Source organism: Heterocephalus glaber, unplaced genomic scaffold (assembly GCF_053883595.1).
Source record: "Heterocephalus glaber isolate CG9 unplaced genomic scaffold, H.glaber_assembly_v1.0 deba00000937, whole genome shotgun sequence".
Classification (NCBI taxonomy): Eukaryota; Metazoa; Chordata; class Mammalia; order Rodentia; family Bathyergidae; genus Heterocephalus; species Heterocephalus glaber.
The window spans coordinates 5,206,442-5,311,297 of record NW_028258173.1 but is presented as its reverse complement, the minus strand read 5'-3'; the positions used below and the strand labels follow the sequence as shown (position 1 = coordinate 5,311,297).

Genomic DNA, 104,856 nt, shown 5'->3' with positions numbered 1-104,856 from the left:
CTTTGCACTTGGGAGGCAGGCAGCGGAACCACTGAGCTAAATCCCCAGCCCAACTAATTATTTTTTAAATGTTAGAATTCACTGGAGATGGTATCTGAATGAGGGTTTTTCTTTGAGGGGAAAATTTTAAATTTCTTCCTAAGTCAACTTCAGTAAATGTATTTCAAGGAACTTGCCCATTTCATTTATATTGCCAACTAGTTGGAATATAGTTGTTCATAATATTACCTTATAATCCTTTTATTTCTAGATGGTCAGTAATGATGTCCATTATGTCATTTCTGATTTTGGCCAATCTGTCTAAAGGTTTGTGAATTTTATTGCTCTTTAAAAATTTTTTTTAAAAATTATTATTTTTTGTTTATTTTTTGAAACAGGATCTTGCATATAGTTCAGGCTGACTTTGAACTCCCTAGCCCAGGCTGTCCTCAAACTCAAGGTGATCTTCCTGCCTCAGCTTCCTGAGTGCTGGGATTATAAGTGTTTACCACTACACCTGGCCTTCAAAAAATCAATTTTTTTATTTCCTTACTTGTCTTCATTGGTTTTCCATTCTGTGTTTTATTTATTTCCATTCTAAATTTTACTATTTTCTCCCTCCTTGATTGGACTTTAGTTGGTCTTTCTTTTTTCTAGTTTCTTAATATGGAAGGTTAGATTATTTAGTATTTCTTCTTTTTTTTTTCATTTTAAGTGTTTATTGTGATAAGAAAATAATGCACAACATGGCAGGCCTTGCCTTTGCCCTCTCCCATGTTTTGTTCAAGAAATGTTCTGTTCAAGAAATGTAGCTGTTTGTGCTACAAGATGTTCTTGTCCAATGTATCAAAGTGTTCTGCTCAAACAATGTAACTGTTTGTATGTGCTGCTCCATGTTTTTATCTAAGGTTTCAAGAATGTTCTGTTAACACTGTTCTGAGAGGTTTCTGCTTATTGGTATGCCTCTGCCCTAAACGGTTCCTCTTAACTTCCTTTCCCCAACTGTATATAAACTCACTCTCACTACAGTTCAGGGCCCACAATTCAGAGTGCCTAAACTCCTCTGGCTCAGCCAGCTAATAAAGTTTGATTTTTCTCCACCTCTTCCAGTGACTTTCCAATTCTCATGTCTTCAAATTGCTGTAGCTGTAACACCAAGCTGTCACATTGAGCTGTAACACTTGGCTGTAATGCTGAGCTGTCTCACTTTCTCACAATTGTACAGTAGTGAAGAAGATTCTCTTTTATGCCTCTGGCCACAGGTCACTTCTTGAGTAATTTCTTTCCTGGCCTTCTGTTATGGCTGTGTCTAGATGTCCCTCCAAAGCCTTGTGCAGTCGTAGGTTGAGCTTTTTTTGAAGGAGCTGAATCTAGGATGTGTGATTGATTCATGGTGCCAGTATTTCTTCTTTTTGACCACAGATTTTATATTTCCCTTTAAGTACGCCTTCTGCATGTGGAATTTCATTGTTACTCATCTCAGTATTTTCTAATTTTCCTATGTAACTTCTTTGACCCTTTGATTATTTAGGAGTGTTGCCTGGTCTAGGGATTTAGCTCAGTGGTGCTTTAATTTATCCATATTTATGAATTACCCAGATTTCTTTTTAGATTTAATTATTGATTTATAGTGGCACTGGGGATGGGACCTTTGCACTAAACATCCCCACACCTTTTCTCCTTCTCTCTCTCTTTCTCTCTCTTTCTTTCTCCTTTCCTTCCTTCCTTTTTTCTTTCTTTCTTCATTTTGAGACGGGATTTAACCAAGTCATTAACTTGCTAAGTAGTCCAGGCTGGGCTCTAACTTGCAATCTTCCTGCCTCAGGCTTCCAGAGTGCTAGGATTATAGGCAGGTGCCACCATACCTGGCTTAGTTTTTTTCTTAAGGCCTATTTTATTCTGTACTATAGCCACTCCAGCTCTTGCATGATTGCTATATGCATGTTGTAACTTCTCTGCTCTTTTACTTTCAACCTTTTTGTATCCTTCAATCTATGTGTCTCCTGTAGATCATGTATCATTGGATCTTATTTTATACCAGTCTAATAACCTCTGACTTTGGATTACCTAAACCATTCTCTTTTAATGATATTATCAACACAGTTAGATTTATGTCTGCCATTTTGCTTTCTACTTTTTTTTTTTTTGAGACAAGGTCTCACTATGTAGCCCAGACTTGGCTCAAACTCATAGCTATCCTCCTGCCTCAGCCTCCCAAGGGCTGAGATTACAAAAAAGTAAAGAAAATATACTTTTTTTTAGCATTACCTAGATAATTAATTTTATTAGCACTATTAGTTTTTTATTTGCATCTGAATTACTGTCTGGGATTAGTTTCATTCTGCATGAAGAATTTCTTTTTAGCCTTTCTTTCTTTCTTTTTTTTTTGATACCAGGGATCAAACTCAGGACCTTATGCTTGCCAGGCAGGTGCAGCACCACTGAGCCACATCCCTGGCCCTTTTTAAGCATTTCTTATACATCAAGTTGGCCACCAAAGAGTTCTCTTAGTTTCTATTTAATGTATGATGTTTTTATTTTATTTTCATTTTTGAATTATAGTTTGGCCTCATTTCAATATGCTTATAACAGCCATGCTGCAGTCCTTATCTCATGTGTTCAACATTTGGGTCCCTTCAAAAGGGACAAGAATATATTTTTCTCCATTTGCTGTATATCTTTAGGACAATTTATATACAGTAAGACCTTGGATTTTGAGTAACTTGTTCTGCAGGTGTTCTGCAAGACAAGCAAACATTTCTAAAAAATGTTAACTTGGGAAATGAGTGATGTCTTACAGTCCACATAGTAGGTGATGCTGAATGCCACATGGTCACAAATGAGCTGGTGTTTCCTCTCCCTCTCTCTCTCTCTCTCTCTCTGTCTCTCTCTCTGTGGGATTATGGGAGATCATCTCCCAACAGCACGAGGTTATGGAGGGAATCTCCTCTGCAGAGGACGAGGAGAAAAAGGTGGAGGAATCCCCCACTTCAAGTGAGATTAGGGAGATGTATAAAATGTAGGAACTGGTGCAAAGTTTTGTAGAAAATCACCACCCAAATAAGGCTGTTGCCGTGCGAGAGATGAATCTGTTTAACAACAATGTAGTGTCACATTTCCATGAAATCCTTAAAAAGAGGCAAAAGTAAGTGTTATTGGACAGGTTCCTTATTAAAGCTGCATGAAAAGAAAAAGATTCCATTGAGCGAATGCAGTGATTCTGTTAGTGATAGTGAAAGTCATCCTGACAATAACCCTCCTCCCTCTTGTCTCCCTCACACCCGTCATGAAGGTTTTCAAATGTAAGTGCAGGTTAATTTGTTGACTTTTTTTTTTTTTTGGTACCAGACCTTGCACTTGTGAAGCAGGTGGTGGCACCACTGAGCTAAATCCCCAGCCCAAACACATCTTTTTTTTTTTTTTTTACTGGGGATCGAACTCAGAACCTTGTGCTTGCAAGGCAGGTGGCAGAACCACTGAACTAAATCCCTGGCCACAGGTTAATTTGTTTATTTCACTTTATATTTTGTATTTTCTTTATTATTCTGTATTATACCACAGTATTGTAATTGTTTGTATATGAATATTTTTGGGCTGTGGAACAAATCATCTGAGTTTCCATCATTTCTTAGGGGGAAATTTGCTGTGATGCACAAGTTCCTTGGATTACAATCATGTTTCCAGAAAGAATTATGCTCATAAATCAAGATTTTACTGTACTTCTTTTATTTAAATAATTTTTACAAGTAAATGGTTGTTTTGTTGAGGAAAAGAGTCTGCTGAGTGTCTCACACAGCCAGTCCAGATATCCCACCTTTAACATTTGTGGGTGCTGGTAAGGGTACAACAGGAGAAGGGCCGGGGATTTAGCTCAGTGGTTCTGGCACCTGTCTTGAAAGCACAAGGTCCCGAGTTTGATCCCTGATACCCTCCCACCCCAAAAAAGAGTATAGCAGGAGAGCCAATTATTGTGTATCTACACAGTTAAGACTTACAAATCAAATTGTAAGTCAAAATTGTTTAAATAAAGCTGAAATGTAGCATATAAAAGTACCTTTATAAGTTCAATCCCCATTACCAAAAAAAAGGTACCTTTATAAAAATGAAACTCACTTCTGAAACAGCAAAGAGGACAAGCAGAAAGAGGGCAGAAAGGGGGGGGGTAATGGGATTGCAATTGATTAAGCTATATTACATACATGTACCAACTTCCCAAAATAAACCCCATGACCATGCAGTATTAACATGTACTAGTTACCAAAACAACAAAATGACAGCATACAATTTTATACATGTTATCTCCATCAAATTTACCCAAATTTAAGACAATGGGAGTTGTTTCCTGTTGCTAAATATTCCTTAGAATTTTGGAGACATCACACTCATTTGAGAGGACTTTCAGAATCATCAACTGGAAATAATAAAATAGTCAACACAAATGGGGCCAGGTGTGGTGGTACGTGCCTGTCATCTCAGCACTCAGGAGGCTGATGCAGGAGGATCGCTGTGAGTTTGAGGCCAGCCTGGGCTACATAGTGAGTTCCAGTCCCTCCTGAACTATATAGTGAGACCCTGTCTCAATTCCCCCTCAAAGAAAAAAACACAAATGGGAAAATGTATTTTGTTATGCAAGAATCAATAGTACTTCTGCTTTCTGAAAGAAGGAATTGGCAAGTTAGTCCTTTCTCTTACCTAACCACCTGCACTATTCAAATGTTTCAGTGTTTGCCTCTGAAGAATCCACAAACCTCAGGATGCAGTCACCGTCATCTGTGATTTTCTAGACAAACTGTGGATGTGGAGAAGCTTCACTCTGGGGCCTGCACAGCATTAGTTACAAAAGGGTAAGGTCCTAGGTTCTGCTGTGCCAATCCCAGTAACACAGATGCCTATTGCTCTTTTGTATTTGTACATTTGAGATATTAAGGCAGGAAATCAGGGTGCGGCCAGCCAAATGGGCAAGTGAGCCTGTCCTGTTCATCATGGTGATCCAGTTCCAGCCCCTGCACCTGGAACCAATCAGAAAATGCTACCTTTGGGCTGGGGATTTAGCTCAGTGGTTCTGCCACCTGCCTGGCAAGCGCAAGGTCCCGAGTTCGATCCCCAGTACCAAAAAAAAAAAAAAAGAAAAGAAAATGCTACCTTCAATTCCTCTGGCTTGAGATCAAACAAGTTTTTGATAGTCTGGCCTAGATTGGACGTTAGAATGAGCAGATACAAAAGACAGCGCCATTAACCTCATGGCCACTGTCAGCTCTTTCAGAGGCCCTGGCAGGAGGTTGAGGCAGAGTGTACTGCTTTTCCTACCTTTAAAAAATGTACAATAGGGCCAAGGATTTAGCTCAGTGGTTTTGTCACCTGCTGCACAAGCACAAGGACCCGAGTTTGATCCCTGGTACCAAAAAAAAAAAAAAAAAGTACAACCTCACTACCTTTTGTGCATTTCTTGACCAAATCTTTGTTCAGGACAAGAACCTGGAAAGGAGCTCTAGAAGGAGCCCACAGCACCCCAGAACCCTGGTAATAGTATGAGGCTTTTGAAAGCAGTGGGTCCAGGAGAAGGGCTCTTCTTGTCCAAGTTTCAAGATGAGAGAGTTCCACATTCTTTTTTGGCCAATACTTGTCTCTTTTACTAGTTAGAACACCTCAAGTTCCTAAGATGACCATATTTATTTTTATCCTTGTAACAGTCTCAACTGGCATATCTATTTTAAGTTTCTCACAATAATACAAAGGCAAGATAATGCAATGTGGTAGAAAGAAAAATATAGAACTGTAATTCATGCTTCTGTGTGGTTTAAGGAGAGAGTAGGTGATTAAGAATGTCCATGGGCTCGATCCCCAGTATCAAAAATAAAGAATGCCCATGGGCCAGGGATTTAGCTCAGTGGTTCCACCACCTGCCTCGCAAGCACAAGGTCCCAAGTTCAATTCCCTGTACCAAAAAAAAAACCCCAAAAATGCCCAGCGCAGGGATGCAATATAAGCTGGCTTTCTCGTGCTTCTTCTGTACAGAATTTCTCCCTCCTTCGCGATCATGGTCAGCAACTGTCTCGAGACTGCATCTGAATCGGAGGACCTAGTAGAGCCCTTTGGACTGGACAGCAGTTCTCCAGGGCAGCTTCGAAGGTCCAGCAGGCCCTAACAGACTTGTTGGACAACACTGCCTTGATGTCCGGATTCAGCTGCCTTGTTTCTTAGTCAAAGGACTCCAATAATGACAAAGAGCCTGCGTTCATTTTCTAAGATTATAAGTTAGCATTTCCTGGGACTGAGAAGTCTTTTTACCTTCCCGTATACTCTCCTCCTGGAAGAATTAGTCTACTAAGAGGGTGGGTGTGTACCACAGCCCAGTATCACGCTAAAAAGAGTTACCCAAGGAAATACGACACCACATCAAAGCTTGTGAATTGATTTATTTTACAGTTATGGAGCGATCACTTCTCCTGGATGTTTGTGGTGTTATTAACTGGTGTGCGAATGACAACAGAAGACCTCTAGGGCCTTTAGCCTCCCATCAGAGGGACGCCAGACAAGCTCAAGTGCAGCTCAAGAGAGACTTACAGAACAACGTGGGTCGCCAGCTTGCAAAAGGCAGAGGGTGAGAGTCCAGCCGAGAAGTGGCCCTGGACACATCCAGCCCAGATTCCCAACAGCACCCAGAATGGAAGGGCTGAAAAAGAACAGCCACAAGCGCCCCAGTCAGCCTGCGGTAGGAATCCTTGCTGCGTTGAAATCACTTGGTTTGGAGAGGTTCTCTGCATTGACAGAGGGGCTATTTTAATTGTTTCCCCAGTATCAGGCCCCTCGGGGGCTGTGGGTCCAGGGATTGTCAAAACAGCCCAGTCCTGCCCTCACGGAGGTCAGCAGCTGCTAGGAGAGAAGCAGGCTAATTGGCTGGAAGGACAGTGCTTGGTGCTGTGGAGGGAAAAGAAGCACAGGGTAAAAACTAGGCTCACTGGGTAAGGACGGAAGCAAGCCATAGGCATGGGTGCACCAAAAGCGTTAAACCAGAATGTGATGCTCATCACAGGCTGCCCTCTGAGAGAATGCAAAGAATTTTTTTTTTTTGGTACCAGGGATCAAACTCAGGACCTTGCGCTTGTACGGCAGGCGCTGCGCCACTGAGCTAAATCCCCGGGCCTAAAGAAATTTTTGAAAGCCCCCAAACCCGCACCCTTCCGTCCAGCGGGGGAGGCAAAGCGCACTGCAGGACTGCGCCTGGGAGTCAAGCAGGTTGTGGCGTGGTGGGGCCCAGCGAGGTGGGCAGTGCCCTGTGCTTTGCTTGGTCCAGGCAGGGCTGTGGCCGTGCCTGGCTCCCTGCGCGGCCAGCAGAAGAAGAAAGGGAGTCCCGAAGCCCAGCACGCCCTTAGCTCAGCGGCAGTCTTTTGTGTCCGGTCCTCTCTGGCTTATAAATTTAGGATTCTACTCTGTGTATTTTTGGTTTTCTCACCCTGCGTCTCAGATGTGTGACCTTTCAGGAGTCCACGTTCTTCCGGCTTTGTTAATGGTACTGGGTAAACACTTTACTGAGCACTTTACTACCTGGTCTTCCTCATGCCCAGGGAAATTTTTTTTCTTGATTTTAAAGTAAAACATTGCTTTAATTTTTGCTTTTAAAAATGGTTTTAATGGATGAGCAATAATTGTACATTTATTTATGGGGTACAGTTTAGTACTTTGATGCATGTATTTTACATGATGATAAAAATCAATGGTGATTCACATATCCATTGTCTCAAACATTCAGTGTTTCTTTTTTTCTTTTTTCTTTTTTTTGTGGTACCGGGGATCGAACTCAGGACCTTGTGCTTTCGAGGCAAGCACCATACCACTGAGCTAAATCCCTGGCCCCATTCAGTGTTTCCTTGTGGTGAGACCATTCAAAATTCATCCTTCCACTTGTTTTGAAATACACATAACAAGCCCAGCATGGTGGTGCACGGCTGTAGTCCCAGCACTCGGAAGGCTGAGACAGGAGGATTGCTGTGAGTTCGAGGTCAGCCCGGGCTACATAGTAAGTTCAAGGCCAGCCTGAACTACAAAACAAGACCCTGTCTCAAAACAACAACAACAACAACAAAAAGAAATACACACAGCATCATTGTCAACCTTGATCACCTTACTGTGTAATCTAACATCAGAATTTATTCTACCTAATTGTGACTTGGTATCCATTGATCTCTCCTCATCCTCCTCTCCCCTTCTACCCTTCCTAGTGAATTTTTTTTTTCCTGAATCATCGTAAAAATTATAGAGGTAAGCAGGAAAATATAATGATCTGAGCTCTCTAAATGTGTGGCGATTCTGTCTTACCACTGAGGAAAGACAGTCTATTTCCCTTCTAGAAGGGCAGGAGGACTAGGAGGGGGAGCCTGAGTGAATGAACCTTGATCTTGAGCTCTAGCACAGAAGGGCCGGTGCGTGACCATCTGTGACTTCACCTAAAAGCAAACCCAGGACAGCAAAAAGCAGCAGAGAAGCCCGATAGCCTGCCCCCCGCCCCCGCCATGTCTTAGTTCAATGATTTTGTTAAAAATGAGTTCTTTCTGAAAAGCGTATATTTTGATACCCTACTTTGCCAGTGTCTTGGACATGTCAGCCTTCTTACTGACTTTTAAGGAAATGTAAATGATGGGGTATGCTTTTATGGAACTCATTTGTTTTCCGCCTCAGAGGCTACCAACTATAATTATGATAGGTTGTTGTTGTGCTCCAAAATGTCTTTGTTCAGAGTCCCTGGAGGTAGGTAGCTTGTGAAAATGGCTCAGGATGAAAGGAACTACTGCTTGCCACTTCAGGAGTGTGGATCAGGTACACCAGCTTCAGAAAGCAGATGCAAGGGAATTATTTCTATCTAAATCAGACCAAAAGGTTTTTTCTTTTCAGATTTTCCATCTGGGTCTTTTGTACCCACATCTTCCTTTATGTAACTGCCAGTAGAATACTCCATTTAAACAAAGAGGTTTACGAAAAGAAGCAAACTAATTGCAAACTAATTGTGCTGTGTCCTAGAATCATAAACTAAAGTGTGCTCTGCCAGACTTGTCACTGAGGCAGGTCCCTGCTAAAGCAGCCCACGTGGCAGGGTTAGAAAACACTGTGAATCCAGAGGCTGGAGCAGGGCTCCCCAGTGCCAGTCTCTCCCCTCCCCCAGGAAGGTGCAGAAAGCCTCAGCATTTCCTGAATCTGCACAGGAAGAAGCACAAAGGTTAGAGGAAGGCCAGAACCCCTGGCTGTCCAGATGGCTTCTGAACAAGCGCTGGAGTCCTCCGGGTGTGGACTGGGAGGGCCTGTTGGTGAGGCCAGGAAAGAGCAGGCTGTCTGTCCTATTGGAGAGCAGCTTAGGGGAAGAGGGGACACCATCTCTCTAGGGCAGAGACCACCACCTGTCGTCAGAAACCGGCTGCAATAGATAACCAGCCCTGGGGCCGCTGCCTGGGACCTCTGCCTGGGACCCACCCAGCAGCTAAACCAAAGGACCTCCGCCCCCTCCCCTGTACAGACCGGTCCATGTCCTGCTGTCCACACCAGCACAGTTTCCGGGAACTAAGCTTAGGAAGAGAGGGAGCAGGAGGCAACCCAGATCCAGATGCACCCAGCTCCTCTCCCAGTTGCTGCCTTCTCTCAGCAGCTTGAGCTGGGGAGAGGAGATGACAACGTCTGAATTGGATCTGCAAGAGGACTTTGAAACAGGACTGTCCTGAATTTTCCAACCTGAGTGATGCATCTGCCTGAGGTCCTGCCAAGAGACTGGAGGGAGGTGGTAGCTTTTGACTACAAGATGATGCAGGGTGACAGGCCAGGGATTTAGCTCAGTGGCACTGCGCCTGATCCACAAATGCAAGGTCCTGAGGTCCTGAGTTTGATCCCCAGTACTGCAAAAAAAAAAAAAAAAAAAAAGATGATGCAGGTCAAACCGGAAATGGTCATACTGATGATCCCCCACTGAGTTGAGGCTTCTCAACAAAACAACTATACTTACACTCTTTTCTGGACTCCACTTTTCCCTGTCTCCTCCTCCCTGACCCTGAGAGTCTGCCCCAGGTCCTCTTCTCAGACAGCCCAGTAGATTGTTCTGCTGCCCACTGCCTGGACGCCTTAGAAATCAAAAGCACAGGTCCCTCTACCCCCCAAAGGGAGCTGCACCTCTGTGGACCTTTAGCTGCAAACTGCTAGTTCCCCGGGGAACTGGGGTCCTGGGGTGATTAGGAATCCAGGCCCCAAGATTGCATATCTCTGGGGAAGAGTTTACAAAAGTAAGAGGGAGGGTGACAGATAGAGCTCTTCAGGAGTCTGCAACCTCTGCCCTCAGGGAGGACCCTGCCAAGAGCAGCCAGGCAGGCATCCTGGGCCGCCTGGACAATGGGAGGCCTCTGTAGGTAGCACTGGGTATTTATTGCTTCCTTATGACTTGAGTTGTCTGTCAGTTGCTTCCTGTGTACACTTGTTTTTTTTTTTTTGGTGCCAGGGATTGAACTCGGGTCCTTGCGCTTGCGCAGCAGGAGGCAAAACCACTGAGCTAAATCCCCAGCCCTCCTGTGTACACTTGTATTTGAGTCCCTGGGCAGTCTGCTGGCGCCCCAATTTTGTGCCTGCTCTACCAATGTCTATAGTACATCAAGAGTATTAGATAAGAAAAAGACAAATAAACCTCCCCAGCCATAAAATAAAATAAGATCTGATATTTTACAAATGGGTAGGAAAAATGGGGATCATGTTGGGTGAGAAATACCTAAAGTAGATGAAGTCCACAAGTCCCCGTTTTTGTTTTTTTTTGGTACCGGGGATCAAACTCGGGTCTTTGCACTTTCTTGAGGCAGGCGGTGGAACCACTGAGCTAAATCCCTGGCCCCCGTTTTATCTTTGCATCTTTCGGGAATCAGAAAAACTGAGCAGAAAAGACCAGCCTGAACAAGGCTCTTCCCCAGACCCAGGAGTCTCAAGCACAGTTGGGAGCACATCTTGTCCCTGTTACCAGCACTGGCATCAGAATCCAGGCGTCAGCTCTGAATACCATTTCTCACAGGAGAGCAGGGATCTTTGGAGAAATGGCCCCTGAGGATCAGGAACAGGAAATGCAGATATGTGTGGGACACCTTGTTACCCCAGAAAGCAGAGAAGGTTTCCAAATCCTAAGGATGCTAAAAGTCCACCACAGCTACCAGGCAACTGGCTTGTACTCCTCAAAAATGTCAAGGTCACAAAAGGTAAAGGTGGCATTGCCATTCCAGATTAAGTGAGGTTAAAGAGAAGAGAACTAAATGCAATGTTTAATCCTGGATTAGATATTGGAACAATTTTTTTTTTTCCAAAATAAAGCCCTACTGGCCCGGGATTTAGCTCATTTGTTCCACCGCCTGCCTGGAAAGCACAAGGTCTCGAGTTTGATCCCCAGTACCAAAAAAAAAAAAAACCCACAGAAAAATAAATACAGGACAACTGTGAAAGTATCATTATCATCATAGGTTAAATAATAGAATCAGTGTGGGCTGGGGATTTAGCTCAGTGGTTCCACCGCCTGCCTCGAAAGCACAAGGACCTGAGTTTGATCCCCCGGTACCAAAAAAAAAAAAAAGGCACTGAATAATAGAATCAGTGAATGTTAATTTCCTAATATTTGCTTGTTGTTCTCGATTCTTAACAGTATGTCCTGTTTTTAGGCAGTTCACACCATGCTATTTACAGGTAAAAGGCACTGTCCTTGGCCAGTTGTGTTGCTATAACAGAATAGTACAAACTGGCTGATTTACGGACAATAGAAGTTTATTGAGATCCAAGTTCTAGAGGCTGAGCAGTTCAAGACTGAGGGGCCACGTTTAGTGAGGACCTTCTTGCTGTGTCACACCTAACACGGCCAAAGGTGTGGCCTGGAGAGAGTGTGTGTGTGAGCCTGAGAAAGAAGGGCGCCCAATGTATCATTTTACCAGGATTCACTCCAGTAAAAACGAACTCCTCCTATTGCTAATTGGAGCCCAGCCTGGGCAACTGAGTGACTTAGAAAGATCCTGTCTCAAAAAAAAAAAAAAAAAAGGGGCCAGGGATTTAGTTCAGTGGCACTGTGCATGTCTTGCAAGTGCAAGGTCCTGAGTTCGATCCCCGCTACAAAAAAACCCCCCACAAAAAAACCCCCCAAAAAAGAACACCCCAAAAAACTGAGGATGTAGCTCAGTGTGAAGACCCTGGATTCAATCCCCAGTATGAGGGGGAGGCACCCCTGGGCATGGTGGTGCATACCTGTAATTCTAGCACCCTGGGAGGCTGAGGCAGGAGGACCTCAAGTTCAAGTTCAATTTGAACAATTTATTCTGTCTCAAAACAAGAAGTTAGGGCCGGGGATTTAGCTCAGTTGTTCTGACACCTGCCGTGCAAGTGCACAGTCCTGAGTTCGATCCCCGGTACCAAAAACAAAAATCAAAACAAGAAGTCAGCTGGGTGTGGAGGCGCACGCCTGTAATCCTAGCACTCGGGAGGCTGAGGCAGGAGGATTGCTGTTGAGTTCCAGGCCAGCCTGGGCTACACAGTGAGTTCAAGGCCAGCCTGAACTACACAGTAAGACCTTGCCTCAAAAAAAAAAAAAAAAAAAAAGTCAGGGCCGGGGATGTAGCTCAGTGGCACAGCAGCTGCCTGGCAAGCACAAGGCCCTGAGTTCAACTGCTGCTACCAAAAAAAAAAAAAAGAATGTCAAAAGGGCTCAGGATGTAACTCAGTGCAAAGGCCCCCAGCTCAGTCCCCAGAACCAAAAAACAAACAAAACCCCCAACCCTCCTCTGATAATGGCATGGATCCATTCCTGAGGGCAGATCCCTCTCCACCCCTTCTCCTTTTTTTTTTTTTTTTGGTACCGAGGCTCAAACTCAGGATCTTGTGCTTGCAAGGCAGGCGCCTCTTCTCTTCTTTGTTTTGTTTTGTTTTTGGTACCGGGGATCGAACTCGGGTCCTTGCGAGGCAGGCGGCGGAACCACTGAGCCAAACCCCTGGCCCCTGCCTCTTCTCTTCTTAAAGACCCTGTCTCTCAGCACTTGCACTGGGAATGAAGTTTCCAACACTCAACCCTGGGAAAACGTATTCAATCTATTGCAGGCAGCGTGTATAATTCGCTGTCAAATGGTTTAAACACATTATCCATGCATGAAGGTGATTAAGCAAATGTGGTAAAATGCTAACAAGGAATCTGGGAGAAGGATAGATAGGTCCTTTTGTACTATTCCTGCAACTTTTCTGTAAGTCTAATATTATTTCCAAATTTTAAAAATTACCAAAGGAGAAAAGGAGACCATGGGGGCCAGCCTAAAGGATCTCTCTACAAACTGTTTTCGCATAACCACGTAAGTGATGAGGGAAAGCTCTTCCCACAATTCCACTTAGAAGTAGAAGGAATAACGGCAGCAGATAACCACTGTTTAAGGGCCTCACAACAACGACTGCAGCGGGCACCAAACCCCAAGACAGAAGTGTGGTCAGTGAAGGAAGGCTGATGGCACAGACTGTGGATCCGGGGGGTCCCTGAACCTGGGCCGTGAGGGCGTTCCAAGGAGGGATTCTGGTTGAAGACAATGTAGTTGAATTAATAAATCCAGCCTCTAATGCTAAAAGTGTTTTGTTTTGATTCATTAATTTTATTGGTACATTTTAGGTGTACAATATGATGACATTCATCCTTGGAAATTTGTACCTTTACATAATCTCTCTTGGTTCTTCTTTTTCCCCATTCCCCTGCCCTTCCTTCAAACCCTCCACCCCTCCATTCACAAAGACTTTGTTTCCCCTTTTTTCCTTTTCTCATGTTTTTCCTTCCCCCTACCGACCCCCACTTCCCCTTTGGGCCTTTTCTTATTTCATATTATCTATTATACATTTTAGTCCTCATTTACACGTTCAGTTTCTCACACCAGAGAAACTATTCAGTATTTACACGTGTGTCCTATTTATTTCACTTAAGAGTATAGCCTCAATGTGCATCCATTTAGCTATAAATGTCTCTAGTTTCTCATTCTTTATGACTGAGTAGTACTCCATTTTATTTTAAAAAATCCTACATCTTCTTTATCCAGTCACCAGTTGATAGGCATTGGGGCTGTTTCCAAGATTTAGCTATCACAAACTGTGCTGCTATAAACATGGGTATGGATATATTGCTGTGGTATGATACTTTTAATTCTTTCAGAAAGATACCCAACAGGGGAATAGCTGGGTCAAACGGGACCTCTAATCCTAGTTTTTCTGAGGAATCTCCATACTGATTTCCATAGTGGTTGCACCAGTCTATACTCCCATCAAGAGTGGAGAAGGGCTCTTTTTTCCCCACAACCCTGCCATTTGTCATTGGCTTTCTTTCTTTTTTTTTTTTTTTGGTACCGGGGATCCAACTTGGGTTCTTGTGCTTGCGAAGCAGGCAGCGAAACCACTGAGCTAAATCCCCAGCCCATGGCTGACTTCTTGATAGCAGCCATTCTTTCTGGGGTGAGGTAGAATCTCAGCATTGTTTTCATTTCCATCTCTCAGATGACCAGTGATGGTGAACATTTTTTCATATGTTTGCTATTTCTACTTTGTCTGAAAAATATCTGTTCATATCAGATGCCCATTTTTGGATTGGGTCTTTAAATTCAGGGGATCTGATTTTTAAAAAGTTTTTTATATATTCTAGATAGTAGACTTTTGTCTGAGGAACAGCTGGTAAACATTTTTCCCCACATTGTGCGCTGTCTCTTCACTCTGTTGGTGGAAGACCGGTCTCAGAACTGTTTCTCCCAATTGGCCATTTAAGTTTAATAGTAAAAGGACTGGTTAGTGATAACAATGCATTGTAAAACCTTCAGGAGGAAAGGAGAATGTGCTTTGTGGGCCATTTGTTTTCTATTTGTGTGTGACAGTTTTAAATTATTCTGTCACAGAATTTTGAGACCCGTTAAAAAAAAAAGACCTCTACTCTTTTTTTTTTTTTTTTCTTTTTGAGACAGGGTCTCCATGTGTAGTTCAGACTGGACTTGAACTCACTGTGTAGCCTAGGCTGGCCTTGAGCTCACAGCGATCTTCCTGCCTCAGCCTCCCAAGGGCTAGGATCCTGGGTATGTGCCACCACACCTATGACTATTACCTAAGCAGCTATACTTATAATCTTACTGGTTGATCATAGTTGTGACCCACATCGCAGCCACCTCATGATTTTGTACCTGCCTTGTGATTTTGCTCTGTAAAACTTCCTCTGAGAAGTGGTCTCATTGGCAGCCTGCTTTTGGGTCTCTCAGGAGCCATCTCTCTCAATAAGTTTTTCCTACTCTTAACCTCAATTGTTCCTTAGAATTTATTCTTCGATGTTGGGGAACACAAACTTGGTGTATCTGACATCTAGCAGGTTAGGAGTTATATTATTTCCTCTGTATCAACAGTGGGTGCTCTGATGTGGCTCTCAGACCCCTCACCAGCATCAAAGGAACTATCTTCCCCTTCAGCTGCTTCTTCCTCTATCTCCTCCTCCTCCTCTTCTTTTTCTTTCTTTTTCTTGAGACAGGGCCTTGCTATGCGGTTCAGGCCAGCCTCAGCCTCCTGCCTCAGCCTCCTGAATGCTAAGATTACAGATGTACACCACTATGGCCCACTCTCCCCTGGGCTTCTGGGAGTGCAGCTAGCACGGTGCTCTCAGCTGTGGCAGACCAGAGGCGCTGCCCCCGGGGAAGAGAAGCTTTGAAGGCCCACAGAGCCTGCAGGAGCCTTACTGACACTGCAGGCACCCGGCTGCTCCTGTGCCTAGCCTGTCTCTATTCCCTCTTCCTGCTGGAGCTGCCCCAGGGGACTGGGCCGTCACAGTCAGGCTCCTGGGGACTTGACCTGTCACAGGCCACATTTCTCACTCTGACTAAACTACCTAGGACGTCAAGTTTATCTCACAGAGCCAGGCGCAGCACACAGTAAACACTAGATGTTCTCCTCACACTCAAGCCATGCTTTCTTTGCTCTCGTGGTTACAGATTTTTTAAAAAATTCCTTTCAGAGCCAGGCATAATGGCACTATAATCCCAGCACGAAGGAAGCTGAGGCAGATTGCCAAGGGTTCAGGGCCAGCCTGGACTACATAGTGAGACCTTACCTCCAAAACAGAAAACAAAAAATAATAAAAAAAAGTAATAATTTCTCCCAAAAGACCAAAAGGGGAGACTGTATCCCACACTATCTTTTCTCTTCAACACACACTTTACTGAGATATAATTCATACAGCATAATTAGTGTACAATCCAGTGGTTTTTAGTATATTCAAAACTGTGCAACCATCACCACAATCAAGTTTCAGAACTTTCTCCCTCCCCTCCTTGCCAAAAAAAGCTTCGTACCTATTAGCAGTAGTGTTTCTTCCCTCCATTCCACATGCGGCCAGCCATCAATCTACTTCCTGTCTTTGTAGGTTTGCCTATTGCGGATTTTTTTTTTTTTTGGAAACAAGGTCTCGCTACATTGCTCAAGCTGAACTTGAACTTGCAATCTTTCTGCCTCAGCTTCTCAGAATGCTGGGATTACACTCATGTGGCACCACCTTTTGGTTTTCATGATGCCCATCTTTTCATGTGCTTATAGGTCATTTGTGTGCTTCTTTCAGAGAAATTCCTATTTAAGTTTTTCATTCTTTTAAAAAACTGGGTTATCTTCAATATCTGTAGTCTTGTTTTCTTCTGTGGAGGGGAACATCACCTCTTCCTAGAGTTACTGTGTGAAGATTAAGGTCAGAACATCTGCAAGGACACAGCACACTGCTCTGCATTTAGCACGAACTCTGAAAAGGTAGTGAATGAACCTTCATCTCACCTTGGAAGTGGAAGCCAGGTCTAGGTCTTTCTGCTTTACACCATCTGGCTTAGCGGTTCCCAGGAAGACAGGCTCAGTTAACGTCTCTAAGGATCAAGGGGCAATCACTCTACCCAATATTCAAACTTGAATCTTATGTGCTTTGCCTTCTTTCGCTGAATGTTTTCTTCCTGGAACAATTTTCTTAATTTTACTCCCCTTTGCCAGCTGCTTCCTCTCCTGACGTTTACCTCGCAGCAGCATTGAAGAAGTGGAGGACCAGACAGCGCCTGACAGTTCCGACGTGAATAGATAAATCCCTGAAGGAGCGGAGGCTGGCAGCCTGGGAGTACAACCGTCCCATGTTGGAGAGCTGCACAAACGGTAATTAAAATACTTAAGACGAGTTTTCAAAAACCCTGATTGCAGCCTGAATTATTTAACTCGGGCCCAAGGAATCTGCATTCGTGGCGAGCCCTAGGCCGCCATCGGGTCCTGATTTGGGGTCGGTGGCACCTGCCCTGGAGGTGGGGGGCTGGAAATGATTTATCACTCAGGCCCAGAGGCGAGTCCGGCTTGATCTGACCCTCCGCGCCCTTTGGTAAGTCGGGGCCCACCTTCCTCAAAGTCGGCCCGCACCAAACCCGCCCTGGTGAGACAGGGGCGTGCGCAGCACCTGCCAGATCTCACCGGCCACTGGGATGCCGGGAGTGTGAAAAAGAGGCAAAGGTTGTGTGTGCGCGCTGGACGGGGGTCCGAGGCCGCTAGGGTGGGGAGAAGCCGGGGGGCTCTGAGGGGGGCAGGGACCGGCTCGAATTCCTCTCGCTTTAGGACGGTCCGCGGCCCAGGAAAAGCCCTACAGACCACCCGGGGGGCGCGGGGACAGGGCCTGTCCCAGGAGGGCTACCAGCCAGCGGGCCTCGTGCAAGGGCGGTACCCAGGCCCCACACCCTGGGGCCAACCGGGACTCGTGCTCGCGAAAACCGCTCACGCGAGCCGAGGACAGCAGCAGGGCCCACTGAGGATTAGGCTCGGTGGAGACCCATGCACCGGGTCTGCGGCGCAGGCGCGAGCGTGGGACTCCGGTGGGCGGGATGGGCCACTGCGTGCTTCTCATTGGATAGCGCTGCTTGTCAATCACGGATGAAACGCGAGCGGAGGATGTGCTAACCCAATGGCAATCCAGGACCTCGCCTTCGCGGAAGATTGGCAGGTACGCGAACCACTGAAGCGCCGCGGAGGGGTACCAGTGCCCTGCTGTGATAGGTCAAATCTGACGTTTTTAATGTGCATGATTGCTCAGTGTATATACGGTAGATGCTTTTCCTAGAATTTCTTAGATTCTTGGGACCAGATGATGCACCCGTCATGTCATATATAGGGTCAGGGCGCTAGGTCCCAAGTAGTCACAGAGATACTAGGAACAGTGCGTTCTTCGGTGAACTAAAGCTAAGAGTAAGTGGATGGTAGTCAATAGAAAATGAAACATAAAACAGTTTATTGGAGGGGGGAAATGCAAAAGGGCCCTAAACATTTTAATGGGGCGCTCAGACCATTTCACGTAAGGAAGAAGGCAAGTTAGACCTTTACTGAACCAAGATTTCTGATCCATCCGCTTGGCAAAAGTCCAAAAGCTTGACAACACTGTAAAGAAAGGTGCAGAAATTGGTTCTCCCTGTAGAAGATGCAGACTAACCTTTGACCTAGCAGGCTTCTTCTGGGCGTCCACTCTGCAAATGAACTTCCACAAACAGGAAGCAACACGTGCCCAAGCTTTATAGTAATATTATTTGAATTAGTAAAATTCTGAAAACAATGAAGAGGCCGTCAGAGGGAGAAATGGCTGAAAAAAACTGGGCTGTGGCATTCAAAAAAAAAGTAGCAGCCGGGCATGGTGGTGCTCGCCTGTAATCCCAGCGCTCTGGGAGGCTGGGGCTGGAGAATGGAAAATTCAAGTCCGGGTGATTTAATGACTTAATGAAACCTGTCTCAAAATTAAAAAAAAAAAAGGAGGGGCATCGGTTTGAGATACAGCTCAGTGCAAAGGCCCTAGGTTCCATCCCCAGTACTGGGGGAAGAAACAAAGAATTGGGAAGATGACAATATTTTCTAAGGAATGATTTATCTACAGACATTGTAGGTAGGGTGCTAAGAAATGCCAAAAGGATAGAACCTAAACTGATAAAAACAGAGTGCTTGGTAAAAGTCCTAGGGGGAAAAATAGAAAACAAAATGACAGTAGTTTAAACAAACAAACAACAACAACAACAAAAGTGTGGCAATGGAAAATCTCTGGGCTAGACCTTTGTTTTCCCAGACCCAGCAGTACACCTGGGAAGGCATGCTTGGCTGAGTGAGCCTCGAGTTATTTAAAACTGGGGGGTTACGCTGTAGACTGGGCTAAGGATTTCTGGTACTCTGCTCTTCTCCAAAAAGGCCTCTCCCTGGAGGCTTTGAGAACAGGAGGAGGGAAACAGCATTGACATGGGAGAGTAGGAGACCTGCCTACCCGGCACCTCTCCAGCACGGAGTAGAGTCGCTATCCCAAATGGGGTGGCAGACCTCTCGGATGACTGTGGGTCTCTGCCAAGTCCAGCCGTCCTGCAGATGCGGCCCAGAGAGAGGTGTCTTGCTGGTATTCTTCTGCAGTCCCTACTTCCACATAAATGACTCTGTTGCCTTTATTTATTTATATTTATTTATTTATCTGAGGCAGAGCCTGTGTAGTCCAAGTTGGCCTCAAACTCACGGAGATCCTCCTGCTTCAGCTTCTGGAGTGCTGGGGTCACAGGTGTGCTGGACCCATTCACGTTTATAGTTGAAATCTGATCCTGTACTTTTCTTCCCAGGCCCAGAGAGCCCCCCAGAATATAAACTTGGGCTTTGTCAAACTCTTAGGTACAGGGAGGTCCTTGAGACAAACACATTTTCTTAAAATCAAACGGGAAAGGCCAAACCCACAGTGAGCTGTTTGTAGTAAAATGATTCACATGTTCAGAGTTAAGAAAAATTGAAAACCAGTACAGGCCCTCCATGGGCATTCACAGCAAGGTTGCCTCCAGTATAGCTAACTCATGGCCATTGGAGAAGGCAGTTATTTGTAATACAGGAATGGAGGAGCCAGCTAATCCTGTCCACAGGGTGGAGCTACAACAGTCATTTTTGCAGGAAAGGAGGCCCGGAAGAGTTTGTAGCACAGGGATTGGTAAATGGGGATGTGTGACAAGGGGCCCCGTGTGGTTCTGAGCCTGGAGACAAGAATTAGTGTCTCAGCCACTGCTGTTTGTGTTTTAGGGCAGTCAGCCTAGGACAGGGCCAGAGTAGAGAAGGAGGGGTGCATTGAAAGGCTCGGAGCCTGATTCCCACTGCCAGGTGTGACTTTGAACACCTGTGTGGTCTTTTAACCCCAGTCGGAAGAGAGTTGGGTTGAGGTTAGCTTTTCTTGGCTGCGATGGCTCCAGGCCCAGGTGGAAGTGACATCATTGTTATGGCTTCGGCCCGGGTGAAAGTGACATCATAGTGATATTTTGGCATGGGCTGCCACACAGATGCCTCCCTCCATGTTTGCTGTCTCCATCCATCCTGCCCTGTATTTCTTTCTCTCCTACCTTATGTTTTCCAGCAGCCCTAATGGTATTTTGTTTCCTCATCCCGATGCCACAGTGATCCCATCCCCTTGCTCATAATTGGAGGAAACACAGGTACATGGCATATCCTAGCCACTGGGACTGGAAGGTGGAGGGTGGCATCTGGAGCACTTCTACTCCTGGACACAAAAGCAAGAGATGGTCCTTTTCCCGCTTCTGGACTTGACACCTGGACTCCTGCAGCCATCTTGCCATCATGAGGAGAGCTAGTCTGCAGCAAAGGGCCAGGGAGAGACTGAGCTAAGAGAATGGCAGCTGAGCCCTGGGGCTAGAGCTGCTGTTCCTTTGGACTTCTCATGAGAGACTGTCCTCTTATTTAAGCCAGTTCAGTTGGAGTTTTGTCTTTGCAGTCAGGACATCTCAGCAGCTACAAGTGTACAAAAGTTCCTTCCACTTATTTTCCCCACAGCCATGAGGCTTTTGACTCAAGCACATGTGAGTTATTCCTGCTTGGGAAAGGGGGTCCCTGGGGCCCAAGATAGGGAACAGATCATCCTGGAATCATAGAGTATCTAACATGCATTTACAAAAACAAGACTATTTTTTTTTTTAAAAAAAGAAAAAAGCATCGACAACAAAAATGAACAGAAAAAAGCTCGAACATTTGGACTGAATGGCAGATCCAGAGCAAAGCAAGTATCTTCAGCAAAGAAGGGCCAGGGATTCAGCTCAGCAGTGCTGCACCTGCCTTGTAAGCGGAAGGTCCTGAGTTTGATCCCTGGTACCGGAAAAAAAAAAGAAAGAAACGAAAGGAATATGCACCATGAGGGCTCCCTGAAAAGCTCAGGCACACAGGAGGCGATGGGAAGAAGTTAACCCTAGTCACTTGAGGTGTCCAAAATGCCACGGGTTCTTCCATTTAGTGATTTCATTTGTTTCAGCAAATAAAAACTAATCTAAGAGCTTTCATATGTTCCTTCCATAGCACCCTCCCTAACTCAGTTTTCTTGCTGTCTGTGGGGCTATGAAAAGCAGGATCTGTGGGCAGGAAGGAGCCAGCTTCATTTCCACCACCATCGTGATGCATTTATTCAGGGACCAAGAGGTCGCCTGTGGTGTCCCAGGCACTGTCTTATAGATCATTTGAGCATATATATATATATTTTGTTGTTGTTGTTGTTTTTGTTTTTTGCAGTCCTGGGGATCAAACTCAGGACCTTGCACCTGCTTGGCAAGCAGTCTACCACTGAGCTACAGCCCAGCTCCATGCTTCGTATTCGATTTCATCTCTCCAGAATGTCTAGACATAGACATGTAGGTGTAGGTGCCTTCAATGCACACAAGTCTTCTACATATATAAAGGAAGTCTCTGCTTCCGTGAAACTCTTAGAGGCAGCTCACTCCGACACCACTGTGGTGGCCCAGGGTAGAAGCTGAGCCTTTGAATTCAACTTTTTGCTAAAGAACGCTCCCCTGCTGCTTGCTGCCCCCACAGGAGCTTCCAGAAACCCTTCTAAGACAGAATGAGAAGGCGTGTCTGGGGCAGGAGCTGTGGTGATGTCCTGTCCTCACTGCACCCTGAACCTCTCTCCACCCGACTTGTTGGGGCCTGCTGGGGCGGGACTGAGCTGGCTCAGCAGAGGGCCTCAGAGGGTCACCCAAGGGCCAATGACAGCCGAAGCCTCACCTGCCGGCAGAAACCAAAGGGTTGGGGGTTTTCTCCTCTGAAGAGAACGCTGATTCCCACAAGGTGATACCTAAATCGCAAGTGTTGAGCAAAATTGTATGTCATCCACCTCGCTATCTATACGATCAACTTCTGCCTGCTGAAGTGTGGAAATCACAAGCCCTTGCGCCCAGGGTCAGGGCAGTCCTGGTACCGGAGTCAGGTCATCCTGCGTCACGTCTTGCTGGGCGGCGGCCTACATGTCATAGAGCCGGAGCTGCTCCTGCACGTCACCATCGGACATCTCGCCAAACGTCTCCTTGTTGTCCTTCATGAGCTTAAAGATGGCAGCCAGCTGCTCTTTCTGAACTCTGTCAAGAAGAAAGGATAAGAGGAAAAAGATGCTCCTACCCCAGCCAACAGTGAGAGACTTTGGAGCAGTGGGTGGGGTATGGGTGGAGGAGGGGCTCTCTTCTCTCCATGGTTTCTGCCTTTGCTTTTCGGTATAACACAAAGCAAGTGGGAGGCTGAGGCAGGAGGATCGCCACGAATTTGAGGCCAGCCTGGGCTACATATCAAGACCCTGTCTCAAGAAAGAAAACAACCAAAAAAACCCTCCCAAAAAAGAATAGGGCCGGGGATTTAGCTCAGTGGTTCTGTCACTTGCCTCGTAAGCACAAGGAGCCAAGTTCGATCCCTGGTACCAAAAAAAAGAATAAAACCTAACAGGACAAAACTCACTTGAATCGAAGACACTGGCTTGCTCTAACACACTCCACACTGGGATTCTAAGGTTCAGATTTACTGTGGAGGTTGGGGGTCTGAAAGTATCCCTTAGGGTCCCATAGTGATACCTCAGTTTCCCCATGTTGACTGTGGATCTTACAGTAAGGCAAGGAGGAAGAGAATATGTCTCATTAAGTGGCTTGTACTCGTATGAAGAAACAGCCTCAGTTTAGGGGGATTGGCCAAAAGCGGGGGAAGGGAAAACATCATGGGCCGGGGGAAGGGAGAGCATACGGGTGGCTACAGGAGAGCTGGGCAAAGGGGCAGCAGTAGGCTGAGGTCCAGCCCGTGAGGCTTCCTTTCTTGGAGCAAAGGCCTTCTATTTTGCACAAAGATGCACTTTGGCAGGTGGTGGCCAGGCCCCTTTCCAGGGCCTGGGCATGAGGACTGGCAATCGTGTTTACTGCCCTCGGGACCCGTGGCTGCGTACATGCTGTACATGCTCTGTTATCTTTATGAGGCTCAGCCCCACCATCTGACTGGCACAGGACAACTCCCATAGCAAACACAAAGGGCGGCAGGACGGCCAAGGAAGCCAGGGCACTGTATGACTTTGTTTGTTCCGCTCTAGCACCTTACACGGCGAGCCCACTGTGGCTCCCTCTCCCCATGCCGGGTTCTCGATTCTGTACTAATTTAAAAAATTTTATTACTGTTCAAGAAGCATTGCCATGAATTCCCCTTGAAAATATTCCCCCTTGCATCAGACACACTTATCCCATCATTCCTGTCCCTTTCTGAAGCTGGTCTGGAAGTCCTCTTTTGTGGGTCTTTAGTTGCACCGTTGTGGCTGCCTCGATGCCCAGAACCAATTGCAAACATTTACCTTTTGTGGTCATTTTGACTTGGGGAAGAGCCAGAAGTCATGGCACGATTTGGTGAAGAAGGTGAATGAGGACACTGTAATGTTTTTGCGATCCTGGCTTTCTGTTGAATGGCGCTCAGCAGCAATGAACAGTCACCATGTTTTTGATTACAGCTCAAAAAGACACTCACCACAGAGGACTTCCAGAAGTGGTTCAGAAAGTGGCAAGAACTATGGGACACGTGTGCTCCAAGTGAAGGGGGCACGTTTTGAGGGGGGCGAATGGCAATGTGTCTTCTGCAATCAGTTTTTAAAATTTAAACGTTCACCATGGTTTTCGACCACTCCTAGTATATTCAAGCTCCCCTATCTGGAGAAGGGTCCTACGGCACACACTTTTACCCTACTGTCCAAGCAAAAGGGGTATCATGAGCCAGAAGGGCTTGTGCTGAGCACTGTGACCGAATCACTACCCATTTGCATATGAGCATCTCCCTGAATGAATACAAGGTATTTCACAGAAGTGGCTGTGCCAACTGCATATTTTAAACAGGGTGGGCACAAGGCTTCATACTCTGTGGAAGAATAACAGAGCATGAAAATGAAAGAGAGCTCAAAATTTAATAAGTTCCAAAGAGACTACTTTTTTAAAAAGCAAGCTGAAAAAACACACAGTAACCAAGGTAGGTCATCTACTCAAAGTTTATTGGACCAAAGGAAGGCTGAATACAGAGAGCCAAGCCGTTGGGATACATGAGGCCTGCTGCCTACAAGCCAGCTTCGGAAGTTTCAGACAACCCTAAATAACTACACTCGGAGGAGGCCACTACTTCATGTTAATAAGATCCTGGCTTGGACAGGGTCATAACTATTGCTACTGAGTAATGTATGAGTACATCTTCTGTTCATCACGTGGTTCTGCGTCAAAGGCATCGGCTGTGTGGCTGTTGCTTTGTCACCTGTTCTGCCTGAAGCCCTGAACCTAAGGAATCAAGGCCAAGGCGAAGGCTGCCGGAAGTCCATGCCCTGGGAGGGGATGCTGGACATTTCCCGGCCTTCCATTAAATGTAAAGTTATTCTGTAAACTTATTGCTTTAGAAAAAAAAGTTTTAGCCAAGAAATCTAAGAACTGTAAATTGGCATAGTATAAATGTTGTCAAATATAAAATTCCAAGAAGCTAACCTGGGATTGATCTGCTTTTCTGGTGAGGTTCTAGCTAATCTATGAACCCTTCTGGGAAAAGGCATAGCCCAGAAATCTATTTAAAACTAAAACTATTATTATTGCTTCTGCCAGAGCAAAAGTGGAGATTCTGCTGAGCTGGTAAGAATGTCAGTGAAAAGACCTCTTTAGCAACAAGAGGGCTGGACCCAAGCCACATCTAGGAGACAAAAACGGGCAGTGGTAAAGCCAATACTGGCACTGGCTCTTTGCTGCCCAGTAATCAATATGGCACCTCTCATCCCTGGAATGAGCCAGTGAGAAAAAGAGGGAAGCAGGCTCCAAGGGAGAGGGCCACGGTCAGCCATCCCTGACAGAGCGAGTGAGCACCGGGGAGTGTAGCTGCATTGGTCTGTCATTCCTCAGTCTCTTGTGATTTGGCTTCAGTGAGGGGCAAGGGAGGAGGACTGAGATAAATCCTACTCTGATTTTAAAATGTTGGAGCTGCTGAAGTTGGTGTTCCTCGGGCATAAAGGGCATGCAGAGAGCAAGCTTGGGTGGTAAGAGAAACCCAAGTCTGACTCATCTCTTAAAACCCTTCAGGTTAAAAATGGGACCCGCACAATTGGGGTGAGTGCCTCCAGACAGGGCAGGACCACAGGCACGGCCCAGGGTCCCACCAGCCAAGGGGAAGTCCCGACAGGGGCAGGGGTCCTGCATTTCAGAGATTTGTAGGCAAGGACCCCAGAACTGCATGGGCTCCTCTCTTGGGCTTTCTGTGTTATCACTCAAGCTTTTAAGATGCCAAAAGGAAAAGCATTCAGGAGGAGGCTAAGGATAACTTCATTATTCTTCCGTTCTGTAAAAAGAAATAGGGAGAAAAAGAGAATGTATTTTATTCATTCCATCTCACAAGTGTACTGGGAGAGAAAAGGGGGGAGGAGAACGTTTGAAGTTGCAGATGCCACACTAGATGCCGGGTTCTCACACACCTGGCAGTTTGCGCCTTGTCACCTGCAGCAGGACAGTCTCAACACAAGGCTGGCCAGAGCTCGCAGAGATCCCTACGGACCCCACCCAAGCCCGGTAGCCATGGGCCACTTTCAAGCCTCTGCGGGGCATGGGAAGTGGCTGGGCATTCAAGCTTGCCGCTCTTTGGTTGGATGGTTACAATGACATTTCTGTCCCTCGAGATAACTTCTGGTTCCCACTGGCTGGGTTCTGTTCCCTCTGGGGATACTGTCAGCCTACACGTTCCTCCAGAGGGCCCAAAGAAAGGTGTGCCCGCCCTTAAGAAGAAATTGACAGAGAACAGGACGGCATCTGATCCTGTGTCTCTGGCGCCCTCTCCTGGAGGACGGACTCAATGAGCACTTCCAGAGTTTGAAATTCACGCGTGTTGATTTTTGGTTTCATGGGTACATACATCTGGCAGAAGTACTAGGAGAGCCATTCCAGAGCTGTGGTTCCTCCACCTCCTCCTCCCCTTGCCCAATGTGCCATACAAAACCCTCCTCTAGAGTCTCGTCCACTTCCAGAGAGTCAGGATAGTCCTGCAGACCCTTTGATGCCGCCAGGCCCGCAGGCTGAGCTCTGCTTTTCCTCTGGGACCAGCTGGTGGGAAGGGCCGATGGGCAGGAGCGACAGACATGCTGCTGCTTTTTCCTGCCAAGCTATGACGCCAGCCAGCTTCTCTATCTCAGGGTGGGGAACTGGGTGAGAGGGAGGCCTCCTGCCCCAGCCTGCATTGAGCTGGAGGTGGCACCTCCCAGACAAGCTGCGGGGACCGTAGGACACCCTCAAGGCAGAGGCCATGCTGGGGAAGCATGTGAAGCTCTATCCAGAAGAGACCCGAGGAGGTGAGCCAGCTGGACAGCAGCGGCCACCTCTAGATCTACAAACCTAACCACTGTGCCAGTCCCTGGGCAGAACAAGCTGTACCTGTGAGCAGCCCAGGGGTAGGAGCCCAGGTAAGCTCTCAGAGAGAGCTCAGGTGGGGCCTCCTGCTCCCAGTCCTGCTTCCTGACCTGTTAGCCGGCCTTCCGGGGCTTCCCAGAGCAGGGAACCACCACAGACACTGGCCGAGCTGATATGCCTCGGGGAGCACTTCGCCTGTTAGCTAGCTCGCAACCCCACTGAGTACCCTGAACAGTGGGAAGAGAATCAGAGAGAGGCAGAGTCTGGCAAGGAAGACTGATGGCCAAAGAAAAGAGTGCCCCGCTTGCTGCCTTTGGTTCAGAAGTTTGACAGTAACATGCATGTTATTTTTCATAGGAAAGCTCTAGGGCAGCTCCCTGGACTCAGCTAGGTCCTGAACTGTCCTGCAAGCCATCTGCTCCCCCAACCCCCACAGGGACTATTGTGCTGAAGGTGAAAAAACGAAGCTAAAAGGACCAGCTTCTGCAACCTCAAGCATTACCCCAAGGGGGCCCAGGCAGCTCAGCTGGGACCACATGCAGGGCAGGAGGAGCAAGCAGATGCCGCAGGCATTTGAGAGCCAGGGGAGCATGCTGGGCAGGGCAGCAATGGAATGAACAGGAACTCCGCCCTGCCTGTGACCTCTGCCAGCCCCTCCTCAACTCGGGGCATACAATGATGACCACTGGGGTGCCCAGGAGGAGTTGGGGGCTCCTCCCTCACCTGAGAGCAACTCCCGGGTACTGTCTCCACCCCACAGGAGAGCAGAGTGTGCAGTGGGGTTCTGGAGACCCCTGAAGGCCCACTGGGAGAGGTCCTCTTGGGCTCTGGGGGCTCTGCTTTCTTTTAAAATAATGCAGAAGGATTTTCCTTTCATTTCCAAGGCCCCAGCTCTGAACACGGGTGGCAGCGACAGCCCAGTCACAGCCTGGCACTGGTCTCTCCTATTCTAATGGCCCCTCCAGGCCATGCTGTGCATCAACCTGAGCAGAAAGAGGTCACGGTGCTGTCTCAGCCCCATCTGGGAGCCTTGGAGGATGTTGGGCGTGTCAAGCGCTCTCTGTCCTCTCCTCCTGCGGATGCTATTCAGGGATTTGGGCGCCATGCAGCATCTGCTGTAGCTTCTGAGCTCTGCCACTGGAGCTCTAGAGCAGCTACAGACCACAGGAAAATGAGTGACCATGGTTACCCTGGGTTTACACCAGCAGGCAGGGACAAGGAGTGGCCCTGGCCATGGTCGGCGTCCTGGCTCTGATGATCAGAACCTGCCTGTCCCACAGCTCAGAGCACAGACTGTTCTCAGGGTGTCTGTCCCTCACTGTCTAGAGCCAGTTGGTGACCTGACAGGACTGCAAAGTGATGAGTCCACAATCCTGCAGTGCCCCCCACTGTGGGTTTCAGGGATGGCAGCTCCCCCAGCTCACATGGAGGCACTAGCACCCCAACCATCAGAGACTTAACTCCTCTCTGGGAGCCCCTGGCCCTGGGAAACCCTTGTTCGTGACAAGAAGGCTCCTGGCTAGGGTGGGAGGGAAGTGCATCCATTGGTTATGAAGGTGGTGAGGAGGCGGTTTAGACCACGGCCATGGGGACACGTTAGAGGCAGTGTGAGGGAAACACCACTAGTCTAGCAAATCAATCTCCTTACCAAAAGGATTTGCAAGAATGTTTGAGGCTCAGGACCTAGGGAACTTGCTACAGGGAAGTGAGGTCAGAGGTCAGCTCAATCCTGCAATATAAAGGCAGCAAAAGGGGTCACCAGAGGGGCAGCAGCTCCCAGGAAGGGACCTCCCTCCTGCCTGTGCCTAGGGCAACCCCTGATGCCAGCGCAGGAACCAGGGGAGCCAGGCACCAGGAGGGAGGCAGCAGCCAAATGGGGCGCCGGGCAGGGCGGCTCAGCTGGGAGGGACTCGGGGCGGCGCAGGAGCACCGCCGAGGTGGCCCAGTCCCTGGGTCCGCCCGGCTACACGGCAGCTGCGCTCACCAGCAGGGGGCGCCCCTCCGCTTCGCCGGGCTGGGAAAGTGACACAGCTCGAAGAGCCGGGCTTCGGCCACCCGGGCAGCGGCTTGACATGAGTACGTGGCCCGGTGCACATCCGCTCCTCTCGCGCCCAGGCCGAGCACTCCTGGCCCCGGCGGGGCAGCGTGGAGGGGGTGCGAGCAGCCTGATTCTAGAAGCTGCGCAGCTGCGATGCCTCGGAGTCCGCGGAGCAGAACAGATAGCGACAGGCGGGGCGGGCGGCTGCGACTGGACCGCACCAAGATCCCGCTCTGTCCCGGGTGACGAATTGGTTTCGTCATGGTCTCTACACGCAAGTGAACAGCAGGCTCTGCTCCGGGCTCTTCTGGCTTCTCATTTTTCTTTTTTTTTTTTAACTGGGGGAGGCTGGATGGGGGCTAAGGGAAACCGCACCATGGCCCCTCTTTCCCCCACCATCGGCTGCCTCCTTCCAGCGGGGTCACCAGGACGGAAGACCACCCCAACCGGAAAGGAAGGGTGCCCGGGGGGCGTGGCCCGTGGGAGCCCCGCCCACACCCGGTCCCCGAGAGCGAGCGGCGCTCACCTCTGCTCCTCCTCCAGTTCTTCTTTGGTCATCATCTTCTTGTACTGGTTCCCCCTCAGCTGCCCCGGGCTGTATTTAAAGGAGAAGGCCTCTCCTGTGGAGGGGAGACCGGTGAGAGCCACGTGGAGATTCAACCCCGCCCCCCCCATCTCTTTCCCTTTGTTAGTTTTGCTGGTTTTTGAGACAGGGTTTCCCTATGTAGCCCAGGCTGTCCTTGAACTCATGGCGATCCCCCACCCCCCACCCCCCGCCCCGCCTCAGCCTCCCGCGGGCTGGGATTACACCTGCCCCTTTGTTAGCTTTAAAATAAGCACCTCATGCAGAGAGCCCTCCTGTCAATCAGGAACAAGTGGCCCACGCGTAACCCTGGCGCCAGTGTGGCGACGTCCCCAGCCTCGGGGAGGGCTGGACACTGGACAGTCTTCTTACCCAGCTGCTGCTCTAAACTCATCCCATTCCTTTCCATGCAATCCCACAGCTCCTTGCATCTTGCCTTTGAAACGAACAGGGACACAGGATGAAAGGAGCCAGTGGGAACGCCCCTCCCACGTGCGGCTCCAAGCCCAGTGACATTTCCCTTGCTGGCCACTTGGAGCCAGCTGTGCCCCCTCCTCGGAGCCCGTTCTCGCCAGGCCGGCCTGCAAGGCTTTTCTGCCCTGTCTGGGACCACCCGATCCTGCTGCACTACGCAGGCGCAGCCTGCAGACAGGCAGACATAGCTTCTCTCGGGGAGCTCTCTGTGCCAGGCACTGTACCCCAAGGACCCTGTCCCTCCTACTGTGCTGGGGAGGCTGCCTCGTGGGCCGTCTCCTTCTCTCCATCCCGACCCCCATGGTCATTAGGAGTCCACAGTGCACATGTGGCCCATAATGGGATGAATCTGAGCAGCTGCAGCCAGAGGAGCCGGACCGCACAGGCCAGGTCTCCAGGTCCGATGAGGACACAGGGGCTGGACAGGGGAGCCTGGGCATGCCATCTAGAGCCAACACAGGCGCTGGCTGCACAGGCTGGAGGCAAGCTGCACAGGGGAGCACGGAAGAGCTGAGCATGCTGCTGAGAATCTGCCACGGAAGGTGTCCTTTGCGTCCCTTAACCAGCGAGTGTCAGAGCACGGGGGACAGGGGTTGGCTGGCTTGTTCTATGTAATTTCCATGGGTGAAAAAAAGACCAGGTGAGGGAAAGTGTTGTGCAGATGTCTCCTTTGCCAGCTTCTGTGCTCAAAGTATTTCTGGCTGCCCCTCCAGGGCCAGGAGCCTTGGACTCTTCCCCCTCCATCCCTCCACATTCATCCCACAGAGGGATCAGCCAGGCCTCCTGCAACCCCTCCAGTTGGCAACAGCCACACAGCATCAGATGGGCTGATGTGGAGCCAGGTGTGGTGGTGCACAGCTGTGATCCCAGCACTCTGGGAGGCTGAGGCAGGAGGATCATAAGCCCAGTCTGGAGCAATTTAGCAACTTAATGAGACCTTGTGTAAAATTTTTTAAAATTAAAAAATAAAGAAATAAAAGGGCTGAGGATGCAGGTCAGTGCAATGGTCCTGGGTTTAATTCCCAGTACAGCCCCCCCAGCAAAAGTGCTGCGGGCCAAAGGGGAAGAAAAGGCTTCTTGGATTAAGGTTCTTTCTGGGCCAAGAGGAAGAAACTTCTGGGTGAAGGTTTAGAACCCAAACTTTCTGCGGGGTGCTTTCCTCCTATGGAAACCTTTGGCTGGAGGAGTGGCTGGCGGCTTCCCGTGGGCCTCTCGCCCCAGCCAGGACCCAGAGCCCAGCTTCCCCTTCAGCTGCAGTCCTGACCTTTGCACAGGACAAGTCTGCTCTTCCCTCATCCCACCCGCTTGGAGAGCACCGTTCTGGGCGCTGGGGACGTAAGGAGGACCAGAACGTCCAGCAGGCAAACCAGGGCTTGGGGGCTGAGCTGGGGCTCTGGGAGCATCCCCGGGAGAGTCCGGTGTGCTGCCTAGACCTGCTGCATCCATCCTGCGGGTGCGGGGGGCGCGGACTCTGGTCATCCCTGGGCCCTGAATACCATGCACGCCCTGTGACGGCAACTGCAGCTGCAGACCAAGCTTGCAGCCCCTCAGCTGGGCCTTGGAAGAGGCGCCCAGCAATGAACACCTGCGACTCTTGGCACCCGGGTCACTGTGGTGATGTATTTTAGAAAAATAAAGCAAGAAATTCTGCCTGCGTGGTCCTAGTCTAGGTTTGATTTATGGGGCAGATCTGATTAGCTTTGTGCTTTGAGGCAGACAGAACAGACGGCTCTAGAGGGTTTAACTCAGTCCCCCACAGTGGGCTGGTGCAGGAGGGGTTGATGGGAGCGGCCCCCAGGGAGTGGCAGGCTTCCTCCCCTAGCCCACGCAAATCCTCGGCAGCTCAGCAAAGTCATTCCAGCGACACTAATCAGTTAGCCAGGGAGGCTGCTGGGTCCCTCAGCCTCTCTTCCTCCACCTCGTCCACCGCTCCAGCTCTGCCCTCCAGCTCCCACCCCTGCCTCGGTCTGCAAAAGTTGCACAATGATTTCGAACATACACAAAAATACAGCAGGCAGTAAGTCCTCTGTGTACTTGCTGCACAGATTTAAGGAGTGTTGACATTTTGCTACTTTCGCTCCAGCTTCTTTTTGAGAGAAATAAAACCTGACAGATCAGCAGGAGTCCCATCCATTCTGGTCTGTCCATCTGTCCAGGACAAGGTGTGTGTGCGTGTGGCAGAGTAGCAAGTTCCAGCTTTCGAGGGTCAAGGCCCTCTTTGTGTTTTGTTGTTGTCGGCGTACTGGATATGGAAGCCAGGGTCTCGGCACTGAGCCCGCTCCCCAGCTCTTTTTATTTTTTACTTTTGGACCTAGTCTTGCTAAATTGCCCAGGCAGGGCTTGAACTCCTGCCTCAGCCTCCCAGAGTGCTGGGATGACAGGCGTGTGCCACCACACCTGTTTTCAGGTCCTTGTTTTGCAGGGAGCCCCAGTGGTGGCCTGGGGAGGAGGTCAGAGATATTTGGTGAGAAATGTGAAGGCCACAATGTGGTCACAAAGGTGGAGTAAGAGGCAGAGAGCAGGACGGAGCCGATCGGGGAGCTCAGCTTACTCACAAGAGGGTCCCCTGCACCTGCAGACGGGCACTTTACAGAGAAGCGAGGGGGTGGTGGGGAGTGAGGGTGAGCAGGGGGTCTGGCCACCACCTCCGGTGTCCCCAGCTTAGGGCAGCCCAGGTCCAGACCCCTCCACCACCACTCAGGGCGCGCAGAGACGGAGGCCAACGGCGCCACTCACCGTCCTCGTCCTCTGGCTCTGCCGAGGGCGGGCCCTTGTCACCGTCCGAGTCCGGCTCCTCCTCCTGCAAGACAAGGCCAGGGCTCAGCGCCACAGGCAGAGCGAGGCACAGGCAGCCCCGTGGACATGCGAAGTGTGTGCAAAGGGAGGAGGCCAAGTCCTACGTGGCTCCCGGAGTGACCACCCTGGGGACAAGGGGACGGGGTGGGGTGCGGGAGGGGGGGGGAGGGGCCCAGGCCCAGTCCGCCCACACCCAGCAGCGGCCCCGTCCCGAGGCCATGATCAACTGACACGGAGAGGCCGTGGCACCAAAACAGCGCTGCTTCACCTGTGCCCCGCACGCCCTTGACCCTGACCTTCCCCAGGCAGGCTGGTCCCGGCACTTGGGTGCCATGACCATTAGCGGGCCCAGGGTCCCCCCACCATCGCAGAGTGTGAGCAAAGGCAGGAGACAAAAGCTGGGCGCTGCCCGGGACCCCAGCAGCATCACACGGACTGAGTTCCAGATTGCAGACTTCTCTGCTTCCTTCAGCACCACTTCCTTCCTTCCTTCCTTCCGTCCATCCCTCCCTCTCTCCTTTCTTTCTTTTTTTTTGTTTGTCTTTTTTGTACCAGGGATTGAACTCAGGACTTTGAGCTTGCCAGGGAGGCACAGTGGCACTGAGCTAAATCCCCGGCTTCTTGCGCGCTCTCTCTCTCTCCCTCTCTCTCTCTCTTTCCTTTCTTTCTCACTGAGCTATATCACCATTACCAGTTCCTTTAAATTTTTTTGGTAAATTTTGAGACAAGGTCTCCCTAAATCACTAAATTGCCCAGACTGAGCTTGAACTTGTGATCCTCCTGCGTCAGCCTCCCAGAGACTGTTACCAGACGGGGACTGAGGACGTTCCTGAAGAGGAGATAAGGAACCGAACCTGCCCTTCTTGTAGAATAAGGTTTGCTGACTCCCATCATAGAAAAAGAATTTTCAGGACGAGTCATGGAAAGGCAGAAATTAAAACGTTCACACTCAAAGAAATAGAGTGCAGTCAAGAGACAGAGACAGAGACATTATTTCCTGGAACTGGGAACGTTTGTGTTTCTCTCGAAAGCTGTCCCCTCAGAAGCACACTGGCCCACGTTACAAGGATGAGCCCAGTTTTTTTGTTTTTTAAGACAGATAATTTAAGCGTTGTTTGAATTCTCTCAACCTGCTCCCTTATCTGAGGACCAGGTTGTTGCTCTTCACTTTCTCAAGCCCATGTATGGACTTTCAGCGTTCCCAAGGAATTCGCGGTGTGACAGTCTGGGAGGGAAGGAGGTGGGTGGCCTTGGGTGACTTCCACTGGGTCTTGGGAGTTGCTGTCTTCTCCAAAGTCCAATTTCAGTTGATTTCAACTCCTTTCTACCCCTTGCTCCTTCTCCCCCACCTCACTGGGGTCACAGATCCTCAGCACCATGCCTGGCTCGCAATGTCATCTGCCCTCCCTGTTTCAGTCAGTGTCCACTTTTCCAAAATCGGAGCTGCATCTCTTCAGCCCAGCTGTCTCCCAGGGCAGATTCGATGAACAGATGGCAGAAGGAGCAGCCTGTCCCATCTCGTCCCACCCCAGATGGCCTTAGTGGAGGGAAGGAGCAACCTCGACTTGCAGGAATATTCGAGGAGAGCGACATGGGGATGGGCCGGCTGGGAGGGGCAGGAGGGTGCAGGTCTTGGGGTGCCACAGCAGCCTCAGGAGGAGGCTCCCCAGCGAACAGAGCAAGCAGGGCTTTCCCAAGCCAGGCATGGTCGAGAGCAGCACTCGCTAGGCCTGGTAACCCTCAGGGTGACTGGGAGCAGTGGTCTGTCCAGGAGCCATGCAGCCCTCAGCATAGACAGGGACACGCCGAGGATGCGGACACTTCAGGACTGTACTCAGCTGAGTATCTCTGCAGCTGAGGGGGGACAGGAAGAAGAGATGCCCTGCTCCTGCAGCAGACCCACCTCTAAGGTGCTGCTTTCTACACTGGACAGTCAGGATTTCTATACAAGAACTCTGAGTGCAACAGAAAACAAGACAACTATAAACAATGCAATGTTTATCCACAGTTAAATACAGCCCAGCTAAGCTGGACACAGTGATTCACTCTGGGAGGCTGAGGCAGGAGGATAGCAAATTCAGGCCCAGCCTAGGCAACTTCGTGACTTAGAAAGAACCTGTATCAAAATAAAAAATAAAAAGGGCTAGCGATATAGCTCCACATTGTCAAGAATGATAGGATAAATATGTTCAAAGCAAGAGAGAGTATTTTGAGGGGACTCATGGCAGTGTGTCTTTTACTCTACATTTAAAAAATTTTATACATCCACTATATTTTTTATTATAACACCCATTTGGCCCATGTGTTCACCAAAGTAGCCACAAGCTCAGTGCATTACAGGGCAAGTGCACAATGCGATAGTGTCAAGAAGAGGCATCAGGGGTGCCGAGGACAGAAGGGAAAAGTGGCTTTGAGGAGCCCAGCCTTCCTGCTGTGGATGCTAAGACAGGAGCAGGAGTGGTACCCCAAAGTGCAAAGTGACCAGGGAAGCTTCTGTCAGCAGGAGCCACTTCTAGAGGAGCTGGGCAGAGGGTGTCTTTGCCTTCTCATCCCGACTTTTCAGTATCATTTGGATTTTCTAATCATATGCATGGTGCTTTTGTTTTTGGTTTTTTTGCCACATCCCCAGCCCACACCCTCCTTTTTTATTTTTTTGTTTGTTTTTTGAGACAGGGTCTCGCTATGTAGTTCAGTCCAGTCTTGAACTCACTATGTAGCCCAGGCTGGCCTCGAACTCACAGTGATCCTCCTGCCTCAGCCTCCCAAGCGCAGGGATTACAGATGTGCGCCACCACTGAGACAAGGTCTTGATAAATTGCCCAGGCTGGGCTGGAAATTGCAGTCCTCCTGCCTGAGCTACCTGAGTAGTTGTGATTACAGATGCATTAGTTTTAATATATTTAAAAATCTTAGCAGGAAGGCCGGGCATGTAGCTCAGTGGCACCTCTCCTGCCTGGAAAGTGCAAAGCCCTGAGTTTGAACCCTGGTACTGGAAAAAAAAAAAAACTTAGCAGGGGTCTCTGAATAGTGAAATTTGGGCTTTTAGAAAGTATTTTCTTGGGCCAGGGATTTAGCTCAGTGGTGCTGCGCCTGCCTTGCAAGCACAAGGTCCTGGGTTCGATCCCCGGTACCAAAAAAAAAAAAGGATTTTCTTCTCTGTCCTATGAGACAAGAAAGAAAGAATGATTATGACATAAAAAAAAAAAATCAAATAGTGGGGCATGGTGGCACATGCCTATAAATCTCAGCACTTAGGAGGCTGAGGCAGGAGGATTGCTGCAAGTTCAAGGCCAGCCTGGGCTACATAGAGATCCTGTCTCAAAAAACAAACAAAAAAACAAAAACCCAATATATAGTTGGTGTCTCTGACACAGCTCCTAAAAGTTGCACTCTATGTGACAGGATGCAAGGGATCTTGGGTTCCAATGTCTGGTCTCTGACCTTGGACCCTAAGAGCGTCTTTTGTTCACGTGACTCTCGTGGCTCTGAGGAGGGATGGACGGCTCACCAGAAAGGCCGAACCATGGTTAGAAGCATGGAGCTCCCAGGCCCATCCCAGCCTCCAGAGAGGGGCAGGGTGAGGGGCGGAGATGGAGTTAACAGTCAGTCCTGCAGATGTGACTGCAGGGGACCTGCAAGGGACACACAGATGAAAAGGAAAACAATAAACACAGAGCACAAGCACATCTTAGGAACTCGTGGCCCAGGGGGGCAGGCAGCTAAACAATTGCAGTGGGTGAGAAATCCTGTCATTCCAAAGGGTCCCGGAGGGCTGCCTGCATTGCACTTCAGCCCCACGAGGTTAAGGGTTGCGCTGTCAACCCAAGTGTGGTGGCCCATGCCTGTAGTCCCAGCACTCGGGAGGGAGGTTGAGGCAGGAGGATCACCATGAGTTCAAGCCCAGCCTGGGCTACATAGTGAGACCTTGTCTCAAAAAACTGAAAACAATTCTTTAAAAAGGAAAAAAAGGGCAGTGGAGTAGAGAGACAGAAACAATACCACCACCACCAGCACTAGTACTGCTTTTGTGTGTGTGGTGCTGGCACTGAACTAGGGCCTCACACATGCTAAACACATGCTCTGTCACGAGCTACACTCTCAGCCCATTACTTTTTTTTTTTTACAAAGCAAAACATTATTATATTTTGCTCTTATTTTAGAAAAATGTATGCATAATAAAAAAATGAAGGTCTGATACCAGTGAGAAGTGCAGGTGTCAGAAACAGTGCAACCGAGGCTCAGCCTGGTAGGGCACGCCTGTGATCTCAGCACTCTGGGAGGCTGAGACAGGACGATCACCAGTTCAAGGCCAGAGACCTGGTCACCAAAAATTAAAAAAAAAAGGAAAGGAAAAAATGCAGAGCTGGCCCCACAGAGATCAGATGCAGAACACGAAAGGGTTTAGGTTCCACTCTTCAGGGAGTGAGGAGCCACTGAGGTGTCTAAACAGAGCTGCATCTGAAGCACTCTGGGGGAAGCCTCGGAAGATGGGGGGCAAAGAACTCTAAGAGGAGGCGTCCGAGCTCAGGATGGAGCCAGGCTGAACTGAGAGGCGAAAGGCAGCTGGCAAGCTGGGCCTGGTGGTCCACACCTGTAATCCCAGCACTCTGGGAGGCTGAGGCAGGAGGAGGAGGAGGAGGAAGAAAAGGGGCAACTGGCCTCTCCTCCATGCTTGAAGAGTGAATCTAAGCAGGACGGCTGTGGCAAGGGCCGTCTCCGGGGTTCTCAAAGTCTCAGTCCTCGCCACCCTCAGGGGGCAGGACCATCCTGGAGGCAGTGCAATCCCAGGACAGCGTGCTTCATTTCAGGGTCTCAGGGGAAACAGGAGAGAGCAGCTGCTGTGTTCAGACCACAAACTTCTCAAAAAGCCCCCACTACTTTTGTCTGGATATGCTGTTCAGGCTGGGCTTGAACCTCAGGGTTCAACTGATCCTCCTGCCTCAGCCTCCTGGGCAGCTGGGACTACAGGTGTGTACCGAGCCTCATTCCCCACTGCTGGCTTCCTGTTGATGCCGAGGCCCATGTGTCCCAGGCTGAAATGTGTCCACCTCTCTCCCTATGTGGATGTCGAAGTCTTCACCCAAGTGCCTCAGCCCAGCTGCACGGTCAGCCCTGTGTCCACAGGTTCTGCATCTGTGGCTCCAACCCGTTGTGGATCAAACATATCTGTGGGGAGAAACTGTGTCTGGGCTGGATTTGTACAGATGTCTCCCTTGTCTTATTCCCTGAACAACAGAGAGAAATGACTGGTTAACAGTGTTCAAACTGCAGGAAAGACTATGGTAACCTGGAGATAAAGTGCAGGGAGGAAGTGGGTAGGTTCTATGTAAATACTGTGCCCCTTTCTGCAAGGGGCACTGAGTGTCTGTGGGGTTTCCTATCCACTTTGGGTGCTGGGATCCATCCCTGGTAGACACTGAGAGGCAGGGCTAGAGGCAGGGCCCCTAGAGAGGTGACTGAGTTAAAATGAGGCCATTGGGTTCCCTAACCCAAGGACTGCTGTCTGTGTAGGAGGAAATGGGGGCCCACAGAGACAGCAGGAATGTGCCCCCACGAAGGCCATGTGAGGACATGGGCCAGTGCCATGTGCCAGCCAAGGTGAGGGAGCCCAGGAGAAACTGGCCCTGCCCACCACCTGTTCATGGTCACCTCGACCAGCCCCCCAGAATCCTGAGAAAATACACTTCCATTGTTTAGACCCTCAGTCTGCCAGGTTTTGCTCCAGCAGCCCTGGGAAATGAATACATCATGCTTCTAGTTAGAGTAAATCAGTTTCTTGACAATGGTGAATGGATTAGCTGGGTGGGGGAGGCACACAGCTGCAATCCCAGCACCTTGAGGGGCTGAGGCAGGAGGATTACAAGTTTAAAACCAGTCTGGGCAACTTAGTGTCTTAGTGGGGACTTGTCTCAAAAAAAAAATAAAAAAGGCCTAGGGGTGTAGCTCAATGTGAAGGCCTTGGGTTCAATCTCCAGTACCACAAAAAATTTTTTTAAAAAATTATAAATTGGCGACCCTCTCTGAGACAGACAGCTCATCTCCACACCAGGCCCAGCTGAGACCCAAGGCCAATCACTTCACTGACCAGTCTCCGCATTTTACTACTGAACAGAGGCCAAGTTTTACCTTCAAATGTTCCCCAGTAATTTTCTAACTCAGCTTTTTCCTCTAGCGGAGAGGGGAGAGGCATGGCAAAGGGGAAGCGCTCCCCACAGCCTCTCCACGGCCCTAGGCCCAGAGTGGAGAGGGGGCACCAGGGTCAGGGACCTGACTCGGGGATGCTCTTCCAAGCCACACTGCACGCTGCTCTCCTGCTGCGGGCGGCTCATGGCCAGTTATGGCTGCCTGGCTGATTCTCGCATGGAGCCAAGGGCGGAGAGGCCGGGAGAGAGACGGATGTGGATGTCTGCCTGGCTGCTGACCTGAAGTCCGGCACCTGCCGTCAGGGGCTGTCAGGAGCCACAGAGCTGCCTCTCTCCGTGACTAGAGGCCCGCTGGCTGCCCCAGGGTGACTGCAGATGACAGGGACCCCGCTTGGCCAGCCCGGGCTGGGGTGACCCTGACACCACTCCCCCTTCCAGAAGGTTCCCTCAGGACCTGGCGCCCGAGCAGAGCAGCACAGCCCGCTGCTCTCCTGCTGCAGGTGGAGAGTGCGCCAACCCTGCTCTCCCAGGCCATGTTTGCAGCAGGTAAGACCGGCCCGTGTGACATCCTCTCAGAGCCAAATAACCAGGCTTGTCCAAGCTGCACCCGTGGAGCTGTGTGACACCAGGAGGACTGGCTCCAGCCTCACTCCTCCCTTTCATTCTATTTCTGCCCTGGCCCCTTCCTCTGAACGGTCTCTGGGATCCTCCCTCTACCCTCCACTGCCTGTGTATCTGCTCTGCACCTTCCTCTGGGGACACCATAAAATGCCAACTTCATGCTGCATGTCCAGCTTACACCCCGCACCACCCACCTGCTGCCTGCCACGCTCAACCTGGCCTTTCTTTCTTTCTTTCCTTATCTTTCTCTTTTTCTTTTTTCAGTACTGGGGATTGAAATAAGGGCCTTTGCACTGAATACTTTTTATTTTTATTTTTTGGTACCAGGGATCGAACTTGGGTCCTTGCGCTTGCGAGGAAGGCACTGGAACCACTGAGCTAAATCCCTGGCCCAGCCCTTTTTATTTTTTAGAGACAGGGTCTTGCTTAATCACTAAGCTGCCCAGGGTAGGCTTGAACTTGGGATCCTCCTGCCTCAGCTTCTCAGAATGCTGGGATTACAGACCTGCACCATCACACGCAGCTAATCCCTGGCTTTTAAAGTCCTCCTGCTTCCAGAGTACCTGGCTCTCTGGGGAGATCTCCCACCACCCGGAGTGCTATGCTTGTGTGCTCTGGTGTATCCATCTGGCTTAGTCCAGTCTGTCCTTTGCTACTCATTGTGTACCCCTCCCTTCCCTCTGTCTGGGGAGGGGTCGCCTGGGGTTCACAGGGTTAGTTTTGGAGGGCTTGAGCTCAGATTTTTATCCTCCCTAGGAGTTGCAGAGAGGAGGTGGAGGGAGAGGGCCCCTGCCTGGGTGGCTCTGCTTTGAGGGTAGGCACTGGCTTGCAGCTAAGACCCAAGGGGTCCAGGTGAACCCCAGCACTCTGAAGAGAGGGCTCCTCTCATCGTTCTCTTTGTGCTTTCTGCAGCTTATTGAATCCACAAGAACCTGCTGGGTGCCTGTTGCGGGCTGGGCCTGTGTTGGGCAGGAGCTGGGGGTGGGTGGTGGGTGGGTGGGGACAATGGTAACCAGACATCCCACCTCACGCTCGCTCCAAAGACAGCCTTGTGGGAGGGCCTGGGAGGACCCAGGCAGGGACAGTGCCACAGACACTCAAGGGCCCCGTGTGGGCGCCAGCTAGGGGAGAACAGCAGGAAGGGTCAAGGTTAGGGCCCGGACCAGGCCGGGTTGGGGAGGGGCGGAGCATGGAGGCCTCTGGCTCCTTCTGGACACGGCTGGCAGGTGGTTTCTGGGTTAGGAGAAGGACACTGGATGTTGGTGGGCTGAGTGGGGTGGGTAGACAGGCCACAAAAAACTCTGGAAGAGGAGCCATGGCAAGATGACAGGAGGCCTACACTCAGGAGGCCCTGGAGACAGAGGGGACAAGACTGGAGACAGAATGAGAGCAGGCAGGAGGGGAAAGGGAAGAAAAGGGCACACCCAGGTTTGTGGTTTGGATTTTTAGTTGTTTTGACATAGGGTCTTGCTATGTAGTCCAGACTGGCCTCAAACTTGTGAAGATCTTCTTGCTTCAGCCTCCTGAGTGGTGGGAGGATTACAGGTGTGTGACACCAAGTTGGATTTTATTGCTGTTGTTTTGTTTTTGCTACTGGGAATCAAACTCAGGACCCTGTGCTTGCCAGGCAGGTGTGGTACCACACTGAGCTACATACATCCCCCCATGTTTTGTTTTTTTAATGCCTGTGCTTTTGGCCTGAACCATGGAGGAGCCGTGGTGGAAGCAGACTATGAAGAAGGGGATGCCAGGGTGGGAGGGGAAAGGTGGGGCGGGATGGGGCTCAGGGAGAGGTCTGGGCTGGGTACTGGCCGGGGGTCCTGCCAGGCAGCATGCAGGCTGGGGCCAGGGGGCTGTATGGGTACAGCCTTTTCAGCGGGCAGAGGCAAGGCGCTGGCTCAGCCACTGGCCCATGGACAGGGAGGCAGAGGGAGGCTGAGTCACTGCTCTTTCGGCCAGCACCACCCAACCCCCGCCTGGCCACCAGCCTCCCTGCAGCCGCGGGGATGGTGACCAGCCTTAAGCAAGTGCTCCTTCGGGGATGGCGGAGCATGCCACATCCAATCCCATCAGATGAGCAGTTTCCCAAAATGCTCCTGCAAAGAGGGTTCAGAGGACATCAAAAGCTTTATGAAAACAAAACGAGCAAGCCCCCTCGGGCCCTCATCTGCCCTCTACCCAATCCCTGCCAGAGAATACAGTAGTCTGGGACAGAGAGGGTCTAGGACAGGGAAGAAGACCAAGGGATCCACATGGTCCAGTCTGAAGGGCTGGAGAACAAGGTCATGGCTGGGGACGAGCTGGCCGGACAACCCTGACCTCAATCAGCTTTGGGTACAGTAACAGAGGCAGGCGCTGGGGGTGAGCCCCACGGTACAGGCCTTGCTTGAATCCCCAGCAATACAAAGAAGACAGGTAGACAGATTTATTCTGTTCTGCTCTGGTTTCTGAGGCAGGGTCTCATTAGGTTCCAGGCTGGCCCCAAACTGGCAATCTTCCTGACTCAGGCTCCCACAGTGGTGGAATTACGTACGTGCATCACCACGTGTAGACAGTCTGTAAAGTCTCTTGGGGCCTCGGCCAGAGGAAGGGACACTGATCCCAACTTCAGGAGAGAGTGGAGGGGCGGGCACTGTGACCTAGGTAGGGTGGAGGGCCGGTAGACACGGCACAGGGGCTTCCACCCTTGGGTGGAGCACAGACTGAGTCCTCTCGGAGTCCCAGTCTGCTCAGGAGAAAGGATTTCAGCAGCCTCCCCTCCTCCAGCCATGGTTTTGCCTTCTGTGGTTCAGTTACCCACAGTCAATCATGGAATGAAAATATTAAATGGGAAATTTCAGAAATAAATAATGCATACGTTCAAATAATGCATCGTTATAATTATTGTATTGCATTATTAGTTATTGTTAATCTCTTTTTTTTTTTGGCACCGGGGATCGAACTCTATTGTTAATCTCTTGCTATGCCTAATTTAGAAATTAAACTGCATCCAAGAGGAGTATATAGGAACAAACAGTACAAATGGCGTCTGGTTCAATCCCCAGTTTCAGGCACGCAGTGGGGGCTGGCTGGGCACATAACCTGGGATAAAGGGAACAAGAGCACAGCCAAGGTCACAAAGTTGGGGTCCTGCTGAGAATGCGCCCAGGATTGCCTCAGCCAGCTATCAGGCTAGTCAGAGAGTTATCAATGTGTGCATGGCTGTATGGTTTTTTGAGACAGGGTCTCGGTATGTAGCCCAGGCTGGCCTCGAATTCCCAGCGATCCTCCTGCCAGGTCTCTGAACCCAGTCCACACCTCCTGGTCCACACAGCCATCCTCACAGTGGCAAACCCAGTGTGGCCAGGCTGAGGTTACCCAAGGAGTGCTCTGGCCACCAGGGATCTTGCATTTCTCAGGAGGAAAAATGTCCCCCAAGGGCTGAGCCATCCCGCCCTCCAGGGTACAAAGGGGGAACTGTCTGGAGGAGAACACGCAGTTTTACTACTGAGGCTCCAAAGCTAGGCAGCTTTCCTCCCATGACATATTTCTTCAAAATTTACTACCTCTTTAAAAAATTACTAGTTCTTGCTCAGTGAAAAAAATCTTTTTTCTTTTGCCTTTTGCTAAGTAAAAATTCTGACAGCTAAATTTTATGCGTAACCAAGACTCTTGCTGAAAGAATGAAGTTGAGCTATCCGTCCCAGGTCTCACCGTTTTTCCTTTCTTGTGTGTGTGTGTGTGTGTGTGTGTGTGTGTGTGAGAGAGAGAGAGAGAGAGAGAGAGAGATGCTGGGGATTGAGCCCAACTCAGGGCCTTCTCACCGAGCAGCACCCCAGCCTCATCGCTCCCTCCTTTTTTACAATTTTGAGGCAGGGTTTTACTAAGCCACTAAACGGCCCAGACTGGGCTTGAACTTGTGGTCAATCCTCCCGCCTCAGCCATGCCGGGATTACAGACATGTGCTGTCACATCTGGCTCAGGATTCTTTCTTATATGGAAAAATAATCAAATTATGAGTTTAAAACATTTTCAAAAAAAAAAAAGCAAAACCAAAAAACACCTCTTTGAGCTACCAGACATGGAGCTCCACTTACAGCCCCGAGTTGCCTGTTATGCTGATGTACTTTTTTTTTGGTTTTTTGAGACAGGGTCTCATCATGTAATTCAGGCTGGTCTTGAATTCACTATGTAGCCCAGGCTGGCCTTGAACTTGCAGCAATCCTCTTGTCTCAGGCTCCTGAGTGCTGGGATTCCAGGTGTGTGCCACCTTGCTCAGCTGATAAACATTATTGTAATTACTATGAAATGTTTTTATTTTATTTCCTATTTTCCTTACTTATTTAATACCAATTTGCTAATTAACCCAATGTTTTAATAATGGGCACCTAGATTATTTCCAGCCCCCCCCCCCCGAATCCCCAGACCTGTTGTGGACTAAATCCCCCCCAGCCCCCATGCCTATGCTTCGGAAGCCCTGACTGTCAGTGTGACTGGAGGTGGGGACTTTGGGAGCTGAGCAGTTCAGATGAGGCCATGACCCTGGAGCCCTGAGATGGGATTAGTGCCCTTAAGGGAGGAAGAAGGGACCCTGGAGCATTCCCTCTGCTGCTGTGAAGGACACAGCAAGGTGGTGAGTTCAAGCCAAGAAGAGCCCTCACCCCAAACTGGACCTGCTGACGCCTTGATCCTGGATTTCCCAGCCTCCACCAACGTGAGAAACAATTGCTCGTCCTGCCAGTCTATGGGCTTGTGTTATGTCAGCCCGAGACGACCGCACAGAGGGTCCCAAAGTGACAGGAGCAACTATCAGACACCTACATGTCACTCTGCTCCCTGCTGGTGAGGAGAGAATTCGGGGCAAGAGAGAATTTGGGACAGTGTCAAGGAACAAAGGTCAGGACAGGTGATGGAAGGGGTTCACCTGCCCTCCAATGATCCTGGGGGCTGTGCAGCGTCCAGAGGGTACCCAGTGGCCATAAGGTGGGTGAAGACACAGGGCAACTTCACAGGGGTGATAGGGCTGAGCTGCAGGAGCCAGCCAGACAGATGAAGGCTGTTTAGCCACCAGACCAAAACCATGCCCTGCCTGAGAAATTCCCTACTGTGTTTCTTTTTCCCAATGTTGTACTGTGTTTGTATCCTGAAAAATCCCAAAGCTGCAGAGAAGGTGAAAGCATATACAACGAACACTCACACACCCTTTGCCTGGACCCGCCGGCCCCACGGTCTTCCCTCTCTCCACATTCGCCTGGGCTTTGGGCCATGATCCGCATCATGAAATGTCAGCCCTAAATATTTCAACATGCTTCTTCCCGGGGACAATGACATTTTTCTTTATAACCACGATGCCAGCATCACACTCAAGCAGTTCAGCATTGGCCCAATAAAATTATGTAACACACCATTCATTTAAAAAATGTCTCAGGGCTAGGGATGTAGTGCAGTGGGGGAGCAAGGCCCTGGATTTGATGTCTGGCCCCTCAAAAAGTTTCAGTCTCAGAGCTCCCCACTCTCGCTCTGGATCCAGAATCCAGTCACCGATCAAGGATTAGGACTGCATTCATTTCTCACTGTGCTTTAGTCTCCTGTAATCTAGAAGTCTCTTAACTCGGGACATCAGATGTGACATCAGCCAGCTGCCCCGTAGAAAGTCCCTACTCCAGGGTTCAGGGTGTAGCACTTGCCTAGCACAAGCTAGGTCCTGGGTTCAATCCCTAGAACAAGTAATCCTTACTCTGTTTTGTTTTTGAAATGGGGTCTTGCCATATCGCTGGGGCTGGCCTTGAACTCCTGAGTCAAGCAATCCTCCTGCCTCAGCCTTCCAGGTAGCTAGGACTGCAGTAGGTAACATCATTGCAGTTCCTGCTCTGGTTTGGGCTAGGACCCAGTGCGAAGGGCTCTGAGTTCTGGCACAGACCAGTCTAGTCTGGACCATTCAACTCCAGTATCCCTAGAATGATCCTCAACCCTCTGGCCATTGACCACAGCTGGGGAATCCTAGGATGCAGATACAGCCTCACCCGAATCCTTCCTTTTATTAGGGAATGCAGAACCCAATCTACACATTAGCATCAAGGAAGAGCAGCTCCCAGCCTTGGGAGGGACAAGCGCTTGTCCTTGACTTTGCTGGCTCACTGTTGTTTGTGGAAGCAGAGTGTGCTGTGGCGCTTCCTGCACTGCCCGCCTCACACTAATGCCTGTGAGGGGAATGGAAAGCGGTTCTAATAACCCAATCCTGCCCTCTACTCTGACTTCCGGCCCGGCTGGCCTGCACTGAGGGGAGCACTGGGGAGCGGAGAGGCCTTCCCCGCTGCTGGCCGAACAGTGCAGGCCTGGGGCCCCTAACAGGCCACCTCCGGGCCTAGGAGGTGGAGGGTCCCGCCCTCAGGGATGCTGCCCCAGGGACCCACTGCAGCAGCTGCCAGCAGCTGCCTGGGGCTCCAGATCCTCCTCAATAATCAGCTTTGTGAGTCAGAGGCAGCAGCTGCCCCAGACTGCCCAGGCCTCGCTGGGAAAGCCGAGGATTGGATTAGATGGGACTGGTTAATGGAAAATGAAGAGGGAGGGAGAAGGGAGTTAAGCGCCACGCTCTCTCTCTCTGTGGGCAGCGACTTCCGGGCTAATGGTAGGTGGGTGCTCACCTCCTCCAGCCTTCCCCGGGCTGCTGACCTTCAGTTCACTTAGGGAGAGCAAAGGTGGCTAGCTCAAGGCATCACCTTTAGCTTCCCACCCAGCCTGTTATTTTCCTCAAAGAGGCCTTCTTCCGGCCTGCCCTCCAAGCTTAGGCAACGTGAGCATCAGAGGAAAGCACTGGAAACTCTTGGAAATTCCCAAGTCTATTTCAAGACCATTTCTAGCCAGCTGGTTCTTCTGTTAGTTCCACCACTGGGTCAGCTGGAGAGGACACGGATATCTGTGTCCCTGACCCAGGGCCTTATGCACAGGCCAGCTCAGAAAGGGAGCGGGAGATGGGAGCAAATGCCTGTAATTCTGAAACTCTGAGAGGCTGAGGGAGGAGGGACACAAATTTAATCCTGACCATAGCAATTTAGGGAGACCCTGTTTCAAAAAAGTAAAGGGTGGCTAGGGATGTAGTTCAGTTCAAAATCCTGGGTTAAATCCTGCCCCCCCCCCCGCAATGGTGGGGACCTGAGCCTCCAAGGGAGGAAACTGACTTATGAATTCTCTTGCTGCGTGGGTTCTCTTAGGACAGCCAGCACCAGGACCTGAACTCCTTTTATTTTCCCTGTCCTTCAAAGCACCCACATTCTTTAGAGAATGTGCATCTACCTGGATGGGATGGGGGCATCCTATTTCAACACCAACCATTGCATCTAGTGCATTAGAAGTTACACAGGCTCAGAGCCCAAAAGCCTTACAGAGAAGTGCTGTGCCCCAGAGGCTCAGGATGTGACAGCAGGCCACTAAACACCATCCTGGTTTTCAGTCGGAAACTCATTGCTGGGGGATAAAGGATCAAGGCATAATCAGGGCTGATGGAGAGCCAGCAGTGGCCTGAGATTAGTACAGATGCCTTCTCCTGTGCCCTGGAGCCCACAAGTGAGGCCAGAACCCCAAACACAGGAGCAAAGGGAACATCTCAGCGCATGTCCAAACCCCTCCCCCAGCCAGGATGGCAGGGCCACTCCCTCCTCTCCGGGATGCACACAACTGCCCCCCTCGGGCTGGGTAGGAGCCACTCTAATGACACAATTAGTCACCCACTTGTCAAGCAAAAAGCTTGCTCAGAAGGGGTCTGGCATAAAGAAAAACGCCACTGAGCCCAGTCTCCCCTCCCGACTTCCATCCAGTGTTAACCATTGTGTCCAGCAAAGGACAGAGTGGGCATCCTCGGCCACCCTGACACCGTCCATGCTGCCCTCCTCACTAAGCAAAGGCACCCAGGGACAGGACAAGGTGCTACAATCTGATTAGGGGGCCGGGGATTTATTTAGCTTAGTGGTTCCGGCGCCTGCCTCACAAGCGCAAGGTCCTGAGTTCGATCCCCGGTACCAAAAAAAAAAAAAAGAAAGAAAGAAAAAATCTGACTGGAGACCCGAGGTGGTGGCCTGAGCTAGCCAAGGGGTGCAATGCTGGGATGGTGGGCCAGGGGCTTTTCGGTCTGAAGAGATTCCTGTGACAGCACTGGGCCGGATGGGAGTGGGCAAGGGACGTCCTGAAGTAAGTCGGGGCCTAGGTGGGAGCCAACGCCAGAGTGGCCCGGGGCAGAGGTGGGGAAGGCCGGCCTGGAGGTGTCCGGAGCTCCGAGGGTGTGTGTGTGTGGGACATGCCAAGGCCCACTTGCAGCTGGAAAAGGACAATAAAAATGACTGCAATGGTCTCGTCCGGTCCTATGGGCCTCACGAAACACCACATCGACTCTGGAATATGGATTTCAAGTTGGCCTAAAAAAGAGGCAGCTTTCCTTCCCCTCACCTCCTCAAAGTACTCTATTTCCAACATCCAGACAACTCCTACTGCGGGTCTCGAAAGAAGCCACGTGCATGTGGATTTTGGAACCGGTGGGCGCCAGAGGCAGGAGGAGGGAGCGGAGCAAAATTCCAGGCGGTCGGAGGCCGGAGCGGCGCAGCTCTGGGACTCGACCCGACCCGACCCGACCCCTCCGGGGTAGCTCCTGGCGCCCAGGGGCGGAGGAGGGAGGAAGGAAACAAGCCAACTCCAGCCCACCCTCCCCCGGCTGCACTTTCTGGGGGAGGATGGAGTCTGAGGGCTGAGACTTTGCACGCCCGGACTCTCCCTTCCCTTCCCGGGGGTGGTCAGGCCGGGAGGCTCGCGGGGGCCTAGGCCAGCGGGGACACCAGGGGCGCGGGCGCCCAGGGAGGGAAGGCCCCGTGCGTACCTTCTTGGCCTCGGCCATCAGATCCTCCGCCTGTGCCGGCGCCGCCGCGGGCTCCCCGGGCTCCTCCGGGCCCTCGGGTTCTCCGGGTCCCGCGGGCTCCGGGGCGCAGGGGCTGGGCGGCGTGGGGGTCCCGGTGGTCTCGGCCGGTGGAGCGGGCTTTGGGGCCGCCCCGCGTCGCAGCAGCAGCCAGGCGAGCAGCAGCGCTAGCACCGTGAACAGCGCGGGGAGCGTGGCCAGCAGCTCGGCTGGCACCTCCATCGCGCCACGGCCGCCTAGTGCAGACCGCTTTCCCAGACCCGAGGGAGCCCGCCGCACCCGGCCGCCAGGTCCCGCCCCAAGGCGGAGCCTCCTTCCCGCCCCCGCCCCGTGGGCGGGACTTAGGTGCTGGGGACCCTCACCCTCGGGGGGCGCTGGAGCGCCAGCCTAGGCCTGGCTGGGAAGCCTGATGCTTTGGGGGAACGATTTAATCTGATTATCTGAGCTCAGGCTCGGTTTGCACCACTGAGAGATTCTCGCTTCTCAGGTGCCCCTTCGAGTATCATCTCCTGGTATCACTTCGGCCCCCCCGAACAGAACCCCACCTTGGAGCCGTCTGCAAATACAGGTGCGAGCTGGGGAAGGGGTGAGGCGGGAAGCTTCACTAACCCAGAAAGGGTCCTGGAAATTGCGGCCCTGACTGCTCTGTGAGACAACCAATAACAATCGCGAAGCCTCGCTGCTTTCCGCCCTGTGTTTAGGGGCGGGTCAACTGCCTGTGTTCCTGAGCACTGATCTAATACGCTTCCACTTCTCAGATGGAGGTGGCACTGCGTCCTTCCTGGGCGAAGCCAGCAGCCTTCAACACAGGCCCTACTGAGACAAGGCTGCCTCTGAAAGGCTGGAATTCAGGGCCAGGTCCTGGGGGTCAACACTGTTTTCCCTGCTGGCTTTCTCTGCACACTTCTGGAATGTATTCGGGGTGGGAATGCAGAATGAGGGACAGGAAGGCTACTGCTTTTCTCCAAATCCTTCCAGAGCTCTGCTGCTGAACAGTGTATGTTAGTGACAAATATGCTGTAATCAAAAACATGCTTCCCTACCATTCATCACCCCACAAAAACACTGGGCAGGTCGTCAGGTACCATGCCCAACACAGGGCCTCATGTCCAAAGCAGGGTGGCTGAGCAAGATGGCACACACCTGTAGTCCCAGCTGCTAGAAGGCTGAGGCAGGAGGGTCCCTTGAGCCCAGAGGTTTGAGTTGAACCTGGGCAACACAGCCAGACATTGTCTCAAATCAAAGAAAAAAAGCAGAAGCAAGGTTCCAGTTTTCCAATTTTTGCTTAGCATGCATCTAATACTTTCTTGGGATGTAAACTGCGATGCTAGATGGGGTGCTTCTTTTAAAACACAAGAGCCAGGTGGACCCCTGGCTGCTACATGAGCTCTGGTTATGAAACAGAAGAGCTTTATCCTGCTGCAACTCATGTTTGCAGGGAGATGCCTTTACTTTTAGTGGTTGATGAAAAAGGTGTGATGTTTAGTGGTGCAATCTCAGCACTTGGGAGGCTGAGGCAGGAGGATTGCTGTGAGCTCCAGGCCAGTGAAGCTACACAGTGAGTTCAAGCCTAGAGCAGGCGGTGACAGACCCGTCTCAAAACAAAGAAGAAAAAGGTGGAATGGGCTTTGTCTCTAGACTGCTGCTGGCTTTTGACCACTGTTGGAATTCTGGACAAATGCTGGTTTAAAGTGTATTTTTAAGAGGTCTTGTTCTGCTGACAAACGTTCTATTGATTTTTAAATGAGTAAGAGTGAAAAGAAAAGACACAACAATGCAGAAAACACAACCCCAAATCCAGTTGCTTTATTTAAAATGAACAAGTTTCATCTAAGTGAAAGTTAAAAAACACCGACCCAATGGCAGACCCCATGGGCGTTCCATAGCAGACGCTACAGCATGGGGAACACAGAACCGAGACTGCTCAGGGTTCTGTTTGACAACTGCAGGAGCCCAGCTCTGTGGGGTCTGGCAAGGTCACCGCGGAGACAGGCAGGCAAGGGCTGGTTTCCTCGGAAGATGGGGGGCTTGGTGACTCCAATTTCTGATCTAACAATGAGACAAATTGAGAGGTACCACCTACGGGCCTATACTCTTCTAGTTTTGCTGAAAACAGCGTGACAACAACAGGACATCTTGACAAAAGCTAGGAAAGAGAAGCTAGACTCCGCTGAACCTGTCAGGAGTGTCAGCACACACATCACAGCCGCTTCTCTGGGAAAAGCTACACACAACTACGGCACCTACAGCTGTGTGTTCACATGCGTGCCCTAGACAGCACCTCTACAACACTGACTGACTCACTCCATCCCGTTCTCGTGCCTACAGTCCTAAGTTCAGGGCTGGGTTCTGGACTTGTGAGGCTTATCGGCAATTTGCTGTGAGCTTTCTTAAATTTCCAGTTACTCTACAAAGAAACAGTGTCCGGATCCAGCACATGGTGTATGGTTGGCCATGCCCCTTCATGAAGAGCTGGTCCACTTGTTTAGGGAGGGTGGCACTTGCTTTTCTGGCTGCGGAAGCGCACACACTCTTGTCTCCTACTCTTATGAACAGCAGCAGCTATTGCCGAGCAAGCTCCTCAAGGTCAGGGACCCTGGCTTGTCCCTGCTGTACCTCTGGCACCAAGAGCAGTCCAGGTACTCCAACTTTTTTTTTTTCTGAGACAGGGTCTTGCTATGTAGTTCGGCTGGCAGGCCTTGAATTCACTATGTAGCCCAGGCTGGCCTCAAACTCCTGCAATCTTCCTGCCTCAGCTTCCCGAGTGCTGGGATTATAGGTGTGTGCCACCATGGCTGGCAGTAGAACTTTTGCTGGGTGCTTAAATTACTAAGCAGTGGGCAATGCAAGAATAAAATGTGACTGTGAGTGGTGTCCCTGCTTTGGCGGCTCTTCCCTCAGGAGCCTCACCCTCAGCATCCCAGGACCACTGACAACTCCAGGGCCACCTATGCAGCTGCACTGGACTCTCCTGGGGTGACGGGGACCAAATTCCCAAAGGCCCAGTGCCCTGGGTCCTACTCAGGTCGCTCCTCCCCATCCTTCCAATATTCCTTTTTCCAAGATACAGCTCTTTGGGTTTAAGATCAGTAGCCATCCTGGAGAATAATCCCCAGAAATGGTCTTGAATTGCATCCTTCTCTTTCTTCCTGCTGACTCGATTCAAAGGAGGAGCACAGGCCAGGTGGGAGGGAAGAGTGGAGTCCTGAACACCTGGTGCTCAGGCTCCCCCACCTCACTCTGCTTCCACAGTGGACTGCTGAATCCTTGGCCTGGCACCCCACAATTATTCATGGGGTGGCAAGAGCATCACATAATCTGTGCTGTCCAGCACTGTCAGGAGAGAGGACTGTGGCCAGGTCCCTTGTTTCTGCTGGTGTCTAGCAACCAGGAATCACCTCCAGCATTTGAAGAAATGGGGAGCTGAGCTTTCAGTTTCAAATTTCTGCTCCATCAGAGGCCACTGGCAATACGTCCCACTGCACCCTCTGGTGGCAGAGAGCCCTTCTTTTGGCTGAAGTTTAGGGGGAAGCGAGATAGCAACAAGGGGAGGGGGGAAATGTGAAGATGACAAGAAAAGTCTTTTTAAAAGCTGCAGGAGTAGCTGGGCAAGGTAGTGCAGGGCTCTAATCCCAGCTACTGCAGAGGTGGAGGCAAGTTCGAGGCCAGCCTGGGCAATGTGGTGAGTTCTTATCTTAAAAGAGCTGGGGATGTAGCCCAGTGGTACAGCACTTGTCTGGCACACAGGAGGCTGAGTCCCATCCCCAGTATTGAAAGGGGGAAAAAAACCCCAAAAAACAAAAACACAAAAACACAAGGAGGAGGAACATCTTTCAGTATTACTAGAGCACTTCAACTCTCAGGATTTGACTCGACTCAGAGACAAGCATATCCCGGCCCATCAGGGACCAGGGGGAGCTGCCTTCTCTCCTTCACTCCGGCAGGGAGTGGCAGCCTCTGCAGGAGAGGATTCTCCCACCTAGGCACACAGTGGGGCTGGGGTTTCAGGATACAGAAAGCTGAACTGAGAGAAAACAGGACCAGCCTCCTAAAGCAAAGGTACACGACCCAGAGTCAGGAAATGATAAAACCTGTTTTCCTTGAATTTAGGGGCAGATTAAGGCAAGCAGGTGATTCTAGAGGGCGAGACAGGGAACCTGCTGGTCAGTCTCCAAGTTTTCCACCAGAGCTCTGCAAAAGCACCCACAGATCCTAAAGACTAGAAGCACCATCCCTGTCTCTCTCCTGTGTGGAACACAAGCTGCCTGCTTGATGTCCGTAGGCCAAACAAATGGGGGACACAGTGATGAAGTCCCTTAAAGAGGTGGGAAGAATGTGCTGCTGGAAGGTGGCCTGTTTATAAGTTAAATTCCAAGACAAAAGCACACTAAATACCATTCTCTCTGAGCAAACAGGTGTTGCCCCTGACCCCTAAATGCACCACACAGAACACCCCTGAAATTTCACAGCCTGAGTGTGGACAAAGATGACTCCTAGGATGGTACTGAACAGCAGAGGATGAGCTGGACACAGCTGGCCTCTGCATGCATCCTTGGCACGGTGCATCCTGGGGGGCAGCACATACAGTGCTTCTTCCACAGGCCGCTTCCCCCACAGCTCCGAGTGCACTTGCCATTCCTGGGGTCTCTGCTTGTGCAGCCACTGTTCCTTACCAACAGCAGGGAGGGGACAGGCAGAGTGAGTGAGACTCGGAAGGGATCACAACCCTCTAGCCTCGGGGTTCACCCATGTGGTTTTGCACAAGATAACACAGAACTTTCTTACCCAACATCATGGTAGCTTCAGTGTTTCCCTGAGCTGGCCGAGCTTTTAAACTTCTTGGCAATCTAGTCTTAGCAAGCAGTAAAACCAGCATCTGACCGAAGACAGGAGCTTGGACCAGAGAAGGAAGATCCAAATTCAAAGACAAAGAAGTAGGAGCAGAAGACGTGAGAACTGAGTTGCGTGGCAGCCAACAGCTCACACAGAGCCACCTCGGGGAGTCTCTCTATTTGCTCAGGGATGAGCCCGGCCTCCACATGTGTCCCTAATCCTGCCAAGGAAAGTACAACCGCCTGTCATCAGCATGTAGACAGCACAGCTGGCCACAGCGCTGGATGGCAATGTTAACAGCGGAGCCCTGGGTCCCCATGCTGAAGTGACGGTAGGGCTCTCTACAAACCTTTCCCAGAAATTACAGAGTCACATGTCAGGTACAGAAGTGAGTATATAACAGAAACAACTTAGTGGCAAGAGGGGAAACCTAAGCTTGGCTGTGAAAAGGACAACTAGGGCTGAGAAGTGTACACTCTAGCCTGATAAATTTCCTTGAATAAGAACCTGACTTTCCCCGTGCAATCCCAGCTGCATCACAGGGAACACAGAGAAGATACCACAAAGGAACATGGGTCCTGAACTTGCATTACTCATCTAAGAAGACAGCTGCTGTTCTTTTTTAAGAACATAACAGGGACATCACCTTCAGACACTGAGAATGCTATGGACTTCAGTATTTTACTATCTTCCCCAGCCTCGCCTCTCAACTTCTCCACCACTGCAGTGAAAAAGGATCTCTGGGACTGCAAGACCCCAGAGGCACACAGCAGGGACAACCTTCACCATGCATCTGTCACATGCTGCACAGGGCAGGGTCTGGCAGACAGCTTCTCTCACTGCTTTTGAAGGTGAGCTCTAACTAATTTAGATCCAACTTTGTATAAAAAGAAAACAAAACTTCAAGACGTGATTGAGATATTGTAAGAAAAGTCAGGTGTGGGGTACATGCCTGTTATTCCAGCATTTGGGAGGCTGAGGTAAGAGGATCACTGCAAGTTTAAGGGCAGGCTGTGCTACATAGTGAATTCAAAGCCAGTGCAGCCTATATAGGAAGTCCCTGTTTCAAAAACAAAACTAATGGGCTGGGGATTTAGCTCAGTGGTTCCCCCGCCTGCCTCGAAAGCGAAAGGTCCCGAGTTTGATCCGTGGTACCAAAAAAACCACAATAAAACAAACAACACAAAACTAATAAAGCAAACAAAAATAAAAGATGTTTGCTGGGTGTGGTGGCACACAACTGTAATCCCAGCGTTTGGTAGGCTGAAGCAGGGGGATCACTGCGAATTCAAGGCTAGCCTGAACTACATAGCGAGACCCTGTTTCAAAAAACAAAACAAAGACATAATTAAAAAAAAAAAAAAAATCTGAGCTCTTTGCCGTTGTCCAACTTGGCCTGAGCAAGCGAAGTAGCAACGGCAAACTGGGAAAGAGGTAAGAAGCCCTGCCCAAGAGTCTTCAGAAGATGCCAGACGACTCTTCCAGTGTCTCCCCTTCATCAAATTCCAGCAGGGAAGCCACTGCTTTCCCTAGAACTACAGGAGAGAGCAGTGGGGGAGGCCCCGGTACTACCCAAGGAAAGTGCTTAAGATATAAAACGGACTCATTTTATTAAATAGTATAAAGGGTCCCCTTGGCACTGGCCACACACTTGCCCTTATGACAATGAGCCATGCTGATCTGCGCCAGTAGCAGAGGAAGAGCTACTGTAGCAAATGCTGAGCAAAGGTTCAAGTTTTGAGGGCCTCCTTCTCCTCCTCCTCCTCCTCCTCCTCCTCCTCCTCCTCCTCCGGCGTGTGGTGCCCTCCCCTGGTCTGCAGGATACAACAGGCTGCCCTCCCTGGGCCCTGGCACACGCCCAAAATGTGTCCTGTATACACACAGCAGCCGTGCATGGTCACCTGGAGGAGCTGCGCTCTTTGCTCACGCAGTCATCCTGTGAGGTGGTATCCCCGTTGCCCACCATGCTGCATGTCCTCCTCTTCTTCCTGCGGTGCATTGTTCCATCGCCTTCTGACCCAGACTCGCACTGGACATGGGAGAAAAACAAGAACTCAACCATGATGCAACCATTTCTTTGCAAAAACAAACTTGCGCCCTGAAGAGAGCACAGATACTAATCACTGTCTCCTGGAACAGAAGCAGCCAAACAGCAGCTCCACAGCACAGCCTGAGTGTTCATGCATGCTCAGGCTCCCTAAGAGTTGCAGACTTCTCACAGATGCCAATGGCTGCCCAGTGGTCTCTCGTGACAGGGTTATGGGTTTGCAATGAAGACCCCACTGTAAAATATCTCACACTTGGCATTCTGAGCTTGCTATGGGATTTCACTGCACCAATGCAGAGCTCAATGTGTCAAAGTACACAGGTACAACACTCGACAGTCTAAGTTCCCTCCCAATCCAGCCTGTTACACAGCAAGACTCTGCCTCAAAAAAAAAACACCAAAAAACCGAAGAGCAAAAATTAGCTGGTGATTAGTAAGGTGATGTACATGGGTAATTCCAGAACTTGAGAAGCTGAGGAAGGAGGCTCACAAGTTCAAGGCCAGCCTAGACTACACAGTGAGACTGTCTCACAGAGAGAGAAAAATCTCATGTGCTAAGGCGTAAGACCCTCTTACCCACTATTTTGTGTTCACTTAAGTTGATTTTCTGAGTCAACAGTATACTATCCACAGAGAAAATTCTTCACATGTGCTGTGAGGTCAATGGGACATGAATTTGAATCCTGACACTTGTTTGCTAGCTGTGCGATGTTGGGCCAGTTATAACCCTAAACGCCCACACCTCGGCAGCAGACAGGTCTCACACACATGATGTTGTCACGTGGGCAAGGGTCAGCCTTCTGCAGGAACAGTGACGCCGTAGCGCTTGGACAGAGGGACAGAGGTGGGCTGGTATTCACAGGTGCCTTAGGCCCAAGGCGCCCCCTGCAGGCGGGCCAGGCCTCCCTCACCTCAGAGTCAGAATCGGATGAGCTGGAGCTGGAGGAGCTGGAGGAGTCACTGGAGCTGTCAGAGGCAATGCCCGTGGACTCCTGGAGGTCAACGGCATCTGCTAGGACCGCCAGCTCAGGGTGCTCCTGCTTCAAGATCCTGAGAGGCAAGAGACATTCTCAGTACGGAGGCAGGCAGCAACACCCACACTCGATGATGCAGACTTCAAAGTGAGACCCACACTGCTTGAAGACACCTCAAGTGCCCAGTGTGTTGACTCGGAGCGACTCCTGTACATAGCCCCACACTGGAACAAAACCTCGAAGGCTGCCCACGCTGTTCCAGAGGAAAAGCTCCATTCTAGTTCCACACAATTCCCATCACCTGCCTGCGCAAGGGAGCCAGCCACACGGGTGCATGGGAGGCAGTGTTTCCTTGGGTTAGTCTTAGTTTTCTTCCTTTTCCTAGTTTTTTTTCCCTAGTTGCTGAGACTTTCCTGTTTTTTTTTTTTAATCTTTCATTTTCACAGCACAGCACTAATGATGGGAGTTTGGTTTGGTTAGATTCTACTTGTAAGAGCAGAAACAACTAGGTTTGTAAGAAATAAGGTGTCAATTAAGAGACTGTCCCCTGCACTTGGAAAGCAAACTTACAGACTCTAAGAGCTGTAGTCTTCCTCTGTAGGAATTTCACCTGGCTCCACTGTCACTAGCCACAAAAGACCTGCTGTCCATCATGGCCTTGCAGTGACCATGCTGAACACGTGGTGGCCTAAGGGCAGGGGTGGGCTGCAGATGCCGGGAGTCCAGGGGAACACAGCCACCACCCTTGTTGCCCTCTCAGAGGGAGGAGGTGCACTGAACAAGCCAGAACCCCCCTCTTACCCCGAGAGCTGGTCCCTCCAGGTCAGGGTTGGGATACAGTGGCACGGGGTGGCTGGGGGTGGCTTGCACTGCCGCTGCCCGTGCTGTATCTGGTCTGTGGATAAACAGAGGAGCTAAGTCTCCAGGGCAGTCACCTCACAAGAACTCAAGGCAGTAAGTGCAAATGGGAAGTGCTTCTGGGTAAGAAAAACAAAGAACCAAAGTAAAAACTAAGCAAAAGAGCTTTTTTTTGCTAGTGCTAGCTTTGAAAATCAAGTAAGCAAACAGACAAAAAAAGAAAAAGAAAAAGAAAACAAAAGGAGAAATAATCCCAATTACAACCATGTTTGGACTGAGTGGCTTTGAATGAACATGCAGGGGCTCCCCTGCCACCTGGAGGCCGGCAAACACCCTGAAAACTGGCCCTGACCTTGGCGCTCTCTCCCCTGCCAGTGAAGCCCTCTAAGCTCAGCACTGAGCACCGCAGGGATGGGCTCTTTTTATCTCCGGGGGAGGAGTCCGAACAAAGCAAAAATAAGAAAAGAAATGCTTCTCACCTATACCATTTCCTCGATAACTTTGGTCTCCCTCTTACCGTCTTGTGCCACACAACAGGGAAGTTGGTGCTGCTGGCAAAATTCTGGGTGATGGCAATGGTGGTGTCAAGATTGAGGACGACATGCCACCAGCCTCCTGAAACCCAACAAATAAATGGTTCAACAGTTTGGTCCCACAATCACTGTGTAACATGACTCCAGGAACTGGCCCTTCTTATCCAGAAGGCACAGCTCATGGATACATGATGCAGCTTGGTAAATGCTGCTGAACCGGGACTGGAAGTGGGCTGTTTGTGTCAATAAAGTGTGGCTGGAGCACAGCCACACCCAGCCCTTTAGATACTGTCTACGGCTGCTTTCCTGCTAGAGGCCAGAGTCAAGCAATTGTGAGAGAGACTATCTGAGCCTAGAATATTTACTCTGGCCCTTTACTGCAAGTTTGAGCCCTAGCAATCCAAAGTTATGCCCCACAAAACGGTAAAGGTAGAACGTTCTTCCGCTTCTAGGATGACTCACCTTAATCACTCTCCTAAGCTTCAATTATTAAAGTATAGTTGTTGGGGTGGGGGTTCCTGACTCAACCTAGCCAGCGCTACACTGTATCAACCCCCCCCTTTACAGAAATAGGCACAAACTGTTACACTGCAGAGATACTAGGTAACAGAGACACAGTTACTTTCATCTTGCATAAGAGCTGCCCCATCGAGATTCAGCTACATAGTGTCACCAGATTGGGTCACTTCATCTACATGACAAGCACAGGGCACCTTTTGGACCCCTTCTAAATGCAGCTCTACTCCAAAATGACAACACAAATTACTGCAATCAAAGAATGTACTGGGATGGGGTGTAGCTCAGGGGCAGAATGCTTGCCTAGCATGGGCACGGCGTGGGTTCCATGGCAAGGGGCTCAGCTATACCTGGGACAAAGACAGTCTCTCCTGGTTTCTGTAAGATTTCCAGGGGTCTGAATTCAGGGGGCCAAGTTGGAAGCTGTGTCCGGGGATAAATGACATTAAACCAGGTAATTGCTTCATCTTGCTGGTTCCCGCCTTCTTCTCGGGTCACCTTGATGAGCTCTCGGGGAGTGCTTGTTGGGAACAGGCACCAGCGCTTGTGGCCCTGAACTAAGGCATTCCAGGCACTGGTTCCCAGAGGGTCAATGTGAATCCCAGTCCCGGAACGTGGTGGCCCCATCACAAACCACCTACAGAAAAGAAACAAGGCAGGAAGGGGATTTTAATTATAGGTACATGGCACAAAAGAAGACTAAGTTCGCATTACTTATTAAATACTGTATTATTGATATTTCAGAGACTATACAAAGTTTGATACACAGAAACATTAAGTGAACTGTGCATGGAATGATCTCTAACAGGGAAAAAAAAAATCACAGAAGTAGTGTGTCCCTGGACCTTAACTGCTGAAACTTCCCTGACAGATCAGTGAGTCAACTTCAACCACACGTTTAAATGAGGGGCGGGGAGAAGTCTGACTAATCCGGATGTCCCAGGGCACCCCAAACTAATTAAATCATTCTCCCCAGAATAGGACCCTACAGTTAATGTGCAGCCGTGGGAGAACCACTCACTGTCTGGAAGATCAGCAGGCTGAACTCTGGTACAAATGCTGTTGGAGGTGAGTTGTTTTTTTTGAGACAGTGACTCACTACATAGCTCAGACTGGCCTTGAACTCTTAGCAATCATCCTGCCTCGGCCTCCCTAGTGCTGGGACTACAGGCGTGCGCCACCACACCCAGCCCTGGGTGAGATTTTAAGCACTGACCAGTAGAATATTTTACCTGTAAGGAGGCCTGCGCTTCTCCCCTGCGTATTGGAATAGGTCATCAGTGAAAAACTTGGGCACCCTGTAGTCTTCCAAAAGTTTCCTTCTTTTGGGGTGTTCTCCATAGCTACTATCAAAGATATAAAGGGGGCTGTCATCCCGAGTGCTCTCCATGTACTCGATGTAGTACTTCATCTTCATCTTCACCGAATAGCCGTCGTTATCCTCACCACACTTGAACTTCTGGTTGCGGTATTTCCTTTTTAGGCGCTCCAGAGTCCATTTCTCCTGTGCAGACCAGCCTTCTTGGGCATTCAGCAGAACCACGGGCTTGTAAGGTCTTTCATATCGCTCCACAAATTCTTCCACGGACAACTGTAAAGCGTCTGCCCTTTCCACGTTATCCTAAGGGAATTAAAAAAGACCTCTCCAGTTTAAAAAAAAAAACAAAACTCCGGTGGCAGACAAGGGTGTCTCCCAGGGCCAATTAGCAATGACATACATCGCCAATGGATGAGACTCCGCCCCCCGGGGGGGAGGGACGTGCTTGAGACCACGTTGCACCCGGAGCCACAGCATCTCCCTCCCACGTGTGGGTTTTGACAGCCGGGTCCCCCCAGGGTCCCGCCGCCCAAGGGGTCAGAGACGACCCGCCACCCGGTGGGAAGAGGGAGGCCCGCCCGGCCGTCCAGGCCTCGGGGACCCCGAACTCAGCCAGGCCGGCGCTCCGGCGACCGGGGAAGGTGCGGACGCCCGGCCCCGTGCCCTGCCCCGTGCCCTGCCCCGCTCACCGCCACGGCCGCCGGGTTCAGCGGGAAGCTGTCGTAGTAGTTGTGCCGGGTCCAGTCCAACGAGTCCTTGAGCTCCGGCCGCGCACTCCGCTTGGCCTCGCGGATCCGCTTCTTGCTCTTGTGGTTCATCCTTCGGGGTCACCAACTGATGCCGCAACGTCCTCGTTACAGCTCGCTTCCTGCCACTAAAGCGCCCTTCCCGACCAGGGCGGCGGCTAGGGCGACAGCGGCACCGAAACGCCCTTCGCTCGGGCCCGGCGCCTTTAAAGTCGCCTTCCAGAAAATTCACTCTCCAGCCTCCTCCCGAGCCTCGGGTTGGGTGTGAGGCAACTGTTCTCCCCGCCCCGCCGCGTCTCGCGGTCCGCCATTGGCCTCCGCACCTCCGAGCTCCGCCCTCACAAGAGCCAAGAGGGCGCCATGTTGAGAAGGTCGCGTTCCGAGGGAGCCGTGCCGTCGCTCTACCTCTCCCGCACCAGCTTCCGGCGTGCGCACCATTTCCGGCTGCGCTTCGCCGGTCTAATGCCCTCTTCCGGTCCAGTTCCAGCAGGGGCCTCGCTCTTTTTAGATCGTTTCGTTTGCTCAGCTCCGGGCTGCTCCTGCGATGCGTGCGGCTGCGTGATCGCCCGCGCAGGGCCTTTTCCTTCTCGTGGTCGGACAGGGCGGCGCGGAGCCACGTGGCGTCCCGGAGGCGGCCCCAGCTGGCCCGGCGTCCCACCTGCGCAGCCTGGCGGCTCGGCGTCCTGCGCCGTCCCCAGCCGGTCCGCCGCCCGCCGACTCCAATGCGGGCGAGCGCGGTCTTCCTGGCCATGTGGTCCGGGCCCAGCACTTTCGGTTCTCGGGGGAGACGGGCTCGGGAGCCGAGGATCCTGTGCTGGAGATCCGCGTCCCGCAGGTGCTCCGGTTCTCGACTGACTGGGTTGGGGTAGCGAAGCCGATGGGGCCCTCAGCTCCTCGGCCTCATGCTTCAGGTTGGCGTCCAGAGCCGCAGGTTTGGTCTGAAGCCCTTTGGTGGATTAAATGTCTCAGTGGGACAGTGGGGACCGAGCTGAGAAGGGGTCTTCACTTCGAATATATTTTCTATCGGGAAAGTGGTGTTAGTGACCCCTAATACTAACTGTTGAAAGGCTTCTCATTTCATCCTGTCTCTGTCTCTCGTTTCGGTTTTGAGGATTGATAGCATGCAAAGCAAGAGCTCTTATCTCTGAGCTGCAGCCTCAGCCCATATTTCTCTAGTCCAAATAAAGTTTCTTGGGTCGACTCTGGCTTCTTCCTGCCAGAGCTTTCAGTGTTCGGTTTTTCAAGAGGTAAACCCAGTTTGAGAAAAGTTAAAAGGCTGGAGTAGAACTCACTTCCGGGAGCCCCCAAGTAGCTTCACATTAAAATACTCTTGAATCTCTAAATTTAGGGAGGGGGATGAAGATTTTTCGTCATTAGGGCCCCGTTTTTTACTGCTCAAATCGGCACAGCTGTCCTCCGGTTAGACGTCCTTCATTGGCTATTGTACACCAGCTCCTACACTTAATGCTTAGCCTGTTGTACTGTACCCTACCCCCGCCTCCCATACTGGGGAAAGGGCCTTTGGACTACCCTATATCGCCAGCCCATTATTTTTTGAGGCAGGAGGGCCTCACCAAATTGCCCAGGTTGGGTTTAAACTTGTGGTCCTCCTGCCTCAGCCTCACAGAGTGCTGGGATTACAGGTGTGCACCGAGTTCAGTTATGGGCACCGTTTTTGAGTGATTTGAATGACAGGTTGGCTTGGTTCCTTCTCCACCTTTGATACTTTCCCCCTTGTAGCCTTTTCTGCCACTGCACCAGGAGCACCCTCTGCTCCAGAGGACAAAGTTTTTCAGTATTATTGCTAATACTGGTTGCTTTGTGCCTTGCACTGAGTATCCCCTATCACTTGATGGAGACAGTGTCTTGCAGTTGAGGAAACCAAAGCACTGACAGGTTAAGTAATTTGTGAGGTCACGCAGCTAGTAATAAATTTGTTTGGACCCAGGTAGGCTCATTCCGGGTTCAGAGCTGTTACCTTGCCGCTGATGACGTGCTAATGAGTCTAGCCTCCCAAAGCCTTTGACAGCTGCCCTCCTTCCGGCCTAGAACCCAGCTTCACTCACACCTCTCCCAGGGTGTCTTCCTTAGGCCTCTGCACACTACTTGCCATTAGCATACCTCGCAAGTTGCACTTTTTTTTTTTGGTACCGGGGATCGAACTCAGGACCTTGCACTTGAGAGGCAGGCAGTGGGACCAGTGAGCTAAATCCCTGGCCCCATGCAAGTTGCACTTCTGCTTAAAACCATCAAGTCTGTGTTGCCCTTAAAGAGTAAATTCTGGACTAATTACTGCGCCCAAAGAGATCCACAGGTCAGGCCCCTGCCTCTTCGGAACTACCCCTTGGGCCAGGGATTTAGCTCAGTGGTTCCGTTGCCTGCTATGCAAGCGCAAAGACCTGAGTTCGATCCCCAGTACAAAAAAAAAAACTACCCCTTAACCCTGCAGAGGGCTGTTTGGTCCAGCCCCAGGGCCCTCGAATCATTCTAGCTACAGCAGTCATCCGTGGTTAGCCCACCCCATCCCATTACGTTCTTAACCCTGTTTTACTATTTGTAGCACTTCATCACTAATCAGTACTCTCGCATTTGCTTGTTTGTCTTTCTCCATAGGATATAGTCTGGATTCCCAGCTGAAGGGCTCTTTTCTCAGGCAGTTTAAATGCTTGTGGAATCCACTGGGAGCTGTCGGTGTTTGTCACACTGCATCACAGGATTGTCATGTTTATAATGGATGCCAGTGTCGACACTGATTACTATACTCTAGTTTCTAGCAATTTTTATTTTTTAGTTTCCAGCAATTTTTACAGCATACATATAAAATTCTTTCCAGGTCCTGCACCCCCACTATGGAATGTACATTTGGCCTTGTGCCGTTGTCCTGGCCCAGTACCTCTGGTTTCACAGAAGAGATCTGCCAGGAAAGGCCGTCTTAGAGGTATGAGGGTCCATTTCCAGAATCCTGGGTATGTTCAGGGTTGAATCTGCATGCTAGTTACCAGCCCTGTTATTTGTAAAGTAGATGGTTTAGCCACTTGAAAGGTCGTGAGCTAAAGCAAGCTCTAAAGTTCTAATGGGAACTGGTATAACTTACTTCCACTCCTGGACCCAGTAATTAATCAAAAAGGAATTAACTTTTGCCTGACAAATGTAAAGCCTAAGCTTCTTAAGAGACAGGACAAACCTAGGAATGTACAGACGCTGCTCTCCAACCTAGGATTCATTCACCTCTACTCACACCTTTTAGGATGTCTCCCTAGGACTACTTGCCATTAGCAAGCCTCCCAAGTTACGTTTGTTAAAGAACGCAAAGGAGTTATCTAAAACCAAGTTCTCTGCCATCCAAATGATTTTTAAATGCTATCTTCCACATTTTTAAATTAGATTGGAGCAGGAGTGAGCCTTCCAGGGATCTTGGCTGCAAAATGTGGTGCTGAAGTGATACTGTCAGACAGTTCAGAGCTGCCTCACTGTCTCGAAATCTGTCGGCAAAGCTGCCAGATGAATAACCTTCCACAGGTGGATGTTGTAGGGCTGACTTGGGGTCACCTATCTCAGGATCTTTTGGCTCTACCACCACAAGATATTATTCTTGCATCTGATGTGTTCTTTGAACCAGAAGGTAAACCACTTTTGCTAAGAGTTTGGCCAGATACTGTGAAATGAAGTCCATTTAAAGAAATGTTTTTTCTCCTTAGATTTTGAAGACATTTTAAGTACAGTGTACTTTTTGATGCAGAAGAACCCCAACGTTCAATTGTGGTCTACCTATCAGGTTAGAAGGTATGAATAATTCTAATTTACTTACAATCTCATTAAAAGTTAAAGGGCAGAACCAAGAGGTGTAAGTTTGAAATCTTTTTTTTTTTTAAGTGCTGACTGGTCCCTTGAAGCTCTGCTTTACAAGTGGGATATGAACTGTGTCCATATTCCTCTGGAGACTTTTGATGCAGATAAGGAAGATATAGCAGAATCTGCGCTTCCAGGAAGACATACTATTGAAATGCTAGTCATCTCCCTTGGAAAGGGTCTCTGAATTATACCCATAAGCTGTTAAGGAACAATGTTGATACAGGGATCAGACCACCCTCAACTTCCTGGGAAAATGAAATGAGCTTGAAGATGGACAGATCTGCTGGTCTTAAGGCTATACCACCAAGACTGCTAATGGGGTAACATTAACCATGCAAACAATTAAAGTACATATGAATAAGGACTTGGATTGTTCTTAATCATTAAGCAGAAATTAGGTTGAAAAGGGGCTACTCAACCAAGTGCTACCTTGAAGCCATGATTTTAGGGGCTCAACTGGCACTTCTAATATAGGAAAAGCAGGTATTACTATTTTGTTGTCTTTATGCTATATAGCAACAGTGGCAAACCAATGGCATGTGTGCTGCGGCGGGCTGCTTGTATCATTGAAAGCTCTAAAAGGTTCACAACTGCTACACAGGCAAGTGACACTCAAGAAAACTGCACAGGTCTTTCAAATAAATGGCAAAAGAGACCAAGACCTTCTAAGAGTTAACACCAAGAAAACATTTTAATTAAACTACAGAAACAATGGTAATAGTACAGAATATTCATAAGCAAAGATACACCATGTTTTAAGTACTTACAAAGTTACAAACCATTTGTTTCCTTAACATTTTCCATTTTAAGTTCGTACATGAAGATGTGATCAGATTTACCATTTTGGGGAGTAGGGAAAAAAAGGTGTATTTATCATCAGCTAGATGTGCTCACTGTATGCTCCGTTATTTATATGCAAGGCCCGGGTGACTGGAAGTGCAGTTGACAGGCATTTTAATAAACTGGACAGCCATTTGTTTCTGCACGACAAGGCATCTTTACACAGGAGCAATCGGGAGAAAACAGGAAACAGCCAAGCACTCTGCACTGCAACACGCCACCTTAACAGCTAACCAGCATTACTCAACTGCTACACAACTGCGCCTAGTGCACAAAAATACATAAGAGAAGAGATTAGAATCGTGTTTGGTAAACAATCCTTTCAAAAAAAAAAATCAAGTCTTTTCACCTGAAAAGTCTTTATACAAATTTGGGTTCAGATTACCATTTAGGCCTGAAGGTAAATAACATATAAACAAATTTACACCAACTTTTGTAGGTTTTTAATTTTAAGGAATGAAGGCAATGTTGAGTCAATCTCTTGACAGCTTTAGGCTGTGTGTAATGGCTGCACTCGTTTCCTTAAAAGTCAAGAGGCCACAAATTAGGTTACCAATCTGTTTAATTTCAAACAAAAAAAGTCAGCACTATATAAACAAAATGAAATTTTACCTCAAATATCCAATCCAATAATGAAATCTGAAGTCGTTCACCTCACTAAATTACAAGAAATTTGAATAACAGCAACAAAATGGCACATAAAATGAAGTTTGCCACCTGAGGCAAAGTTTAAAACAAGTAAAAAGTTAGACAAATGTTACAAAATAACCTTTTCAATAGCCAGTTGCTTGTTCCAAGGACTCTTCCATGGACCGATGGACTGAGTTCGTGGTCCTTTTCCCCAAAGTCCTCTGTTATGCTGCTTGCCGATATATCTAGGTTTGAAAAGAAAAAAGTTCAGTTTACCTTCCCTTATTAAAAAGGTACCAAAGTGCACATGGTTTCAGTTTTCAGGTATGTACTTACTAAGGCTCTGGTGAAACAAATAGGTTACAGTAAGGTTCCACCCAGCCATCAAGAAGTTTTTAAAGGCCCAATTAAGAAATTTTCAAAATCAGTATTTACAAGTTTGAATTTACGATTTCTTGGCCAAATAACCAAAGTGAAAAAGAGGTAGGAGGGGAAGGGAGAAAAAAAAAAGAAAAAAAATGGGGAAAAAGGGCTGTATCCAAACAAAAGCAACATGAAATCTTATTACATTTTAAGAAATCCTTTTCAAATGAAATATTTGACATTGGAGAATGTTTTTATCCGAGCTACTTAGGGCCCTTTCCTTTTAAAAAATAGGACCAAACAATTTGAGAGTTAAAGACACACTATCCTTTCCCCACCCAGTGCAGTACCTGTAAACTTTCTTTTGGGGTTCCAAAAGTTCATTGCTTCTTAATTGCAATTCCTTTGCCACATCCATTAGAATATGAAGTCCCAGTCAGTACAACAATAGTTGAACTGATCATTTTTCTCTAACAGGATAGTGCATCTTTAACGTTTAAAGACAAACCTGCTCCAATACACGCCCACAGAAACTGGTCCCTGGAGGATCAGCCAAATCAGTTAAAATCTGCAATACTGGCCAATATTCTTTTATCAAACAGGAGACCGCAGCTTTAAAGGGGGAAAATGCAGACGTTGGATAAAAACAGCAAGAAATAATTATTTTCATTAATAGGTCTCAAAACAGTTCACGAAACAACCTTTACTATCTAAGCTTAATACACATCCTTTTTGCAGACCCCTCTTCAGTTTTACTCCCAAAGCCGAGTAACTTCAGAGCAGCACTCCAAACACCAGGAGTGGTCACCTTTATACTAGTATGGCTAAGACCGACTCCAAACCCCATTTACGAATCAAGGCTGTGCCTCGGATCCCGCAGACATTACCATTTTCTTACGAGGACACCGCTCCTTCCTCTTCTGGAGACTTGGGGGGGCTCTTGGATCGCGACCTGGACTTCGATTCCCTCTTGGACACGGGAGGAGGACTCCTGGACCGCGACCGGGATCGGGACCGCGACCGGGATCTGGACACCGACGAGGACTTGGACTTGGATCTTCGCGCAGATCTGGACTTGGAGGTCGATCGCGAGCGAGAGCGAGTGCGGGACCGAGACTTGGAGCGGCTGTAGCGAGAGCGGCTGCGGGAGCGGGAGCGGCTCCGACTCCGGGATCGGCTGCGGCGGCGCCTCCGAGGGCTGCGGGCGGGACGAGCGGCGGTGAGCGGAGAGGAGCGGAGCTGGGCCCGGCTCGCCCCGCCCGCGCCGCCATTATCTCGCTGCCAGGCGCCATTTCCCTCGCCGCGAGGCGGGATCCCGCCCTCCGCCCGGCCCGCCCCGGCCCTCCCGGCGGCCCCCGCCCGCTCACCTGCGGCTCCGGCGTCCGTAGCCACCGCCCCCGTACCTCCGGGGGGGCGGCCCGCGGCGGCTGTGGTGCGAGTCCGGCGGGCGGCCGTAGCGCGCCATCTGCACGCGCAGCTCACGGCCGTCCAGCACGGCCCCGTCCATGGCGTCCATGGCGTCCTCGGCGTCGCGCTTGTCGTGGAAGCGGACGAAGGCGAAGCCGCGGGACTCCTTGGTGTAGCGGTCCCGCGGGATGTACACGTCGCCGACGCGCCCGTACTTCTCGAAGACGCGCCTCAGAGTGTCCGGCGAGGTACGATAGGTCAGGTTATCAACCTTGAGAGAGGTCATGCCCTCCACATCGGGAGGCGGGCGACCGTAGCTCATGGCTGTGAGGCGGCCCGGTGTCCCGCCAACTGGCGCCGAGACTCTAACGCTTTGGGCGGGCCCGGACGCTCTGACGAAGCGGCGGCTTCCTCAGGTCGCGGTGGCGAAACGCCGCGCCTCTCCTCAGAAAGTTGCCGTCCGCGTGCGGAAGCTGAGAGGGAGGCGGGCGGGCGGGCACAGAAGCACCGCAACTAAGCGCACCTGAGCAGCAAATGAGCTGGGGATTCGCCTCAGCTTCCTCTTATAGCTCTCTTCACAAAATGGCGCCCGCGCCACCCGGAAATGAATCCTCTGATTGGCTCGCCTCGCTCCCCCTTATAACGTAGCGCCCTCGCGTCCCGCCCCTGTCTAGTGCGCCTGCGCAGGGCCCAGCGGGCGGGCGGAAAACGCGCAGTCACGGCTGTTGAGGGGGAGCAGCGATCGCAGGCGGATGGAAAGCCCGCGAAACCCTTGCTGTTGGCGAGGCTGGGCAAGAGCGCTCAGTAGCGGAAGAGGCGGTGCCCGTCATCTAGGTTCCCCCTTCTTTTCTTGCCAGTGCCTACGCTCCACGCTGCCCTTCCGCCCGCCCTTCATTTCCGCTTTTGTCCGAGAGGTACTCCTGTTCCCTGTTGCCCTGTGTCCCCGACCTCCTCAGACCCCGCCTCGTCACTCTAGACTCCCTCCCACAGGCCCCGACGGCCCTTTGCGGAGTTTCATTCCACAACCCCCTCCGCTTGATCGCCGCCCTACCCCCACCCCCGCGAGAGGCGGGGGTAGTGATGGAGCCTTCGCAGTGCGCGTGCGTATTCGCGTCCAGAGCCTTCTGGACTACTACTCCCAGTGGGCGCCGTGGCCGTGATCAGCTGACCTGTCCCATGACTTGCAGTGAGTCAGGCCCCGCGGGCGGGGCCGCGAGGCCGCTGTTTGCCCTAGCTCCTCATCCCCCCGCGGGCCCCTCAACCTGGAGCGGCGACATTCTTGGCTCTCTTCCGGTGTTGGGCTCTTCCCTACTCGGATCTTATCCCAGGAATGTCTTAACTGGGACCTCTAGGGGAACTTCACCCCAAGCCCGGAATTGTGATCCAAGAACTGGAAGTTGACAGCTTGGCTGCCTTGCTCCCGGATCTGCCTCCTGCTTTCACCGTCTCGTTTCTCCAGGATTGTCGGGCTTGCCCCGGAGGAGAGCTGACTGTCCTGGGCCGCCGCTGACCCCAGGCAGAGCGGAGCCAAAATGTCCCCGGAATCCAAAAAGCTTTTTAACATTATTATTTTAGGAGTTGCCTTTATGTTTATGTTCACCGCCTTTCAAACTTGTGGAAATGTGGCGGTGAGTTGGAATCCGTTCTCCCTCCTTTGAAGTGCGTGTGTCATTTCATTGTGAAAACGATTATAGACTTCAGTTATATCTAATAGCATGCGTAAATTGCATCTTCTCTTTCCTCACCTAGCCTTTCTCGTTTTCTGTGATGGGTTTTGATTTCATAATGTCAGATATTTCTCCTTTATGGGGTTTTACCGTTTATTTCTCCGATTTGATTTGGAGTTCCTGTGTTGACAGTACTTTATTTCTTTTCTGTATTAAGCTCTATGTTAATACTTGGGTAGTTAAAGTAGTAAAATCCAAGGCACGGGTACAGTTAGTTGTCCCCTCTTTCCTAGTCATTGCTTTGCCTTCTTCAATTGTGTTGTCCTTTTTCTTCTCTCAGAGTGGACATTCAGCATTAAGTATTGAGTATTGCGAATCTTGACGTTTATCTGAGAACTTGGAATCAGACTTTCAAAGGGGAAAAAGGATTGCAAAACGTTTTCATTGATTAGTTTTATTTTCTACACAGCAAACTGTCATCAGGAGCTTAAATAGCACAGATTTTCATGGCAGTGGATATACCAGGTATTGTACTGTGTGCTTGATTTTACTGTGCATGTAATGGCAGTTACTTAAATTCCATCAGAATCACCATCAATAAAATACTGTGATTGAATTAGTGATTTTTTTTTCTTTTTTTTTTTGGTCTCGGTGTCAGGACTACAGTACTCTATTTGGGAAACATAATGCAGTTAAAGGTGCTGAGTTTAGTTTCCTGTGGAATTAGATTGGGCTTGAAATCCCGGCTTCATAACTTAATTGCTTTGTTAGGTTAGGCAAGTTATTTCTATGAGCCGTTTCTTTGCTCGGAGGGTGTATATAAAGCACTTGGCGCAATGGGTGACATTTACTAAGTGCTCAATACTGTCAGAATTACATTTTCTCAATCCTAAACAGGTATTTTTTTTATGAGTCTTGAAACGTTTTATCCTCCTGTGTTAGTTATCTCCTGACAATTGTAATTTCATTCGAAGTTTTTAGATTTTTGTTGGTGTTTAGTTTTGGCTCTACAGATGAAGAAAATGAAAAGAGCTTCACAAGTCACTAGTACCTTGTGATTGTAGCTGGAAATGTAATTCGTACATTTGTGTATGTACAGATTTCTTTAAAAATCTAATTGACAATTGTATATGTTTATCTGTATAATATTGTTTTGAAATAGGTATATATTGTGAAATGGCTAAATTGGACTACACAAACAAGTTTCTTAATTTTTGTATAGTTAGCTCTTGTATTCTGGTACCCTCACACCCAAAACTTTTTTTTTTCCTGTTTGTTTTTGGTTTTTTGAGACAGAGCCTTGCTATGTAGCTCAGGCTGGCCTTGAACTTGTGGCATCCTCCTGCCTCAGCCTCTTGAGTGCTGGGATTACAGGCATGCACCACCATGCCTGACATCATAATTTTTTGTGTATCACATCACGTGTATTCTAAAGAACAAATGATCTGCATTCAGGAGGCTAAGGCAGGAAGTTCGAAAGTCTGAGCCCAGCCTGGGAAATTTAGTGTGGGACCCTGTCTCAAAATTAAAAAGTGGTGAGGGGGTAGTTCAGGCATAGAATGCTGGGTTCAAGTCCCAGTACTCTAAAACAAGAACAAGTGAAAGAGCACAATTGAGCTAGATGTGGTGTTTCCTGCCTATAATCCTAGCACTCAGCAGGCTGAGGCAGGCGGAACACTGAGTTCAAGGCCAGCATGGACTCTATAGTGAGTTCAAGGCAATGTGAACTACACAGTAAGACCCTGTCTCAAAAAAACAAAAACAAAATAACGCACCTTTGATATTTGAGAGATTGAGAAAAGCCAAAGAATAATTTACTTTGAATTTACAATACCGGCTAGTAAATGAAATCAGGATCCTCAAAATGGTACACTTTCTACAAGATAATATATAGTAATGGTGGGTCAGTAATAACTGAAAATGTTCACATAAGACCATTATTTTGAGTTATATAAATTTTGGATTAAGCAAGTTACAACTCAGTGCTTGTTATTTATAGCAAAGAAATGTCACGCAGTTGCCAGAAGTTGTAGGCTAATTTTGGAGTGTGGCAGGGTTGACCTGGGCCCCTGGAGTCATATTGCTAGAGACCGGATCCTGGCTCACCATTCACCAGCCACTAAACTTCTGGCAATTTATTTCACTCCACTGCATTACAGTTTTCAGCTCTCTATCGACATCTGCTTCTTAGAGCTTCAGAATTGAAAGAGGAAATATCTAGGAAGTATTTGGCCTAGTATCTGTTGTACAGTGGCTTTATTATAATTTATCAGTACATTGAAAACATTGTCCTAGGCAACTGATTCAAAGAAACTTCTGATGGAACTTCAATATTTTATATACATGTTATTTATCTTAAGGATATTATCATAAATTTTGACAAAGAATATTACAAATCCTGGAGACCCTAAATAGAGTTTTCTTTCCTTTTTGGTACCGGGAATTGAACTCAGGGCCTCGCCATTGCCAGGTAGGCGCTGTGCCTCTGAGCTTCATCCCTGGCCCCCTCTTATTTTCATTTTGCCCTTTTTTTGGGCCATACTGGTATTGAATCCAAGGTTTCTCACATGCTAGGCAAGTGCTGTACCACTGAGCTAAACCCCCAGCCCAAAATAGGGTTCTACAAGTGAGCTCTGTTGCGCTGAACAGGGTAGTGCACACCTATAATCCCAGCACTTGTGAGACAGGCAGGATTGTTGTGAGTTGGAGGCCAGTTTAGGCTAAATAATGAAACTCTTTATCCAAATATCAAAAACAAAAAAAGTGAGCTTTTTGAGACAGTGCTTGAATTTTATCCCCTTTTCCCTTTTGTGTGTTATTCGTGCAGCATGGCAATTATTTATGGAGTTTTCTCTGCTTCAAATTTGATTACGCCGTCTGTGGTTGCCATTGTGGGCCCTCAGCTCTCTATGTTTGCCAGTGGTTTATTTTACAGGTGAGTAGCACACTCTTCTTCCCCTTGCTAAGTTAGAACACTTCCAGCATCTTTGAAGAGCATAGAAAACTTAACAAGAACTTGTAGACTTGGGCTGGACAGAATAGAGGGTGGTATTTGAAGGATTGGCTCTCTGCTTATTGCTCAGAAATACCAGACCGTTCTAACTGATGGGATGAATGTATATCTGCTTTGGTTTTACTATAATAAACAGTATCCAAAGATCTCTTTCCATGGGGGTTGGAAAGAACTTTCCATGAAATAATTTTACCTTCTAGCAAGTTGACTAATGGAGATTCTAATGTCCTGTGTCATGTACTAAGCAGTGGCAGGGGCCACTGCAAACCTGTACAGTTTTGACAAAGTTGAAATAGTAGGTTAAGAAATGAGCAAGTCATGTTTGTCCCTTTTTTCAAAGCCAAGGAAGTTGTCTGCAGGTTGAATTTTTGAGGAGAGCCCTCAGACTTGACTCCTAGAAGGACACTTGGCATTCGGTTTCAGATATCCTTTGACCGTAATATGTTGACCTGTTATATTTTAGCATGTACATTGCCGTTTTTATCCAGCCCTTCCCCTGGTCCTTCTACACGGCGTCTGTTTTCATTGGAATTGCAGCTGCCGGTGAGCATTTTGATTTCTACCTGCCTGTTTTCTTGTGAGAGACTTGTCTAAGGGGATCATTTATGGGTTCAGTATGGAAAGCCAAGTTACTTCATTCCCTTGATAAACTTCTGGTTTGAATTTTAGTGCTTTGGACAGCACAGGGAAACTGCCTGACAATAAATTCAGATGAGCACACTATCGGGAGAAACAGTGGAATTTTCTGGGCACTCTTACAATCTAGGTAATAATCTTTTGGAACTCCGTCTTTCTGTTTCCTTTTTTGGTCCCATCATTTATTAGGTCTTTGTTTCATTGAAAATTCAGGTCTTCCATGTAGTGTGACTTAAGTTCCTTGCCGAATATGGTATAGATTCAGACTTTTATAGCTACTTAGAATGCACAAGACTACCTCATTAGAATGCAAGATTACTAAATAGGAAGTGATATTAACTTCTATGTATTTACCATCTGCTATATTTCAGGGACTGTTGGATTCTATTTAATTTCACATAATTCCCACACAACCTCATGAGGTTCTGGAGATGAGAAAACAAAGACTAAAAGGAAAGTAACAAATCCAATTTTAACCATCGTTATCTGGACTTCGGCAGCCACATCCTTCCCACTGAACTACTCAGCCTAGTAGCTATTAGCAAATACGTTAACATTTAAAAATGAAACTACACCAATACTGAGTGATATAGCATATTACATATTTCCTAGAGAAAAGCAAAACCTATTCTGCCTGTGACTGTTGGGAAATCTGAAGGCTTTACCTTTATGGTTACTGTGTAGGGTTTTCCCTTCAACAGGGCTTGGCAAAAACAGGTTTCATTTTTAGGAGTTGTGGAGTAAGAAATAGGAATGTAAGTAAATGATTCCTTCCATGGGAGAGTATGCAAAGTAAAGTTTCTGTTTAGATGCAGGTAATGATTTAGTTTAGAATTTTTCATAGATTCTTCAAAAGATTTTAAGATTTTTTAAAGTAGTATAAACTTGTTTCCAAGGAATCACTCCCACATTTCCACTGAAATCGCATATTTCAAAGTGAGTCAAGCCCTGTGCAGGGAGGACGGCTCTGAATCAGGTTACTGTCACATGGATGGAGTCTGAACTCTATCTGGGTCAGTTACTTTCTCAGAAAGGGTGGGGTTGAGACTTTCAAATGACCTCAGGCAGGTAGATAGTTTATAAATTGCGCCTCCATCTCTCTCTCTTTCTCAACAAATAATAGGAGTAATTGTTTTTACTAACCATTTAAGTATTATAATAATTTCCCAACACCCTCTCTCCCCTTCTCTGCCCTCAGCTTGTTCTTTGGAAATCTCTACATATATTTTGCCTGGCAAGGGAAAACCCAAATATCAGGTTTGTTTTATTCTTGTTTTTTTTAGATATGTTCAAAGCATGCCCACAGTGCCACAGAAATATCATTAGTACTTTATGTAAGTATTGTCCTGATGAGCTTTGGTACTTCACATTCTCCTAGATGTTTGCTTTGGGAAACTTTCTCCTGGGTTTATGGAATCAACTTCGGATTATAGATTAGGAATCTCGAAGTGTGAGAGAAGGGCATGCTGTGTATGAGTGTCCTAGTGAATCATCAGTAGACAGCTGAGTGCTCAGTTCTTTTGTTCATACCATTCTTTGATTAAAAGAGTGATTGGATTCTTGCATTTTTTGGGGGGGGAGCTTGTTAGAAACCCTAAAAGACAAAGGTGGAAGTGGCTTACTTACCTCCTCACTCTAAATTTTTACTGATGCATTAAAATAAAAATTTAATGAGGAAGTGTTTTACCACTCACAAACAACCTTCAACATAATTCTAACTCAGGCCAGATGTGGTGGTGCACACCTATTATCCCAGCACTCTGGAGGCTGAGGCAGGAGCATTGCCTTGAGTTCCAGGCCAGCTTTGGCTACATAGTGACTCTTTCTAAAAAAAAAAATAATAATAATAATAATAATAATAATAATAGTTATTATTCAGGAATTGTGTAGTTGATGCTATCTACTTTCTTCTTTTTTTTCTATAGAGAGTGACCGAAGAACGGTGTTTATTGCCCTAACAGTGATTAGCCTTCTGGGGACAGTTCTGTTTTTTCTCATTCGGAAACCAGATCCTGAAAATGTCCTTGGAGAAGATGAATCTTCTGATGACCAGGACTTGGAAGTCGACGAGTAAGAAGTGGGGAGACATTCCTTTTCAAGTTCAAATAGATTCTGAGTAAATCTAGTCTAGAGTGGACCCAGCTTGGTTGTCCTAACTGATATCCAGTTCTGTCTGACAGTTACCACAGGCAGACAGGAGGGAAAAGTGTTCAAGCAGAGAAGAAAGGAAGATGCAGGGGAGCTGTGAGGAAGGAAAAAGGAGAAGGCTGCCTGAGGAAGGGAGTGAGTGAAAGGTTTCCAGGGATTTAGGTCTGTTGCCAGCATTGCCCGTGATCCGTGTGACCCTAGGCAATAGCAGTGAGCCCTTCCTGTGTCCAGGCCTCCGTCCTTTTGCTCCATTCAGTGGTCTCCTGTGTGTTCCCAGTGTCAGGGTGCAGGAATATAAAGTGAAATAGGAAACAGTCTGCCCTCAAGTCCTGTTTCTGTGATCCAGCTATAAATTTCTCGGGTTCCTGTGACATGTGTGGCAGGGCCACCAGCGCTTGTCCCCACCAGGCTCTTGGCGAACAGTAGCCAGCCCTTGCACTAACTAACCTGTCCAGGTGGCTTTCCCCACAGTGGACTAAGTGGGGAGACAGGCATGGAGCCCTGTGTCTCTGAGTACTGTAAATTACCTGAGCACGTTTCCATGGTGACACTGTTCCAAACAGCACAGGTGGTTTCTGCTATCATTTAGATTTGGGAAGGAAAAGAGAAATTAATCTTTGCCACTCTTGTTTTGCTGTGTGAATTGATAATCGGGAAGATCGTCTTGCAGCTTTTGTCTGTTGTTACAACTTGTGCATTGAGCATTCTGTGTTGCCTTTTCCATCCAAAAAGGGGCCCAGATGCTCCTGTTATTGAATCACTGTGTTTACTAAGTTTGCACTTTTTTTTTTTTTGGTACTGGGGATTGAACTCGGGACCTTGCGCCTGCAAGGCAGGCGGCGGAACCACTGAGCTAAATCCCTGGCTCTGCACTGTTTCTTTAAAGCAAAGGAGAAGGGGATACTTTGGGTGTATGTGTGTATCTGTGTGTTTACACACATATGTGTTACATATGTACATGTATGTACAGTCATGCATTGCATCACAACATCCCGGGCAGTGATTGACTGCATGTGTGACAGGGGTCCCACTCTGTCACCTCGTGAGGACTGTGGTGTAGTTTGTGTCAGCACTCTGATGTTTGCATATCGCAGATGCCTAAGGATGTGTTTCCCAGAATGCTGTCCTGTTCAGTGACAGTAACTATGGATATTGGAGAGAAGAGAATTGTGTCCCCGCGATAGGTGCAGTCCTTAGGAAGACTGCTCAGCCTGTCGAGCAGTCTCTATTCCTAAATTGTCTCCCAAACACAGAGCTTCTGTGTCTCCTTTCTCCAAGTAGCACCCGTTGTGTGGCGGTTCTTTTAAACCTGGGGGACAGAGCAGTGCACGAGACAAGCCATCCATGTTCTCATGGGACTTGGCTTCAGAGGGGTGGCAGACAGTATGCGTGTGAGTAGACGCCACAGTGAGCCTTGGGGAGACTTCGGAGGAGGGGAGGGACAGGTGCTGGGGGGAGTGGAGAGCCGTGGGTGGTCAGTGCTAGACCAGGCAGTGGAAGGGGCCAAGACAGGCTCCTGAGGCTAGAAAGGTGAGGAGGGCGTGGAGCAGGAGGGTCTACAGGAGGCAAGGTTGGATTGTATAAAGCTGGCCTGGAGCTTGAAGTTCGATGTGGTCTGAGTAGAAGCCATTGAGGTATAAGTAGGAGCTGGTAATAAAAGCTCCCATGTGAATGCCCTGCAGAAAATGATATGAAGGTGGAAAGAGCAGCTCCACATCTGTCTTTTATCTCAGGTTCTTTTGTTTTGTTTTTTTGAGACGGGCTGGCTTTGTACTTCAGATTGGCCTTGAACTCCCTATTCTGTAGCCTAGACTGGCCTCGAACTCCTGGCCATCCTCCTGCCTCAGCTCCCCAAATGCTAGGACTATAGGTGTGTGCTACCACAGGCAGCTAATTTCTTAAATCAACTGTATCTCTATTGAAAGTTTGTTTTTGTTTTTGTTACCGGGGCTTGAACTCAGGTCCTTGTGCTTTTGAGGCAGGCAGCAGAACCACTGAGCTAAATCCCCAGCCCTATTGAAAGTTTTTTTAAGAAAATAATCATTTAACTCTCTAAGAAGCAAGATGTGCTGGCACATGCCTGTAATCCCAGCACTCAGAGCCTGAGGCAGCAGGATTGCAAGTTCAAGCCACCTTGGGCAACTTGGGCACTTAGCAAGACCCTGTCTCAAAAAAGAAAAAAGGTCTGGGAATGCAGCTCAGTGTGAAGGGCCTGGGTTCAATCCACAGTACTGTAAAAATCAGTCAATCAATAAATAATAAAGATCTAGGAAAACTAGACTTGGCTGATAGGGTAAAAAAATATAATTTTTAAAAAACTTTCTGGGTTGGGTGTGGTGGCACTTATTTGTAATCCCAGCACTCAGGAGGCTGAGGAAGAAGGATCACCTTGAGTTCCAGGCCAGCCTGGGCTACATACTGAGTTCAAGGCCAGTCTGAAGTACATAGTGAGACACTATCTCAACCACCCCCCTCAAAAAATACAACAAAAAACCAGAAAAACTTTCTCACTGTCATGTTGCTGTCAATTATAGTTACATTTAAAAAGATTATACTTGAACTGCATTATCTCACTTAAATCCTACAGGTAAGTGGTAGAGTCCTCATTTTACAACTGAATGTGGTGGTGCATGTCTGTAATTCTAACACTGTGGGAGGCAGAGGCAGGAGGATTTTAAATTGGTGCCCAGCCTGGGCAACTTGTTGATTTAGTGAGATCCTGTTTAAAAATAAAAAGTAAAAAAAGACTAGGAGAGGGATTTAGCTCAGTGGTTCCCCCACCTGCCTCACAAGTGCAAAGACCTGGGTTCGATCCCTGGTACCACACACACACACACAAAAAAGCCACAAAAAAAGACTAGGATGTAGTTTCATGCAAAGGTCCAGGGTTCAGTCTTCAGAACCACAAAACACAAATGAGGAAGTAAAACTTAGACAAAGACACTTGCTGTCTTAGTTACATTTCTTGCTGCTGAGACAAAATACCCAATGCCCAAAATTAAGGAAGGAAAAGTTTTTGGCTCACAGTTTGTAGAGGCTTCAGTTTATAGTTGGCTGGCTGCAAGGCAGAGTAGCATGGCAGACAGGCATTGCAGAGGAGAAACAGTTCCTGGTGGGCAGAAGGGAGCAAAGCAAGCAAGGGACGACCACAGCTCTTTCTCTTCCTTATATCTCATCCAGGCTACTCAGGGCGGGCAGCACTCACACCCTTAATCCTAGTGCCCCTGAGCCTAGCACTGCACCATGAATCAATCCTAGCATCACATACTGTAGATCCAGCCCCCTCTGAAAAAGCCCCGCCTATGACTGCAGGAGGCTTTGGGGGACATCTAGACACAGCCATAACACTTGCCTAAAATGTTACAACTACGTAGTAAGTGACAAAACCAGGGCTCAGACACCAGAGTTCATATGTTCAACCAAAAGGTAATTCTGTTTTCAACCATGCCGCACAGAGGATGGTTATTTTCTTTCTTTCGTTTGTGGGCGGCACTTTAAACACAGTCTGTAAAGCAAGGACCTGGGCCACGAAGGGACCCAGCCCACTGGATGTGCTTGCCAGACCGGAGAGCACAGAGCTGTTCCAGACTGCAGTGAAGAGGGGATGGACATTTCATACCTAGGTAGTATTTATTTTTAATTTTCAGGGGGAAAATGTATTTTCTTTATTTTCCCAGGTCTGCCCAGAACAATATGACAAAGGCAGTAGATGCGTTTAGTAAGTATTCTCGGTATCTGAAATGGGACAGCTGTTCAGGAACCTTCAGCCTTTGCCTTTCCCCTTCCCCTGGTAACTGGATTGACGGGCCCCCAGTGTTTCCATTTTGCCAGGTATGCTGGTCTCTCCGTAAAAGGCTCTCTGACCTTGGGGTGGAAATGGGGCCAACAGAGGCGCCCCCCTGTGCAGGAGTGGAGGTTGGGGGCCAAGGCAAATTGGGCTCTTGGGTGGGGAGCACATGGGGAGTTTGGGGGGGGGGGCAGGTGGGCTGTTGGCCACTTTGAGGGCCTGAGCGGTGGCCCTAGGGACCCAGAGACGAGTCTCCTCAACTCTTGACGTAACATAGTTTACTTTCCGTAACGCTCACAACTCTATGAGTATTCTGAAATATGAGCTATTATGCTTAACTCCATTCTAGAGAAGAGAAAACTGAGGCTTAAAGAGGTGAAAGAACTTCCCCAAGGTCATCCAGCTAGTGGGTAGGTGCTGAGCCAGGATCGGAGGCCACCATGTCTGACGGGCAGAGCAGGCATTCTCGGAATGGTTCCTTCTGACTCCTGCCCGCGGCCATCTCACCCAGGCAGTGACTCTCCACAGAGAGCATGACTGCATGGTGGCTATGGAGCCCCCAGGGCCCTTAAGTATTTATGACTTGTTTATGGAAAGCCTTGGGCTAGTGGGAAATTCGTGATCTAATCAGCGGTGGCCCAGCTCAGAGGACACATGCGTGTCAGAGCATGCGTTCCCGAGGAATTCCTGTGATCCTTTTTAGAAAGGGTCTGTGTGTATGTTGGTCTGAGCCCTGCATACAGAGTACATTATGTAATCACAGCTGTTTTATCAGACTTTCTTTTATGAGTGTCTTATATTTCAGGAATGTATTCATAATTATAAATCAGGCTACTTGTATTATTAAATAGGGTATAGCCTGACTCCCCAGCAAGATGGGAGGTCACTACCATTCACAATCTGGCTTTTAGCTCTGCAGGTCTAGGAACTTGTCTGTCAGAAGAGCCACTGTTGCTGGGCATGGTGACGCATACCTACACTCCCAGCACTCCAGGGTGAGGCAGAAGGATTGCTGTGAGTTCAAGGCCAGCCTGAACTATATAGTAAGACCCTGTCTCAAAAAACCAATAAAGAAAAACCCCCCCAAAAAACAGAAGAGCCATTATCCTCAGAGGATTCAGAGGGGAAATGACTTGTTAAACCCTAAAGAAATTTCAGTTTAACAGTTGATGCAGTTCTTTAGTGAGCCCTTTCATGGCTGTTCCTTTCTTGTTCTCAAGGGCCTAGAAAGCCCATTGGCTTCATTGGTGCTCTTGGAGTTAGGGAAGGGAGTGTAGATGACTTCCAGTTTCCAGTTGTCCCCAGGAAAGTGAAGGGCAGTGCAGCCTCTCTGCTCTCAAGTACAGCACCCCCTGGTGGGTGGGCTGAATTCAGGATTTCCTGACTAGACAGTCCCGGACTTTGACCCAACTCTGCCTGTAAAATGCGGCACAGGCTTCTGGTTGTAGATCTCATCAGTCACTTGCTAGGTTCCACTGGAAGAGGAGGGTGGGCTGGCAGGTTGGAGCAGAGAAAAAGGAGAGGACAGCAGCCAAAGAAGGTGCACACATGCAGGTTTAGCAGAGGTTTAGCAGGTTTAGGTAACGGGGTGGGCACAGCGTGAGCTGTGAGGTGGCCTGCAAGCCAAAAGGCAGGGGAGGAAGGAAAAGGCCAAGGCCTTATGTAGCTGGTCTGTGGCCAGGGTTTCGTTTCTTGTTTATTAATCAATCCTGACAATCCTCCTGATGGTTTTGTGAGGGAGGTTGTACAGACTGTTCTCCTTAGCATCTAAAAGTGCTCAATTCCTAAATTGAATAGATAAGTTGAATGGGATTCTAGAACATTTTGGTGGGATTTAAAAAAAAATTGTTGTTGAATCTTACCAAAATGATGCTGAAGTGTCTCTGCTAGAATAAATGTCTGAAAATAGCCAAGACCATGTTTAAAAAGGAGGTGAGAAACTTATCCTGATAATCTTTAAAACATATTATGAATTGATTTGGAAACATTGGCATAGCAAGGCTAGTCTAGACTCCAGTCCATATCCATAGAGAAACAGATGCAGCCAGTGTGAGTCTCAGGCCAGGCCAGGTAGCTTACTGCTTAGAAAAGTACAGGCTCCTAGGGCCGGGGGTGAAGCTCAGTGGCACTGCCCCTGCCTCACAAGTGCAAGGTCCTGAGTTCAATCCCTGGTAGGAAAAAGAAAAGACAAGTTTTTTTGTTGTTTTTTGGGGTTTTTTAAGGGAAGAAAAATACAGGCTCCTAAGCAGGGTGTGGTGGCACATGCCTATAATCCCAGCACTTGGGAGGCTGAGCCAGGAGGATCTCTGTGAGTTCAAGGCCAGCTTGAACCACATAGCAAGACCTTGTATTAAAAAATAAATAAATAAAAAAGAATGAAAAGAAAAGAAAAATACAGGCTCCCTTCTCACTTCATACTGAAACTCCAGCTAAAGACCAAATTAAGAAGGAAATCATGAGAATAATTGGAGCAAATGATGGGATAGAGAAACGACTTGCAAACAAGTAAATCAAACAATAAAAAAAAAAAAAGACTGCTTGGGCCGGGGACTTAGCTCAGTGGTTCGGGCACCTGCCGTGCAAGCGCAAGGGCCCGAGTTCGATCCCCGGTACCAAAAAAAAAAAGACTGCTGTTTGTTTAACTAAAATGTAAAACCACAGCCTATCAACATTTCCTAACAAAGTTAAAACAGCAGGGAACATCTTTTCAGTGTATGATGATCAGCTGTTAGGAACTGATAAGACATAAATGCTATGGTAGAAAAAACTTATTGAACTTAAAAGGTAAATAATACTTAGCATTGTAAGGAGTGAGTCTTGACACATAAGGATCCATTCTTATAGTACTTTCTTGAAAGGTGACTTATCAGTAAATATCAAAAGCATAAAAATGTTTATAAATTTTGGCCCAATGGAGTACCCCATTTTACTAATAAGATTATCCTGAGGAAATAATTAAGAACTTTGCCAAGATTTAACTAAAATGTTTATATTAGCAAGAAACTATGATTTAATTCAACAGAGAAGCGTTAGTACATCTGTATGAAAGATTAGCTATTGAAATGTCTGTATAGCCAGGGTTTCGCCGCCTGCTGCGCAAACGCAAGGATCGAAGTTCGATCCCCAGTACCAAAAAAAAAAAAAAAAATGTCTGTACAGGATGGGCAGGGTGGCAGAAGCCTGCAATCCCAGCACTAGGAAGCCTGAGGCAGGAGGATCACCATGATTTGGAGGTCAGCCAGCCTGGGCTACATAGCAAGACCTTATCTCAAAAAGCAAAACAAAACAAAAAAATCCTTTACAAATATTTGAAAATATCTATTCTAATATGTGAAAAAAAAGTTAAATAGTGTAAATAATGGGTTTTGGTTTTGTAAAAAGAAACACGGAAGAGGTCTGGAAGGCCAGGCATGGTGACATACACCTGTGATTCCAGCACTCAGGAGGCCGTGGCTGGAGGATTTCTGTGAGTTCAAGGCCAGCCTGGGGTACATACTGGTAGTGAATTCAAGGCTGGTCTGATCTGCTAGTGAGACTCTGTCTCAAAAAAAAATAGTCTGGAAGGAGATTCATTAAGGTGTTAATTTATGTTCTTTATGAAGATACGGTTCACAGGCCATACAAGTCACCCTTTTAAACAACTTATACAATTTGGTACAAGTTCAGTACAATTTATGATATTCACAGAGCATGTAACCATCACAACAATCAATTTTAGAACATTTCATTACTTGGGTAAGAACCCATGTAGCCCTCAGCAGTGGCCCGTCACTCCCACCCTCCTGCTTGCATCTGGAGCCTGAGGCAGCCTTGATCTACTTCCTGTCTATAGATTTGCCTCTTCTGGATATTTGATTTCTATGGAATCATACATTATGTGTTCTCTTGTGACTGGTGTTTTTGGCTTAGCATAATGGTTTGACATGTTAAAAAATTGGAGTTGTTTCTGTTTTTCAGGTGCTATGCTGAGCAATATGCTGTGTATTAGTTTTTGTGTGGATGTGTATTTTCACATCTCTTGAATGTATACCTAGGAGTAGTTAAATTGCTGGTCACCCAGCTGTGGACTGAGTGGCCTCTCAGGGCACCGTCTGGGGAGGAATTGCTGGATCGAGGGGATTTTCCATGCCCTCCGTGGGTACAGGAGTGCACCAGGTTTTCTGCATCCCTGCAACTGTTTGCTGTGGTTTTCACTGCGTCCTAGTGGTGGGAAGTGGTTTTGATTTGAATTCCCCCATGGCTAATGCTATTGAGTGTATTTTCATATGCTTATAGGCTGTTTGTGTCTTATCTTCTTGGGAGAAATGCCTGCTCAGATTGATTGCCCTTTTTTGTTTTCTTTTTTTGGTGGTCATGGTATTTGTACCAGGGATTGAGCCCAGGGCCTTTGCACTGAGCTACATCCCTAGCCTTTTTTATTTTGGTCCTTTGCCATTGTTTTGTTTTATTTTTATTTTTGTTTTGTTTTTCCAATACTGGAGATTGAACTCAGGACCTTGCACTTGCCAGGCAGGTACAGCACCGTTGAGCCACTTCCCCGGCTTATTTGTTTTTGTTTTTTGAGGCAGAGTCTCGCTGTTTAGCCCAGGCTGGCCTTGAACTCATGGCGATCCTCCTGCCTCAGCCTCTTGAGTGCTAGGATCACAGGCATGCACCACCATGCCGAGCTCCTTGCCTTTTCTAAATTGGGTTGTCTTTTATTATTGGGAGAGTCTAAATCATACACACACACACACACACACACACACGCACACGTAAGTACTTTTTCTTCCATTGTGTGGGTTACTTTTCATTTTCTTCATAGTATCTTTCAAAACAAAAGTTTTAAATTTCCCATTCAGCTTGATTGAGGCATAGTTCACAAATAAAAATTATGCATATTTGTGGCGTACAATATGATGTTTTCATGTAAGTGTGTACTGTGAAATGATTGTCACCATCAAGCTAATTAACATATCTGTCACCTCATGTACTTACTGTTTTTTGTGTATGTGACGAGAGCATTGGAGAGCTACTCAGCAAAGTTGGAGCGTGCTGTGGAGGAGTATCATTAAGTGTAATCACCAAGCTGTACCTTAGAGCCGCAGGTCTTACCCTGCCTGATGGAACTTTGTACTCGCTAATCAGTATTCCTCACACCCTCTCCTGCCGGCCCCTGCAGCTGTCATTCTCTCTGCTTCTGGGTTCTGCTGCTCTGGATCCCAGATGTGAGCAGGGTGGTGCAGTATTTGTCGTTTCCGTATCTGGCTTATTTCAGTAGTGTAGTATCCTCCAGGTTCAACCGTGCTGCCCCAAGTGGCAGGATTTCCTTCTTTTTTTTAAGGCCGAATAATATTCCTCTGTGTGTGTTTGTCATGTTTTCTCTATGTGTCTGTCAGTGGACTCCTAGTTATTTTTATCTGCTGACTGTTGGGAATGATGCTGCAGTGCCAGGTAGCACAAATGTTTCTTCAAGAAGTGAGATCCCTGGTTTGTGTGATAGTTTGATTTAATTCTTTTGAGGAACTTGTGTATTTTCCGTAATGAGTATACTAATTTACATTCTTACCAGCAGTGCACTAGGGTTCCCTTTTTCCTACACCCTTTCCAACATTTGATATCTTTTCCCCTTTTGGTAATAGCCATGCTAACATATGCAAAGTGGTATTGTGGTTCTGATAAAAGTTTTTAATTCTGATGAAGTCTGATTTATCTACTTTTTCTTTTGCTGTGTGTCCTTTTGGCATCCAGTGAAGTTCTTGCTTAACTCCAGGTCATGGAAATTTAGTCCTATATTTTCTTGTAAGAGTTTTGTAGTTTTAGTTGTTACATTTAGGTCTGTAATCCATTGCAAGTTAATTTTTGTGTTTGGTGTGCGAGGCAGGCTCCAGTTTTGTTCTTCAATGTGTGGGTACGCAGTTATCCTGGAACCATTTGCTGAGAAGTCTGTTCTTTCCCCACTGAACTGTGCTGTTGCCCTTGTTGAAAATCTGTCCTTATGCATTATATCAAATTTTCCACTGTAAAGTAGAAATTAAGAGTTTATGTAGTTTTTATATATTATAATATTTCTTCAGGGCTGGAGATTTAGCTCAGTTGTTTCGCCGCCTGCTGCGCAAGTGCAAGGACCCGAGTTCGATCCCCCATACCAAAAAAAAAAAATTTCTTCAAATAATATCTCCTATAAAGCAAAAAAAGAAAAAAAAAAAGGAAAGAAAATCAGTTGTCCATGAATGCAAGGATTTATTTCTAGGTACGTGTACAGTGGACCCTTGACTTATGAACTCAGTTCATTCCCGAGGCCTGGTTATACCTCAAGTTGATCAATTGAAGGCTCAGGCTCCTCTACACAGCCTTCAAAGTCTGTCTTCTCCATACAGGCAGATCTCAGTGCCCTTAGAGAGACATCGGCCCAGGATTTCTCAGTGAACCCCACCCAGGAAAGGATTTTATAATGGTCCTTCCAGAACTCTGTAAGGGTTAAATCTATATCTGAGACCATCTGGAAGCACAAGCAGCCAGCATTTGGGTCATAACTCAAAACTTTGTTCTTAAGTTAAAACTAAAATTCCAGGCCCAGGGATTTAGCTTAGTGGTTCTGGCGCCTGCCTCACAGCTCGAGGTCCCGAGTTTGATCCCTGGTACCCCCAAAAAAGAAAAACTAAACTAAAATTCCAGTTGTAACCCAAGTTGTTTGTATGTCAGGCCAGTCATAACTTGAGGGTCCACTGTATCTGTCTCTGTGCCAGAACCATGCTGATCACTGTGTGTTTAGATAGAGTGAGTCCTCTACATTTGTTCTTTTTTTATTTTTTATCCTTTTCCCTCAGTACTGGGGATTGAACTCAGGACCTTGCACTTGCCAGGCAGGCACAGCGCCACTGAGCTACATCCCTGGCCCTACATTTGTTCTTTTCCAAGATTGTTTTGGCTGTTCTGGGTCCCCTGAATTTGCATATGAGTTGCAGGATGGGTTAAACAATTTTTGCAAATAGATTTTATGTCTGTAGGTTTTAATAGACTTTATTTTTTTAGAAGTGTTTTAGGTTTATAGCAAAATTCAACAGAAAATAGAGTTCCCATAGTCTCCTTGACCCTACGCATGGGGACACAGCTCCCCCTGTTGTCATTGCCCCCCCTCAGTGGTACCTGTTACAATGGATAGACCTGCAGGGGCACAATGTTATCACCCAAGGGTTATGGTTTACATTAGAGTTCATCCTTGGTGTTGTACGTTCTATGTGTTTGGACAAATGTATGATGCTGTGTATCAGCTGTTAGAGTATCATGCTAGGTAATGTATTGGAATTTCATCTTGTTAACTAAATCTTCTAATTATTCTAAAGAGAATATATTTTGCTAATGTAATTTTTATAAATTAGAAATGTTTAAAAAACTTTGTATTATTTATGTATTTTCTCCTGAAAATACCTGGAAGTGATTGGTGAAAATTTCCTACTGCATTTATTCTCACTGTATTTCAGTGAGATTAGAGAAAAAATACCCTTTTTTGCCTGTGGAGAGCATAGGACCTCTTCAGGACAGCGTTGGCTAGGCCAGTGGTTGGAAAAGAACTAAGTCCAGGTCCATGCTTAATTTAGTAGAGTAGGTCAGCGGTCTTAAGTTATAAGAGGTGAGCAGGTTCAAATGTGGGGTTTTTATAAATGCATTCTCCATCACACATTTCCGCACAGTTGCACACACGTTACAGTGACTGGAAACAGGTATATGGCCCTGAGGTTTCAGCTTGGTTTCCCCAAGTCCTGGGGAGTGATGCCCCAGCTTTCCCTGGTGACTCCGACCTTGAGCCCAGCTGCACGGCTGCCCCAGGATGATTCCTTGGGGAGCTCAGTACTTTGCTAATGTCTCGCTTCGAAGCATAGCTTTAATCATGGCCATGGAAGTTCGTGGTGGTTTTGTTTGATTCTATTTTTTTCTCCTCCCTTTCACACTGTTTTTGTTATTAAGGGCTGCAAAGTATTTTTAGGAAAATGCAACTCCGGAATATATTTAAGCTCTTGGAATAAACATTTTATTTTTAGGCAGCTTTAGTTCATACCTTAAGCATTTTAATATGAATATTGAACTTCTGTCCCAAAGTATTTGATTACTGGCATTATTGACAGGGGATGGTTTGGTTGAAGCAATGTATTAGAACTTTGATTAATTAAGCTCTAGTTAAGCAGTCCTATTTTTTTTTTCTTTACAGAAAAGTCTCTTAAGCTCTGTGTCACCAAGGAGATGCTCCTTCTTAGTATCACAACTGCTTATACAGGTAAGGGGATTGTCATTGTGGTTGCCTGCTGTTGCGTAATGATAGTAAGAGGTACAAGCAGTAGCCATGTCATTTCTTGCGCTTCTATGCTTTGACTACTCTAAGCTGTGGCATCACTCGGTGTCTCCTCAGGCTCCTTTCCAAGGGCAGCTGGGGCTGGAGCTTCCTAGGCAGTTTCATTCATATGTCTGCTACCTTGCCAGGGTTGGCAGAAAGACTGGGTCAGTCAGTCTGTCTGTCTCTCTCCTTGTAGTCTTGGACCCCTCCCATCTGCAGGATCTCATGACCAGGCAGGAGAGTCAAACTTCTTAGTGGCGAAAGGCACCAAAAGACCAACAGGAAAAACTACCAGACTTTCCTAAAGGTCCAGCCTGGGACCAGCCCAAGATCACTCCTGGTGCATTCTGTTGGTGACAGCGAACCACAGGGCCAGCCCAAGTTCGGTGTGGGAGGATTCTGTACAAGGGCAGGACAACCAGTAATCAGGGTTCTTGTGGTTTGAAGGCAACAGCAAATAACTAGACAAACCCCTGTAGCTTTATATGGACTTTATTCATCACTTCTAATGAAATAGAAGCAGGTGAGACTGTGGTGGGAGAACAGCTGGGGTGCTTTGAGGTCCCAAGAATGATGAGGAAATCCACTTTCTTTTAAAACATGCTATGCCGATTGCTGTTCCTACTTCTGCGTGCCTCATCATTTTAGGAGAAAATGAATGAACACAAACATGTTCCCGCCAGCTTGAACCACCAGTGGTTACAGGCATGACTGTCTCATCTGGTGGCCTGTGCCACTGCTGGTACAAACAGATCTAATTACTTTCATCAGTCTTTTTACTAATAAAGTTAATGTTTAAAAAATCTATAAATGGACTGAATCTAGTTAGTTGCATAAATTTGAATAATTACTGCCCAAATGTAAATATTAATACTATTCGGACCAACTGAAGATTATTATAATAATCAACAAATTTATTTCATTAAATTAAAAGAAATTTATTTATGGGCTGGGGATTTAGCTCAGTGTTTCCGCCGCCTGCCCCGTAAGCGCAAGGACCTGAGTTCGATTCCCAATACCAAAAAAAAAAATTTATTTATATTGGTGAATTTCTTTAAAATATTTTATACATAAAGGTGGCTGATTTTTACAGTGTGCAAAACATCATAATATGTTTGGCTTTTTTCCAGCCATGGCAGAACCCATTTTTTCAGATAGTCATGTATGTACCACCAGGGATTCAAGCTGGTGGGATGATCAGATTCAAATCAGAGTTGCTTGGCAGCAAGACAGGAATTACAGCCCTGTCATGAACGTGTTAAACATCTGTAAAATTCAGTTAAGGTTTTGTAGCATTAAGGGATTAAAAAGAAAGTCTTCTGTTGATCCATCCTAATTTTTTACTAATTTTAGAAGTTTTCCTTTCTTAGAAAAAATGTTTTCTTTAAAACATGATATGTCTTAAGCAACAGTGGCTAGTGTATTTTGGCTTCCCAGTACGGTAAGAATGCAGTCATTGCAGGAGTAGGAATGCCCCTGTTCCCCGTGTTCACTGTTACACATTTATTTTAGTTATATCCTCTGCCCATTCCATGCCTGCATGAGAGTGACAGGTTTTAACATAAGGATGTCTGTTTATTGGAAATTTATGATTTAATCAAAATACATGGCAGCTGCTTTCTTGTGGTGTTATCTTGAGCTGCTATAACAAGTTGCCATAGACCAGTAGTTTAAACAATACGTGTGTATTTGTCATGCTTCTGGAGACTAGGGAGTATGAGCCTGGAGAGGCAGCATGGTCAGCATCTAGTGAGTGCCTCTTCCTGGTTTATCAACAGCTATTTTCTCCCTGTGTGCTCACAGGGCAGACAGAAAGGGGACCGGAAGTCAGCTCGCTGGTGTCTGTCTTCAGGTGAGGGCACTGATCCCATTGTGAGGGTTCCACTCTCCTGATCTGATTAGCTCCTGAAGGCCCCATCTCCAAGAGCCACTGAAACAGTGAATTCTGTACAAACCAAGCTCCTGCTTTGACAATGAGGAGGAGTGCAGTCATGGACCGAAAGGCGGAAGTTAGGAGAGTTTTTATTGGAAATCAGAAGAAGAAAAAAAAATTCCTGCTTCCTCCAGGAAGGGAATCCGAAAAGTGGAAATTCCTTGTCGGCCTTGGGGTCTAGAACTTTTTATGGATAAGAGGAATTGCTCAGTTGTTAGTGGCCACCTATCACAGGTGGCTCTGTGAACTTAAAATGACCAACTGGAACGTAGGCTCTGTAACCTACTTACTCAGCATGGAGGGTTTAAAGGAAACTGGGGTTTTAAAGAAAAATGCATTATTTTGCGTTTTGGAAAGTTTCTCAAAATTCAGGAGCTTAATAGGAAGGGGCTGCATTCATGTGGCCTGAGGAAGTTAATTCTTGGTCCAGAGACCTTCACTGTTATTCTTATTTTCATTCTTATCAGCAGAGCCATTTCCCCAGCAAGCTGCCTGTTCGTAAGCCAACTGAATGAGCTGGTTTTTACACCATCATGTTTGTAGTGTTAGGGTTTTTGGTTTTGGTTTTAGTTTTGGTTTTGATTTACTGAGACAAAGTGTTGCTTTCTAGATCAGGCTGGGCTCAAACTTGGAGCTGCCTCAGTCTCTAGGGCTGACTTTGAACTCATCATGTATCCTAGGGTACCTGGAATTTGTAGCAATCCTCCTGCCTTAGCCTCCTCAGTGCTGGGATTATAGGCATGTGCCACGATGCCCAGCTGAGGATTAGGGTTTTAACATGAATTTTGAAGGCAGCCAGGCATTCAGTTCTTACCGGATGGCTAATTTCTTTTCATTATTTATATAGCGCAGAATTATGCTCTGTTTGGGAACAATATTTCAGCCTCAATGATTTTTGTTTTATGTGTATGCTTTATGTGTATATACCTCAACTACCGCTAGACATGAAAAACTAGGAAAAGGAGAATGTGAATGTAAGGTTAAATTAAATCTTATTTTTATCTCTAAAGGTCTGGAGTTGACTTTCTTCTCTGGTGTATATGGAACCTGTATTGGTGCCATAAATAAATTTGGAACAGAAGAGAAAAGCCTCATTGGACTTTCTGGCATTTTCATTGGCATTGGAGAAATTCTAGGTTGGTTTTTTTTAAAAAAGCCTTTGAATATTTGTTAGAGATAAAATACAAATTTTAAGTGTATTTCTCTGTCCTTGAATTTTTGTTTTTCCTACTTATTTTTTATCCAACCAGGAATGTTTTTTCTCTTACCACTGTTCTAAGATAAGTAAATTATAAAACATTTGCCAGATACTTCACAGATGGAAACCACAAGTAAGTAAACATGGTCTTTCCCAGTTCTTCCTCTTCAAATAGGGAGTGCCTCTGACTTCCCAGCCTTTCCCGTTCTCTGACTCTAACACCACTGTGTGTCCAGCACTTCAGCCCTGTCTTGACACCAGCTATCCAGAGTGAATGCCAAACTCCTATCAAAGGGCAAAATTGCAACAGTTCAGTTTGGAGATCTCAGTTGGTTTTATATTTGATGTGTTTACTAACACAGAATAAGTGCTCTTGTTGGCTCAGTGGAAGAGGCTGGTTTTATAGACAGAGAAGCCGTGAAAAGGGCAGGAGCAAAGAGCAAAAAGTGATCGGTCATTTCAGAGTGACTTTCCTTGTAAGGCAGGACAGAGAGATGAACAATAGAAAAATAACTCAATGGTTAACTTCAGGTTAAACTTTGTAAGGATGAATGGATGTAAGAATTAAAACTGAAGTTCGTCATTGTCACGCTGATTGAAAATTTTGGTCATTGTATGATTTCTGGGAAGGTCAGGGAATAACTTAATTTTGTTTTGGTAACATGGAACTTTAGCATGAGTGACCCCATTTTGACTTTTAGCTGGCTCTGTTGGTGCCCAGAGCATAGGCTTAGTCCCAAACAGTGGCTTCCTATAATTTTTTTTTTTTTTTGGTACCAGGGATTGAACTCGGGACCTTTTGCTTGCGAGGTAGGCGGCATAACCACAGAGCCAAATCCCCGGCCCACCTCCTGTAATTTTTTAACACTCTGCAAGTATAAGGGTTCAGTCCTCCAGACCACCCTCTCATCAGACTGTTTGCAAGACTACCAGGCCACTTCTGCCTCACCTGGCTATGAATTTGAGGGTTCTCATGACCCCTCCCCCGACAGCTTGATAAATTCCTAAACAACTTGCGTAATTCAGGAAAATGCTGTGCACACTGCTATAGTTTATTTATTCATCCATTTATTAGCATTTTAGCATAACTTACAAATAAGTGTAAGTTATGAAGTTTATTTCATCATAACTGTTTGACTCATTCCAGTTTTAAAGCCATTGCAAATTAACATGGTGTCATAAAGAGTCTGCTTGTCAAAAACAGGCTTTTGAAAGGAAAGTTTATTCCAGTGAACAGAGACTAAAATCAGGAAATTCTAGCAGCTAGCTGGGAGAAGCTGAGTTTATCATATCTGTGTGTGGATGGGGTGACATTGGAAGAGAGAGATAGTGGCAGCTAGCTGGGAGAGATTTCACTACATTTTGAGTCCATTTGTCATATTTACTGAGAAGCTGCTGTTGTTTGCTAAAAGCAGCCTGTTAGCTTTGTCCCATTTGCTTGTGAAGGACTTTTAAGTCAGGACTGACACATGGTATTGGCAGAGAATAGAAGGAAGTACCTGGATATTCAGGATATAATTTATAATGCAAGATAAATAATATAAAAAGTGAATATATTAAATTTAAAGTCAGAGGGAAGGTAGTTGTCATGACATTCAGGTAATTGTGAGATTGACGACTACAGAAGATTTTAGTAGTAGCCACTCATAGGCAATAATATCTCTACCACGAAACTATTGCAACATGAAGTCTAAGAATTTTAATAAATACACACTGAAAACACACACCTACAAAGCCCCACATTTATACAGTCTCACACAAATAACTGCTCATGTAGTTGAGATATCCCATTTGTTTTGGGGGTAGCAAGTTTCCTCTGCCATCCCCCCAAAGTCAATAAAAACTGCTTTATTTTGGAGGCGGGATCTCACCATGTAGTTCAGGTTGGCCTTGAACTCACTATGTAGCCCAGGCTAGTCTCGAACTCGTGAGAATCCTTCTGCCTCAACCTCCCGAGTCCTGGCATTACAGGCATGCATCACCATGTCCAGGGTTTTCACTGCTATGCTTTGTTACAAAGGATGCAAATGAATAGCTGGATGAGTAGGTACAGGGGTGAGTCTGAAAAAGTCCCCAAGCAGAGACTCCCCTATCCCCATGGAGTTAGGTTACACCACCTTCCTGGCATGGAGATGTGCTCACCACTGTAGAAACTCTGACAACTCTGATAGAGGATTTTGTGGAGATTTTGTTAGTAGGCGAGCCAGATTAAAACATTGGCTGTCATTGGTGATTAAATTCAATCCTTAGCCTCTCTTCCCTCCTCAGGGTGGGTGGGGTAAAGGGCCTGGAAGCTTCAACCCTCTAAGGCTCTGTCATTTTGGCAACCAGTCTCTTCCCCCTCTTTTTTTTTTTCTTTCCCACGGAGCTACATCCCCAGCAACACAAGGTCTCACTGAGTTGCCCAGTCTGGGATAGAATTTGTGATCCTCCTACCTCAGCCTCACAAAGTGCTGAGATTATAGGGATGTGCCATCAAGCTGGGCAACCCGCATTGTGTAAGGCCAGCCCTTCCTTCTTTCACTATGTAGCCCAGACTCACAGAGATTCTTCTGACTCAGCCTTATTCATAAGTGCTAGGATTACAGGTGTGTGCCAGCAAGGGACATCTTCTAAATAACAGAAAACACTCTGGTTGTGGTAGAGCATGCCTATAATCCCAGCAGTTTGGGGGCTGAGGCACAAGGATCACAAGTTAGGGCAATTTAGTGACTAAGCAAGACCCTGTCTCAATTAAAAATTTAAAAAGAACTGGGGATATAGTTCAGTATGAAGGCCCTGGGTTCAATCCCCAGTACCATAAAACAGCAACAAAAATGCACTGCTGTCACTAAGGAAATTCCAAAGGTTAGGATCTGTATGCCAGGAACTGGGGCCAAGACCAAATACATATATTTTTTATTATAGTAGTTACTCCTTATTCAACCAAAATTTCCTTAGCATTTGCAGTATATAGAAGCTGTGGTAGTCATGAGGAACTTAATCAGTTTAGCAAGTATTTATTGTGCATCCATTATGTCAGCCAAACAAAATTCCTTGCCCACATGGAGCTTATATAACAGACAATTAAAAAACAGCACATAGAATCAGTGAGAAGCACTTGGGGAAGGCACGTTACTGGGTTTCGGGTGCTAGAGTCTCCTTCTGGAGATGGTTTGTGGATTCTTTCTTTCTGACCTGAGCCAAGTCAAGCACAAATGGTAGCAAAGTTTTATTAAAGGTAGGAAAAGAAACAGGCTCTGTAGAGTGTTTTGGGTCAAGTAAGAGCAGGAAAGGAAGTGCACCTACAGCGTGAGGGTGGGCCACCATGACCATGCAAGAGAGAGCACAGTGGGAAAAACAGTGTGGACGGTCCTTTTTGTATCACCCACTTCTCAGGCTGACGTCAGGTCCAGGCCGTCCTATGGAAAACCTGCTCCAGTTCTCATGAGAAGTCCACATGCAGGGCTTTGGGACCTGTTCTACTGTCCGGGATTTTGTAATCAACAGGTCACACCTACTTCCCCAGCCACTTTTGCCTCACCCTAATCTCCTGTCTGGGGCAGACTTTGTTTTTGTTCCTTGGTTTGTTGCCCACACATGGAATAAATGAGTAAGTGGCAGTTACATGTGTTGGGGCGGCAGAGGTCAGTAGTGGGTGAGGGTCTGCGTGACAGCCGTGGGGAGAGTGTGGAGGGCAGCTGCTGTGGTGGGGCTTGGGGAGATCTCTGAGTGAGGCCACACGTGCTGCTGTGTCCAGTGGGGAGTGAGGATGGCTGGATGCCCCAGGGGAACTCGGGCACCGTTTCTCACATCGCCATGCTGCAGGTACCACTGTGGGATTTCATGGCTGTGGGCTCATCTGCTGTTGTGGGATGAAGCCCTTTGACGCCACCTTCTCCTCCACCAGTGTAGGCTTCCTGCTGGGGTCAGATGGTGCTCGTGTTGCTTACCTCTCTCCTACTATCGTGGATGATTTCTACAGCTTGTCTTTATGGTACTGACACTGTTTTTAGTTTCTCCTTTGCAACTAAAAAGCACTGTCTGGGAAGGCCCGTGGAAGCAGTGCCCTTGTCCTGCTCCACAGCAGTTTCTCCTGATTTAGCCTCTATTGGGGATTGTCTCTGGATCCGCTCTTTATAGTTATAGCAGCAAAAATGACTTGCCAGCCACTATGGCCCATCGTGTTCTCCTGCAGGCAGAACACCTCCCTTCTTCCCCTTTTATATACTTACTATTTGTTTAGACCCATGAATTCCTGTTTCTTCCAAATGGTTTATTATCATTGCTGTGCTCAAATTATTTTGATGCTCATGTTGTCCCAGCTGTGGTCCATGGGAACCCTCTCAAAGCAGGCTTCTGTATCCTTGTGATGTGTTCCTGCTGCTTTTTTTTTTGGAGACAGGGTCTTGCTAGGCAGTTCAGGCTGTGCTTGAACTTGCTATGTAGCCTAGGCTGACCTCAAACTCCCAGTGAGTCTCCTGCCTCAGCCTCCTGAGTGCTGCAATTACAAGCATTCAGCACCACGCCCAGCCCCTGTTACTTGTTGAACATTTGTTTACATCTGACCAGATGGGTTTTTCCCGGCTCATTGCATGCTTACCCTTCCCCAGACATTTGTTTCTCCAAGGGGCTCTGATTCCTCTCAGTGGAAATGTGGCACTGGGGTTCTCACAGCCATTGAGATGTCTTTGCTTTTTGGCTCCTTTAGTGGACAGAGCTGGGAAATACATGCGAATGTGCGCCCGCGCGCGTGCACACACACACACATATTAAGGCAGTTTCCAGTCTTTTTTCCTTTCCTTTTTCAGTGGTGCTAGGACCTCATGGATGCCAGCATACTTTTCCACTTAGCTACATCCCCAGCCCTTTGAATATTTTAAATTACAAATAGGCCTTGATCCTTAGTTTCTAAGTCCTTCAACTTTTGGTCCTCCTGGAGTACTGGGATTATAGGCATGTGCTACCACACCTTTGAGTTTTTCCCCCATTCTGCTAAGATTTTGAGTCCTTGCTCAGTTTCATATTTTCTTTATAAGCCAGGCATGGTGGTGCACACCTGTCATCCCAGCACTTGGGAGGCTGAAGCAGGAGTATTGCCTCAAATTCTAGGCCAGCCTGGGCTACATAGTATGACCCTGTTTCAAAAAAAATTTTTTTCTATATAAAATTAGGGAGCTCTTTTGCTGAACTCTGTGTTGGGAATATTTCCCCCAGTTTGCCATGTCTTTGGCTTTACTTACAGTGCTTTTTTTCCAGAGTTTTATTTTTTATGGAGTCAAATTTAATCAATGTTTCATTTTTATTGCTCCTGGATTTTGAGTTGCATTTAGAATGCTGTTCTTTACAGTTAGGTTGGAGAGGATTTACCCAGTTTTTCCTTACATTTGTGTGCTTTAGCTTTTATATGTAGATTTCTGATTTATTTGGAATTTGTTCACACTTGTCTCTTATTTTTTTCCAAATGACTGCCTGGTCAGTTTAATTTACAGGTTTGCTGGTGTAGATTTCTAGGGCAGAAATCATGTAAGGATTTTAAGTGTAAGGGCCTCATTATCTTCTGCCTTCCAGTTGGAAAGGTATTCTCTTGTCCCTGTGGAGACATTCTGAACTGTTCTGAGTATGGAACCTTGCAAACCTTTCTTACCGCCCTTTCAGGATTACACATAGTCCTTTAGCTTCATGGTGGCTGCCTCTCCGTGAGGTGCTTGGCCCTTTCAGCTATGATTAAAGCAAAATGATAGCAGATAAGTTGTTTTTTTAAATTTAATTTTATTTCTGTTATATAATTCAGAGGATCATTTTGAGGGTTCAGAAATTCAAAAAGAAGAAATATAAAGAGATTACTGGATAGAAATATGAGTAATTTTGATAAACTTTTTTTTTTGTTTAATAGTTGTGGTTTAGTTGTGATTGTCTACAAGTGCTAAGGTGTTGAATTTTGGCAGATATTGGACAATCGATAGTATTTATTCTGTGACTGCTGGATTACATCTCAAGACTGGTTATGTTCTGTAATATGTTAGTAATTTATTAATGTTTCTGCTATCTTAATTTATAGGTGGAAGCCTTTTTGGCCTTCTGAGCAAGAATAATCGTTTTGGTAGAAATCCAGTTGTGCTGTTGGGCATTCTGGTTCACTTTGTAGCTTTTTATTTAATATTTCTCAACATGCCTGGAGACGCCCCCATTGCCCCTGTGGAAGGAACTGACAGCGGCGCTTACATCAGGCCCAGGTACAGTCACGGCTGCTTTTCCAGTGATTTGGGGGCAGAGGGGAGGTGCTAGATGGTGAGGTGTGGACTGAAGCACCTAATCCTCTCAGAGTCCGTCATCGTTACGAGGCCACCTATATGGTGTTAATGGAGCCTGAAGAGTTTAAGTAGGATCTGTAAGGAATCCCAAGTTCTTTTTTTTTTTTTTTTTTTTTTTTGGTACCAGGGATCGAACTCGGGTCCTTGCACTTGCACAGCAGGCGTCGAAACCACTGAGCTAAATCCCCGGCCCTCCCAAGTTCTTTTTTTGCAAGAGTTGCTTTTAACCTCTTTCCCTTCTAAATCATCTTCTTGATCTAGGAAGGATTACAGAAGTGTCCAACTCGAATTTTAGATCCCTGCTTTTAAACAGGGAAATATCCCCAAATGAGGGTCTGGAGAAAGAAGGTTTTCAGGACGTTGGTCGTTCACGTCTTCAGTTACTGAGATGCAGATGTTTATATCTAGATCTGTGAATCTGAGAGCAGGCTGGCCCAGAAAGCAGTGCTGGTTCCCCAAATAGATGCTAGCTAGGCCAGAGTTTGCTAATAATGAAAATACATGCTTCGAGCTTAACTTCTTACTGTGTGAATTGTAGTACAGGGACTGGGAGTGCAGCTCTGTGGTACAGCATTTATCTAGCACACAAGGACCTGGCTTCCAGGCCAGCACTGGAAAAAAAACAAACTTATAAATTTTGCTATTCCTTTTTTACTTATTTTTCAGTACTGGGGATTGAACCCAGGGCCTCAGCACTGAGCTACATCCCCAGCCCTTTTCATTTAAAAAAATTTTGCGGGGGGAGAAAGGGTCTTGCTATGTAGCCCAGACTGGCCTTGAACTCATGGCAGTCCTCCTGCCTCAGCCTCCTGAATACTAGGATTCTAGGTGTGTGCCACCACACTCAGCCAGCTCTTTTAATAATTTTATTTATTATTTATTTTGGGGGGGTACCGGGGATAGAACTTGGATCCTTGTGCTTGCGGGGCAGGAGGCGGAACCACTGAGCTAAATCCCCAGCCCTTAATTTTTTATTTTGAAACAGAGTCTTGGTAAGTTGCCCAGGCTGGACTGGAATTTGGAATCCTCCTGTCTCAGCCTCCTAGAATGCTGGGATTACAGACATGCATCACTATGCCTGGCTCTATTTATTCTTTTTTGATGTGTTTAAAATTTGAAGATAAAATGTTTTTGTGGGTGGGTTTTTATATTTTTAGTGGATGTTGGAAATATTAGTACTTCTTACACTAAATTAATTTTTATTTTCCTCAGCAAAGAAGTTGCCATCTTCTGCAGCTTTCTGTTGGGGCTAGGAGACAGCTGCTTTAATACCCAGCTGCTCAGCATCCTGGGCTTTCTCCATTCTGAAGACAGTGCGCCAGCCTTCGCCATCTTCAAGTTTGTCCAGGTAACCTCTTCAGCTTGTGTTGAGAGTTCTTTTCCTTCATGCTTTGCGCTGTTTTCCCTGGTCACTAGTATTGTGGTCTTATTTTGAGAGTTGACACCCAGGCACGATGGCACACACCTGTGATCCCAGCACTCTGGGAGGCTGAGGCAGGAAGATCTCAGGTTCAAGCCCAGCCTGGGCAACTCAGCAACTTAGACCCTGTCTCAAAATAAAAAATAAAAAAGGAAAATAAATAAATAAAATAAAATAAAATAAAATAAAATAAAAGGACTGGGCCGCAACTCAGTGTGAACACCCTGGGTTCAATTCTTAGTACCAAAAGAGAGAGGGGAGAGAGATTGAGATTTGGAGGCCTCCTTTAAAAGGGTTTGTGAAGCCAGGCACAGTGGCACGTATCTATAACCCCAGCACTTGGGAGGCTGAGGCAGGAGGCTTGCTATGAATTCAAGGCCAGCCTGAACTACGTAGCAAGACCCTGTCTCTAAATACCAAATAAGAAAAAAAACAACCCATAAGAAATAAAAAGGTGTGCGAGAGACTCGGGAAGCGGTGAGCAGTGAGAGCGCCCTGCCCACTTGGATGAGGCTCATGTTCTGGTCTCCTGCTCAGCCTGGAGACTTCCTTAGAGACCGCAGTCCCCCCACTCACCACGTGGACAAGTGTGTCTCCTGCTCTGGGACTCCTTTTTCAAGAGAGCTGCTGCACGTAGGGGAGCCCTCCGCTCCTGTGCACATTCCCACTGTCCCAGGGAAGCTCAGGGCGTGTTGGGGAGTTAGTGCCTGGGACGGTTGCATCTGAGTTCCAGTGCTGCCAGCATGGTGTCCAGTGCTCCGAGGTGGAGTGGCCACCGTGCCCGCCTGGCCCTGTGTGCATCTGTACTGTCTCCTCTGTCCCCAGTCTATCTGCGCAGCCGTGGCGTTTTTCTACAGCAACTACCTTCTCCTTCACTGGCAACTCCTGGTCATGGTGATATTTGGATTTTTTGGAACTATTTCATTCTTCGCTGTGGAATGGGACGCTGCTGCCATCGTGGCCCGGGGCTCTGACTACCGGAGCATTTGACTCGGGGCTGTGGCTTCCAGAGCAGCCACTGGCCGAAGTGCGCTGGCCGAAGTGCGTGATGGAGGAAGCTGCCTCGCATCTCCTCAGCCCATTGGCAGAGGTCGGGCGTGGGAAATCAAAGAACTGAGACTGATAAGTGAGCCAGAGTGGTTATTAAAGTTTACAGATACTTAAAACAAGTGGGATAAGGGAAATCTATTGTGTCAATCATAATTGTTCAGAGATGTTTTTCAGTTGTCTGTCTCAAGTTCCCTAGAATCATGTTAGCGAATGTAAACCCCCACCCCCAAGATCCAGCCTTGATTCCAAATCCAGGTCATGTGATGCAGAGAGACTTGCTGGGCATGGATTATGTTTTACTGCGTAGTAATGAGAAGCATATGCCGCTCCACATGTTATCTGGGAATGACATTCAAATAAACCGGGAGATGCTGAAATGCAGTCAGAACTTTGGAAAGATTTCTTCCTCTTTAAATGTTTATCTTGAATGAATTTTCTTTTTTCTTTCTTTTTTTTTTTTTCGGTACTGGGGATCAAACTCAGGACCTTCTGCTTTCGAGGCAGATTGTGGAACCACTGAGCTAAATCCCCGGCCCTCAGTGAGTTTTCTTACATAGTAGTTCCTAGCAACAAATGGCCAATTAGTTGTATTATAAAATGAGGTAAAATTGTCTTGGATCTTAAAAGATGACTGTGGCATCCATAAATGAACAAAAAGCACATTTAGAAAAAGAAACACACTCCCTGGGAGAGATTTTCCTGAAAGATACAGTGGGAAAAAAAAAATCCCAGGCCTGTAGTGAGATCTGAGCTTTGAGGTAGAGCGTCATCATTTATACATCTTCTTAAAACATGCTACTTGATGGTCCTAGGCCTGGGAAGGGAATGTCACTATTTGGGAAATGTTCACATGCAAATGTTGAGGTTGGCTTGGGGGTATATACCTGTAATCTCAGCACTCAGGAGGCTGAGGCAGGAGGATCACCATGAGTTTGAGGCCAGCCTGGGCTCCATAGTGAGCTCAAGGAAAGTCTGAACTGCATAGTAAGACCCTGACTCAAAAAACAAAACCAACCCGAGTTCCATCCCTGGTACCAACAAAACAAAACAAAACAAAACCAAAAAAAGACTTGCAAACCTTTAAACCTGGGCTTGGGCTATTCGTACTGAGGGTTCCTTTCCTCTGGGAGTTTTTGTTGGTTGGTTGGCTGGCTTGTTTTTGTTAATTTAGAATAAATCCCTTGGGAGTTTTTAAGTTCTGAAGTTACAGATGAGTTCTAATTGATAGTTGAAATAATTTTGAGTCCTCACACCAGATAGGGTAGCTCATAAACACAGAAAAACCTGGAAGATAATAAGTGTTGGATAATAAGAATGTGGAGAACCTGGAGCCCTTGCACACTGTTGTTGGTAGAAATGTAAAATGGTACAGCTGCTATGGAAAACAGTATGGGAGTTTCTCATGAAGACTAAAAAAAATCACCATATGATTCAACAGTTCCTTTTCTGGGTACATACGCAAAAGAACTGCAGGCAGTGACTTGAGATGTCTGTACACTTATGTTCAGAGCAGCATTATTCACAATAGCCAAAAAGTGGAAACAACTTAAGTTGTTCATCAGTGGTTGAATGGATACACAAAATTCAGTTTATCCATGTGATATAGTATTGTTCAGCCTTCAAAAGTCATTGTCTCAAAAAACTAAAACTAGGCTTACCATATCGAGCAGTTCCACTTCTGGGTATGTTCCCAAAAGAACTGAAAGCAGCTACTCGAATAGATATTTACATATCCACGTTCATAGCCAGGTTATTCAGAGTAGCCAGCCAGGTGTCCATGGAGGGAGGATTGAATAAACAAATGGGATATACCACACATGAAATATTGTTCCTCCTCTAAAAGGAAGGAAATTCTGGCACATGCTACAACATGGGAAGACCTTCAGGATATTAGGTGAAATGGTCACAAAAAGGTAAATACCGAATGACTCCAATTATATGGGGGATCTTGTAGTCAGATTTATAGAGATAGGAAGTAGAATGGTGGGCTGGGCCAGATGGAGAAATAAGGATTTGGTGTTTAATGAGGATACAGTTTCAGTATTCTACTTTTTGGGGGGATGGGGGGGCGGTTACTGGGAATCGAACTCAGGACTTTGTGCTTTCCAGGGAGGTGTGGCACCACTGAGCTACATCCCCAGCCCCGTTTCAGTATTCCAAGTTATGAAGATGGATGTTGGTGAAGCTTGCACAAGAAGGTGAATATTAATGCCCTGAGCTGTACACATCATGATGGTGAAAATGGTAAATTTTATGAGGATTTTTTTCACAATTAAAAACAATACTTTGGGGAGCTACATGAGTGCTTCTGTCTTGGCATCCAAGGACCACCCCTAGGTTTGGAGACTCACGAGGAGAATTGTCAGGACTCAGCATGTGGTGGTACTCCCTGTTGTCCGTTGGGATCCAGAGGTCACCTGAAAACCCACTGTATTGAAAGCTAGTTGCTACTGATGGGATTTGAGGAGCTGATTGGCTAATGAGGGCTCCTGATTTCATCCATCGGTGAGTTCATAACTCAGTGAGCTTACTGGGAGGGGGAGCCATGCCTTTGGGGTTTATCTTGGCCCTGGCCTCTTCCTCTCTGGCTCTTTGCCTCTCACTCTGCTTCTTGGCTGCCAAGCCCTCTGGCCATGATGTTCTGGTTTGCAGCCAGCTGACCATGGACTGAAACCTCTGAAACTGTGAGCCAACATAAACCCTTCCTCTTTTAAATTGGGCATTTTGTCCCAGTGATGGATGGCTGACCAACAACCCATGGCTAAGATCTATGACAGTGATATGGCAGGCACCCACAGCTGGCTTGGAAGGAGCAAGACCTGAACAGAGTCTGGAGGTCCATGTGTAGGTTTCCTGTGCTTGCTCCGTCCAGGCTCACATGCAGCACTTTTACAGCCATGAAAATGCAGCCACCTGTGTGCCATGTCCCTGCTCAGGAAGGTACAGCACCAAAGGGTTTCTCTGGGGTCTGATTCCAGAGGCGCAGCCTCTGCCTGGCCCCTGTCAAAATCCAGGACTCCCAGAACCACATCATTTGCACTGAGCAATTTCTTTGTTGTTTTGTTTTCGTTCTTTTCTTTTCTTTTTTTTTTTGGTATCGGGGATTGAACTCGGGACCTTGATGCTTTCAAGGCAGGCAGTGGAACCACTGAGCTAAATCCCTAGCCCTGTTTTTGTTTATTTGAGACAGGGTCTCACTGTGTAGTCTAGGCTGATCTGAAACTCACTGCCATCCACCGTTCTCAGCTTCCTGTGTGTTGGAATTACAGGCATGGGCCACTATGCCAGTCCTGAGCTACTCTTAGTGGCTGTTGCCTGGAAACTTGCCCAGCCCAGCTGCCAGCCAGGGGCCAACCTTGTAGCAGAACTGTTTCAGGCCTGTTGTGCTCCCCGACTGTGCAGTGGCAAGCAGAGTTGAGTCTTTGCCTTACAGATGTGGTTGGATTGTGGTTTCTTTGATGCCATGTAGGAAATCCTAAAGAGGGAAAAACCTTGAACTGAAGTAGCCCAGGCCTCATTTTTGCCGGACATTTCCTTTAGGGCTGAAGTCCTTAGGGTTGCTCCATCTTGCTCTTGAGAGCTGTAAATTGACTTTTAATAGATGAGATGAGAGTCCCCAGTTCCCCCCATTCTAAGCCTTCCCAAGAGGGCTGTGTCAGGGGGTCATAGAATTGTTCTCAAGGATTGTACCATCTCTGAACCCCTGTCCAAGTCCATGAAACAAGTGTCAAAGACAAGGATAACAAGGATTTGAGTGATTTCCACAGAGTATATGTGTCCTTTATTTTCTCAGAGAGATTTATTATGGAACTAGGGTAGAAAAAAACACTTTTACAGTAAGACTCACCTGTCCAGTTCTGTTATTTTTGGTCATCCAAGATAATGAAAGCTTTGAGCAAATTGGATCAAGTTCCATTCCGATTGTGGGAGGAACTGTCATTCTGTGGGCCTTGGCTGTTTGATCCACAGGAACTGATTGCGGGTGTGAGTTTTGGAAGTTGTAATGAGTTAAGGTCTCATTGAAATGTGACATAATTAGTGTGGTTGGTTGGTTTGGGTTCTTTTGGTTTGGTTCCCAGCATGTAAAATAGACAACTCATTTCTTAAAGAAATATGGATGTTCTATAGGACTTTCTTTCTGTTGAACCATAGCAGATTTTTCTTCTTTGTTATTTTGGTTCTTCCTTTTTGCAGGCCTGGGCATTGAACTCAGGGTCTTGTGCCCTCTGGGCAGGTGCTTGCCTCTGAGCTCCACCGCAGCCCAACACTAGTAAGTTTAGGGCGGGGATTTAGCTCAGTGGTTCCGCCACCTGCCTCGCAAGCGCAAGGTCCCAAATTTGATCCCTGGTACCAAAAGAATAATAATAATAACACTAGTAAGTTTATTGTGTTCTTCTGGTGGTAGGCCAAGGAACGGGTGTTTCAACTCTGCAGGAGTATGAATGTGCTATGAGCAGCTCTCTGGTACAGCTGGTGCTAGCTGGTGGTTGTCTGAGCTGCTGTTAAATCTGGAAGGTCTGATGTTCTTGTCACAAGTACTTCTGCCTCATTCTGTGTGAACAGAGCCAGATAATTTAAAGAAAGAGCTGATTTCAGATTTAGAGACGTCTCGTCCAGGGGAGGCTCATTTGCGCCTTTCAATTCATAGGTCTTTTCTTTCCTCCTTAAAATGTTGTCAGATATCCCCACTTCTTCAGTCTTCTTTGTGTACATTCTAAGCCCGTTTGACTTTTTCTCTTTTTATTGGTTTAGTTCTCTCAATTTTACATTTTGAAAGGGATTTTCTGGGATAATTGTCACATGAACAGAAAGCCAAGTCTTGATGACTCATTGTAGACACTGTGGGAGAGTAGATTGAAGGAAAAACAGATGGTTTTCTCTTTACTACTTCTTCTTTTTTAAATGTTTGCAATTGGATGAACTAATTCAAATGAGAGCTGAGCCCAGCAAAGTCTCCAGTTGCTTAGTAGTCTGCTGAACCCCCTAGTGCTGTGGGAGGAGGCATTGAGTTCTGGCTCTGCTCCAGCAGGCAGCGGAACCCACAGCTTGCTGTGCGCCCGATGCTTCAGGAAGTGGCTTGTTTTGCAGCCAGAGCTTGCTGTAGACCCAAAGTTATTATTTCCTTGGCACCAGAGGACCCTTTGATTTTGGAAACATTTTGGCCCATCCCATTATTTTGTAGGATAGTATACATTTGCATTTAGTATACAGTTTGGTTTCTTTCCTGAGCAATCAGCCCTTTCCTTTCCTTCTTGGATCACGTAATCACTAAAACTAGAGAAAAGGGAATATCCCAAAGTAGGGCATGGTTATTCATATCTATTTATGTTAAATATTTAAATATGAAAGCTGAGCTGGAGCACATTCCCATAGTGCCACCCTGCCCTCCAATGCCTGATTTGGCAAGGATGACTTTGTCTACAGGCTTCCTAATTCAGATCGAGGTAGGTACTGTTATTATACCCATTCTGTAATGAGAAAAACCAAGTGACACACCAAAGGTGACAGAGTTGGTCAGTGATGGGGCTGAATGAAACCCAGTTGGTCTGTTCAGGACGGAGACAACAGCTGTGCTCCAGCTGAGGGCCACAGGTGGCTGTCACTGCGGGTGCTAGGACCGTCACAGCCAAGGCTGTACAAGACCAATTGGCTTTCTGCTCACTGGGCAGAGCATGGCATGCGGAATGAGAACCCTCCAGATATACCCAGGTCTTAATCAGCAGAACCGTGACAGTTACGTGATTGGAGGGGTTAAGGTTGCAGATGTGATTAGAGTCGCTCATCAGCTGACCTGGGGTGGGGGATTATCCTGGGTTATCTGGGGGGACCCAGTGTAGTCACAGGATCTTTATAAGTACAAGAGGAGACACGAGGGCCAGGGGCAGAGTCCGAGTAATGACACGTGCGAAAGCCTTGATCTGCTTCTGTTGGGATTGAAGATGGAAGAGGAGCCGCCAGAAGCTGGGAAAAGCAGGGAAACAGATTCTGCCCTGGAGCCTCCTCACAGAGCCAGCCCTGCCATTCAGGGCCTTGAGTTTGGCCCAGTGAGACTCATTTCAGATTTCTGACCTAAGCCATTACTTTGTGGTGGTGTTTTGTTTTGTTTTACAGCAGCAATAGCTAGCTAGTATTAAGAGAGATTTTTAAAAATCCTTTCTGATGAAAATATTCTCTTTTGAGCACGACTATAAATCCCAGCACTCGGGAGCTGAGGCAGGAGAATTGCTGCGAGTTTGAGGCCAGCCTGTTATAATTATTACAATAGACAC

At 47.7% G+C, this 104,856-nt stretch overlaps 5 protein-coding genes across 21 annotated transcripts; 2 read left to right on the top strand and 3 right to left on the bottom strand.

The window, feature by feature from the left end:
* Positions 1-18,234: 18,234 nt before the first annotated feature.
* Mxra7 (matrix remodeling associated 7) lies at positions 18,235-48,590 on the bottom strand. 3 transcript variants are annotated; one of them, XM_004860767.3, is made up of 5 exons: positions 48,179-48,590; positions 32,513-32,576; positions 29,246-29,339; positions 28,330-28,410; positions 24,291-25,623 (listed from the first exon to the last, which is right to left on the bottom strand). In XM_004860767.3, the coding sequence occupies exons 1-4, from the start codon at positions 48,434-48,436 to the stop codon at positions 28,377-28,379; spliced, it is 450 nt and encodes a 149-aa protein (XP_004860824.1). In that variant the 5' UTR covers positions 48,437-48,590; the 3' UTR covers positions 24,291-25,623; positions 28,330-28,376. The 3 variants fall into 3 exon arrangements, with proteins under 3 accessions (XP_004860823.1, XP_004860824.1, XP_004860826.1); XM_004860766.4 differs by lacking the exons at positions 24,291-25,623; positions 28,330-28,410 and adding an exon at positions 18,235-22,382; XM_004860769.3 differs by lacking the exon at positions 28,330-28,410.
* A 1,415-nt stretch (positions 48,591-50,005) lies between these two features.
* Jmjd6 (jumonji domain containing 6, arginine demethylase and lysine hydroxylase) lies at positions 50,006-60,492 on the bottom strand. Of its 6 annotated transcripts, none has more exons than XR_015450234.1 (8): positions 59,983-60,492; positions 59,208-59,596; positions 58,326-58,612; positions 57,406-57,541; positions 56,870-56,963; positions 56,006-56,144; positions 54,949-55,076; positions 50,006-50,263 (listed from the first exon to the last, which is right to left on the bottom strand). XR_015450234.1 is itself a non-coding variant. In XM_021241185.2 (7 exons), the coding sequence occupies exons 1-7, from the start codon at positions 60,109-60,111 to the stop codon at positions 53,231-53,233; spliced, it is 1,245 nt and encodes a 414-aa protein (XP_021096844.1). In that variant the 5' UTR covers positions 60,112-60,492; the 3' UTR covers positions 50,006-53,230. The 6 variants fall into 6 exon arrangements, 3 of the variants coding, with proteins under 3 accessions (XP_021096844.1, XP_004860827.1, XP_087064548.1); XR_002388167.2 differs by lacking the exon at positions 56,870-56,963 and adding an exon at positions 53,000-53,267; XR_002388168.2 differs by having other exon boundaries at positions 50,006-55,076.
* A 303-nt stretch (positions 60,493-60,795) lies between these two features.
* On the top strand, positions 60,796-64,255 carry Mettl23 (methyltransferase 23, arginine). 2 transcript variants are annotated; one of them, XM_004860776.4, is made up of 5 exons: positions 60,796-60,874; positions 62,873-62,977; positions 63,424-63,661; positions 63,738-63,822; positions 63,913-64,255. In XM_004860776.4, exons 2-5 carry the CDS (start codon positions 62,894-62,896, stop codon positions 64,073-64,075), a joined length of 570 nt encoding a protein of 189 aa, XP_004860833.1. In that variant the 5' UTR covers positions 60,796-60,874; positions 62,873-62,893; the 3' UTR covers positions 64,076-64,255. The 2 variants fall into 2 exon arrangements, with proteins under 2 accessions (XP_004860833.1, XP_004860832.1); XM_004860775.4 differs by having other exon boundaries at positions 60,796-60,970.
* Positions 64,256-64,554: 299 nt separating this feature from the next.
* Positions 64,555-67,740, bottom strand: Srsf2 (serine and arginine rich splicing factor 2). Of its 7 annotated transcripts, XR_002388173.2 has the most exons (5): positions 67,092-67,664; positions 66,612-66,922; positions 66,233-66,336; positions 65,501-65,606; positions 64,555-64,995 (listed from the first exon to the last, which is right to left on the bottom strand). XR_002388173.2 is itself a non-coding variant. In XM_021241187.2 (3 exons), the coding sequence occupies exons 1-2, from the start codon at positions 67,451-67,453 to the stop codon at positions 66,619-66,621; spliced, it is 666 nt and encodes a 221-aa protein (XP_021096846.1). In that variant the 5' UTR covers positions 67,454-67,740; the 3' UTR covers positions 64,555-65,606; positions 66,612-66,618. The 7 variants fall into 7 exon arrangements, 3 of the variants coding, with proteins under 3 accessions (XP_021096846.1, XP_021096847.1, XP_087064549.1); XR_002388170.2 differs by having other exon boundaries at positions 64,555-65,606; XR_002388171.2 differs by lacking the exon at positions 66,233-66,336.
* Positions 67,741-67,846: 106 nt separating this feature from the next.
* On the top strand, positions 67,847-98,968 carry Mfsd11 (major facilitator superfamily domain containing 11). 3 transcript variants are annotated; one of them, XM_004860778.4, is made up of 14 exons: positions 67,847-68,045; positions 68,122-68,759; positions 69,268-69,323; positions 71,626-71,733; positions 72,275-72,354; positions 72,481-72,577; positions 73,646-73,704; positions 74,373-74,517; positions 78,273-78,313; positions 86,571-86,636; positions 89,637-89,762; positions 95,865-96,039; positions 97,330-97,465; positions 98,363-98,968. In XM_004860778.4, exons 2-14 carry the CDS (start codon positions 68,664-68,666, stop codon positions 98,525-98,527), a joined length of 1,350 nt encoding a protein of 449 aa, XP_004860835.1. In that variant the 5' UTR covers positions 67,847-68,045; positions 68,122-68,663; the 3' UTR covers positions 98,528-98,968. The 3 variants fall into 3 exon arrangements, 2 of the variants coding, with proteins under 2 accessions (XP_004860835.1, XP_004860836.1); XR_002388169.2 differs by having other exon boundaries at positions 67,847-68,759; positions 97,335-97,465; XM_004860779.4 differs by having other exon boundaries at positions 67,847-68,759; positions 69,139-69,323.
* The last annotated feature ends 5,888 nt before the right edge of the window (positions 98,969-104,856 follow it).

What these genes read in the sequence shown, in the direction of transcription:
- Mxra7 (XM_004860766.4), bottom strand. Translation starts at nt 48,436, where the DNA reads ATGGAGGTGCCAGCCGAGCTGCTGGCCACGCTCCCCGCGCTGTTCACG. An exon ending in TGATGGCCGAGGCCAAGAAG is followed by an intron (nt 32,577 to 48,178) that starts GTACGCACGGGG and finishes CTTGTCTTGCAG; the next exon opens with GAGGAGGAGCCGGACTCGGA. An exon ending in AGAGCCAGAGGACGAGGACG is followed by an intron (nt 29,340 to 32,512) that starts GTGAGTGGCGCC and finishes TCCCCTCCACAG; the next exon opens with GAGAGGCCTTCTCCTTTAAA.
- Jmjd6 (XM_004860770.4), bottom strand. Translation starts at nt 60,111, where the DNA reads ATGAACCACAAGAGCAAGAAGCGGATCCGCGAGGCCAAGCGGAGTGCG. An exon ending in TGAACCCGGCGGCCGTGGCG is followed by an intron (nt 59,597 to 59,982) that starts GTGAGCGGGGCA and finishes TAATTCCCTTAG; the next exon opens with GATAACGTGGAAAGGGCAGA. An exon ending in TTATCGAGGAAATGGTATAG is followed by an intron (nt 56,145 to 57,405) that starts GTGAGAAGCATT and finishes CTTGCCTCTCAG; the next exon opens with GATCTTGAAGCAGGAGCACC.
- Mettl23 (XM_004860775.4), top strand. Translation starts at nt 60,917, where the DNA reads ATGGGGCCCTCAGCTCCTCGGCCTCATGCTTCAGGTTGGCGTCCAGAG. An exon ending in TGTGTTCTTTGAACCAGAAG is followed by an intron (nt 63,662 to 63,737) that starts GTAAACCACTTT and finishes TTTTCTCCTTAG; the next exon opens with ATTTTGAAGACATTTTAAGT. An exon ending in TCTACCTATCAGGTTAGAAG is followed by an intron (nt 63,823 to 63,912) that starts GTATGAATAATT and finishes TTTTTTTTTAAG; the next exon opens with TGCTGACTGGTCCCTTGAAG.
- Srsf2 (XM_021241187.2), bottom strand. Translation starts at nt 67,453, where the DNA reads ATGAGCTACGGTCGCCCGCCTCCCGATGTGGAGGGCATGACCTCTCTC. An exon ending in TACGGACGCCGGAGCCGCAG is followed by an intron (nt 66,923 to 67,091) that starts GTGAGCGGGCGG and finishes TCCCGCCCGCAG; the next exon opens with CCCTCGGAGGCGCCGCCGCA.
- Mfsd11 (XM_004860778.4), top strand. Translation starts at nt 68,664, where the DNA reads ATGTCCCCGGAATCCAAAAAGCTTTTTAACATTATTATTTTAGGAGTT. An exon ending in CATTGGAATTGCAGCTGCCG is followed by an intron (nt 72,355 to 72,480) that starts GTGAGCATTTTG and finishes TTTGAATTTTAG; the next exon opens with TGCTTTGGACAGCACAGGGA. An exon ending in TGGGCACTCTTACAATCTAG is followed by an intron (nt 72,578 to 73,645) that starts GTAATAATCTTT and finishes CTCTGCCCTCAG; the next exon opens with CTTGTTCTTTGGAAATCTCT.